Genomic DNA, 144,179 nt, shown 5'->3' on the forward strand with positions numbered 1-144,179 from the left:
GGGTCGGGCACCACTCAACACCGAGTCGGTGTCTGCAACAAGCTTGGCTGTCTGAGGACCACCAGCGGGTGGGAAGGACAGCGGGCAGTCAGCAAAAAGCCAAAGGCGCTGGCGCTGGTCGTGAAGTGCCGGGAAGCAGCTCTGGGGCACTGTCTGCCTCGCCAGCGACAGTGTGGTCTCAGAGGTGACGAGCATCCCTAGGTGACCAGCATCCCACGGCATGATGGCAGGACAACGTTCTTTGTAAACTAAAGAATGTTAAACAAATGTCAAGCACTATTGTTACTAATATCTGTCACTTTTACCAAACCAGACCGAGTCTGGGGTGTTAATACTGAAGACAACGACATTAACATTCTGTTGCCACCAAGTTCTTTATCTGTATTACCGTTTTCGTGTTTACATATTCATAAGTACTTGAGTTTGGGTTTGGGAAGCTGCTGGTGAATGCGAAATGCAGCAGAGAATTTTCCCCGGAGGAATCTCTGTGTGCTGACGAGTTTATTCCCACTCTAAGGAGGAGCGTTCATCATATGATTATTTGCTATTATGATTTATCCAGCTGTTGTAAAAAGAGGCAGTGGCCTCTGCATTCTTAGATGCTCCTTAGAGATTTTCTTTGCTTTTGATGCTTGGTCTAAATTACATGCTCTTTAGCAATTTTTCAAGAAAGGAACAAACTTGAGATGTTTCCGGAGCCCTCATCGTATCTGACAACGCCAGTTTGCATCTCAGCCTTTACCTCTCAAAACCCTTTGTGTCCCTCGTCCTTTGGCATTTCATGGCAACGTCCAGTCCCGTTTGTGCTGTTCTGCTGATTCTGGGATCCCCGCAATTTGTGGTCCTTCACATGCAGGTCTGTTTTTGTCTGGCTGAATGCTCGCAGCACGTGTCTCCCTCCCAGTGTTCTGAAGAACGTCAGCAGTGGGTACTCCAAAAAGGGGGCAGGTCCTATAAATGTGTCTGGGAAACATTGGGTCGTGTATGCCACGCTCTGCGTGTTCTGTGATGGGAGGGTTGCTAACGTGCACAGTGAAACTTCAACGCTTATTCGGCATTTTCCAAATGCCTTTAACAAGAGGAAAGGAAAACTGAGTTCATGGAAAACTGAGTGGCATCCTGGGAAGTGTCCTGCAAAGTCCAGTTTGGGGCGTGCTGGCTTACAATTTTAATTTCATTTACATTTAAACTCTCAAAAGAAAAGTCAAATGTCTAGGCAAAGGTCTCTTTTCATCTTTTTGTTTGTGTTGGTCTGGAATGAAGGATTCTCTTTCTCTTTTTAAAAACTGTTGTAAAATACATAACAAAATTTACCGATTTACCCATTTTTTGTGTTGAGTTCAGTGGCATTAAGTACAGTCACATTTAGGGCAGCCATCAAGGATTCCCTCTGACATTGGACACTCATGTTCCCTACTCATCTCAAAAGTTTTCTTAAATTTGCTGAAGAGCATGTGCCTGCCAGAGCACCTCCCGTGTGCTCCCTGTCCTGCCTCCACTCGTCCCCAGGAATCCTGTGTGTCTGGTGAGGCAGCAGCCCTCTCGGCCTACCACCAGCACCCACACCCCTGCCCCCCGCTTTCCAAGATGTGTCGCCAGCTCGCCCTCGACAATTCTGCCCGTTGCGTGTGTTTTAGTTTCTTTGCGTTTCTTCCTCACTCCTCCGATCGTCTTTTTAGCCTTTCCTATTATCTTCTTACTGCTTGCTCTTTCTGGCTTTCAGCTTCATAAATGCTGCATTTTCTCACCTCTCACTAAGAATAGTAGGTTTTCTGTGTGGTGTTTTACTGCCTTTACAAATAATTTTCTAGGTTCTGCTCCTGCCGGCGAGCGCTCCCTTTCCCGAAGACTGTTTGCACACGGGCCTCGTAGATTTTTCTCCCTCCTCGCCATCACTAAAAAGGGATCGTCACAGTTGCTACACCTGGGACCTAGTTAACGTACCTTTTCAGAGGTACCTGCCACCGACGGACAGGGTCGCATCAATTTCTCCGAGGCCACCTCTCGGAATGAGGGCAGGCGTTTGCGCTGGGCGGGTCTGCTCGGGGAGTGCCATCCTTACCTGCGCTCAGACACAGTGGATGAACAGGGTGGCGAGCAGGCAGCGGGGTTCCTCCCTGGTCACGGTTCAGGGGTTCCTGAAGCCAGCGCCACCCCAGCCTTGCCTGCCCCCCACCTGCCCCAACTCTGCTCTGGATACCCGGCAGACTGCCCTGCCAGCCCTGCCCCGCTTGCTTCCCCGGGGACCCTTAGCAGGGGCAGTTACCCCGTCTTCGCAGACGGAGGGATTCTGGGGAGTGGGGAGCGGCTAGAAGAGGAGTGAAGGGCCGCAGAGCTCATGTGAGAGCTGGGTGGGGTGCCAGCTGCTCTGCTGTCTAGTTGGGCCCCCTTTGGGTTTCTCAGCATGTGTGGGGCTTGGGGGAGGAAGGGTCAGCCCCCTGCATCCAGGTGTGTCTGGCATGGGCGGGCCACTGGCATGCCTTTACCTGGTCTCCACCCCTTCTGAGCTTGCAGTCGTTCCTCCAGATCCCGTGAGAGGCTGGACGTGCGCCCCAGTTTGGGGGATTTTTGATCTCGCCTTTTTGCATCATCATTGGTTACTCAGTGAGAAGCAGGAAGAAGCTTCTAGCACATGCCGTTTTAAAGTCTATAATTAAATTCTTGACTTTGATGGTGGGAAAACCCCATTAAATCATTTCTCTCCCACTATTAACACACAGTGACACAGTGTGCAATACTGTAAGGCAGATGGGCTTGGGATAAAAAGAGACAGGGCTGCAGTCCCAGCTTCCTTCCTTATCGGCTGCTCAATCTGGCACATCACTCATTAATGGGGCCTGCACTTACCTCTGTACACTCCTCACCACGCCAGGGAAGCGTGCACTTCAGCCCTGTCTGTTCTGAGGCTGGCTGCGTATGCCGAACCCTCAGGACAAACCAACGAGGTCGCGTACAGGTGCTCTGGAGACCATGCTGCCTCCTGGTCATTGTAACAGACCCACCCAACTGAATTTTCAAAGCTTAGTGTAGTGGTCTTAAGAAATGGTAATCATTCAAAAGAACTCTATGGGTAAGCTATCTTAAAAAAAAAGATTTTATTTATTTATTTCTAGAGAGAGGGGAAGGGAGGGAGGAAGGGAAGGAGAGAAACATTCATCGGTTGCCTCTCACAGCCCCCAACAGGGGACCAAATCCGCAACCCCGGCCTGTGCCCTGACTGGGAATCAAACCGGATGACACCCAACCCACGGAGCCACACCAGTCAGGGCTATGTGTGCAATCTTTATAGAGATTGCCACAAACTAATTCTGCTTTGAATGAAGTCTCTGATTTAATCGATTAAAAGTCAATGAAAAGGACTTAGAAAGTTCAGCAGGAGAGCCGCTGGACTAAGGAAGTGCTGAGACCTCCAATCCAGGAACCCTGTGCGCGGGTTTTCCTGGCTCACGGAGTGGATTTCCATGTCTAAACACCTGCCACACAGACTAAAAGTCAGCTTAAGTAAAACAAATTATTTATTCCAAGTTCCATCCATTTAAGGTTTCTCACAAGTTATTACAGAAGTGAGTCCTGAAATCAGAAACGAGCGTTAAGAGCTGTGGCATTTACAACGAAGTTAACATCCACGTGACCTTGACTGAGGAGGTCCGAGGCGTCTCTGTCACTCAGAATCCAGGAGGAAAGTTTCGAAGTCGGGATCCAGGTCGGAGACGAGGGCGCTCACGAAGTCATCCACGGAGGGACACGTCTGCAGCATCCCTGCAGACAAAGGCAGCGTCAGCCGGCCCAGCCACCGGGCAGCGCGGAGGGGCGGGCAACCCGAGCCCACGCGGCCGGGGAGCGTCCGGCGTCCCGACATCGGAGCCTGGCTCTACAGCCCGACCGTGAGAACGTTGCAAACAGCCGCGGGCAGTGTGTGCGCCCTGCAGATGCTTACGATTTTCATGCCCGTTTCCTCTCCAATCAAAGCTGAGCACAGAGATTTAGGCCCGATGCGTTTCCCAAGGGTTTTATTTTGCAGATTCTTACTGTACTCTTGGAGTAATGTTAGAAGACTGAATTTTTAAAGTTACCTTTGACTGGGTGGATTCAGAATTTAGTATGTTTAATTACTTGCCAGGCTTTATTATTTTTACACACTTTAAGAGCAATCAGGTGTTAAGTTTTGTTGTTGTTGCAGAAATCGTACAGTCAAGTAACTGGCTTTCCTCCAACTTCCCTCTCCTGAGAACGCCTAGCTTTGCAACTTAATAACCGTGTAAGCGGAAGTGACTTCAAATCTGCTGTACTCAGGCCCCCTCATCTGATACACTAGCGCTGCAAGACCAAACGAGGCCAAGCGGAGAGCAGTCAGGCACCCTGGTCTAGCACAGAATGGCAACTTAACAAAAAGCTGAATTTAACTCCCTTTTTCACCCCAAGGAGAACAGTTCAATCACTGAACCCCGCGGCCATGACCTCTCTTCTCGGCAGGTGAGGCTAACCCAGGGGTTGGCGGGGCTCTGGACACGGGCGCTTCATTCGGGGGATGGAGCCTGCAACCCTAATTCCAATGCTGAGACGTGGAAAGTGTTTATTTATTTATTTATTTGTAGAGAGAGGGGGAAAGGAGAAAGAGAGGAAGAGAAACATCACTGTGTGGTTGCCTCTCACTCGTGCCCCCAACTGAGGACCTGACGTGCAACTGTGTCATGTGCCCGGACTGGGAATCGAACCCGCGACACTTGGCTCGAAGGCCAACACTCCATCCACTGAGCGGCAGCAGCCAGGGCTACCCTCTAAGTCTTTAATGCCATTTAACTAGCACGTCTTGAGCCCTCGCTGTGTGTTAAGAATCAGGCCGGGTCACGATCGGACAGAGGAGCAGGCAAAGCCACAAAGGAGGGCAAGGAGGACACGGAAGGAAAGCGAGCCTGCGGGCCCGGATATACCAGGTGTCCGAGAAGAGCAGCCCTGACCCCCGCCACGCACGGCCCATGAAAACGAACGCGGGGCGGGCACAGACCTAACCCAAAGCCGGAACCATGAGGCGTCTGAAAGGAAATGCGGAGTTATCTTGTACGGAGGCAACGATTTCCCGGGACACCAAGCAGTAACCATGAACACCTGACACATTTTACCAGAATTAAAAACGCCCGCTCTTTAACGGCATCTCATATCAATACTGGTGTCTGGGATACATAAAGGAGCCCTTAAAGTCGTCATAAAAATATTACTTTGTAGTTAAAATGGACAAAAGGTGGAAGCAGATCTCTCACAAGAGAGGACACCCCACGGACACAGAAACCTGACGGTCTCGGAGAAGACAGAGCACCCCCATCCTCCGAGAGAAGAAAGCTAGGACCACGGGAAGACGCCAGGTCACAGCCCCCAGGACGGCGGAGGGACACAGGCCGACAACCGCAGACGCAGGCGGGCCGCGGGCCCCAGAACTGCCGCCCGTCAGCTGAAATCACACTGCCTTGCGAAGGGGACTGATAAACAGTCTCACAGAACTCAGCCCACGCTGACCCTGCACACCCGTGGTTTCCTCCAGCTGCCCCAAGGAAGACAAGCACTCCAACGAGGACCTCGCCTCCCCACGCTGGGGGCCACAGGGGCTTCGCGCCACGGGATACGGACGAACACGTGGAGCGTTCACGCCATGGAGCGCGGCCGGCAAGGGAGAGCGCCGCCCCGGGCGTGGGCAAGAACGCGGGCTGGCCTCACACAGCGCCCTGACTGCCCACAGCGTCCTGGTTGGTTTCATTCACCCGAAGTTCAGCAATGGGCCCCTGATCTGCGGTGGAGAAAATGGGAGCAGGGGGCGCCTTCGGGAGTCCAGACAGCAAGCTGCCAGGAAGGGACACCAGAGAACTTCCTGGCGTGACGCAACATCAGACTCCAGTGAGTGCCATGCGCGCACACGTGTCTAGGAGGATGATGTGCTGACGTCTGCCACTTGCTCTGAAAGATACACATGTACCTACGACCTATAACACATACATGCTAGACGGACGGGTGGGGGGATGGACGGCTGGATAGGCAGGAAAGCCAACAGAGCAAAACATTAACTGCAGAGTCTGAACGGCAAGTGCATGAGTGTTTACTGCCTTATTCATTCGACTTCGGTGAATGTTGGAAACTTTTCCACATACAATGCCCAGACCAAAGTAAGTTTGGTCCCCTCAACATCCATAAGAACACACAGACTGCAGTGGGTGAGAGAACAGGAGAAAGACGACTTTTTAAAAAAAACAGAGATTTATGTACTTTTTAGAAAGAGGGGAAAGGAGGAGTGACAGAGAAGGAAAGAAACATCAATGTGTGGTTGCCTCCTGTGTACCCCTAACCAGGGACTTGGCCTGCAACCCAGGCCTGTGCCCCCACTGGGAATCGAACCAGCGACCCTTCGGTTCACAGGCCGGCGCTCAATCCACTGAGCCACAGCAGCCGGGGCAGAAAGGTGACTTCTGATGGGGAGGTTCAGAGGCTGTGGGGAGGGCTTGGGGCTTGCGCAGAACCTTGAAAGACGGGGAGACTCAGGTTTGAATCAGGGGCTCCCAGGTAGAAAGAACACTGGAAAGGCAGAAGTGGGGGAACACCAGATTCTGGGGTCTGCATCTCAGGACGTATCCAAGCAAAAAGGAGCAGCTACTAAAGGAAGCTTCATCACACTATCTCTGTCTGGCACTCGAGCTCAGAACCCAGTTTCCTTTTTACAGCAGAACAATCTCCGCGGAGGAAAGAAGGCCTCCCCGCGGGCCCTGCTGTGCTAGTGACGGGCGTGGCGCGTCCCTGTGACGAGCAGAGCCCCACGCTTTACGCTCTCTCCCACGGAGGCTGTTCTGAGGCAGACAGATCTGATGGGTAAAGCAGGTCTCAGCCCTCTCCCGGGTGCCGGGTTTCCTAACATGGAGGACAGCTGTGGGCAGAATGTGCCTTTCAGTCAAACGAGCTAACCGGGGACAACGCCGTATTCCTTGCAGGACGAGGCACAGTCTGTAATTAAATGACTAGAACTGCCAGGAGCCGAGACCATTTTACTCAGAGTGAATTCACCCAGTTCCGCAAGGCCCTCCTGGGCCTTTGATGTGGCTCATTCCAACTCAACTGCCTGCCAAGGTCAACGTGGCCGCGCTCTGTCCCCGGCAGACAGACCTCCCCGCTCACACCCGCCCCCAGTCCCGGTCCCCAGGCGCTCCTGCCTCTCAGTGAAGACCCACGTGGCGGCACCGGAAGGAAAGCGCACACGCCGCGGCATTTAGAAAGAACAGCTGGTCAGAGCTCAGTGTTTGGTAATTCTTCGTGTGACGCGCTCGCCACAGATGGAGGCTCAGGAAAGGGAACTGGGGCCGAAGGGAGGCAGGGCAGGCGCTGGGGCGAGAATCCGCCCGGGGTGTGGTTCTGGTGGGCTCGCTTTAATTAGATGTAAATGTGCGGCAAGTGCCAACACGAACTGCCTTCTACATGGAACTAAAGGAAAAGCACAGATGTTTCCAAGCAGTTCACCAAGGAAGAGAAACCGAAGTTAGCTTTCATATGTGTGCACAATCAAAAACATTCCAAAAACTCTTTGATATATTTTTTAAGCTGACAAAAATGTCCCTCTGACTTCACGGCTTAATCCTAGAAGGGCAATGACTGGACGTGCCGGTCCCCGGGAGCCCCTGGGAACAGGCTGGGGCGGTGCAGGCTGCGGGCGGGTGCAGCTTACACCGTGTCTCACTGTGGAAATCACCTAAGTTAGGGGCACGCAGCCTGACGTTGCCTGAAGGACTGAACTGAACCAACGGCAGCCTCTCGGCTTGGGACGGAACGGGGCCGACGGCCGTGTCGCGGCACAAACGTGCCTGAGGACCATGCCGCACACAGAGGAAGGCGGGCCGCTGGGGGTCACCCGCCTGTCCTCCCAGAGGCGGGGAGAACCCGCGACGAGCAGGCAAAGGACAGCGATTTCCTCTTCTCCCCATTCTCCCTGCGAGGCGGACGGGCGGGTCAGAGCCGGGGCGCGCCAGGACACCGCACGAGGCCGCTCCGCCCAGACCAGTGTGTCTTGTAACCGGGCAGCACTGGGCGGCTGCTCTGGGCCCGATGCACGTGAGTTACGGCGTCAAAAGGACTCTGAGGCTGAGTTTTGAAGCAGAGAGGGTTTCCAAATTGCACTGCGCGCCTGTCTCTCTAGCGACGGCTGACGTGGAGCTGGAAACGGAGAGGGGACAGAGCCACCAGCAGGAGGGCCTGGCCGGACAGCGGCTCTAGAAAGGGTCTGTCGGAGAGACGGCCTCCAGCAGACAGCAGTGACGATGGCAGCCGCCCGGCGAGCATTTACCGAATGCCACGCACAGCGCTCAGAGGTCGGACCCATGATCCTCGCAGCCCAGCCATGAGGGGCCCCCTTCAGGCAAGACGAGGGGGCAGGAGGAGGCCGCACGGCTACCAAGCTGCTGTGCTGAGCGCCGGCGGCCCGGTTCCAGAGCCCGAGTCCCTTGAGCACGGGGACACACTGGCGTTCTGTAAAATAACGCACAGTCTTAAAAGGTCCATGTTTAAATATCAGCATCCCGACCACAACTAAAACCGAATGTGTGCAGAAATTCTAGAAAAAAAAAAGTCTAGTAGCCTGTGGACACGCCCATGGCTACAGGGACCCAGGTCATCCCTGTCCCTAATGCCGTAAAGTTAGAGCCCCTTGCTCTCTGGGCATGGAGGGCACGCCGGGAGCAGGGCCACCAGCCGGTGGCCGGGGGTGACGCCGACCACGAGCATCCTCGGCTGAGAAGGTGGCAGGCCGGGGCTGGGGCCGGGGACGTGGCTTTGCCCGGCTGGACAGGGACTCCCATGCCGTGACCAGAGCCTCTTCCTCTCGGGCACAACCCTCAGCCACGGTCGGCTGGGCGGGAATTCTTTTCTGGGCACGACGCCGCGAGAGGAACGTGCCTAAGCATTCTGTACGGAAGGAGGCCCCTGGCCGGCCTCCAAGTGCCTGTGGTCACCCTCGGCAAACAGGGGCCCTTCCATGTTTACGGGCCTTGGACCCACCCACACCTGCCTCCCGGCTTTCATCAGGAAAGAACCCTGTCAGCCCAGGACGGCTTCCCAGTGTGTAAAAGGCTGCACGCTCACACCCTGCTGTTCTGTAACGTGTAATGGAGAACCTGACCAGACCTCGTTCACATGTCATCATGTACTTGGCACGAACCCCCTAACCTCCCGCATACCTGTTTGGGCGTACGGTTAATACCAGCACTTGCAAACCTGGTTGAGAACAAGCAGCTGGCAGTGGGATGATGCCTCGAAGCCAGCCTGGCAGAGGTGGAATCGTCCTGGCCCCCTTCACCAAGCACCTGGGGTGACATGTCTCTGCACCATATATGTTGAGAACACAGGGGATTACCAGGGCAATCAGAAAGATCAGCATTAACTCAAGTCTGGGATGAGAAGAAGAACTGTCACGGCTCCTACGGCTTCACGCCCACTGCCACCCTGCGGGCCAGGAGCGGGGGGCGGGCCAGCACTTGGGGCGGCAGGGCCCCCCTGGTGGGTCTGGCCGCCGAGGAGCTGATTTACCCGGAAACTGAGGCAAAGTTTCTCTTCCCCAAAGTTCAGCTGCAAACGGTAACCAGAAAGCTACTGAGCAAGAGAGATGCACTGAGCTTTTACTTAACTGAACTGCAATTTGCCTCTCAAATGAAGTGGGAAACGATCTCAGGAAACAGCAGCAGTCGCTTGGGACACTGCTCGGGTTGTGGCCCAGCCCCTGCGAGAGTCGGGTGGGCTCGGCGGAGGACGGCCGGGCCGTCCAGGAGGGCCAGAGGGGGCTGCCACGGGCCCGTGAGGCCCGGGACTTGCAGCGGAGGGCCGGCCCGCAGGCGCACGGCGGCATCTTTATTGTAAAGAGCAGCAGCACCGGTGGGTAGCGGTGGCCCGGGAACCGGCGTGTGGTCTCTCCCGCGGAGAGAGCACAGAGACACATCTCAGAAGCCCCCTGAGCACAGGCCCTGGCGCGAGGCCTGCACGCGAACCCCCCTTAGGCGCGCCCCTTCCCAGGGGGGGGACCGCAAAGCCTGCACACGCATGGGGGGGCATGTGTGGGCCCCGAGAAAGGGGGTCTTCCTGGCACCCTCGCCTGGGAGGGCTTCTGAAACAGAGGCCAGGGCGCCGGGCCCCAGGCAGCACCACGGTCAGCAGGACCCCCCCAGGGCGGGAGGTCTGCGTGTTCCCCGATGAAGGACGCATGTGCCCATCCCTGTGCGCCGGGCGCTGCGCACCGGTCACACCAGCGGCCCGGCTCCGAGGCAGACCCGGCTGCTGTTCCCGAGGCTCGCTGTCTGGGGGGACACCCACGGGAACGCGTGACTTATGCAGAGCAGCAGCGCGTGAGCAGCGCACACTCGGCGCAAACGAGGGCGCACAGGCCGGCCCGCGCGCGGGCGGCACGGGGGCTGCAGGCGGCATCGGCGCACGCGGGCCGTGCGGAACAGCGAGCCCGCGGACAGGCCGGGCTGCGCACGTGGGGCCAGGTGGACGGGGGCGGCAGCGGGAAGCACTTGTCTTTGACCCCCAGCACCCGCTTCCGTTCTGCTTCGAGGATGGAGCTGCTTCCGAGGCAGAGACCCTCACCTGGGGGCCCCTCTGCCTGCCGGGGGGCCCTGGGCCGTGTCTGGGGATGTTTCTGGTTGTTGCCCGGGGCGCGGGGCGTGTTTCTGGCGTCCACTCGGCAGAGGCCTGCGAAGCTGCTGGACCGTTTGCCATGTGCAGGGTCAGAGGTCAGCTGGCCGAGGTGCTGAAGCTGCTGCTGGACCTGGCCAGGTGGCCGCAGGTCTTTGTCCTGCCGTCTGCATCCACATCCAGAGCAGAAGGACAGACAAGCCGGTCTGAAGAAGACGGGCCTCGCCCACCCGGACGCCAGCACCCTTGGGCAGGCGAGCATCTGTCCCTTCTACCCAGGCTGGGCGCCTCGCCCGGCTCCTGTGGCCTCTCCGCTTTGTCTGTTCCTGAGTGCCTTCCCTGCTTTGCAAACCCAGAGGCGGTTCTTTCAGGAAGATGCCCAGTTGATAAAAAGATCAGTTTCCAAGTCCTTACAAGGGCCTTGGCGACAACTGGGGACAGGGATCATTTTGTTTGAGGTCCAGTGTCCTGGTCAGGGTTTGGACGAGAAGCGTTCAGTGACCGTCCCTCCTCCCAGGGCCTGGGTGACACACAGCCAGCTGCTGTGTCAGAGTCCCTCCCTCCAGCTTCGCTGGGGATCGCAGTGGGTTCCCGGCCGAAGAGGAGAAAGGGAATTTCAGGGCCTCAGGGTCCTGGCCACGGAGTGCAGGTGGGGGTGGGGCTGGACTGAGAGGGACTGTCTCAGTCGCCTATGGGTCCCTCTGAGACTCGTTCTGTGCTCTGCCATCCGGGGAGGACACACTCCTGCTGGGGGTGCTGCAGGTGCAAGGGGAGTGCAGGGTCGGGCGTGTGTCGCAGGCCCGCAGGAGAGACGAGGCCGGAGCGCTCGGCAGGCCGGGCCAGGAGGACACGCACCCCCACCAGGGCCCACGAGGTGTTCGGAGCCCAGGGTGGCCAGGAACAGGTCAGGCATCGGTCCTTTCAAAATTAAAGGCCAATCCTGCTCCGGCGGTGAAAGCCGAGGGACAAGCCACCTGAGGCTGGACGGACAGCCTCGGGCTCCGCGGCCCATCGGCACCCCCAGAGGCCCAGCGCTCACGGCTGTAACCTGACATCCCAGCCCAGCTCTCCGCCTCTGACCATGGGCACGTTTCCCCTGCAGGACTGCCAGGAGGGAAGGAGGAGGGAAGCTCACGTCTGCCTTCCCACACACGAGCCGAGATGATCCCAAAGACGGCGCTCTGTCCCTACGGGGAGAGCAGGGCCAGGACAGCGACCGCCCCGAGCTGACCGAGGTCCCTCGCAGCCCCTTCCTTCCCGGCCGCCTCTGCCAGCAGCAGTCCGAGCGCAGGCCGGATGTCAGTGTGAGGCGGTGTGTGCGGAGCGCCTGAAATGGGCTCCCCTTTGCCAGGTCAGTGTAGGAACTCGGTAACACAGTGCATTGGACACAGAGAAGAGGCTCCACAGCTGGTCCGGGACCCGTCAGGCCCAGAGGGTTATGCAAAGGTGCCCCCGCTCAGGAGTTGAGGAATGAGGTGGTCTGTGTATTTTTTTCTCCACAGGTTGGATTCCTAAACACTGGTTTATCATTTTAAGTGTTTAAGGTAGTATCATCGCACACACAGTCACAGATGCCCAGCTAATAAATTACTGTTTATGTTTCCCTACATTTTTGGCCCCTGCTTTTTATAGGATAGCCATTTACCTACTAGGAGGAGGAAACAGAGGCTCCATCACAGCGGCCTGGGGAGGGTCACCAGGAGGAGACCGCGGGGACGACGGGCAGGTTCCCGGGACGGGTGGTGGTCAGGGCGAGTGCACAGAAGACAGGGGAAACGGCACGTTTTGTTACACGGACGTGGCCACGGTTTTTAGGAGACCAGGGTCACATGACAGAGCTTTGGCCTCGCCATCTGTCCACCTTGGTGCCGCACGTCCTCTGCGGCCAGATGGGACAGAACAGACCGTCCCTGCAGGCGTGGGACGCGGCGAGAGGAGGGCCGTGCGTGCCCCACACCGCCGTCCTTTGGAAAGCCCATCCTAACAGTTAATGGCTGATGCTGAAGCTGAACGATTGCACGTGCCCGTCCGCGCTCAGGCTGGTTCACAGTCCGAGTGCCGAGGCCGGCCTGGCAGGGCGAGGAGTCCCGAGGGAGCTGTGCGGGCTCAGAACTCCCGACCCAGCAGCGCCGTCCCTCCCGAGCCCAGGGCACCGCGGGGCTTGCCTGCTCTGCTCTGCAGTGTTTCTCTACTCCAAGGCTGTGGTTGCGCACACCTTTCTCCGGGGGGTGGGGGGGACGACTCCCACTATCTACAATCAGTTCCTGAGCAAAGGAGGGGATCAGCCAGAAAGTGAAATTCCTTTCCTCCTCTGAACTGCAAACACTGCACCTCACTGGCCCCGGGCTGGGGCGGCGTCTGCTGCTGTTCAGAGAGGGGGTTCTGCACCGGGCGTTCCTGGTACCGACCCAAGCGGAGCGGCCGCGCTTCCAGCGGGACAGGGCAGGTCCCCCCAGCGCGGCCCGTCCGTGCTCTGTTTACAAATTAGTTTATTTTCATTTCATTGTCCGACTGAGTAATTCCATTTACAATCCCATTTCTGCGTTACAAAAGGCTGTGCCTTTTGAAGTCCCATGTCTTCCTTAAACTAACACACCCACACATTAAACATGTCCACACCCTCCTAAAAATTCAGGGCATTTACAAAAGGGGGGTCTGCGCCTTGAGAACGCGGGGGCTCTCCTCCATTCACGTCTTCCAGAAAGCTCTCGGCTCTCTCAGAGGCTACGCTGAGCAAACAGCCCAACACGCCAGAGATCAGGGGTTCTGTTTGCTCGGCCATTATTGCGGCTGCCATTTACCTCTGTCACAGTGAGCATTTTGTAGTCCTCGAGCCACTAAGTTCTCAGGCTGATCGCACGGTGCGCCTTCCTGCTTAGTCCTGTTACGCCGTGCGGGCGAGGCAGCGCTCTGTCGTCAAGGGTGACGGCCCGCTCCGCGTTCCCGCGCTCAGGCAGCCGGCTGTGTTCTCCTCTACAGCCGCCTTCGTGCACGCAAGGTCACGGCTGCCCGGTCGGTTCTAGCTGGCACGTGCCCCCCTTCAGGCCTGCCCCCACGACAGCGTGCTCTGTGAACTCCCCAGTATTTTCTCTGAGAAGGCAGCCCTGTTGCTGAAAACTGTTTCAGGAGCAAAGAGTGACATGAGGTGGCACACGCCCGCCACCACTTCCAAAGCCGAAGGTGCCCGGGGACACCTGAGGAGCAGGCTGAGACTACCTGGCCGTCTGCAGGGGACGCACAGGAGCTCCCGGCCTACGCTGGCTGCTGCGGGGCCGGCGGGCGGCCCTGGGGGGGCGGGAGGCGCACCAGGTGCGAGCCCCTCTCTGGCCCACCCGAGTGCTCGTCACGGGCGCCCAGCGGGAGCCACTGCCAGCGCTCTCGTGGCTGCTGCCACTGCCGCTGCTGCTCCTACCTCCTGCCACACTGGTTAGTATCCCACCCACTGTTAGTTCCCTTAGGAAACCCGCAGCATTGGAATAGAATGTTGATCCTGAAGGGAAAGAAGCCTGTGCAGGAAAGAGCAAAAGGGAACGTGGGGCTGAAAGTTCAGTTCTTTTGAGTGTGTGATTTAAAAACCCTGTTTTGTTTAAACTGCTTTTAGGAAAAATATAAATGGAGTTCGGCTGCCCCCTGACCCTACAGCTTAATCAAACTAAGCACACATTTAGTACTGTAAGAAAAGAGAAGAAAAAACCAGCCACGGGTCGCTGGACATCCCATAAATTACGTGACGGGTAGAAAAAGAACTTGATAACGCTATTCAAATATTTGAGATATGCACTCTGCGATAGAGGAGGAATTATTCTATTAAAAACTGTAAAGATAAACCATTAGGTGACAAAGAAAATGAGGTTTAGGTATGATCTAAATCTCGTTTAATCATTAGCGAAGTTACATATTAGTCAAAAGGGAAAGGCTTCCTTTGTGGATGGTTGAAGAGACTCAGATAAACAGGAGATGGTGTCTTGTCAAGTATCTTAGGAAACGATCCCATCAAACCAAGAGGCCCCCTTCTGTCCCTGCTCTCTGGCAACATCTCAGCGAGAGCTAGGAAGCGCGCGTCCTCGCCTCTGTCCAGTTCTTCCACTAAAATCGGCTCTGGATCTCTGTGACTACCATAATTCTTTCACTTCCACTGGTGCAGCTTTGGAATGTCAGTCCGATGCTCCCAGCATCGGTCCTGCCCGGGACACCGAAGGCTCCTTGCTCCCTCCATGGCCGAGCTCCGTGCTTCAGGGTGTCCAGCTCAGAGTGCAGACCAGGAGCTCTGGAGGAAGGACATGCCCTTCTGACCCATTTTCCGCCCAGTGCCACAGCCCACACTTGTAACCCTGTGATAAGAACACCATCCGGAAGGACCATTTTTAAAGATTTTACGGTATTTTCATCAAGCAATCAAAGGAACTGAAGGAACATTATCTACGTTCCTTTTAGAAAGTAGCAAATGTTGACAGAGTCAGAAAATGGAATCGCTGGTGTACTTGAATGGCTCTACTGCAGGGTGTCACCTCACCTCCGCTGGCTGCACCCACGGAAGAGGGCCCTTCACGCTGACACGGCAAGAACAGCAGGACCATTTGCTATACTGGTCGGGGAAAACGGTCACAATGAGCACCACACCCCCAAGGCCAGCAGTGACAGGAGTGATCTGAGAGGGGCGGGGCCGGCGGGTGCGTGGGCACTGCGTGGCCTTCCTCTGCCAGGTCACCGCTCCACAGCCTGGGAAGCCACTCGCCTGCTGGGGGCCTTCCTTCCCCACCGACCAACTTAGTGTCGGGGCAGTGAAGCTACTGTCTATGTTCTCAGCCAGCACTCCTGCGTTATGTCACTGTCCCTTGACCAGCCCTGAAGAGCAAATATCCTCTGTCCTTTGGACACGTTGTTTAAAACAGGCGATCTGCAATCAGGCAGGACTGATTCCTGACCCCTGGGGGTTAATCAGAGGTGCTCTGATTAATCTGAGGACTGGTGCGTGGCCTTTTCCTGATGGGGCCCTTGGCCTGTCCCTTCCGTCCAGCTGTCCCACAACAAGCCTCCCAGCCTTGGACAGAACCAAGGCACTGTCCTAGAATGAAAGATGCCATGTATACACATACATGGTAGTAACGCCATTGACGGGTGGTAAGTTATTCTGTTTAGAAGTTACTTTCCTAGAAGCAAAAAATTATGTTGGTTGAATTTAGTCGTTGGAATATTTGTAATAAAATAGCAGGGTAATAGGGCCTGCTGGGTTTAGTTTAGCAGAAGAAAAGATCGATGGTTTTCTGGTAAAAGCTGACGTCCTTTTATTGGGAGGAAGAGACCAACATGCCATGTGTTGATCTACTGCCCTACGTTGCAGCAATTGCAAAAAAGGCCCATCCGTTTCCAGCACAGTAGCGTGCGGCTGTCTGCCTGGTCCGTTAAGAAAACACCATAACACACAGGAGTCACTCAGTCCTGGTGTTCTGGGACTATTTAGAAAATTTAAAAACTGCCATTCTTTCCGAGGGCTTTTCACTTACAGTTCCCACGCGTTTTCTCTTCTGCTCATCTGTGTCTTTAAAATGCTCATCTTTCATTCAGCTCTAATTCTATCTCAAGTGCTGTTAATGCACTTAATTTGGTCTGACCTTTTCATTTCCATTTCTAAGCTGTTCGAAGCGCGGGGCCCCTGGGGCTTGCAGAAGCTCCTGGACTCCGGGGGCAGACGGGAGACGTTCTGAGGAAGCTAGCGGGTCTGACGCCCGTTCCGGCCACAGGCACGCACGGCCCTCCTGCGGGCCGACGACGTCCTGCCCTGAGAACTCAGGTCTGTGCTGAGAGCACCCATCTTCCCCCAAGACGCACCTGGGCGGCCTCACCTGGTCACCGGCTGGTGCAGACGACAAAGGCAGTTGGCCGGGGGAGGAGGGGCTGGAACCCAGGAGCCCTGCGTCCTCCTGCAGACGGCAGCCCACCCCGGGCCATGGGAACTTCTCCGTGGTTCGACCTCCCAGAGGGGGCTCCTCTGTGTAATGCTCACAGGATGCCCCGCCCTGTCACGTAAACATGGGGCCTACATATTACTCTCATGTCTGGGTCCCCGCAGAGCCTGGTTAGCAGTAGGTGTTCAGTAGATATTTGCTAAGCTGAAACGAATTAATGTTACCAACAACTAACAATACTTTTTCCATTCTATAAGGTTACTTACTAGTCACTAACCTAAGACTATTCAAACAATGCATTTTAACACCAAACTTCTGGACAGCTATTCCAACCCTAGGAGCTAAGGCAGGCGGGGCAGCTGAACGCAAAGGACCCTGGAAGCCAGCGGCGCAGGTGCCTGGGGCCGGGATGAGCCATTGCAGGGAGGAGCCGAAGGCTGGGCCACCAGGGGAAACCTGGCCCGAGGCAGAGCTCTGCCCCCGCTGCCCCTGCTTTCGGCCCCTGTGTAACGAAGCACACTGCCACCCGTCACAGACCAAGGCAGGTCTAGCTCCGGCCGTCCCTCCCAGTCCAAGTACTGTCCACGGTACGGTCTGTGTCTTGGATAACGCGGTCATTCCCAGACCCACTTGGCCTTGCACCACACGCAGGGAAGGCTCTGTCGTGTCCTGCCGCGCGAGACGCTGGTTACGAACCGCGTGGCAGAGAGACGCAGCACCGCGAGGCAAAGCGCCGCAAAGAACAGCGAGCGTCTGCGACAGTCGCATGGACGGCGGCCATGAACAGCCATGGCTCCCCCGCAGCTGCGCCGAGAGCTCCCCGATCCAGCAAGGCCAAGGCCAGCGAGGCCGGCGTCCTGGGCGGGGTGAGCAGGGGCGCGGGGTCACGGGGCGGGCGGGGGACACAGGCAGCCCCACGACGGTGGCTGAGCAGGCACAGTGACCAGCGCTCAGCGCGGCGACGCCTTTGCCAGGCGGGTTTCCCTTTGTGATCAAAAAGCTTCCGCGACACAGAACAAGGTGAACGAAAAACTGTCCCCTTTCTAATAATCACCGTTTTTTAATGGAACAAGAGATACTCGACCACATATTTTAATATTTATGCATTCACTCATTAAATATTCACTGACTGCCTACGTACCAGGCCAATTCCAGACGCTGAGGATACAGCAGCCAGCGTAGCAGCCTCCCTCCGCTCATCACTTCCCTCTACTGTGGGGCAGAGACCACAGGCAATAGAAAATGTTACATTATGTCGGAAAGCAGACCTGTCCAAGGACGGGAAGGCCTTGGACACCCAGAGGGAAAAAAGATGATACGTGGTTAAAACTTCTGAGCAACCCATTAAAATTCTGCTTGCTAGTCTCACAACCTCTCATCTTCTAACATTTAACGTGTGTGTGTATGTGTGTGTGTGTGTGCGCTTCGTAAGTGACTCACGCGTGTAAAGCACGCTCCGGCCGGGCCTCGGTGCGTGGCCTCAGAGCACGCCCTGCATCGGTGAACACAGAGCCCCCGCACACCCGGGGGGCACGAACCGGCCAGGTGTGAACGCTTACCTCAATTAAAAACAAATTAAGAGACATATTAAAAAAAACACACCTGGGCACACCCACGGGACTCACGCACACGTCGGCCTGCCCGCCCTGCCCCATGAGGGCCCTCCTGCGCCGGGGACCAGGCCGCACGACCGAGCCGCACGCCGTGACCCCGAGCGAAACCCTGTCCTGTGACGTGACCGTGCCCCCCTCCGACACCGGGGAGGGCCAGGGAAGCAGGGTGGGGTGATGGCTTCCCGCGGCCTCCCCCGGGGAGTGTCAGCTGCACTCCCGCTGAGACCTCAGGGCTCCCCGCCCCCCGACTGCGCCCCGTGTCGGCACCGCAGAAACAACACCGCAGAAGCCGCCGCACGCGGGGCAGGTCCGGCCTTTCAGGCGAGGGGCCAGGCTGCTAAGGAAGGAAACGCGCCCCGGTGCTCGTTGTCAACAAGGTGGCAGCCGCTAAAGGCAGACGAAGCCGCTGTGTCCCCGTGACTGCACGGGCCACCCCGCCGTCAGGGCTGAAGCCGGAAGGAGCCTGCCCGGCGACAAACCGGGCTGCCCTCACCAGCCCTCGGGGGGACGCGCGTCCCCAAGCCCCCTCAGGGACCCGGGGACTGGATGCCTCTGCCTTAGGAGGCCCCTGAGCAAACGTCTGCGCGGGCCCACCTCTAGCCTGGACGTTACTGTCCTAGGCTCCCCGGACCTCTCGCCTCAGTGGGCCACGGCTCCCGGCCACCGGAAGGGACGGCCACCACCGCGGCAGGGAAGGCAGAGAGCTGGCACTTGTCCTTCGCGTCCTTCCCCCTCATTTCCGTGCTGAACCAATTCCAAGACCTGCGCTTTTGCTTCGCAAATGTGTCTTAAACCACGAAACCTCTTTCACCCCAGCCGCCCCCTCCCCTGGGCCCGGCCGCCCTCGCCCCAGGGCGGCTGCCAACAGCAGGGGCCTCTTCAAACCAGGCTAACCCCGGCCGTTCCCCCGGTCGGCGGAGACGGCGCACCACAAACGCGCCCTCGCCTCTCACTACCTGCCCCCAAAGCACCGGCAGGGCTCCCGCGTGGGCCTCAGAGTCAAGGCCAGGACCCTTTGCAGCGCCGGCCCACGGAGCTCTGCGCGACCCGATGCTGTCGCCTCTCCAGCGCCCTTCCTGCCACAACTGCCCCCTGCCCCCCGTTTACGTGCCTCTGTGGGATCCCTGTCCCCAAAGGGAGCGACCGGAGCCCTAGAAGCAGCTGCTGGGACACAGGGGATGCGGCAGAGGGGGTCCCGGCGGGGCAAAGACGACAAGTGACGGTGTCATTACCAAAACCTTCACCGAGGCTACCCCTGCGGACGCTGAGCACGAGCCGCTGGCGAGGGGGCGCCTGTCAGTTTCCCGCCGATCAGGTTATTCTGACCCCCCGTCCCCCTCACACGTGCACTGTCCTCTCTGGGAGGAAGTGGCTGCAGAGCCCACACATCAGGGGTGGGAGTCAGGCCCCACCTCCTTCATGGCGGACTGACTGCAGAGATCACCTGAAATTCTCTGCAAGGGGGGGTTTGCCTGTTGGTTCTTTCTTTCTTTCTTTCTTTCTATTTCTTCCATCGTATATGTCAGCGTGGACTCGTGAACACACATTCTGTCCTTCGTGTCTGATTCCAATACTGCTCTACCTACTTTGTTTCTCACACCGTGGCTGCTTGCCACAGGGGACTCCTTTATAGAGGCCGCTGGGCTCCCTGGCACGGACCCCATCACTGTATGTTCCTTCTTCCTGGTACTGCCCGGCGCTCTGGGCTCAGGCCGTGCACAAACTTAGCCTGGCATCGGCCCTTTCAGGAGCTCTGGCTGCTGTCGGTGGAGGATGGTGTGAAGCCAAGGTCTGGGTCCTGGGTGTGCCGACTGCTCCCAGGACCAAGAACCACGAATGTGTTTTAAAGAGAAGAGGAGAGCCCTGGCCGGGTGGCCCAGTGGGCTGGAGCATCATCCTGGGGACCAAAAGGTCACTGGTTCTATTCCTGGTCAAGGGCACATACCCAGGTTGTGGGTTTGCTCCCTGGTTGGAATGTGCACAGGAGGCAACCAATTGATGTCTTTCTGTCTGTCTCTCTCTCTCTCTCAAAGCAATGAAAAAAATGTCCTCGGGTGAGGATTAAAAAAAAAGAAAAGAAAGAAAGAAAGAAAAGCAAAGAGAGTAGCTATAGATTGTATCGCTCTCCTTGGGGACCTTTTGGAATATAAACCACAATTCCTTGGTTTGCTTCTTGGACAAAAATAGCGTGTAATAAGTTGGGAGAGATGTTGAAGAATGTAACATAACTAGTGCAGAACTCAATGTGTTACGAAAACCAGAACGCCCTTCAGAAATACAAGGTATGACGATACTAATCAGCGTCAGGTAAGACCCTGAGGGCTCCCAGACTTGTTCCCAGAGTCCTGCTGGCAACACAGGAAAACACTGAGGGAGTTCCACTGGGCGCTGACTCACTGATCTGCTCCTCCTCTATTATCTGATGCTGGCTCCTTTTAACCCCCTGTCAGGCTGCCACGCTGTACCTCTGCATGCACACTGCTGCCCACAGGGCCAGGGAAGTAGAGTTAAGAGTTTCTTTTCTAGAAAGGGGCAGAGATAAAGCCGTTCAAAACTGGAAAGTCATCTCTGGAATGCTAAGATCTTGGCCGGCAGCCTTCCCCTCCCTCACCCGAGGCTTGGGCGAAGGCTGGAGGGCGAGCGCACAGGAAGGCTTCACACATGGGAGGCCCGACGGGCGCCGCGCTCCCTCCACTGGGCAGGAACCCTTCCATCAGAGCCGCCGCGGCCACACGTGACCACAGGGAAGGTCGGGGCTCAGCTGCCCACGTCTCCCAGAGCCCGGGGGCCGCAGACCAGGGAAACGTTCACTGCGGGTCAGAGGGCGGCAGGCAGCCCCTCCCGCATCCACGGGAACAGACTTCAGACGTGGCGGGTCCCTGGGGCGTCAAGCTCACGTCACCTGCACCTGCGTGTTCCCAAGGCCAGGCCAGCACGGAGAGGCCGGGGACTCGGCCATAGCTGCGCCGTCTGTAAGATGGGTCTAAATGAGACGGCCCAGTGGGAAGCCCTGGCCCCGGGCAACCGTCCCGTGCGCCAGCCCTTCCCCCGGATTTGCAGACAGGCGCAAACTGAATCCTCCCAACTCGGTGAGGGCCACTCATGCCGAGACTTTTAGATCATACAGAACACAAAAGGGGTCTACGGGAGACATATCCTTGCACGCGCCATTTGTGTCATTCGTAAGTGCGGGAACAACATGGCTCCAGCCCCTCGCGGCCACAGAATCCCACTTCGTCACTCGCTGTCCTCAGAAACAATGCTGCTGCCTCATGGGGACCAAACGTGGCTGCCCTGCCACTCACACCGCTTTCCGCACGTTCATCTTTCTAGAAAACCGCACCCCCCCTGACATGACGGCATTAGAAGCTGACCCTTGGGTCCTGTTCACCACAGCACGCTCAGAAAAGGTGCTGGGAGACATCTTTCTAAAGGGCAGAATGAATGAAAATACCATGTCATCTTGGTTTCTTTCCAGCAAAGGACTGAAGTTCTCTTATTACTTAGAAAGGTGATGCTGGACACCAACCAGAACACACGGTGGGGGTGTGGAACGAACAGCAGAAGGCTTCACACTGACAACGGAACACCACGGACACAACCTCACAACTAAGAAAGCGGGGTTCGGTCAGGTGCAGCCGCACTGCGTTAGTGGGGACCACGTGATGGCGTCTCGCACCTGTGACCTCTATCCTTGTGTACGTTGGGAACGTGTTTAGAACGACAGAGGGACATAGCTTGAATCTATAATGCGCTGACTTCCTATTGCATCTATTACATCAATTATAACGCGCGCGCACACACACCCCTGCAGAGATGGCCTGAAAGGGCAGCCATGGAGCAGCAGATTAGAAGGAAGTGTTTTGAAGTCAAATGATCTTTCATCTCCCCTGTGGAGACAAAGTGGATTTCTCAAGTGACCTCTGACCGCAAGCGGCAGAGCGAGAACCCGTGAGTCCAATTCTGCTGCAGGGCGTGACGGCCTTTATTCCCTGAGGGGGGCAATCCGAGTCTAACCACGATTCTGTGGGGGTCGACAGGAAGCAAACCCAGGCTCCCGAGTAGAAGCACCTATGAAATTACATCGTCATAGAAGAATAATCCCCACTCGAAGGTTTCTGCTTTTTCATCTCCTCTCTCAGTGACACCCCAGGGACAAGGCTGCGGCCCACCATCTGCGACCTTCCTGCCTGGGGACAGGCTGGCTGTGCACAGGAAATACCAGGCCACCACTGGTCTTGCCTTACAAACCCAACCCCAGCGAGTGGCAACGGGTATCCCCTCTCCGCATGACCCCCGTCCATCTCTGACGTGACCCCCGTCCATCTCTGACGTGTAACAAATCATGTGAATTAATGAGGTACGACCGCCCGACAGCGAGGAGGAGGCGAACTTTTAAAAGCAGGACCATTCTATTGTTGGCATTAACTGGAATCTGAACACGTGATCATCTCTGCTTTGAATCACGGTCTTATTTTTCTCTCTCCTGTGTGAATTTTACTGTTGAAAATATTGAATTTCTTAATATGAAAAGGTTTCACACAAAGCCCAGCATTTTTAGAGGTCTTTTTTTTTAAACAATATTTTTGGAAGCAGAGTAGAAAAATACACCGGCCAAAAGGCACACACTGAAAAGGTCCCTTTCTTTTCTTTGCTGGAAGCACATGCAAGCTGTGTTTATGTGCAGAAAGCGTTTGGGCCCCGGTCGCACAGGCGGATGCTGAGCACAGCTTCTGGGGGAGCAGACCTAACACACGCCCACCTGGGAAAGCAGGGCCGAAGCCCCCAGATCGCTGTCTGCACAGCAGCAATGCTGCAGCTCAGAGGACACCATCCCAACTCTGTGGCTTCTACGGTGAGCCAATGACCTCGCTTTCCCAAGAGTGTCCCCCCCACCCCATGGGAAGCAGCACAGGCAATAGGGGTCTCCCCATGGCCGCCAGGGGTCTCAGGTTCCAGCCCGGGACTTGCACTCACGGCCTCGGGACCCTGGCGGGGAGCTGGCCGGCTTCATCGGCTATAAGACTAGGAAACGACACCTGCCGCCTCACAGGGGACAGGGAAACGACACCTGTCGCCTCACATGGGACAGGGAAACGACACCTGCCGCCTCACAGGGCTGCTGGAAGCGTGACCAGCACACGAGAAACAGCTCCTGGCTGCAGCAGAGTTCAGCAAGGGTTGACGGGACAATGGAGGTGGCGACCTATGCCTTTAGGGTCAACTCCCAGGCTACTCCGCTGGTGGGACACCGAAGTGTCCCTGGCCAAGGGCGGCCGCGCTGTGCGGCTGGCTGGGACGGCTGACCAACCCGTGTGGCGCTGGGCAGATCAGGCCTGCGTGACGCCCTCTCCCGGGGAAACCGGTGGGTTTCTCCAGCACCCATGGGGGCCGGGCTGCTCCCTGGCTTGTCCCCCGCTACGGCCCCTTCAGCTCTCACGACAGCGCCTGGCACACCACTGGCGCTCCACAGACACCTGCGCTTCTGTTTAATAAACGTGGAGCTGGAGGGAAGGGTTTGGAGCTCTGCTGAAAAGAACAACGGGCATCCGACTGCACAGACCCAGGCCAGAACGTGTTGATGTCAGAACCGTCACTGTGAGCACCCACTCAGTGACGACAGAGAACACTGTCCCCTAAGACCGGACGTTATTCCCCTAATGCCGCTCTATCTGGTATCAGAGGGGCAGCTGCCTGCGTCACTGTCAATATACTGACGGCTTCCTTGCAACACTTGGGAGAACATTATATAAAAATTCACGATGGTCACTTACATTTTCACTTACAATTACATTGTCAGTGAAGATACTTAAATTAAAAAAATTATCAAAAAAAACCAATTCCATAGGTAAACAAGCTTGGTGGTGCCCCAGAGACCAGCACATTAGGCTCTAAGTTTTCAGTGAATAAGTCCAGTCTGAGGCTTTAACTTTCCAGCAAATGTGTGGCTAAGCTTTCAGAGAAAGAAAGGAGTAAGAGATAAATGAGTTCTGGTGGCTAAAGAAATACATTGTGATCTATTACAATCTAAAGGCAAATGTTCTGAGAATTCATGACAAATTTAACAATTTCCTATTACAATGTAACATTTTGAAAGCTAAAGCCTAAAACTGTATCCTGGCATCTCAATAAAACAGAGTAACTAAAAATTAACTTGTTATTTCCGACATAGAAACGAACACAAGAATAGAAAGACAATAAAGGTGTTATTTGGGATACAATGAAACATTCTTAGAGAAGCTGAAACATCATCTTTAAAAGAAAAAATATACGGAGAAAACCAGCATGAAACAGCTTTCATTATAGATGGTCAAAGGCAAACTCAGCGTGCAAACACTCAGACACATGCCCCACACCCCCTGCAGGATGGGCCCGACCCCTGACTCGGTTTACCTTGCACCAGGAGCAGGGGTTCCCGGCCCCCGCCGTACGCCAGCATCTCCCGCCGGTAGCGCTCCCCCGTCGCCCTGGGGAGACAAGAGGCTGTTATGGGCCCCGTGTGCACAGCTGGCTGGCCCCGCTCACCTGTCCCGAGCTTCTCAAAAGAAGCCGCACTGGTAACATGATCAGAAAAGCTGCTCCCATACAACCAGTCAGCTCTTGGCTTTCTTGCTTCTAAAAATCTAATTCCAGTTTTTAAATTATCCTATTAAGCAATGCCATACACTCACTGTAAAAGGCTAACTATCCTTCTAGCTGCTTCAGAGCAAGCAAGCCCTTCGTAGCAAGGCCTGCTTCCTGCACGCGCTGTAGAGTAAGTATGTGCTGCCCTGTCCTCCGTCCTCTTTCGGGCTGGTTTACAGTGAGACCTGAAACGGTCGGTGCCATTCTTGGCTTTCATGGAAGGACTGGAGGGGGGCACCTAACAGAGAGGAAAATTAACTCCGTGAGGTGGAAGTGAAGAGAAAGGAGCCGGCAGGAGAGAGCCCATCCCCCGGGGGCCCCGCCGAGGAGAGTAGCTAAGGGAGCAGGAAGCTGGCCCCGGGGGTGTGGGGGGCAGAGGCCGCCCGCTTTCTCCTGCAGACGCTCCTGGCCGACTGGGCTCCGTAAGGGCTACTGTCTGTACCACAGGAGGCAGGTTTTGAAGAATTTTTATGGACAGAAATTCTCCAAATCAGTGGCACCTGACACAAGTGATGCAGTGCTGCTCTGGTGTTTCATAAATGCAAATGACCCCACGCGATGACAGCATAAATGAACTCTGATGTTTTCATCCGTGACTTCTGTAGAAACGACGTATGGCCGAGTTTGCGAACGTGATCGCTAATGGGAATTGTTGGCAGCATTACCACACCAGAAACAGGCTCCTATCAAACTAACGCGGCTGCATCTGGCAGACGGAGCTCAGGGGAAGTGTGCCCTGAAGCAGGAACCGGGGACAGGAGGCCGGGCCTTCTCCCAGACTCCAGCCCGGGGCGTGGCGTCCCTCCCGGGCCCCCGCGCGCCATGCCCCTGGCCTGAGTCACACTCCGGCCGTGGCCTGGCCGTTCTCCGCCTGCTCAGCTTGCGGCTGCCTGGGCCCCTGATGTCAGCTTCCAGCCTGGTCATTTTTCAAAAGTGGGGTCAAAAGGACCTATTGACAGGGGTTGGAAATGTTCTAGTCCACAGAGCATTTTTACTAGCTGACTTTTTACATGTCTATAAAACTATGGTCAGTCCATGTCTAGGCAAGAATGCGTATATAAACAAGACATAAATACTTGGAAATATATGTATTTAATAGCATGTGGTTTTCTAGTAAAGTGGAATTCTTTTAAACAAGATAATATTTTGTCCACTTTATAGAAATCCCCAGTAAAGAATGTAATCCCTCTGATTGTAGTCAGTTTTGGCTTTAGAGCCTTTGCAAATAATAAAATCTGAGCAGCAGACCGAATGTCTGCAAGTGCAAAGGGCTGGAGACAAAATACCATGTGAGCACCAAACTGTAAAACATTTAAAAATTCTATTACATCAGATACAAGTTCAAAAGACATGGGGCTGAATGTGGTGATTAACCACCGAGGAAATCCAACCCAGGTCCGCCCGCGAGGAAGCCGAGGGGTGTGCAGGAGGCCAGGAAAGGACAGGAGTCAGCAGGCCCGACCGTCCTCTCACCCGACCCCTCGTGACCCGGGAGACCTGGAGCACGGGAAGGACCCTCTGCGGACCTCAGTCCCGAGTAGGACACCACCTCCTCCTGCTCCTTGCCCGGTGCGCCCAGAAAACTCCAGGGCCCTGCAGAAGGTGGCGTGTCCCCAAGCACGGAAGGCAGCCACGGTGACGGTCCCCCACGGGGCTGCCCAGAGCCGGAGGGGCTTTTCCTCGTGTGGTGAGGAGACACGATGCTCTCAGCGCCCACCAGACCCGCTCACAATGTGGGGTCTGCTTGCAGCCAGAGGGAAGGAAGGGCCAGGGAGATGTGGACCCTGGGATGGGAGCGCGTCCCCGCGTCCCCGTGTCCCCGCAGGCACAGGTGCAGGCTGTGTCCCGCCACCCCCACCCCCCCACCGTGCAGCAGCGTGACTGACGGCAGGGGATGCGCCTCACCCGGCCCCCCATTACCTGTTAAAAGGATCCTGTAGGAAACACTCCTTCCACACCATGCAGGCGACGGCCCTGGACATCAGGTACGAGTAGTACTTGGCGCCATAGCCCACGAGGTGGCTGAACCGCAGCTGCCAGGCCTGTGGGGAGAGCGGCACACACGGGACAAACAGTCAGCTCCGTGGGCTCAGGCCCCAGGGACGGGGACGCAGAGAAAGCACGCGGGGACGCCACAAGCGTTTCTGCCTACAGCTTGTCACGCGCAGCCTGAGGGACCCTTCCACGTTTTACACGCTGTTACGGGCTGGACTGCGTCCCTCCACGCCCTCCCACGGGAGCCCTACCCCCGGGGCCTCACACTGACTGCGTCTGCAGGGGAGACTTTAAAATGAGGACCCGGTTAAAATGAAACTGCTGGGGTGGGAGCGACCCAACAAGGCCGGTGGCGGAAGGGCACGCGGAGGAACGGCCGCAGGAGGGCGCAGCCGGGCCAAGGGGCGCGGCGAGGCCATACCCGGGCCGAGCATCCTGCCCGGGCCGTCACTGCTGCGCTCCGGCTCTGCGGCGGAAGGCGAAGCGCGCGGCCCCACAGACACGTGGTGGCGGAGCGCACGGCGGAGCGGGGCTGCGCCCTCACACCCGCTCAGCCCGCAGGAGCCCTGGACCTCGGCGGTGGCGGTGACGCGCAGGAGCCCTCTTCCCGGGAACAGCTTTCCCTGCCCGAGACCGCTGAGCGCACCCCCTGCGTCTGCCGACGGGACGGGGCGGGGGCGGGGGCGGGCTGTCCACACGCAGGGCCCGCGCTGACCCGAGCACCGAGCCTGGGGCGGCCCCTGCTGCAGCAGCAGCCCGAGTTCCAGAAAGGGCCCTGAAGCGACATTTAGGACTAAGTTTCCCTTCTCCGAAACAGAGACACGGACACGCAGCCCCCCGCCACCGTCCAGTGTCCGCCTTATCTGACACCCACGCTTTGGGACAAAGAAGCTGAAGCCGACGTTTTTCGCCGACGTAACGAGCACTTTGTAAATCTGTTAGCTCCCCAGAAAACAAAGTGTCAAGTACAATCCACACCAGCCACCTACCACCGCACAGCACGCGCGCCACGGCCTGGCCTCGGAACCCACTCAGTCCCTCCCCGCGGGGGCAGGAGCTGCTCCACAGCAGGGCGCGCGGGACCGCCAGCCGCAGGGCGCGCAGGAGTGCGGGCGCCGGGCCGGGAGCGCCATCCGCACACCCACAGCCCCGCTTACAGCGCGTATCCCTGGAAGTGCGGCGGGCACCTCTGAGTTGTGCCCAGAAGGGAAGAGACGGGTCTCTTCCTCCCTGCCCCGTCCCACGTGGGGCCACCGCGCAGGTGAGAGCCCAGCGGCGGGGGAGCAGCAGCAGCAGGCCTGTGTGTGGTCTCGGCGCTGGGAGGGCGCGCTCACGGCCAGGATGCCCCCTCCTTCGCCCCACGCACTGAAGCCCTTCAAGTTCAACAGGGGCCCTGCCCTGGTTTGGAGAAGTGACCGCACACTCTCCTGCCAGCGAGTGCCCCCAGGGGCGGCAGGGCGACATGCGCAGCTCGGGGCAGGCTTTACACCGTTTGTGGGTAAGCGGTCATGAAAAAGAGGGCAAACAGCCAAGGGCCCCCTGGGGGTCAGGTCCCTCACTGACAGCCGTACAGGGTTCCACGGACTCTGCCTCAGGCGCAGAAGGCCAGGTCTGTGCGGCGCTGGAACCTTAGGGGACCTCCGGCGGCCTTGCGCACTCAGAGCCGCCGGGCCGATCGCGTCCTCTGTGAGACGGAGCAAGGCGGCTGCGGCAGACGGGGGTCTCTCGGGGTGGGAGCCCCGAGGCGGGGCACGCGGTCGAGGGGCCGTCTTTGCCACTTCTTCCTCTTGGTGATCTGCCAGAGCGGGTCTGGCAACCTTTGCCGTCCTGAGCTGAGTTTAGTTGTGTTTAGATTCGAGCTGAGTACCATTTTGTTTTGTCTTAAAGGCACGCATTTGAGTTGGGTTAAGAAGTAGTTTCATCAGTCGTAGCTGAGCTCCCGCAGAAACAGTGATGAAAATCAGACCTTCCGGAAGCAGAGAGAGTCACGAGGACGGGTGAGAGGCACACTTTCCCAGCTGCCCCAGTGTGCGCCTCGCACCCACGTCCTGGCCTGGGCACAGGGATTCCGGCGCAGTGTGCACCCTGCTGTGTCCCGTTCTTTAATCACAGGATTGAGTTGGGGACTGCACCTTGCCATCCCTAAATAAATTACACCCACCTGACGCCTTCCGTCAGCAGGTTGCAAGTTTATGACAGACTCCGACCTGCAACCTCACTGCCCTTTGACCCCAAATGGCTAAATTCCTGCTGATTCAACCGGGATGCTCAGTTCTTGTTGCCATTCCACTCACTCATCGGGAAAAATTAAAGGCAGACTGTCACGGTATGCCCGGGAATTATTAGGCCCTCTTCCTTTGAAACGGAGGTTTTCTTCTTCCTGAAGGACACTGGGCAGGCCAATGAAAGGCCTCACTCCTCCTTCAGCGTAACGTGCGGGTGTGACTCCCCAAAAACAACGGACTGCAGTGCCTTTTGTCCTGACCAGGGACGAGACTTCCAGATCCTGACGCCCGTGGAGCGGACACTCTCAGTGACCCCACGGAGCACACGGAGCCGTGGTGCAGGCGAGGCGGCAGCACCTCTATATCTTGTGCACAAAACAGTGTGCTCAATACAGTTGTAAAAAGATAAAAAGGGTAGAAAAATTAGAATCAAATTACTGTAATTTAGATGCAGCTGACACCTGTAAATTCCAGTTCCCTTTCCGTCCTTGATTGGCTTCAGTAATCCCTAAAATTACACAGATGTCCACATGCAGGTAAAAAATTAACCGATCAACTTACTGACTCTACACACACATCTGAACTTCTGAGGTGACGTGACAATTAAGATAAGATTGTCACTAACTTTAATTAGCTTCTCGCTGAATCAGGCTGAGGTACCGCTGTAACACCGAAGGGCACTGACGGTGAACAGCCGCGTGCTCTGTGAAGGCTGGAGTCGGCACAACGCCACCTTCATGTCCCTGGTCTCCCCTGCCAGCCTTACCTCCTGGCTTTATTCACACCGCTCCACTGGCTCGAATAATCGTGACTTTCAAACTTCTAATGCGTACGGCACGGGAGCCCTGCAGATCTTTAAGAAGGACATTCTATAAATGTTCGTTTTTGTTGTCTAAGATGTAGGAAGGTGACACACGTGCCATCAGGAAATCTGTCTTACTGAGGCTGGGCTCCTGGTCAGATGAAACTGAGCTCATGAAGAGGGTACAAAAGGCCTCCACCTCCAGGAAGGGTGCGCGCCCGCCCCCCGCCCCTGTCCTCTGGGTAACCCAGGGGAGGCATTCCAGCCGTTTCCGCAGGAATGGCCTCTTCTGCAGGGCAGCCCAGGGCCTGGGATAGGATGTCAGCGGTCCCGGCCGGGCATGCCACTACCTGTGTTCCGTGCGGAGTAACTGCCGGAAATAAACTATGTGCCTGGTCCGCTGGAAGTATTAGGGCTGCCTGCTTTCTGTCAACAAATCTTCAGTCCTCCCTCATTATCTCGTCTGAACAATGTCCAAAATTCCCGATGCAACAGCTTTTAGCAATTAAAAAAAAAAAAAAAAAGAGCAGGAAACTGCTAGAGTTATGGTTGAAACATGTGGAAAACCGGGGTACTGCCAAACAGGAAATATTCCTGCAATTCAGACGAAGCATCAAACGTGACACGGTTAGTTCCAATTTGCCATCGCTATAAAAACGCAGCACCTAAGGAGCAGTATAGCTCTTCCTGGGAAGAGCGTCGGCTGCACTACTGGCCACGTTAGACCAGCAGGAGCCCCACACCGGCTGTCCCACCCCCACACCTGCGGACCGTGGAAGCTGCAGGTGTGACCTTCACAAGGGCCGGCCGTGAGGGATGGCTTGCCAAGGCTGAACTGAACAGATGGCCTTGTGTTTCCTTCTAAATCTGCGGGTGACTCCGTGACTCCTAATTCCACATCACAACAGCCCGAACGTTCTCTCGAGGTGACCGGCGTCTCACGTGTGGGGCAGCTCCGTCTCCTCCCGCACGGAGTCGTGCAGAGCCCGCCGTGTGACCTCCACGCCCTTCCTGCTCCAGGGCATCATGCCCTCATCCCTCCTTTAAAACATCAGATAAAAATCCACACACCACCCAACTCCCTCCCTGAAAGTGGACAGTCTAGAGGCCCCGAGAGAAGGCTCCCACCCCGCCCCTGACGACTGCTGACCTGGTTCCGCGTCCGCAAAGCGTCCTCTTCCAGACACTTCACGTTTGGCTTCTTTCCCTTACACAGAGGTCATTGCCGGGGGACCAGGAGCTGGCACTGGGCTTCTTTTCATGGCCAAATAACATTCCACTGGGTGGACTGACATGTGGCTTATCCGCTCACCTAAACGTCCACGGGAGGCCGTTTGGGTGTTCATTTTGGGGGCTACTACAAATAATGTTACTAACATCTCAGCTTTGCCAGTGAGGGGGACCTTTGGGGGGGGGGGGCTACGAGCTGAGGAAGCTGGTGTCTCCCCCACAGCTCTTCCTGTCCCCGCAGCAGACACTGTCCTGCAGGGGTGCTCCTGCTGGCACTGCGCGCTGCAGCCGCAGGAAGGGCCCGAGGAAGGCCCGTTGGAGCGCCCCCGTTCCCGGGCGGGCTCTCTGTCCCGGGGCACAGTGTGGCTGGTGGTCCTTGAATCCCAGACCTGTTTCTGTTTGGGGGTCGCTGTCTAACTGTGGACCTTTGTTGGGGCGTGGAGACTGGGGTCCCCCAAGTTGCCAATTTGGTGACGTTATTCTTGGAGTGCACAGGGCCTTGATCACTGGAGCTTTGCAGTAAGGTTTGAAATTGGGAAGCGTGATGCCTCTCGACTTCTTTCATCTTTTTCAAGATGGTCTTGGCTATTTTGGGTCCCTTGAATTTCCATATGAATATTAAAGCTGAGATTTCAAAGACCGTATTGAATCCATAAGTCGACTTGGCAAGGACTGTGATCTTTAACAGTCACCTAATCCATGAAAATGAGACAGGTCTTCTTTAATTCCTTTCAGTAGTATTTTATGGTTTTCAGGGTACAAGTGTTAAAGTTAAAAAAAATTATTCCTAAGTATTTTATTTTTTTGATGCTATTTTAAATAGAACTGTTTTCTATTTAAAGAAGGAAATACAATCAAAATGATCAAGCCGGTGATTTTTATAAATGAAAATTAATGTTTTTATTTATATGGTAAAATCACTATATTTCCATCTGTTACTTAGATAGAGTGTTTTCTCCCTGCCTTCATCGCTCTGTACCTCCCAACTCACCCCTATTACTGGTCCCGGGCTCCTCCCTGCGGCTTCACCTGCTCAGCCACCACTCTGCGTACACACCTGGCACCTCTAAGGCCGCCCCCCTCCCCCAGGATCACCCTAAGCTCCAGCACAGACAAAACAGCAGCTCCCCACCAGCCAGCAGCCCGAGAGGGCTGTCCCCTGACCTCCTCCTTCCCGTCCCTGCGCCGCCGTAAGCTGTGGGAAAACCTGAACCAGGAGCCAGGCTGCACGAGGCCACGCCAGACAGTTCCTGTCTACATGAGGTGACTTCCCACGTCATCTTTTTAAACATTCTTGTTTATTCTATGACAGTTGTCCCAGTTCCTCCCCTCTGCCCGCCCCCCCAGCCTGCCCTGCTCCCAGTCAGTCCCCACACTGCTGCCCATGCCCGCGGGTCATTCATACGTGTTCTTTGACAAGTCCGCTCCCCTTCTTCCCACCAGCAGTCTGTTCCATGTTTTCCATACTGCCTTATACATGCATGCACTCATGTTTCCTGAAAGCCAATGCCGCCAAGTGCATGAACATAGAGGAAGAAAAAGGGACGGTGGCATTCAACAGGGGCGCAGTTTTATTTCTAAATGGTTTAGCTCTCAAAGCATCTCTGCCTGACAAGGTTTTAGGGCTAATTTTGGGAAGAAGGGTAGAATAAGCAAAATCATGGGGCAAGAGAAGTTAACAAACTGTGACGCTTTCTGAAATCAATTGAGCACATGTGACCAGCATTTAGAAAAAGTGGAAAACAAAGGAAGATGCTGCACGTAGCAGGGTGACTTTCCGTCTGGCGCCTGGGCCTCATGTTCAGACGCACGTGCCTCAATCGACACACACATCCGTGTGAGAGATCCCACGGCAACGCGTCTCTTACTGTGGGTGTGGTTCAAATGCTCGAGAGTCAGCAAGTGAACCGTCCAAGGACACAGATAACAAAGGACTTCTGTGAGGAGGGAGAGAAGCTGAGGATATATTTAACAACACATGAGGAAGCTTAAGGTGGGTGCTCTCCGACCACACTCGAGTCGATCTCGCGCCGGGCGCGTGGACCACAAGGGCTATGTGGCCTCTGTGGCCGTCTGTCTGAGCACCCTCGGGCCTCTGTTCCGCTCACACTGCGATCATCAGAACGCAGGCCTCAATGACGTGCTACTCTGGACTCTGCTCTGCGGGCCGTGTCACGGCGCTCCTGGGACCTGGCCGCCAGCTCCCCAGCACAAAGGAGCTGTGGCTGTGACCGAGCTTACGAACGGGTTCCCGCTAACCGTCTGGGGTGCACAGCCCTGGACGATGAAAGACAGTGCTTTTCAGAGGGAAGCGTAACGAGGAAACAGAGGGTGGAAAAGCCAGTCAGACCACTGAGCTTCCCACGTCAGTAACAGTCGTGACAATGCCCGTCTCACGCACAACACTAGCCCTGGGGAGGCTGGGGGTAGGGTGGGGAAGGGCGCACGAGAACTAGCTTTGCAACTTAGGAATAAACTATTTCAAAATAAGAGGTTATTAAGAATAATGAGGAATAAGGTGTTCTGTGACGTCCTAGGATCAGTGCCAACAGGGAAAGTTGAGATGACTTTACCATGGTGACTGCTTGTCACTCCGTCGCTACTGAGATAAACCAATTTCCAGCTAAATTCCCTTATTTCCAGTGAGACCGCTCAGCAGCACCTTTATTACTCCGCTTTCTTTCAACACTGGGCTTTGCTAAACTAAGCAGGGGCCGTCTATTATTCTCCCAAATCCTTTTACCTGTTTCTTTCCTCCCTTTAAAGTCGACAGAGAATTGGTCAAGGCTCTCAGAGGACACACCGAGTTTTAAGAGGGAGAACGAGTTAGAAAAAGTGGTTATGAAATAAATGTAAACCATCACTTGATTTATAGACCTCCACTGCTTTCATTGAAAGGACTCAGCACCATGAAAGGTTGTTTAGACTGTACTTCGGCTTAAGTGAAAAAAGTTATTGCTGAAATTGTATAAATCATTTCAAATATTGTTTGATTTTAGCTTTTAAGTGTCTGCGTTTTTCTAAATGTTCTGAGAAAGTCTGGTTCCCTTTTTACTCTCCATAAATCAGTCAGTATTTCAAAGCTTCCCTCAGACACAGAAAAATATACACACGCGGAAGGAAGAGCGATGGCCTCGTCCCCGAGTTAAGAACCTGAAGAGAAAGGACATCAAAGAGAGCAACTAATGGGGTGCTCACTCTTGCAGTGATTAAAAATATATAGTACAAAGCAAAATGTGTAAAAGACACCAAGATAAACGATTCCACCACGTCAGTAACCACATATGGTCACGGGGAGCAGTGGGAAGGCACAAACCCACCGCAGGGGATGTGAGCAGCCAGCTGAGCACTAGCACGAGCCCTGGGGCATCCGCCCGGGGCCCTTGGGGAGCCTGGGAATTCCCGTCCATCAGGAGCAAATTCCTTGTCTTTTCCTGCTCTTCCTCACCTTGTTTGCAGCTGATGAAATTATAGTTCCCACCCACTATTTTTATGACTTAAATATCCCCTTTCGATAATCACTTATTATGCTGGCAATAGTAACAGCAACACTCCCATCTGTTTTCGGTTCACTGCAGGCCAGTGCTCCCGGCAGGCATGGATCTCATTTGATCCTCACAGTGACCCTCTGGGTCACGACCTTACAGATGGAGATCGGAGGCTAAAGGCACAGCAGCCTCGGTCATCTGACTAGAGCTCTGGAATGCTCTCTCCTCGCAGACCCCACATGAGCCCTCCTTCAAACCCCAGGCCAAACCAGAAACACTCCAGTACAGCCTTAAACAGAACAAAGGTGCTTCAGGTTCAAGCCGCCGAACCAGCTGAAGACATGGAAACATAAATAGTGGAAAGGGGCAGAGGAAGATTAAGTATATGGGTTATGAGACACATTATATGTGTCCATATAAACACACAGATACGTCTGGAAAACCCCTTAAATCTGGTGAATAAATAGCAAATACAGTAAATGTACATTAAGAATATTAGCCACAAAAATCCACAAACTCAAGCACTTTCTATGCACGAGCGGTAATCAGCTAGAAAAAGGGGGAGGGATCTATATATATCTCCCTTTCACAACAGCGATGATAATAATAATAATCATAGTAATAACAGTCATCGACAGGAATACATTTAATAAGGTGAGTGAGGGACTTCTAACAACGTTCGAACCATAGACAGGGCCAGAAACAGAGGGATCAATGACACAGTGGGGCACACGCCTGCATCTGCATCACAAAGCAACCAACACTCAGCAAACAGGAAGCTCAGAGACACACCTTGTTCTGTATGACAACGCACCAGCTCACAGGGGTGGCCTTTTCAGACCAGTGGAGAAAAACCAACTAGAAAAACTAAAGCTGGTTCTAAATCTCACACCTTATACCACCATGAACTTCAATAATCAAAGATTAAAAGTTAAAAAAAACATGAGGGTCCTGGAAGAAAAGATGGGCAGTGTTTTCAGTACTCTTAAGGTTAGGAAGTTCCTTTTAAGCAGAGCAGGAAACTGGATGTCCGGCAGATGTAACAAAATATAATCACTAGAACTGCCAAGCCAACTAACAAAAATAAAACTCTCTGAATGTTAAACAATCGTGAAGGGCTAACATCCCCATAAAAATCAGGAACAAAAAAAGTTCTCTTCAGTCTGCTTTCAAAAGACCCAATCACACTACCTACGACTTTGTATCTGTTTTCCCCTAGCCCGATTTTAAGACTTCTCTGTGAACGTTAATAGCTGCACGTGATTTCATCATGTGAACTACGTCAGTCAGGACGCGCTGAGTGACGACGCAGCAACACAAACCCTAACCTCTCTGTGGGCAGACGGGGAAGACCCGTTCCTGGAGAAGATGGCCCACCCGGGTCTGCAGGCTCTGTCACCAGCACGCAGGCGCTCAGGACCTCAGGGCAGCCTCCGCCGCGGAGGGGAGCTCCCTGGCTGCGGGCCCGAGGAAAGGAGATGGGGATCCCTATGCAGGAGCTCTCGAAGGCCTGCCTCGGGTCCATTTTGGGGGTCCTGTTAGGTCACACGGCCACAGCTAAGTGCAGGGAGCAAGCGCAGAAATGCGTCTCCACCAGGGGCAGAGCTGGCAGATGTCAGTGGACCAGCATGACCTACCTCGGAGCAGTGACTGTCACCTGGCACGCCGCCAGGGTGTGCCAAGCACGCGGCACCGGCTGCACCGTCAGGGGCGCTGCCTCTCTTCCCTGAGACTCGCCAACGAGAAAAGGACAAGAGCCAGCGCAGCAACAGCTGCTGGTGTGAACGAATCAAAGTTACATCTATTTCTTCAGATCGCAAAAAATATAGTTTTTCGGCGTGTCACAGGTTTTTAGGAATTAGTGTACGTGTGCCTGCGATGAAGAAGGTTGAACATCGCTGCCTTAAATCGCCAGAGGAAAAGCTTCCTAAAATATAAACAGCTTAAAATCTAAAAGATACACGCGGATCACTTAAAACACAAAGGTTACTCGGTAAAGAGCGTCTCGTGTCCTGGGTTTTTGTCTCACTGTAGCGAGCCTGTGCGACTTGGCAGGCCAAGGAGGAAAGCGAAAACCGCACTGCTTCTGACCACCAGGACGAGGCGAGCGTGGGCGCTTTTTTATAAAAGCAGCCGGGTCATCTCATCATACCCTCGTGTTTCAAGTCAGTGCGCGCTGGAGCTGCAGCTGTCCCCCAGACTGAAACCATATAAATTTTTAGAAAATGAGTCAATCCTGAGATTAAAGTTTCAATTTATAACACTTCTGTGTTTTAGTTACAAAGTCATAAATAAATCTAGCATGACAGGGAAGGTAAATATTTTCTCAGTTGTTTATGTAGCCGAAGAGGAAAGGAATTTAACATGCAGTTAACCACTTAGGGTTTCCGAGATAGTCGCCATATGGTTGCATTTAAGATAAAGAGAAATTATTGTTTTGTTTAATCTAACGTTTGCTTAGCAACCTCCCATCAGGCAACCTGGCAGCACCTCCTCCTCATGGGAGAGCCTTCCATCCCAGTGGGGACTGGGACGAAATGCAACTTCTTCCCCAAGACAAAAAAATGAAACAAAAAACTAACTAACTAACCAAACAGAAGGGAGGAGGATTATTAAATAACTTAAAATGAATTATCTAGAGAGAGAACAATGAACTTTTAACGATGCTGTGGCTCTAGTTCTGTTATTCAGCAGATAGGGTTTCTTCCCACACATTAAAGACAGTGACCCCTGCGCCGTTCTTTAAGCCAGCAGCGGTCCGAGGCGGACCTCAGGTTTTCGTAGACAGACTCCCACACAAGTGTGGTTTCTCTCACTGGCCGGATGGCCTGACTTTAAAAATAACGAATGCAGACATAAAATCTGACTGCCATTTTAATCTTGATGGTAGAAATAATTTTATAGATAAGTGTTTCTTATCTTAGTGTTTTATAAATTATGATAAAGCTGAAGCTTTTAAAATAAAGTCAACACGACGCTACAGAAGGTCAATAAGCTGAGATACAACTTTCTATTAGTAAGTGAACTACAGTGATCAAATACCCAATGAAAAGCTTTGACGTCGACGCTTCAAATTAAAAATATGAAAACATAATATTTAATCTCCTTCAATGTACCGACGCCAGAGAGCTACATGGATTTACATACATGCACTCACATGTGTACTTTGAAGAAGTTCTTCAGAATTGACTATCAAGTAAACAGGAAAGAAAGTAAACTCTAGGAGCAATAAATCAAAGTCAAAACACCCAAACTGTGTGCTGCAGTGTATTTCCTTACGGCGGGCGTTTTTATTTTTCTTCTCTCCGGACTATTACCGACGAGACTCCATATGGTAAAGTAAATACGGCCAGAGCGCTCCCAGAGCCCCGGCCCACTCTCTCATTACCCGGACGGCCCTCCCTGCCCCTCCCCGGCTCGCGGTTCGAGGTCTGTTTGAAAGGTGATCTGGGATGAGCGCACTACAAAAACAGCTGGGTTTACTCGTGGGTGCCCTCCATCTGCCGGCCGTAAATTAGTGGTTCCTTTCCTTTGCACATGGAATCAGGACATCAGCAACGTCAGCTTAAGAATCTGCTCTCAAATCCCAGCGATGCCAGCATGAGCGGCCCTCCAAAGCATCCACGCTGTGTGCTGAAGGTCACGTTCAGTCCGTTGTTCGGGAGCACCCACGTTGTGTGCTGAAGGTCACGTTCACTCCGTTGTTCGGGAACGCAGAACACACACCCCAAATAAACGTGGCGTAAGTGACGCTTCAAGCCACCCCCGCCCAGTCAGCGCAGCCCTGAAAGAGCCGTCAGGAGCAGAGCCTTCTACTGTTGTAACTGTAGTCGTAGAAACAGAAGAGAAAGTCCTACGTCTAAAATCTGTTTTCTAGCCCTGGCTGCGTGGCTCAGTGGATTGAGCATCGGCCTGCGAGCCAAGTGTCTCTGGTTCGATTCCCAGTCAGGGCACATGACTCGGCTGCACGTCAGGTCCCCAGTTGGGGGCACGAGTGAGAGGCAACCACACAGTAAAAAAATAAAAATAAAATAAAATCTGTTTTCTGCTTGCACCTGAAAAAAAGCTGCTCCAATGACAAGGCCTCCAACCGCACTGGCTGGTTCAGCGGGTACCCATCGCTTAAATGTTCCTGGGGGGGTCCCCCGGGTTCTGACCCCGCCAGCTCGCCCGTTCCACGCTGCCGCGACCCTGGGAGTCTCTCTCGAGGAGAACTGCGCCCTGATGGCCACAGCTCCAGCCTCAGTCTGCGTTCCAGGCTGCCAGCTGCTGACCCGACGGTCTCTCGTCACCTCCAGCTAAACTCATTCATCCCTGTTGCTCCCCTCTCCCCATAAAGCTGCCGCCCCTCCCATGAGCCACCTCTCACCGAATGCCGCCCCGACCCCAGGAGGAGGAGGAAGGAGGAGGAGGAAGGAGGCCGAGGCCTGGCGACAGCACAGAGGCCCCTCTTTCTGTCCCGAATTCTTCAGGGAAGAAGACTCCCTCTGGAATGAAAATCTCGGCTCCCAGCACATCCTTGTGTTGGCTGTTCCGGCATCAGAACGTCCTCGTCTTCTCCAATTTCCGCGTCCAGTCCCTCTGCCCACAGCTCAAAGCAATGAGGGGCTCGAGGAATAGCTACTTAATAACGAGCATCTCACAGACAACCATTTCTAATGGAGGCCCCTGAGGGCCAGGGGTGTGCTGGGTATGCACTGGATATAATACATGTTATTACACAATACATAAGTTATTGAAAATAGTCTTTGTTATGTAGAATATAAATAACACAACTGAATGAATGTTTACGAATATATAAGCTTGGATTCGAACACAGTTTTCTTTATGCTAAATAACAAGCCAAAGCCGGTCTGCTGATATGTCTGAGTACCGTTAGCTCAGTTTTCAGCTGTCTGTTCTAATCAGAGGCTGTGCTATAGACAGAGAGTCACGCCTCTAAGGTAGGCCACAGTGTCACCTCTGCATCGTCACAGATCACAGAGGCCGGCCTGCAGCTGCCGCCCCCGAGCCGGCTGTGGCCAGTCGGGCGTGCTCCCGGTGCGCCCCCAGCGCGCGCCCTTCCCACAGGGCACAGGCCACGTAACCCTGTCCCCTACCTGCGGGCCGTGCCACTCGGAAGCAGTGTGACACCGTGTCACCGTGGCAGGTCACTGCTGGGCACAGAAACGAAGCGCGAACGGGGAGCACACATGTTCCCAACGGCATGCCCGCCTTTCCCGGTCTTCGCTGAGGTTTGTGGTGACGAGACCGATGACCAGACGGCAGCACGCCCTTCGGTCCCGGAAATCGCTTTCCTAAAAAGCTCTGTTATTTGACAGTTATGGATGGACAAGGAAGACACCTCCCCAGACCTCGCTGTGGAGTCTGCAGGAGGGAAAGGTCTCCACGGCTCGGGACTCCTTTTCGGTGCACATCCCTGTTTCAAGTCAAGGTGCGTAAGTGACAGAAAGGGTCTCCCAGGCATCGAGACTTATTCCGAGAGCGCTGTGACTCCCAGAGCAGCCGCGTGACAGACACGGCTTTACCACCAGTTCACAGGCCTACGAAGCCTCGTTTAAACCCTGAAATACGACGGCCTCGCCGACAAATCTCCAAGACCGCAGTCTGTCAGCACTCAGCGGCTCATGGTTTGGACCTGAAACCTGTATAGGGCAGACCCGCAGGACTATCAGGCTCGAGAAAGGTGTCATCCCAGACCCCAGAGAGGACGGTCTCTCAGCCGCTTCAGACAGACGAGTCCCAACGTAAAGATATAAACCCGGACTACGACACAAATAAAAACTCAGTGTTTTCTACTCCAATTAAAAGTGGGGGAATGAGCAGTCATTTAGAAATACTCTAAGGAGAAGACATGGTCACTCACATAAAAACAAACAGAACACTCATTATGCCCTACACAGAAGCGGTTACAACGGGAGACGAGCCCGCTGGCACGGGTTATAGAACTGCCCTCTGTTCCCAGCTGAGCAGGAGCTCTGGGATTTCTACCATCAAACTACTGTTGGGTGAAACAGCAAAAAAAAGGACAAATTAAACTCCTCTATGTACTACACAGAGTGACCTAGCACTCACATAAATATTAACAAATTGCTGACCCAGGAGGGCTATCTATTCACTTAGAAATAAGCATGAATTATTTAATGTGGAATATGGAGCGGAATGGCCCTGTTCGGTCATACGATACTCTAATTGCGGAATGATACACTTAGCGGTGTGTGGACGAAGGCTCCCCGGGTGACGGTTTGGGAACACAGCACAGTGCACACCGGGAGGTGGCCTGCAGCCAAGAAGCGTCCGGCGTCACTGAAACACCGCCGACGGGACGCCCGATTCCCCGGGCGGGTCACGAACGCGCTTAGAGAAACACTAATGTAGACACGCGTCTAAATCTATACAATCATCGTCTAGAAGTTCAGAGCACATCACGGACACAGAACCTGTACAGACTCTGTAAACATTCTGAACACGTCGTATGTGTGTTATATTTTCCTGTTCTCATTGTTTACAAGAGGGAATAACATGCTGCCCTCGAGGGAAGCAATTTCTGGAGCTGTATAGGAGGAACACTGTCCCTCTCTTGGTCTGCAGGGAAGAGCTTCCCAGTTCCCCCCTGCGCAGTCCTCCTGCTGAAGGCCACGCGGCCGCTCTCGGTCCGCCCTGCCGGCCTCCCCGACCGCACCTTTCCACGCTGCCCTCCGGCCCACCGCGTCTGTCCTTCCCCACTGCCACTGTCCCCGCTCAAGCCACCGCCAGGGCCTGCCCGCAGCCCGAATAGCTGGCCTTCCGAGCGGTCTCCCTGACTCCACTCTGTACCCCACACGCTGCCGCCAGACAACCTGTTAACATTTAGACATGTTTTCTACATGCCAAGAAAATATTTCTGCTCATACAGTAGAATGGCAAAATTATCAACTTAGGAAATAAAATATTTCTAAGACTTCTGTGGTCCTGGTCCTCATTCCAGAGGTAAGCACTGTCTGAGTTTTATGGTTACTATTTCTTCACTTTTCCCTATAGTTTTACTACATATGTACATATCTATGGTCCCTGGCTGGTTTGGCTCAGTGGATTGAGCGTCAGCCTGCGAGCTAAGTGTCGCTGGTTCGATCTTCCAGTCAGGGCACATCAGAGAAGGAAAACTCTGACTCCAAAAAACCTCCGCTGCCTTGCGGCATACCTCTTCAGGGGAAAGGCTAAGGGAGTAAACCCCGACAGAAAATCCGGAGCCGGAGTCCCTAAGGCGGTTTGACGTTGTAGTCAACACCGGCAACTCCTGCGGCGCACCTGAAGCCAAGCTGTATTGACTCCGTCTTTCCCTTGGACCCTTCAGCTGCGAAGAGAGGGGGGGTCTGCTGCATGGGCAACAGCAGACCCTCCATATCACCCTGCCCAGGCTCTGTAGCTTCAGCTTCACTGGAGAGGACACTCCAGCGTCATCGCAAGATGTCGATTCAACACGGGAGGAGACAGATACCGTGTCACTCCCGAGTTGGACTGCACAGCCATTCTCGGCGGTGCAGATAGACTCTTAAGAAGCTACACCATCGTCTCTCGAGACGGACGGCTGCCGCCGCCGCCGACATATCTATGATAATGTACTGCGAGGTTTTCGAAAATTTGGAATTCTATTATAAATGTACATAGCTGAATTCTTCTAAAACTCACTTCTCCTACTCTACAACAGGCCTGTTAAGCTTATCCTCTGTGTTCCTCAGCTCCGACCGCCGGATCGGGTTCTGCAAGCTGAATGTGCCACAGATTCTTTGTCCGTTTTCCTGTCTCTCTGGTTCTTCTCAGAATCCCCCCTCCCTTCTCCCCACTTGCAAACAGCGCTGGTGTAAACCTTCCTGCTCTTAGTGCTGGGCACGAAACCTCAGCCCTCCCTCCAGGTTCTATCCGGGAGCAGCGCTGCAGGTCCTCAGTGATGTCCACCTTCAAGTTCGATGCCCTCTTGTTTCCAAAGTGCGGACGCCAGGTGGGCAGCCCTGCCCACAGGTGTCCGAGGGCCCGCGGGCACTGTCAAGGGCTTCTATTTCTCGCCACGTTGGTGAGCGCAAACGGGAATCCCAAAGAGGCTTCAATCAAGGCTCCCGGATTCACGCTGAGGTCATTTTATACAGCTCTTTGCATGTCCCTGTCTTCTGCACTTAAAAATACGCCTCTTTAATGATGGTCCATTTTGTTATGTTGTTTTAACTAAATAACATAGAAATAAGGAAGTGCAAAACTGTCCTTTCCCTGCGGTATGTGCTGACAATACCACTGCTGGCCTGCAGCCTTTCACAATTTTTCCATGTTTTTGATGAACAGCAGATAGAAATTTTAATGCAGTTGAGTTTATCAGCCCTTTGTTTGACGGTTGTTTTTTGCATGTTGCATGGCATTATCCTACCATTAAAAAACCCTTTCTCCGTCCACACCCCTACAGTGCCATTCAGCTTATGTTCAAGGGCCCGTGAATGGGCTGAGGCTGCTTTTGGGTTCTGCGTCCTGTCCTGTTTTTCTCCCCGTCTGCCCGCACCCAGGGCTACGCGGCCGTCGGGTCTGCAGCTGGGCTAAATGCTACCCCTGACGTGGCACGTCAACGAGGCGTGGCAGGTCTTCAACACCGCCACGCGCCTTCCTGGCTGTGCCCTCCCCTACACGTTCCACAGCAGACTTGTGAGATGCAGACAAATAAACGGGGTGACATTACGTGAAATGTACAGATTAACTGCAGCGAACAGGTATCTTTTTGATATTAAATCTTCCAATCTGTATTTACGGTTCAGTTCTTCGTTGATTTTGCATTCCGGAAGTAAAGGCAACTCACTTGTTCTCCTTAGATTTTGTTTTCAGTAGGTACCTCTACCTACTAAATAATAATGATATCCTTATTGCATAACAGCTTTAAATTTGTTTTGTTTGTTTCTGGTAAACAAAGATGAAATTAATCTTTATACAATGATTATCCAAAGAAAGTTGCTAACCTCTCATTAATTTTAGTAATTTACCTGTAGATACTTCTTTACTCAGCAAGCAACATATTATCTGCAAATAATAACAGTTATTTTTTTCCTTCCCAATGCTTGTATCCTTTCTTTTCCTTGTCTGACCACTCTGATGAATGTTGCAATGAAAAAAGTCCAGTAATCATCCTGGTCTTATTTATTTTTATAGGCTTAACGATCTCCTGACAAATGGATAAAGAAATGCAGCAGTTTCTAAGTAGAAACAACAGAATAGCTGTGTAAATCCAAACTCTCAGACATCAATAGCCTCAGAAGAACGCCTTTCTTCTCTGAACGTAACTGCTTCTTCTACAAAACAGTCTGCGCAGAGCTATGGCTGCTGACCATCAACGGTGAAGCTAATCCCAGTAAAAAGATAAATGTTTGTATTTTCTCAAAAAGAACTAGGGCAAGAAACTAGTGGACGCAATAAGACCACCCTTTTAAATTTAAAACAATTTACTGGCAGTTGATTTAGACTTTGGTTGCCACCGTTACCTTATCTTTGTATATTTAATTATTATGCGGAAAAAACCTGGATAGTAAGGAAGTTTTACTTGTCTTCTCAAAAAAGGGAGCAATAAATCATTATAAGACTTAAGATGGAGAGAGGCAGGGAGCAGGCAACTCTGTCGAGTTCAAGTTTGCAGCTTTAGGAAGCATCCTAGTTCCTCTAGTTTTGGACTTTCTATGATTTTACCACTTACTGCTCATGGAGCTCAAGTCACAACCATTTGATTTCTGGTGTCCTTGTTCGTGTCTCCCCCACCCCTGCCGTTGGATCTCTCCCTCCCTCTCTCCCTCCCTCTCTCCCTCCCTCTCATTTCTTCATTTGTTTTGTTTTCTAAACATCCCACATGGAAGTGATGTCACACAGCGTATTTGCCTTTCTCTGATCTGACTTTTTTAACTTCCATAATATACCCTCTCGGTCCATCTGTTTTGTCGTAAATGGCAGGGCTGCCTTCTTCTTTACGGATGGATCATCGTCCGTTCTATATACCCACTACGTTTTCTCCGTTCGCTCGTCTGCCATGGACATCCAGCTTGCGTCCACGTCTTGACTACGGCCAGTAAGGCAACGATCGTTCGTTACAGGTGTACATGTCTGTTTGAATTAGCGATTTTCTTTTCTTCAGATAAATATCCCGAAGTGGGATTGCTGGGTCAGATGACATCTGTCTTTAATTTTTTGAGGAATCTCAATCCTATTTTTCATAGTGGCTGCACTAATTTACAATCCCACCAACAGTGCACGAGGCTCCCTTTTCTCCATATCCTTGCCAGCATTTGTTATTTTTTGAGTTAATAATGAAAGTCATTCTGACAGGTGTGAGGTGATATTTCATTGTGGTTTTAATTTGCATCTCCCTGATGACTAGCAATATTGAGCAACTTTGTATATGTCTGGTGGCCATCTGTATGTGCTCTTTAGAGAAACGTCTATTCAGGTCCTCTGCCCATTTTTTAATTGGATTTCTTTGGTGTTACGTTGTATGTGTTCCTTATATATTTCAGATATTAACCCCTTATCAGATGTATCATTGGTGAATATCTTCTCCCATTCGGCAGGTTGTCTTTTTTATTTTGTTGATGGTTTCCTTTGCTGTGCAAAAATTCCTCAGCTTGAAGTAGTCCCGTATGTTAATTTTGGCTTTTGCTGCCTTTGCCCAAGAAGACATAACCGAAAAGATACCGCCAAGGGCAATGTCAAAGAATTCATGGCCTATGTTTTCTTCCAAGAGTTTTATGGTTTCTGGTCTTACATTTAAGTCTTCAATCCATCTTGAGATTGTCTTTGTACATGGTGTAAGAAAGTGATCCAACTGCATTTTTTTTTGCATGTATCTGGGTAGTTTTCCCAATACCACCTACTGATGAGACGGTCTCTGCCCTACTGTATTTCCATTCCTCCTCTGTCAGGCACTGGCTGACATATAAGTAAGAATTTATTTCCAGGGTCTCAACTCTATTCCATTGAACTAGCTACCTGTTTTTATGTCGGTACTATACTGTTTCCATTATTGTAGCTTTACAGTACAGTTTGGAATCAGGGAGCATGAGTGATACCCTCTACTTAGTTCTTATTCAAGATTTCTTTGGCTATTCAAGGCCTGTTGTGGCTCCATATAAACTTTAAGGTTAGTTGTTCTAATTCTGAGAAGAACGTCATTGGCATTTTAACAGGAACTGCATTCCATCTGTAAACTACATTAGGTAGTAGGGCTATTTTACCAATATTATTTTTCTAGTCAAAGAGCAAGGTATATCCTTCCATTTATTTGTATTTTCTTCAATGTCTTATAATTTTCGCATTACAGGTCTTCCTCACTTCTTTGGTTAAATTTATTCCTTGGTACTGCATGTTTTTGAGGCAACTGTAAACAGGACTGTTTTCTTAGTTCTCCTTCTGGCTGTTCCTTACTGGTGTCCAGGAATACAACAGGTTTCTGTGTACTGATTCTGTCGCCTGCAACATTTCTGAATTCATTTCTTAGTTTTAAAAGAGGTTTTGGTAGAGTCTTCAGGGTTTTCTATATATATAGTATCATGTCATTTGCAAATAATAAGCATTCTTCCTGTCCAGTTTGGATGCCTTTTGCCTTTTCCTTCTCTGACTGCTATGGCTAAGATGTCCAGTGCTTTGCTGAACAGAAGTGGTGAGAGTGGGCATCCTTGTCGTGTTCCTGATCCGAGAGCCAAAGCTTTCAGCTTTCCTCTACTGAGTGTAGTTTCAGCGATGGGTTTCTCATAAATAACCTTAATTTGCTGAGATATGTTACTTCTATATCCACTCTGTGGAGAGTTTTTATGATACAAGAATGTTGAACTTTGTCAAATGCTCTTTCTGGATCTGTTGAGATGCTCATATGGTTTCATCCTTACTCTGTTGCTGTGATGTGTCTCTTTGAGCTACAGATGCTGAGCCATGCCTGCATCACTGGGATGAGTTCCTCTAGGTCACGGTGTGTCATCTTCTTATTCTATTGTTAAATCTGATTTGCTAATATTTGGTTGAGAATTTTTGTATCTATGTTCATCAAGGATATTGGCCTGTGAAAATTTTTTTTTAAATTTCTTTGTCTGGTTTAGGTATCAGAGTAATGCTGATTTTGTAGAATGAGTTTAGAAGTATTCCTTCCTTTTCAATATTTTGAAATAGTTTAAGAAGAACAGGCATTAATTCTTTGAATGTTTGGTATAATTCATCTGTGAAGTAATCTGGAGCCCTGGACGTCAATTTGTTGGGAGTTTTGATTATTGCTTCGATTTTATTGCTAGTAATTAGTCTGTTTAGAATTTCTTTTTCTTCCTGGTTCAGTGTTCTAGAAATTTATCCATTTATTCTATCTAGATGGTCACATTTATAATATTCATCAATGATTCTTTGTAGTCTGTGCCATCAGTTATAACTTCTTCTTAATTTATACTTCTAATTATTGGGCACTCTCTTTTTTTCTTAATGGGCTTGGCCCAAGTTCTGTCAATATGTTTATCTAGTCAAAGGCCTAGTTCCTAGTTTTATTGATCTTTTCTATTGTTTTTTACATTTCTATTTCATTTATTTCCACTTTGATCTTAACTATCTTCTTCCTTCTGTTTATTTTGTTTTTTGTTTTTATTTTTCTCTTTCTAATTCCTTTAGGTACAGGGTTAGTGTTTATTTGGGATTTTTCTTGTTTCTTGAGGTTGACCTGAGAATTTTCCTCCAGAACTGCTCTCGCTGCATCCCATAAATTTTGAAAAGCTGTGCTTTCATTTTCATTTGTTTCAAGATAGTTTTTGATCTTCTGGTTGATCCACTGGTTGTCCAGTAGCATCTTATTAAGCTTCCATGTATTTGACTTTCTTGGTTGATTCCTAGTTTCATGCCATTGTGGTTGGAAAAGAATATATGATTTCCATACTTTTGAATTTATTGAGGCTTCTTTTGTGTCCTAATATGTAATATACATTGGAAAATGTGCCACATATATGTGGGAAAAAAATGTACTCTGAAGTTTTTGAATGACATGTTCTACAAAGTATTAAGTTGATCTGGTCTAATATGACATTTAAGGCCATTATTTCCTTATTAATTTTCTGTCTGGTTGATCTATCCCCATTGAAGTGAGCAGGTGTTCAAATCCTCTACTATTCTTTTATTATTATGGAATTCTCCCTTTATGTCCATTAATAATTGCTTTATAAGTCACACTCATTTTAAAGCTAAGCAAACAAGCAAACTGCAAAACAAGCACAGAAGCGTGTGAATCATGCAGCGCTCTCTAAATTGGATATGCTATTAAAATCCAGGCAGTTGTCACGATTTATTCTACGCATGAACAGTTAGCTTATTCTTTGTACCGATTTTCACTAATACAGATAACCCAGCTTAATATTAACAGCACGTGCCATCAGAACGATGAATTGCACGCCGGGCCAGGAAGGGGTATGAAGTGCGATCAGCGTTCTCTGAGGACTCGGCTCTGAGACAACCGGGCATCGTGGGCAGGGGTGTCGTGAGGGTAAAGCACCTGCTACGTCACGCGCCTGGCACACCTGAACCACTCCCACGCAGGCCTGGGTGTCGGGACCTGCCGGCCTAGGGCCTGGCGTTCACCCTCCAGCACCGCATGGGCGGTGCCCACGGGTAACAGACGGCCGTCACTGGCGTGGCACCTTCCAGTTCACAGGCTCCGTTTCCCCTCGCTCTGCTTCTGCTGGCTTGGCTGCACTGGGAGGCGACCCTGGCCCTGCTGGCAGCCGTGACGCCACTCAGCCAGCGCGGCCTGCCTGCGAACGCCGCAAGCACGGAGGGAAGAGCTGAGCCGCGGAAGGAAAGACAGACACTCCCAACAATGTTTGGTGAGAACTGACTAGATCCGGCCGAACGGAAACCAGGTCTCTATCTGCACCTTCCACTGAGGAGACTCACGAAATTTGCTTTTCTGCTAAAGCCGCTACGAGGTGGGTTTCCATCGCTCGCCGGTGCGAGTCCCGAGGGACATGAAGGTCTGTCCCGTTGCTAACTGCACCAGCCAGCGCTCGGTCCCCCAGACCGGCTTCTCTAGAGGACACTGAGCACCGGGAAAGCACGACCTTAGAGGCTGGTTTTGGGTCCCTACAAATCACGTACTGAGTGATCTTGGATAAGACAGCCAATGTGTGTGAGCCAGAACATGAGCCCAAAATACAGGGATACTAATTTATAGGCTGATCTGAGGCTTAAATTATTTTTTTACGAAGTGGTTAGGGTCTGGCACCTAGTATTCAATAAATGGCAGCAATACCCTTGCCTTCTTTCCTGACAGAGCACTAAGTGAGATACGTAAAACTTCTATTGCAATCCCGATACAAATAAGGCATGCAATAAATGTCAGGTCTCTTCGCAAGGAGAATGACTAGGGATTGATCATCATGTCATCTCATGTGGCTAACATTTTCCGCATGAGAGAAAAACAATGAAAACGCGCACGGGCTGATGCAACGACCTCTGTCACCCCACTTTCTCAGGAACCTGGAGGAAACCCAGCCACGCAAGTGCAGGCCTGGAGACGCTGAGGCAGCCAGGCCATTCCGAGCACTGGCCCCGCGTGAAACCTCGGTATGAGTGTGAGGACCCCAAGTTCCATGAGGGGCGAGGCGGTCCCAGCCCGCCCGCTGCTGACGGACACACCGGCAGAACCGCGGGGCGGCGCACGGGGGGCGGGGGGCGCACTCACCGTGGGGGCCACATAGGGCAGGCCGTAGAGCCGCTCCTGGGTCTCCTGCAGCAGCGCCGTGGTGGACCCGCGCAGGGGGTGCTGCCCGTGGTAGATCTGGTCCAGCGCCGCGTAGAAGACCTGGGTGGGGGACACAGACAGAGGACGCCTGTCAGCTGGGCTGCCCACCCTCACTCCTAAGACGTGTCTGACCCGAGAGGCCCTCCCCGTTCCGGACCAGTAATCTTAAATCGCAGCCGAAAGCACCCACAAACGCAGGTATGCGTGGCCCGAGATGTGTTCCGTCCGACACCTGAGACTTCGCCAGTAAGGAAAAGGAAAGCGCTCAGCCTTTCACGATTAAAGATAGTTAAAATTTTTTGAATTTTATGTGTCAGGTACTCTTTACATATAACGCAGCAAGTTTAAATTTGTGACGACAAAACTGAAATTTTGCCTCTCTCTAGAAAGGCAATAAATATGGTTGGAAATATAAAAAAATAAAATTGCAACTGCGACCCCACAACCTAACAACTCCTGTACGTTTTAAACGAGAGAAAGGAAGTGGCGAGGGCCCCAGCTTTGGAAGGAGAGCTGGAAGGGGGTCGTAGGGGCAGCAGCGAGGAGAGGAACAGCCACCTGGGTCTGGTGAAGACAGACGTTACGAAGAACTCGGGTGCGGCAGCCGCAGAGCCCGCCGGGAGGGCCACGCCAGTCCCCACGCTGGGTGCCGGCCGTGCAGGGCGGTCCGGGCCTCAGGGGGTGACCGGGGGAGGGGGCTCACTCGCCTCTGAGCAGAGAACACAGGCCATGGAAACATCAGAGGAGGATAAAGCGTTCGAGAAGGTTTAAATGGGAAGTTGGCTGCTTACAAAGCTCTGGAAACAAAATTCTGCACAAAATGGAAGTCAAAATAAAATGCTTCTGAGCTGACCACTAGCACTGTTTGGCGCTCACCAGAAATACGGAGAAAACGCTTTCTCTTAAAGGAAAACTTCTCATGTGCAGTTCTGATTCTGGTAGGTATCTTTCTGACCCAGAAATGGAATTTGCAGAGAATGTGCAGCTGTTGACTTCAAAGGAGTGAGGATTAGTTTGGATAAAAGAAAAAATTTAAGTGACTTTTAGCTTCTGGCTTCATCTAGATATAGAATTATGGTTCTAAATTATAAAGTCAAGTTTAAGCCTTCCCTAGAAAAATATAGACATTTCCTACATATAAATATTGCTCTACTCTAACCGGTAATCTAAACATATAGCTAAATATAGCTCTTTCAATTCTATATTCCATAATGAATAACAATGCACAAAGATAATCAGAGGAGCCAAAATTCCTCATACGTGTCTGTATTCTAACAGAATAAATTATTATGAATTAAAGCTTTTAAATTCTAACCTCAACTGAGGTGTGTATTTTTTCCCCACAATCTATAAACAAGTAAAAACTCAAAGAGTTTCATTTGTTTGATTATACCTTTCACACACACAAAAGGCATAAGCATGGAAGACCTTTATTTTTAAATTATAAAAACAGAGCAAAAGAAACTAAATGCATGGATTTCATGCTCACTTGCTGATAAAACAAACAACTCTAAAGTGGGGAGCCTATCTGCTCAGCCCGGGTGCCAGCATATTCCTGGGACCAAGATCTTTAGAACCACAGCAAAGTGAGAGGCAATAAAACAATGCCTTCCAAACAAAAGAGAAACAAACAAAACAAAAAACGCCCAAATTTAAACCATTGTTTATACCCTTTAGAAATCTGAAACAATTCATTTTCTTTCCACCCCGGCTTGTCTCCACGGTACAAGGGACGCTGGCACTTTAGGAAAGCTGGCCCGCATGGCTCCTGGGGCAGGAGAGGAGAGTCGACCTCAACGCGCCCCCCGCACCTCCCTTCTCGCAGGGGCTATTCTTTTGGGGAGGGTGGGAGGAGCGAAAGGTGGGTTTTCCATTTTAAAAGAATATCATTGTAACAACTGTTCAAAATAAGAGGCTTTTAAGCTAGGACTTCTGTGATGATCAGCAAATCAAAAGAACTTTTCCAAGGAGTGCTATTTTTTCAAGTAAGTCAGAAATCCATTTTCAATTATACTGATATAAATAGACACTAAGTCACGTAAATCAAGGTAAAGCGGGATTTGGCCTGCAGCAGGAATTGCCTTCACGGAGCTGTACTTTAAGGTACCACAAGAGCAGCTCATCATCACATCTACGGACTGAATTCTGCGGAACTAGGAAGCAGTTAAGCAGTGGCTACAGTTTTAAGGAGGTAACTGGATCGTCACGACGTGACTGTCTTGAGATGCTGGAGAGGAAAGATGGGTTGAGGCTGTTAGTCTGACTCTCAGGACAGGATGAAGAGCAGGGCCTGCAAAGCAAGCCCAGCTGTCACATGGGGGCCCTGCCGTGCCGACACCCAGGTGCTTCGGGGGGGTCTTCCTAGTCCCTACCTGGAAACCCAGAAAACTGGGTTTAATTAGTATCACATCTAAAACCACACAATTTTTACAAAGATACAAAGTGAATAACAATATATACACCAGTTGCTAAATTGTACAATTAAAAAAAAAACCCATGTAACTTCCAAGCTTTGATTTTCTAGACCGGATACAGAAAATCCCCGCATTTAACATCCGCTTCGCAGGGACAGGGCAGGATGAAGTGAGTCACTTTGGGTCAGGTTCTTTGAACTGGGATGAAAGGCGCTTCAGAAGCATAATTACCGTAACCAAGGCCTGGCCCTGGCAGGCAGGGACTTAAAGCTACACACGCACCCTGAAGGAGGCGCGGAGAGCCCAGAACCAGGGCGACACGTACCTGCAGCTGCATATCGGCCGCGGCGCAGACCTTCTTGGATTCACACAGACGGGACACCATGGCTTTGGGCATCGGCTTGAAAGACAAAAGAACACGGATGTCAGTCAACGGCCTAGGGGGTCACTGCCCTGTGTCCTTAGGAGGCCGGGAAGGTAAAAACACACACGAAAAAAGAATCGAACTTCACTGTGGTAACAACTTGGAAACGTTTCAGTGGACAAGACAACAAAGGATGAAGACACTGCATTTAATTTCAAAAGGTGCCTCTCAGCTTTATTTCCGGCATTTCCACGGGAGTGCGTCTCACGGCTCCCGTCTCTCCTGCCCCCGTTCCGTGCTTGCTGCCACCTCCTCCCTGGCGCCCCTTAACGGCACCCTAAGTCCCTGCCTGACGGAGCCGCTCTCCTCTTGGTCATTTTCAAGCCTCTGAGGCTCAGGGCAGGGACGCAGGGGGGCCCCGCCTGCTCCCGCGGGTTCTCCTGAGCACCCGGGTAGCGGAGGTGGCACGGAGCCTCCTGGGGAATGGGAATGGCCCCCAGGTCAGGGCCCTCAGCGCTCCAGGTGGACAGGCCTCCAACAAGCCATGGCAATGTCACCTCGCCTCTCCTTCCCCCTTTCTGTGGCAGGTAGTCCTTTCTCCTGTGCTTCGCCCCAAGTGAGCCGGTCCTTGCCTTCGGATGACCTGATGGCCCTGTGACCTCAACTCTCTGAGCCCAAGGAAAGCTGGGATCTTATCTGCTGTCCTGTACTTAGCTAGGGAGCAGCTCTCTTCCCAGCCTTCCGCACCCCCAACATTTCACACTTCCATCACTAACACCATCCAGCTTTTAGCTTCCAAGGGGAAATTGGGCCAAAAAGCTCTGTAAAGGGCAAGCAGCTCCACGAGGTCGGGGTCAGACATCATTCAAGGTTATCGTGAGGAAGTGCGCAGGGCAGCAGCACGCGGGACAAGGTGGCTTGTTTTAACCGGCAGCAGCTTTTGGTCAAAAGACAGTTCACTCAACAAACATTCACTGACTGCCAATTCTGTGACAGGCAGAGCCGATACATCAGTGAACAACGTAGAGTTTAAAAATCGCAGTTTTCAAGGAACTTATATTCTTTTTACTTTATCAAAATTACCCCTGGGAAAACACAGGAGCCTGTCAAGATGAGGAGACAGAGAGGTATGGCCCAAAACAGGGAACGGATCAAGGTTCCAGTGGGAGAACTAAGCGACAAGGAGATAGTCAACCTAACAGACGAGGAGATAGTCAACCTAACAGAGAAGGAGATAGTCAACCTAACAGACGAGGAGACAGACAACCTAACAGATGCAGAATTCAAAACACTGGTGTATAAAGATGCTCACAGGCTTGACAGATGTGCTTGAGTACGGAAAACGCATAAGGGAAGAAGTGAAGGCTATGCTAAGTGAAATGAAGGAAAATCCACACAAAACCAATGGTGAAGGGAAGGAAACCGGGGTTCAAATCAATGATTTGGAACATAAGGAAGAAAAAAACAGTCAACCAGTACAGAATGAGGAAACAATAATTGAAAAAAATGAGGAGAGGCTTAGGAACCTCTGGGACAACTTTAAATGTGCCAACATCCGAATCATAGGGGTGCCAGAAGGAGAAGAGGAAGAGCAAGAAATTGAAAGCTTATGTGAAAAAATAATGAAGGAAAACTTCCCAAATTTGGTGAAGGAAATAGACATACAAATTCAGGAAGCACACAGAGTCCCAAAGAAGTTAGATCCAAAGAGGACCACACCAAGACACATCATCATTAAAATGCCAAAGGTGAAAGATAAAAAGAATCTTAAAAGCAGCAAGAGAAAAGCAGAGAATTACCTACAAAGGAGTGCCTATAAGACTATCAGCTGATTTCTCAAAAGACACTTTGCAGGCAAGAAGGGGCTGGCAAGAAGTATTCAAAGTGATGAAAAGCAGGGACCTACAACCAAGATTATACTCTATCCAGCAAGGCTATCATTGGGAATGGAAGGGCAGATAAAGTGCTTCCCAGACAAGGTAAAGCTAAAGGAGTTCATCAGCACCCAGCCATTATTATATGAAATGTTAAAGGGACTTATTTAAGAAAAAGAAGATCAAAACAATGAACACTAAAATGACAACAGACTCACAACTATCAACAACTGAATCTAAAAGATAAAAACAAAACACAACTAAGCAAACAACCAGAATAGGAACAGAGTCAGGTATGGGGATCATTTGGAGGGTTCTCAGCTGGGATGGGGAAGGGGGAGAAATGGGGAAATGGTGCAGGGACTAAGAAGCATAATCGGTTGGTACAAAATAGACAGGGGGAAGTTAAGAATAATACAGGAAAGGGTGAAGCGAAAGAACTTACATGCACGACCCATGGACATGAACTAAGGGGGTGGGACTGCTGGGGGGAGGGGGGTACTGGGCAGAGGGGAGCAAAGGGAAAAAATTGGGACAACTGTAACAACATAATCAGCAAAATATACTTAAAAAAAATTACCCCTGGGGGGAAACAGACACTCTTCATTACTGCACCTCCTGTAGGCTGAAGGAGTGAAAGGACAGAGATCTGTGGCCCCGCCTCTTCACGCCGACCAAAAGGCTCACGCTGTCCTCGTTACAATGCTGTGCACACGCGCAATCTTTATTCACCTAAGGTCACGTGCACGGTTTTCTCCATCTTGTGTTTACGCAGGTAGTCAGCACAGAGTGAATGAGGGTTGCTGTGTGTATGATCCACATCCATGTACTTCCAGAGGAAGTGAAGTAATAAAATGCACAAATGGGACATCACAATAGATGCTAACACCATCGATGGCTCGTGCTTCCATTTAATACATTCCTCGTGTGAGGTGCCTTCCTCGGCACCACGGGAGAAAGACAGGCCCAACGCCGTCCCCTGCCCTCAGAAGGACCACAGCTCGGACCCCACTTCACGTGCAGAGGTCGCCGCGGGGCCCCAGGTCAGGTAACCCTGAAAACTGGACACTGCCATTGAGGTGTCCGACCACGTGAGGTCGCAGGAGCAAACTTCGTTTTATTAACACTCCAGAAGCTTCCCCCCAAAAGGGATTAGGAATGCTAACAGCAGTTTCAGTCGGTGTTAACACAAACACCTGTATGTAATATGCCATCAGTCTGTAATGTACAGACGGGGGCGCGAGGGAAGGGGACGCAAAGGTGGCCAGGACGTGCGGCCGGAACTGAGGCTGAGCACGCAAGCACACACGTCTCATGGCTTCATTCCACGGACACGTCCGGGCCCCAAACGCAGCTCTAGCCAGGGAGGAGAACACCAACGTGCCTCCTTCAAGCGGCCACGGGGACTCTACACCCTCTGCACTCCCGTGTGAAGGTCTTTTACTAAAACGTCTGTTGTTCTTTGTGTCTCTGCAGCGACCTGCAGGGCTGCCCTGCGCCATGGGAAGGACAGCGCCGGGGAAGCGGGTTTGTCAGGGAGACCCCGCTGCCGCCACGCTGCCAAGTGCGCCACAGTGTGCCTGCCCCCCCCCGAGCCACGATGGGGCCTCCCTGACCTTGCCAATCAGGAAGGAGAAAAGGAATGCATGTTGAAATCACTAATCCGAGGGAAAATGTCCCAAGAGCACAACAGAGAGGTACAGATAAAGCAACGGAGGCATGCAGAGGACCACCAGCATCCGAAAGGCCGTTGCCCGATAGTAAAACGTGCCTCTTGTACTATCCAGCGGCGGTGTTTCTATCTCAAGAACTCACCCAGCTGTAAAATGCAGAAGTGCATTTTGGGGTGGCCACCCCACGCCCCCACCCCCATGAATAGGAAAATGGTAGACCTGTTGTTCCTACCACTGGGACATAATATGCCAATAATGACCTATGGTGACCAAATTTGACCTAATTTATTTAAATAACTCAACATAAATTTTCCACAGTGACTTTGCTCTTTATTTAAACACGAATCCACCTGCGCTCACTTCGGAGGCATTCCTGTCTGGCGCTGTGGGACTCTGACACGGTGGCCTTGCTCATAATAAACCCCGAGCTGCCCGTGAGCTGCAGAGACCTGACCGGGGTCTCCGGGCAGAGCAGCAGGCCCCCCGCCCCCCCGCCGAGGCTCTGCTCCGTGTGGGGCAGCAGCGCCCGTTTCTAGGGTTTGGTCACTCACTCGTCCTGTACCCGCTGACACACCCAATGGCTTCAGTTTAAATTTCCACCATGTGACAGGCGGGGCAGTGGGCGTGTCTGCCGGCTCTCCTTTGCCCTATGCCAGCAGGCGAGTCCCCCAGTACCTCGTCCTCAAAATTGTAAAGAGAGGATTAAGAATGGCACCACAAAACGGCGAGCAGGAGGGCGCTTCGGTGTGGTCAGTTATTCAATCAACTCGGGAAAAGCCTGAACTGGAAGGAACTCAAGCCCCTGCACCCACCACGGCTGACTGCCACTGCGGGGGTGACCACGGACGCAGGGCAGGACGCTGTCTCGGTGTGACTAATAACCGCGCCCTTGTTCCTTCGTGGAAGGTCACATCCTCGCCTTGGTCACGACTACCCCTCTCTAAGGCTTCCTATGAGCCACGCCCGGCTGGGGGCCCAGAGCCTGCGGACCCTTCCTCAGCTAAGGAGGGGGGGTTGCCTGCCTGCCTGGGCTCAGCACAAGCGTCTGCGCTGGCTGCCGACGACACACGGGAGCAGAAAAAATGAAAACCATGGCTGTTCTGTCATATTAAGAAAGTACAACATTTTTGGAAGATTTTAGAAATATCATTGAGCCCTGGCTGGTGCGGCTCAGTGGACTGAGCGCTGGCCTGTGAACTGAAGGGCCGCCAGTTCGATTCCCAGTCAGGGCGCAGGCCTGGGTTGCGGGCCAGGTCCCCAGTTGGGGGCGTGAGGGAGGCAGCCACACATGGATGTTTCTCTCCCCCTGTCCCTTCCCCTCTCTCTAAAAGTAAATAAATAAAATCTTAAGAAAAAAAGAAATATTGTCAAAACTGCAAACGCTTCAGCAAACTGGGCATGACTTAAATTCTGTTTCCCCCTGAGCTTAACTCACCATCACATGACCTGGTAAATTTGCCGGCCACTTCCTGTCACTTCCCAGTCTTATCAGTCTAACCTAAATAAAGTTTTGTTAAAATTTTTGGCCCCAAATGCTTATGGAGCCAAGTCACTGGGATAAAATATCTTGTTTTATTCATGGCCGTTGAGAAAATTTATTACGGGAGAAGCTGCATAAATATTCCAAGTTCAGAGAGTCTCTGGTACAAATCCTTGTTCTGATAATAACTCAAGCCTTCCCGAAGCAGAACACTGCTACCACTGATGCCCCCTGGGAACACGTGGGATCTAATGACAGAAATGGCTGGGACACCGTCACCGGGACAAGAAGGGGCTTCGGGGGCAGAGAGCCCACCCAGCCCCAGGCCGTCCAGGCCCCGTCGGCAGCCCCAGTGCGGAGCGCGGTCTCCCACCCCCCAGGCTGCCCCGCCCGGCAAGTGTCTGCAGTGGGACAACTGGATTCAGCGCGTCCCTGCTAATCTGCTGTGCTGGTCACCAGGAATCCCGATGGCATGTAATCAATACAATGAAAACGCTCTCCAGGCTCAGAAAGACAAAATCCCCTACCTAAATCCCCAGGAGAAAGGTCACCTTCCAGTTGTTTGACTTCTGGTGGTGTTTTCTAACAGACTGAGCGGACGTGGGACTTCAGAACCTCTAGAGATGCTTCCGAATTATCCCCAGCCCCCCAACGGCTCAGAGCAGAGTGTTTGAGTTTACAGGGTTCACCACTGAACATTCTAACGTGTGAAAGAGATTCAGCGCCCACTTTTTCTGTAAAAATCCCAGTAAGACCATGTTCACAGTTTGTATCCATTATTAAATCTGACCGACTGACATCCTTGAGGTAAGGATGGAGGCGTTCATTTTTAATTCCTGAAACTTTGATTTCACAGAAAAGAGCAAAGAAGCCTCAGACAAGCCCAGGGACCGATCGGAGCTCCCCTGGGCGCCGCACGGGGGCCGAGGTCAGACCTGCCTCTGCCTCCCAGTCCAAAGCTCTTGTCTAGACTTAACTGAGAAGCATTAAAACAGAAAACGAGGAAAGTTTCAAAACAACTTAAACCTGCCAAAACCAATCTGATGCTGGTCGCACTGTAATTTCTACCTTCAGCGTTCCTCCCTTCTCCTGGACGAGGACGGCCGGGGAAGATTTATTACAGTCTCTGTGTCCCCTTGGAAATGGATCTGAAGCACTGTCAGCCTCGGGCTGCCTTTCACATACTGTGGCAACAAACTAAATCTTATAACGAGGCGGCAGCACAGAACAGTTCTAAAGTGAAAGCACTAGAATTCTTCTAAAAATAGCACAGTGGAAACGGCCTGCTGCTCAGTGAGACACGCTGTAGAAGAAGTTCAGCCACTTCCTACCATGTTGAAGAATTTTTAACTAGCAAAACTGAAAAAAGAAGACACCCGCAATGTTGGAACAGAGTTTAGCAAGCCCGACAGACCTTGAAGGAAATTCTGTGAAGCTAATAGTTCTCCTTACGTGTCACTAACAGAACCAACGGATAACCCCGGGTTACTGCTGGCTAACCTCTGGCACATTACTGCACCTGTCTGACTCAGTTTCTACAAAGCGTGGACAACTATGCGCCTACTTCATACATTACTAGATGAAACAAAATAACAAAATATAAAATCGTGTTAGTTTCTGTTATTTACTATTTAATAAATATTTGGATAAGTAGAGCAACATTTTAGTTGGTGACTAATGGACAAAATTATACAAAAAAAATGTAGGCTATCTCAAAAATACAATGACTATATTTGGTGTTAAGTAATGTACTTAAGGCTGCAAAGTTGTTTTCAAAAAAGACACAGACAAAGCCCTGTGAAGCTTAAGGGGATAACATGTTTGTCAGGAAGATATTAGTACTCTGAATGTTTATGAATATAACAAGTATTTTCAACATATATAGAGTAAAAGGATAGAATTAATTTGGGGTAATAATGTACTCAAGCACAAATAAAACGCTTCCAAAAAGTGATGATTCACTAAACCATAAAATAAATATCAACACTCTGCAAAGGATCAGTAACAGACTAATTCAATGTCAATTATAGAAAGATAACTAACTCCCCTGCAAAGGTTTAAAAATTTCAAACTAGACTCCTAACTACTAGTAGGTCAGAGACAAAATGACAACAGAGATGAGCTGCGTCAGAAACATTCTGCATTAAGATGATGGGAGGCAGGCAGCCAAAGCACGGCACCGCAGATGTAAAACCATGGCAAAAACTTAAATGCACATGTTGGATAAGACCGAAAACTAGCTAAGTGCTCACCTTAATAACCCGCGGAGAAAAAAATTAACAGAGAGGGAGGAGAGACTAATAATAAAGACAGAAACTACTGAACTAAAACAAACAAAACAGGAAGGATGAAGTTAACATGAGTCTGACGACAATACTCCAAAGACAGTTTCTGCCAAGATTAGTAGAGAAAAGCTGATGGAATGGTATCAGGAATGGGAAGGGCACAGCCACGCGTCTAGCAGGATCTGAGGAACACAGAGTGCTATGAATAACTTCATGCCAATAAACCCGAAAACTTGGATCCAAAGGATAGATTTCCAGAAAATTACCATTTAGCAAAGCTTACTTAATGAGAAAAGAAGGCCCCCAAACTCCTATGACTACTAAGGATCAGTCATCTAAAAAACCTTCCCACAAAGAAAATAATAGACTCTGAATGGTTTTATAGATGAATTCTGACAAAGTTTCAAGGAACAGATTATTACAATTTTATAAAAGTGCTTGTGGGAAAACAAAGAGAAGGAGCACTCAAGAACTCATTTTATGGTCTAGTATATACTTAATACCAACACCAGCACAGAATAAGACGACCAAGGAACATCACAAGACCATCTCTCCCACAAATAGATGCGAAATCCTCTATATACAAAACATGAGCAAACTAAAGGCGGCACTGCATTAAAGAAACAGGCAGTGAGGACCTAGGTTGCTCAGATGCAGAACGCTAAGGTGGCTTAACACTTAACAAGAACGTTCACCACGGTACGAGATCCAAAGAACAATCCAGTCACCTTAAAAGATGCTTTAAAAAACCTGATAAACTGTGATACCTATTAATAATTAAACAAAAAAAAAATTAGCAAACCAGAACTAGGAAGGACTTTCCTTTTCCTGAGAGTGCCAAGCAATTGACAACAAACATCCTTCTTTATGATAAAACAGTGGAGACATTCCCTTTAAAATCAAAATAAAGGCAAACAATGCCCACCTCCCAGCTTCTTCCATTAAGTCAAGCAGGGCAAGAAAAAGACTGTAAATTGAAAAGGACACACAGTCATTATTCGCAGCAGAAGGAACTGTCTAGTTAAAATATGTCAAAAATGCTATAGACAAAGTATCACAGCTAATGAGAAAGTTTGTCAGGCTTGCTGAAAATAAGGTCTATATACAAAAGTGGATAAATTGCACTTTTAAACACCAGCAATGAACAATTATAAATCATCACTTAAAAATATACTATTTACAATATTAGATAAAAGCAGAGTTACCTACAAAGAAGTTCCCATAAGACTATCAGGAACCTGGCAAGAAGTATTCAAGGTGATGAAAAGCAGGGACCTACAACCAAGATTACTCTATCCAGCAAAGCTATCATTGAGAATGGAAGGGCAGATGAAGTGCTTCCCAGACAAGATGAAGCTAAAGGAGGTCATCATCACAAGCCATCATTCTATGAAATATTAAAAAGACTTATTTAAGAAAAAGCAGATCAACACTGTGAACATTAAAATGACAACAAACTCACAACTGTCAACAACTGAATCTAAAAAACAAAAACTACCTAAACAAACAATCAGAACAGGAACAGAAACATAGATATGGGGATCATCTGGAGGGTTATCAGCTGGGAGGGGGGAGGGGGAGAAATGGGGAAATGGTGCAGGGACTAAGAAGCATAACTGGTAGGAACAAAAGAGACGGGGGAGTTAAGAATAGCATAGAAAAGGGAGAAGTCAAAGCACCTACATGCATGACCCACAGACATGAACCAAGAGGGGCATTGCTGGAAGGAAGGCAGTTCCAGGCAGAGGGGGCAAAGGGGGAAAAATTGGGAAACTGTAAAAACATAATGAATAAAATATACTTAAAAATATACACTATTAACAGTATAAAAAGGTAGGGCATCTAAGAGCTAACTAAGTTCAACAAAAATTGAGCAAGAACCTTAGAAAAAAAATTTTAATACTTTTAAAGAGACTTAACAATTGGAAAGGTACGTCACATTCATGGATTGAAAGAATCCATACTCAGAGATATCAATAATCCCTAAACTGATCCATGGATCTAATGTAATCTCAACCAAACTCTAATCAGTTTTTTTTAATAAGGTAGTTCTCAAATATATATAAAAGAACACAAAAGCCCAAGAACAGACAAGAAGTTTTTAAAGACCTGAAACAACTGGATAAAGCTACTGTAACAAAGACAGACACACCACCTCCTCACACCCACTCGGATGGCTGCAGCAAAAAACCAGACAGTACCAAGTGTTGGCGAGGAGGCGGAGAAGTGAGAGCCCTGTACACAGCGGTGCGCAAGGCGGGCGTGTAAAATGATGTAGTCACTGGGGACAACAGTCTGATGGCTGCTCAAAACAACTACAATAGGATCACCACGTGGCCCAGCAATCCCACCCCCGGGTGTACAGGCAACAGCCCAGAAAGCGGGGGCTCCGCCAGGTATTTGTAAAACCACGTGCGCAGCAGCATTATTCGCAATCGCCAAGAGGAGGCGGCAACCTAAGTGCCCGCCAACAGACAAGCGCATCGACAAAATGCGGTATATACGAGGGGGGACCCCTCGGACACCGGAATGACCTTCTGGAGGGCGGGCCCCTTGTAGTACAGGTGTCCCCTGTTGGGTGAGTGTTCTGGAAACCCACGGGAGCCTGTGGACCCGCTGGCTAACAGGTGAGGCCCAGCCAGAGCCAGCGAGCACTGGGAAGAGAGCCAGCGGCCGCTAGTCCCTGAGACGCCCCTGGCCCCAGCGCAGCCTAAGACGGACAGGCCCGTGGGGAAGCGCCATCCGTCTGCGGATGCACGTGAAGTTCATCGTGGCTAAAAACCGGGGATTCTTCCGCGCGGACGGCTGCCCAGTCTATACTCCTTCTATCCTGTGGCAGAGATTTTGAGGTTAGCTTCCAGGAAGTGCTTCAGCTTTGATGCTGCAGCGTGTCTGGGCAGCTCCAACCTCCAGCGAGTGCCCTGGGACCTGTCATCTCTGACAGCGGGAAAGCACCCGCAGATCTGATAAGCGTGCTTCTAATTCCTCCGCCACAGCAGCGCGGGGGCCGTGCTGGGCGCAGGTCAGGTAGGACACTTGCAGGGGTCGCTCAGTCACCCTTCCTCGGGGGGCCCTCTGGACTGTACCCCAGGGCGGCTAAAAACAAACCCACGAAAAACCTTTCCTGGTGCGCGGCAGGGTGGGGACGGAGCACAGAAATGCGGTCCTGTTCTTCACATGAGCTCCACATAACGCACTCACAAGACTTCAAGTTCAGGGAGTGCGCCCCTTGTCCTTGAGGCTAGAACTGCCCCTAACGTGGCAACGCCCAGCCAGGGGCGCCCTCAGGGGCGGCCCCACGCAGCTCTGGCCTCCGGGCTCTCTGCGCGCTCCACGGAGGCGCACGGAGGATCTGCGTTCTCGGAGGCCGTCTGCAAGCCTCACCCGCCACCAGACGGGCCTACTGAGTCGGGAGCTTAAAGTCATTCACAGCAGCTCACTGCTTTCTTCCTTCCTCGTCCGGTTTGAAGGATGTTTTTGGACTTTCCTTGAAACTGTCTTGTTCAAAGTGGGGGCAAGAGGAGCGCAGAGGCTGGGGGCACATTCTGAACAAAAACTGCTCCCCCTGTCTGGGACGGGTCCCACCCAACCCCCTGCAGGGCTCTGCCTCCGGGCTGCGGGCCCCTGGGCCTCCACTCTGCCCTGGCTGCCCCGCGATGGGTGGCAGGTGCTGGACTGCGTCCTGCTCACTGTCGCTGCTTCCGGGTGCTGGGAACAGAGCCTGGGGCGTTCTAGAAACTCGGGACATAGCTTATGATGGAAGGACCTATATATGGGCTCAGCGTCTCCTCAATAAATGCTGTCTATGAGACGGACCAGGGCTGCTAGGAGCTGATGGGCAAACTGCCCCCTTCACGTAATTCTTTCAAGACCCTGCTCCTCCGGCCCCTCCTGTATGAAGCCCCTTCACTGGTGCCGCCGCCGCAGGCCAGGCCCTCCCCAGCGTCCTGGGTGCTGGGTGGGCGCTCTGCTCCCACGCATCTCACGCCCCTCTGCCCCGGGCGGCGGGCAGTGGGCAATGAGCCCCAAAAGGCGTTTAATCAGGGCTTCCTAATGACGCCCAGACCCCAGAATGTGGAGCCGTGGGCGGGTTATGTTGCTCTCTGAGGGGCTCTGCGCGCAGCTGACGTTATTGGCTGAATCGACGTCATTTCCAGAGCAAGTCTTTGCAGGTCAACAGGTAGCTAATTGGATCACAAATACTTACGTCACCCAAACCCTGAAACGGACTATGACGAAGACTAACTCAGATCAGTTGTCCAGAAAGTCACGCATCATTCCATGGCTGACAGCAATGGTTAGATAAAAATCAACTTCCCCCAAAAGAAAGACACGACCGAATTACGTTATGCACCTGGGGACACAATCAGAAAGAGTCACAAATAAAGGTGGTTTGGGCCCTTTTTTCTGATTCCCTTCACTCGTTCATTTAATTTCTTCTAGCGTTTTTTAGGTGTTAGGCATGTTTCTACACACTGATCGTTCAAAGATGAATATGATTTAACGTCCGCACCCAGAGGCACAGCCTGAGGGGTGCACCACTAGCTAATATAATATTTTACAGTCAAAGTTCTGAGAGAACGGAAAGAATGTATTTTCCAAGGTATCCGTGGTGGTCAACTGCACGATGCTGATAGCTGTACCGACAGCTCACCCCCTGTGCGGTACTTCTCATTTTAAAATACTTAAAATTACAACGCACTATGTAAATCCAAACCTTCATATTAAAGAATCTGCAGACTTATCACCATATAGACGCGAAGCACACTGGGAAAATGGCACTGTAATTCCGTTTTACGTAAAACTTCAGACCAAGAGACCACACGCTCAGAAGCGTGGAGGGAAGATGAGGGGAAAGGCCTTCTGAAGGGGGACAAGCTGGACGGCCTCTGCCACTGGACAGCTGGTTTCCGTCCCTGGAGACCCGGGACGAAGTGCTGCCCAGGGAATGCTGCTGAGGACGGAGTGGGGTGCACCTGGCAGGTATCATTAAGGGCAGCTGTCTGTCCATACAGTACAGGCCGTGACTGTGATTCTATAGGCTAGCCCCTCCACCCACACCCCCCAAAGGAAGAGCATCTGAAGAAAAAAGAACCCAGAGCAAGGGCGACAGGGCTGTGACAAGCGTGGAGTTCACGTCACCCAGCAGGTCACACTTGCGGATGACACCATCCAAAGGCCTGGAGCACGGTCGTTTCCCTACCTGCCCCGTTTGGTAATGTCTGGCAAACTGGTTGACCACGCGGTAGTCATTTGCAAAGTACTCCATCAGGATAGAGGGAACTTCAGCAAAATCGGTGGGGCACCTGGTCCCTGAGACGAGGAAAAAGAAAAAAAAGTTGCCAAGAATCAAATCAACATATTTTACTTTTTATGGGTTCTTTTAAACTTTTTATTTGTATTTCTGATGAACTATGATAAGCTTTAATTCATAAAATCAATATTTTGTTTCTATAAAATTATTGCGCATATTTGCAGAAAAATTTATTATAATCCTATATATTTTCCTGTGTATCAAAAGTAAAAGAAAATATTTGCACAGCTGGATCAAACACCTTGTAAAGCAGTGACTCAGACCCTCTGCAAACAAGCCTGTCTTCAGCCATGCTGAGCTATACATGAAATAGAAATTAAAACATTCTGATATTTAATATAGCATTTGTATTTAATTCACTGAGTTGCACCACCAAATGCTTTTATCCTTCATTTCTCTTAAAAGAACTTCATTCCATCCATTGATTATTTCTTGGAACAAAGTCAACCCTCAGTGCAGATGGAAAGCCACGTTTTAAGCTCACATTCACTTAAAGCAACTAATCCCTTAAGGACGTTTTTGGGGACATTTTATACAGATGTCTGGCCCACCTACAACCTTCTCACGCGTCTTTGCCTCCCGCCAAGAACTGTGCGAGTGGAGTTAGCTAATAAAGCCTGAATGCGGACCAGGTACCGGGAGGGGGAAGGCTGGCCCTACCTGACAGTGACCTGGAGACTCACGGGTGAGAGGACGGAGGGGGTTCTACAGAGCCACCAAGGCCGGCCGCAGGGCCGCACGCGGAGCTCTGATCTTACACGGGGGGAAGTGTAAGGAAAGTACAAAGGCATTTATCATCCTTCGCCAGCATGCCTTTCACGTGCTTCCTAACTGACCTTGGGTTTTAGAAAAAGGCAACACGTGCTCACTTGCTCTGTGCGGGGCACTAAGAAGAGCTCTGTTTAGGAGGAGGGATCCAGAAACCGCAGTTTACGTATAAAGAGCGGTGCACGTGTCCCCACCCGCGTGAGCGTCAGGCGCCTCCCACGCGCTCCCCACCGGAGGCGGCAGGCCCCATGAGACGGGTTTTCCGCGGCTCGCAGCTCGGGACGCGCTGACTCTGACGCCTCCAGCGCTGCCGCCATGTTCTGTGTCCCCCCTTCCCCACCGGGACGGTCCCCCCTCTGAGGGCTCTGTTCCTCCCGGGAAACAAACAGACCTGCTGAGGGCGAGATCGGGGTAACGGGGAGGGAGGGGCACGGGGGTCACGCTGCTTTTGGTCAAAAACGGATGAACACGCAGAGCGGGGTGGGCAGGAGGGCTCATAAGTCACCCACCGTGGAAGGGGCAAACGCGTTGGAAGTCTTCAAAAAGCACTCGCCGAAGCCCAGCGCAGCCTCTCACCCCACCGCCAGCTGGCGCATGGCCCAGGGGGGTCCCGAGGACACTCACCGGGCGGGGGGAGCCTGCGCTCCCAGGGGCCCGCCCTGCAGAAGGTACCTCGGTTTCATTGAGGTTCCCCCTTCATATTCACACACACACAGAGCCCCAAACTTAAATTACCCAGTGCAAAGTGTAAAACGGTGCAATACAAGCAGCTGAGACTCGTTGCCCAGGAAGAGGTGGAAGGAAGACTGGGCTGCACAGCAGCGGGAAGGACAGGATGCGGCGATCGGGGACCCACGGTCATGGGACAGTGTGACATGAACGGACTCCCTACACAGAAAGCTTCCGCCTACTTATAACGAACGGGGAGCTTCCAAAGAACCGGGTCTGGTAGAAGGGCCCCTCCGCGGCTCACCGGTGATGTGCTGGTAGCGGGTGCGTCCCAGCATGGAGTGCAGCGCGTGCCCCATCTCGTGGAAGAGGTTCTCCATCATCCCGGGCGTGAGCAAGGGCGGCGCGCTCCTTGAGGACCGGGGCAGGCTCAGCATGAGCACCACGACCGGGAGCTGGTAGCCCCCGTCCTCCGTCACTCTGCCGCCGCGGATGGTGAAATGGCAGTCCTTTCGGGGTCAGAAGGCACAACCCAGGACAGCGTCAGGTGGTCGAAAGGGGCAAACGGTCCTAACGAACATGAACTTATACCGAGATGAGTTCCGAGTTCAAATTTTAACTCTATTCTTATTCTTTTCATTTTGTTAGAGACACGAATTTTTCTCAACTCTTTATGCTGCTAAAATTTTAGTTTTTAAACCGCCAACAATACATTGAGCTGATGTTCATTCATTCATTCCCTCCAGAAACACGCCCCGAGCGGCGCTGGGCCGCCCGCGGGAAATGCTGTCGTCATGGAGCTTAGACCCGCCCCCCCCCACGCTCGCAGCAGCGCCAAGACGCTGACACCTGCTGAGGCCCTTCCACGAGCTCGGGGACACTTGCCACTCCTGTGGCCTTTACCACCTTAAAGTGACAAGCTCTGACTCGCAGAAAGCAAGGGGCCCGGGGTCACTTTTCGGTAACAGACTCAGCTTCACCTGCACTCCCTCCCTGACTCTTCACAGGACCATAGGAGGCGGGTAAGGCGCCCAGAACGGAGTCTTGGAAAGGCCGCCGTGGCCGTCAGTGTTTGGGTTCAAACCCGTGCCCTTCCCGCTGTGTGACTCGGGGCAAGTAACTCGGCCTCTCTGGCCTCAGTTGCCTCGTAACGTTAGTGTTCTGTTCAGAGGGCTGAGGTGCACGTTCAAAACCACAATGCGACACAGCAGGCCAATGAAGCACCAGCTGTCATCATCTTCACCGTCATCATGACCATGACCCGGACACAGGGCACTTACAGACGCATGTAGTGGTTTTCCTGCTGTGTATTTTTAAATTCTATGCTAATTTCACATTTACACATTTAGTAACTATCACGAATGCCTTTTAATTAGGGAGCTTATACAAAAATGCGATCTAATGTTCACATTAATATAAATTAACTGCTGATTACCTCTAGAGAGACCAGATTACAAATAAAGCATCACCTGATGTGGCTTGTCTGCTCGCTGAAAAAAATCGCAGTAAATGTACCCCAACAGGCCTTCAGATTCATGAACCACAGCCTGGAAAAATAATTTTAATTTAACTTTAAGTTAGGCTCTGTGAGAAACTCCGCAAGTGCAGAAACATCCCAACACAAGCATCTACACAGGGTGGGGCAAAAGGAGCATACAGTTGTTTGTACGGGAAATAATATGATTAATAAGTAATAATTAACACAACAAAACCGCTGTGTCATGCCCTCACGGCTGTGGAACCCCTTCTTCACCACCCTGTGTATATGTCACGCCCAGCTACAAACACAGTTTATTACTTCTCACATCCCGCACGGCCTCGAGAGGGGTTGTCTTCCTTCCGTCTCTCAGACGATCTGAATGCGGGAGTTCTGGGCAGGGGAGGCAGCCCTCCCGCCGTGTCTGGGCCCTTCACCCCAACTGCCCGCTCCCCACGACACCTCCACTGAACCCCGCTCTTCAGACTGTTCCCAAACCACTGACATGAGCTGGGAGTAAGTTTAACACGTGGGTCCACGAATCCTCAAAATCTTACCAGGAAGAAATAAAAACACGCAAACCCCAAACCCAGTGGGCCGTCACAGATGGGTGGGTTCTAGGCTAGGACGTTATTGCCAACCGAGTCAAATCAAAACGCAGGACATGAGTTAATATCTGATGCAGATCAAGCGCCTACAAAACGGGAAGAGGCTGCAAGGAGGGGGCAGGTGGCCGATGGGACAGACTCGGGACCCCAAGCCAAAGGGACACTGGGCACAGCAGGAATGGAAACAGGTCCCGATGCACCTCCCTTTAGCCGCGCAGGGCCAGCCCACGGACGTGCCCCCCTCCATGCCACCCCCCCCCCCCCCCGCAGGCTCCTGAGCGCCACTTCCCAGAGTGCTAGCTAGCACCGCTGTCACACACCTACATCGGCCGGGGATGGTGGGTAAGGTGAGCCCCGCTCCATCCAGGCAGAGCCCAGGGAGCCCCCGAGGGGAAGCAGCGGCCCCCGGCGGACAGGACGGGACGGGATGGGACGGGGCGCTCACCAGTTTGCGCACGTCCTCACTCCACACCTCTCCTCTGGCCGGCGGCTCCGCGTGCAGCGAGATCCCCAGCAGCCTGTCCAGCAGGACACTGAGGCCTTCCATGCACGCCCCGAGGGAGAAGAACGGGCAGTAGAGGCCGGGCTCGATGTTGTACCTGAGAGGAAGGGGGAGGTCACAGAGCGTTCTGTTCCATCCCGTTCCTGAGGGTAAATTCAGAGAGCCTTTCATTTACTACTGAAAGCACACGAGCTACTGAAAAGGAACTAAAACATAAAGGTGTGTTTCTTCCCTTGAGGGACTGTCAGACTCGGTTTTCTTCCGAAGGGCAGGCTCCATGTCCCTAGTCGTGAGGCCTACAATCAGGCAGACACACCAGTCCCTGCAGTCTGGGCCGTCACGGGCCCAGAGGCGTCCATCGCAACTAGCCACACCACACCCAACTCTTCCTTTGTACATACGTGTGCCCAAAACCAGCTCGAGCTACAGTAGTAAACTTGACTTTATGAAACGTGTTCTAGTCTAAAGAATTGTGACTTACATCCCATAAATATTAAATACAAATCCCGAGGCACACCAAGGGAACTGAAATTCACACCTGATAAAACGTTTTAATGGAAAACTCTCTGTAACATAAACAACTACATCTTAATTAATTTGTTTTACAGTCATAGTCTCTTAAATGAAGAACCGCAGACGGGCAAGGCTAATTATTCTTCATCCATAAACAACTCTTTTACCCTTGGAATATTCCAGTATAAACCAAAGTGCACCCACGGCATGTGCTATGACTATTCACTTTTGAGTCATTAAGTCGGGCCAAACTTTAGAACCAGAGCCAGAAAGGACGGCCCTAGAATAATAGTAAGGGCCTAATTCTATGTCCACTTTCTGGATTAACAAAATAGACACACAAACTAAGCAGATACAAACTCACGTTCATTACTAAATGGGTGACTGGATTTAGTGAGAGAGCATAAATTGTACCACAAATGAGATTTTTGACTACAGAAATACACAAATTTACAACGTAGCTCCTATCAATTTTTATTTCATTTTGTTTTTGTAAAAACAGAATCTGAGCATTGAAAGAGAAGCCGGTGGTCTGGCGCCCTGGCCCCGCCCGTCCTGCAGGCCGCCGACAGCCAGCGGGACCCACGGGGCGGGTGGGAGGAGCTGGTCTCCCAGGAGCTCACAGTAAGCGAGGTGGCCACGCAGACCGACTGGCTCCCAGGCCCGGAGCAGCGCGCGGAACAGGTGCCCAGCAGACGCCGTGGCAGGGATGCGCGGACAGGCACTGAACCGCGGGACAGCAATGACAACTTTAGCTGTGGGGGTGGGGGGCAGAAACGGGGGGCTCACAGAAAGAGAGTCAAAGCCAGGCATCTGCTGGGCAGGGTGGGAGTGAGGGATGAGACGGGAGGAGAAAGAAGGGAACTCGGGGAGAGGCAGCAACGAGATGTCGGCGCGGAGGGACGCAGAAGCCCGGGCACTTCTGTAGCCGGGGGTTCAACAGCAGGGTTCATAATGCAGGGCACTCCGGGACGGGGGCCTACAGCCGAGGACCCGCGACACCCCCCGGGGAACCGGAATCGTCTCTGACTTCTTGATTATGTACCCCTATCAAAAAAGTAATTGCTGAGTGTTCAAGAGTATTTAACCTTAAAATGAATGTGAATATAAATACATGTTTTAATCCTCACCACAGGGTATGTTTATTGATTTTTAGAGAAAGAAGGAGGGAGAGGGAAAAGGAGAAGGAAATGGGGTGGGGGGAAGGGAGTGGGGAGAGTGGGAGGGAGAGGCAGACAGACAGACAGACACAAAGACATCGATGAGCGAACTATCAGCCAGTGGCCTCCCGTATGCACCGCAACCAGGGATTGAACCCGCAGCCTTTTGGCGCACCCGACGACGCTCCAGCCCAACGCACCCCTGACGCCACACTCGGCGGTGGAGCCGCCGCTCGGGCTCCGTTCACTGCGGCACCCAAGGGGCAGGAGCGCCCAGCGAAAGCGAAAGGGGAGCGGCAGGGGGCTGAGGGCAGGCAGTAGAGATCTTAGGACCCGGCGTGCGGTAAGGAAGCCCGCGGAGGCGAGGGGCCAGGCACTGAGCTCTGACCTGCAGGTGGCCGATAACTCAGAGGGACGGTTCTGGGTCTGAGGGGCGGGCGGGCCGTGAATCCAAGCGCAGGGATTAGCCCGGGGACAGAAGGGACCCAGGCTGCTGCTGGCGAAGGTCTGGCCAGGGAAGCCTGAGAGCCGGCTACAACCCCCCAGGGCCGGGGCGGGCGCTTCTCGGTGCTGGAAGGCAAGGGCTACCGCAGCCCCTCTGCAGGACAAGGGGACGGAGGGAACAGGAAGGGGGGATTAGCAGGCCCTGCCGAGACGAGATAATTTTATCTTCGGTTTGCTCGGCACTTTATCGACGCAGAACACTTTCCCACCGAGACCCTTCCCGGGTCCTCACACAGTTCTGCGGGACAGGTGGCACACAGAGTTGCCTCGTCTTCCCGAGGGAGCGCAGGCTCAGAGGCTCCGAGGCTCAGGGCAGGGCCACGCTGCCTGGGGCAGAGACCTGGTCGGAAGGAGAGCGCCTGGCGGTCTCTCCCACTGGCCTGCTTGGCCCGGTGGGGCCTCAACGTCCTCACCAGGAGAACGGGGACGATACAAAGGAGCGGCCCGGTGCCCGGACAGGGGCCGGCGCTCCGCTGATCACGCGGCTCTGTCAACACGCCTGCTGTGCGCCGGCCCCTCCTGGGCGGGATGCAGTGACCACCGAGGACTGGGGTCCATCCGGGGGGCAGGGGCCGGAGAGCAGCGCACGAGCGCCTGGGAACAATGGGGCACAGTGGCTAGGGCACCTGCCAGGGGCTCAGGGCACAGAAGGACGGGCCAGGGCGGCTACGCGGAGGAGGGGCACGTGGGGTGGCCGTGGAGCTGAGGCCCCAGCTGCCGGGCTGGGCCGGGCCGGGCCCCGGGGAGGAAAGAGCACCAGCCAGGGCTCGCGGCCCGAAAGCAAACAGCACACAGGCTCATTTGGGCGAGGAGCCTCCTGCCTGACTCAGCCGCCCCCGAGCCAGGCAGGGATCACGCACACCTGCGCGCCCCCCCACGCCCTGAGCCTCTCAGAGGAGAGCTAATTCCCTCCCGAGGAGCAGCCAGAATGGGGAAAGGCTCAGAGGCTGCAGGAGATTCAAAGAGCCCGACGTGCCGGCCGGCAGCCACCGCTGGGCCGGGACAGTCCCTTACAACGCCGGTCAGGAGGCAGCAGCCTGGCCCGGGGCCGCGCCTTCTCACCTCCACGCCGCTGACACCTTCAGCACAGAGGGAACAACACGCAGCACGCTTTGGTGATGGTCACAGGTCACGGAGCCCCACGAGGACGCCAGCCAGTGGGCACGGAGCCCAGGGCACGGCCGCCCCGCCGCCTGGTCAGCGCCGAGCGTGGGGACAGTCCTCACGCCGTGTGCCCGGCAGCAGCTCCTGCAGCTCCTATGTCCACAGCTTCCTGCTCCGCACGGGTGCCACTGTACATGCCAACCCTTCCCCTCCGTCCGTGGTCGAGAGAACCCCAAACGACAGGGAAGTGCTGCCGGCAACATGGAGACCCGTACGGGGCGTCGGAGCCGCAGCCCAGCAGGGAGAGGGACTCTACGAGTCCCCGGGTCTTGTTTCACTGCAGCCCCTTTCCCCGCCTCCCACTCTCCTAGTTTCACAACAGAGAGTTACTGTTGTTTTCTGTAAATAGGTTCCCCTGATTCAAGCCTCGAAATAAGAATCCTTTGCTTACTCTTCCCGGGAAAGAAACGGGAAGAGTTACTGTTACCCACCGTCGTTGCCAGATGAAGTCTAATAAACGCTCCGTTGTTTGTTCTGTTAAAGATATGCGACGTACGGGTTTACAAGATATGTCATCATCAACATGGAAAAATGGTGTAAATTAGGTCTTATTGAGAACAACAGAATTTAGCAATATCTCAAAATCCTCATCAGGAATACTATCACTGAAATAAGTAGAGAAACAGTCAATGAAAGATGTTCAGCTAAAGAATTCTTTGTTGTAACTTGAGTGGTTTTTTTAAATCAGTGTATCACGCTGAAGCGCACACACCTTATGAGTCAGGTCTCTGTTCCAGCCCGACGCACCTAGAATTAAGGTAAAGAGAGAACTTGGACACAGTTTCCCAAAACGCTGGCACTGAACTCAGTGACAATACAGAGCGCAGCGCATCAGGCCACGAGTCCGGGCGGCACGGCAGGGAAACAGCCGTACCCCCGTCTGCCCTGGGAGCGAGTGCACACCCCGGCTCCCTGCAGAAGACCCGGGCGGCCTGCCAGGCGGAGGACGTGTGTGGATCAAGGAAAACGCAGGCTTACCAAGAGCGGCGCTTGTGAGCACAGTGGCAGAGAGGCTGTTTTTAACTTCACCAAAAGGTAATGAAAGAACGTTTTTGGCATCAGAAATGATTATCCAAGCAAGATTATAATGGGATCATTGGGTGGCATTTTGAAATGTTTCGTCTGCAAGGCCACGGGGAAAGCTACTGTCTCATCTGGTTAAATAAAGGCTAGGGAGCATTAAAAGAACTGAATGATGCTAGAAGCCTGTTTATCCTTCAGATAATTACACTGCACTGAAAATAAAGATAAGCCCTGGCCAGGTAGCTCAGCTGGTTAGTGTGTTATCCCGATGCACCAAGGTTGCAGGTTCGATCCCCGGTCAGGGCACATACAAGAAGCAGCCAATGATTGCCTACATGCGTGGAACAACAGATCGATGTTTCTCTCTCTCTCTCTCTCTCTCTCTCTCTCTCTCTCTCTCTCTCTCTCTCTCTCTCTCAAATCAATCAATGAAAGAGAAAATAAAAGAAAGATATTTTTCCTCTCTGTTTTGTAAAAAGTCAGCCCTTGCCAGTTTGGGCCCACCCTGACCTCTGGAGTCAGAGACGAGGACCCTGCTCTGCCCATGCACCTGGTCAGCAGGCAGTAATTTTCCTTCACAGGCAGTCAGCTGCCCAGTTCACGAGAAACGGCAACATCCACATAGCATTATTCCCGCACAACAATGTAAACATTGCTTAATTTACTCCTGACCTAGGAAGGAGGCCGTGCAATAACCCCCAATTTATAGATCACCTTTTAAGAAACCTAGAGAGGACCAACAGCTTCCCCGAGACCGGGTCCAGCTCACTGGGACGGGCCAAGTCCCTGCGACTTCAGGACACACACCCCTGGCTGCACTGCCTGGCCGCCTCGGGGGCCCCCCTGCTTTCTTGTGGCTGATTTGGGCAGCAAGACCCCACCCCTGCGGTGGGTGTGGAGAGGGGAGAACTCCCAACTTGTTCAGGGGCTCAGGGACCTCGTGTCAGCGACGTAAGACTTTCCAACGTTGTATTTCTGGCAGAAATGGAGAAGACGGAGTCACTGTCCTGCATGCAACAGCTCTCGTCCTTAAGGTCACTATCAAACTCCACAGGGACCTCATGCCCCTAAGTGACGCCTACCCTTTAAATTCTCATCGACCTTACCTTTCCAAACCTTCCCACAGGCACACACGGTTTCCACAGAACCACCGTCTGGGCATGCTATACTTACAGAACACAGTAAAATGACAAAAATAACCACTTAAATTTAAGGCTACGGTATTAATTAAAATAGCAAGGGGTGGGAGACACGATATGGAAAAGTGCCCATAACAATCGCTGCAGCAAAAAGTTAGAAAGAAATGAATATATCGAACACATTACTTTCCAATGTCAAAAACCAAACAAAATATATGAATATGGAAAGCATTAAGAAAAAATTTTAGTATTCCTTTATGCTACATCTTAACAGGCCAAGAACCCAGCCCAATCCTTCTCTGAAAGAACTTCAGAGGAGAAATTATATTTTTATGCAGCTAGAGGGAGCAGGGTCTGCAGTTCTGTGGCTACAAAACGCATCAGCGGAACGACACCTTACGCTGAGCCCTAACTTCTGATCGGGATCAAGTTCCCACCGATTCTGGGGAACGGCTGACGAGTTTCCGAAGGGGCGGCGGCAGACGCTGAATCTCAGATGCACATATAAAACACAGCCGTTGACGCAGTATTAGCACGGGTTAGCAGGCAGCTCTGCTCCGTGAGGAGGAAGGATTTGGGGAGGAGAGCTGGGATGCAAAAGCCCAAGGGGGAGAAATAAATAAAACTAAGCGGGTGAGTTTCCCACAAGCACATACTGATGTCACAGAACCTCTTCCTGCTGGTGCAGGAACGAACATACCAAGCTACTGTTTTGTTTTGTGGCAAATGCCAACGGAAATGGTTAAAATACAGTTTACTTTTAGTGCGGTACTTAGCAATTGAGGCTTGAATAACACACAGCAACAAAAAGACTTTAAAGTTTAACACCAAAGAAATGTATCATTGTGATAGATGCCAACACACTTAAATGAAGAAACAGGCACAAAACTTTGACTTTCTTCCGCTACCTAAATCAGTCTTAACTTAGTTAAACTGCATTATCTTAAAAATTAACTATAATAGAAAAAAGTTAATGATTCGTTAAAGGGCAGGATTCTGAGTTTTAAAAATTGCTATTATGCATATAAAGTTGCTTGGGACATAAGCATTTTTAAATGTCTTCCCTTTGAACAGAACTCCATTATTTCTTGGGTTTACATGCAAATATAAAAACGACAGAAATAAGGAGTTTTTAAGGGAAACATATCAACAACTTTGCCATCATGCAGTAAGCACAGGAGAAGAGAGGGGCCGGAGGAGCACTTCAACCAACGTAAGTTTCCCAAGTATTTCATCAGTGTCCTTCCAGACGTGCCAATAATGTGCTGACAATTTGTGCCAACAGAAATGAGAAAACATAAGAAAATCACAGGACTCCTGCCAAGTGCCCCTTTATTCCTTCACTGGTGCAACAGGTATTTGCTGGGCACCGACCCTCAACCAGAAGTGGGCACAGCACTGGTTCTTGCAAAGGCCCAGCCCCACAAACTCTCCAAGTCTAGAAAGAGAACCTGGAAGCTACACACAGGAAGAGCGGGGCCTGATCCTAGACACCACAGGACAGTATTTTCAAGTCCTAAACAAGGAATGACATAAGCCATACAGTAGGCTTGTGGGGGAGGGTAGAACATGATCCCAGGGCCCAGAGCAGAGCTTTGCGATCCCGTGAACAACGCGGGCAGATGCTGAGCAGGCAGCAGGGGGGCCGGCCCGGAGAAGACACAGGCTCGTAATGCAGGCAACTGAGCAAGGGGAACAGCTGCATGACTGACGTGCAAGGTGCTCAGAAAATATGGATTTCCTTCTTCCTTCTCAAAACCCTTACCTCTCTGCACGAAGCACACCGCTGTAGTAGGGGGGATCCCAAGGCATCAGTTCCTACAATGAAAACATTCACTGTTAGAAAAGCTATCGACTATTTCACAATTCTTATCAATAACTTAGCTAGCTTATAAAATGTAAACCTGCTATTAAATCACAAAAGTTCTATGACACCCTAAAACGTCATGACTTGGCAGGGAGGGCCTGCCTCTTTATTTTAATTTTCCTGTAATCAGGGAGTAGGGAGGTGTAAGTGAGACATAATCCTGGAATGCGGGGAAAAGGCACACAAATGTCATTCTGAAATGTAAACTAATAAAAGTCAGCAGTCACAGGTTAAATTAGCCATGCTGAGATTTCTCCCCAGATGGAAGCCGAGTACTAACCCACAAAACACACTGCATAAGAACAGTGTTCTGAAGCTAAGATTAGGTTCTTTCTCTACCTAAGCGAGAAGCTTAGAGTGGATCCCAAGAATGAAAGCAACAATTTAAAATATAACTAAGGCAGAATTAACTCTAATCTTGGCAAAGAAAATATGTCACAGAGAAACAGATGGCAGTAACAGTTTTCTGACAACCGTAAAGAATAGTGAAGGGGGAAAGGCTGAACACGTAAAGGAACCTCCTTCCCACAAGCGCCCGGTGACAGGCGCGGTGGGTGAGACCGGGCTGTGAGCTCAGCCCGCCTGGGTTCCGGCCTTCGAACCACAGGAGTCTGAGACCTGGAGAGGCTTCTCCCGCCCAGCGGTGCTTCCCCGCTTCCTCCCAGGTGGCCTGGCCTCGCCCGGCCGGTGCCCTGAGCCCACTGTCTGTGACTCCCCGCCCTTCACTCCGTCCTGGCCACACTGGGCGCCCCGGCGCACAGGCAGCCCCCGGCTCAGGCCTCCACACTTGCTGCCCCTCTCGGAAGGCCGTCCCCTGCTGTCCCCATGGTGGACTCCTTCCCTCTCCCACGTGTCTGCCCCAGTTACTGACCGCTCGCCTCCGCCTTCCCTTCCCTGCATTGTCTCCCCCGCAGCCTTTATCACCCTGCGACCCAGCACGTACTTATGTTTTCTCACGTGTCTGCTGTGTTTTCTGCCCCCAGACCCAAAGCTTCAGGGGGGCAGGCAGCGACCCTGTTGGCACGGCCCCTTCACACCCTGGCGGCGCCCGAACTCCGCCCGAGTGAGCCAGCAGGGCCTCCCAGAGCCCAGACGGCGCTGCTCAACGCGCCCCATTATTGACACAGCCCCCGGCCCCGAGTCAGGGCTGCATACGGGGGGGTTTCGATCCTGATCACCGCTACCTCCAAAATCTCAGTTCAGACGTGGTCCCCTTGAGGAGCAAGGTGTTCTTCCTCATACCCCACGGCCACGCTCCTGTCACAGATGCGCACCGACATACGGCACGTGTGTGGGTTTGCTTCCTTTCTCCCCATGCGCTCCCTGCAGTCGGGGACAGCACCCCCGGAACTCTAGTTCCGGAGTGTTTAGTTCCTGGCACACATTTCTTCCAACAGATGATCACTGGCTATCTGCAAGGTGTCAGACACACACACACACACACACACCCCAGGCATGACCCCCGAGCCACACACACACACACACACACACCCAGGCATGACCCCCGAGCCACACACACACACACACACACACACACACACACACACACACACACACACACACACACACACACACACACCCAGGCATGACCCCCGAGCCACACACACACACACACACACACACACACACACACACACACACACACACACACACACACACACACACACACACACACACACACACACACACACACACACACACACACACACACACCCAGGCATGACCCCCGAGCCAGCAGGCAGTAGCGAGATCGCAGAGGCAAATGGTTCCCTGTCTGGGAAGTCGCACCATGTCACTCGGGGCCTAGGAGGGGCATTTAAACCACAAAGGATGGTCAGGACATGTGTGCCCGTGACCAAGCCTGAGGGGAGCTTTGAAGACCGGGAGCGCCTCACCCAGGTGAGGGGGGCAGGCTTTCCTGTGCCTGGCACGGTGAACGACGGGAAGGCAGCGCCCACAGCTGCTGGCAGAGAAACTAAAGGACGAAGGGAAGGGAAGCAAGGAGAGCAAAGCCACTAAGGGAAGGCAGCGCCTGAGCGCCGCACGGGGGGGTGGAGAGCAAAGGACGCTGCCCGGTGAGGGGGCAGCAGAAGATGCAGCTAGAGAGGCAGGTAGGGTCACGATCACCAAGGGCTTGGAGGGGAAAGCTAGGAAACCGGATGACAAATCTAGAATTACGGGGAGCAATGACAAATTTCAGCCAAGAGAGTGACAAGATCAATGTGCGTGACCTTGGTGGACATTCATTCGTTCGTTCATTCATTCTCTGCGACTTCCGCGAGGTCTGAGCCTCACCCTGTCTCTGACACTGGGCTGGGCTCCCTGCCACGCACCCAGAGTTCAGGGCGGCTTTGAGGGGAGGCAGACCAAAGGCAGGAAACCAACCCGGCGACGAGTATGGTCTGGGGGAGAGGAAGGAGTCACGGCCTCAGCCCGGGCGGCGGCCATCAGCAGCAAGAGGAGGAGGGAACACGGCTTCTCAAGAAGGGAGAACCCAGAGACCAGATGATCACTATTGGGGGGTGGGGGACAGTCGTCTGAGGGGCTCGCTGAAGCACAGGCTCCGGGCCTCGAGACTCAGCGAGCCTCCCGCAGGGCTCCCGACTTTGTGCTGCTGACAAGCTCCCGGGTGACGCCACTGCCTCCGGCCCAGAGGCCAGACGTTGAGAACCTCTGGTCTGCAGCGAGCCCCGGTTCTGGCGCGCGGGACAGGGCGAACGGCGGGACCCGGCACCGAAACACGGACCTGGGGAGCGGACCCGCCAAACAGCCCACACCAACGGCCGCGGGGAAATGTCTGGCTTTCAATAAATCAGCTTCTGGCCACAAACTCCACTTTCCCTTCTTCTGTACTCCTCAGGGTAAACTCTGCCTCCTGACGTGGTTTCCTAAGGGGACCTGCCTCCCGGGCCCAGGTGCGCAAACGGCTGCTCCCTGCGCCAGGCACAGCCCCGACCACAGGGCAGCCGCAGCGCGTTGGCCAGGATCGCTCTGTGTCTCAGCGGCCACCCCCGGGGAGCGGGTACACAGCACCTGCGGGGGAACGGCCCAGACAGCCCCAGCAGTCCTGCAGGGCCCTCAAATCAAACGGGAAGCGGGGTCCTCCGCCGGGAACCCGTCACTCCCCGGCACCCGATCACCTGGCCAGCACCCGGCCAGAAGGACGAGTCAGTCTGTGCTGTGGGATCATGAACGCGTTTGAGCTTGTGGTTGAAAACAACGAGTATTTTTAGGACAGGCAGACTCTGTCAGTCACACTGATTTATTCGGGTTCCGTAATGAGCAAATGAACGCGTGACCTGCGATGTTAGCCCCGGTGGCAGGAACTGCCGCCCGCCAGGTGCAGCCGCACCGAGGCCACCAAAGGGCCGCTTCCGCCGAGAAGCCCACCTCCTACAGAACGGAAGCAGCCTCTGCAGGCGGGTGTATCCGTACACAGCGTTGAGATATACTTACGTGTGTGTGCGGACGCACGTATGTACCATGTCAGCTAACAACGAGGACGCACTGGGTTTGCGGGTCAGATGCTTCAGTGCCTCCCGTCACCCTAACCAGGGGTCAGAAGGGAAACAGGGTGCACCGTCGGCATGTCCCAGGGAAGTCCTAGTCACATGACAGGACCTCAGCTCACCGTTTACCTCGTAAGGAAGAGGTTCCCACATAGTTACTTACAGAATTCTGGGGGTTTAGTTTCATCTTCATCCTCCGCATCATCTCAAAGTCCCTTCTGGTCCTGTGAGAAACGACTGTCATTTACTGTTAAACAGGCTGGAGCGATGGCATCATAACTAACTAGGTGCTTATGTGACTCTCCAATACTCACGACACAATTGGAATTTGTATGCAAATATAAACCAGTATTAATCCCAAATTTACGTGTTATAAGAGAAAGACATACACCAGTAAATCATGGCCATTTCTACCGGAAAAGAGCATCTTGACAGATACCTATGTTGGAAGTACTAAAGCTTAAAAAACTAGCAATGTAACAGAAACAGATAAAGTATTTCTTAATCTACAAACTTTAAATCACTACTTTTTGATATACCTTAAAAAAGGTAAAATACATATTACTTCCTACAAAAGAATATTAACATAGATAATATTTAAGATTATTATTCATAATTTTTCCCCTACAGAAAAACACTAGCTGGACAATAATCAAATCTATGCTTAATATTTGGAATATGAAGTTTCTGTTAGAATTAACTCCTATATATAACTGTAAAAATCTGAGGATGTTTGCTCAAAATATAATTCTAAGCTACGTACAAGTGGAGAAAGAATACTAACACTTAACCAACAAAGTAAAGCAGAATAAATTCTCAAATAATGCATAATTAACACTTCCTCTTCATCATATCAAAGCCACCGTTATTCACTGGATTAACAGAAAAGTTTAGAATTTATAAATAGAATCCAAATTAGAGAGGACGAGAGAGGCATGAGTCTAGAATAGAAAATAGAATTATGAGCTTAAATTTAACATGCTGGTATAGTCAAAAAAGCAAACAAAATTGTAGACAGCACTTTAAGAAATGAGAGAACATGACCCTCTTTACTAAATTTATTGGGCTGCCATTAGTTAATAAATGCAGTTTTCAAGTGCACGATCCTATAATACATCGTCTGTATATTAGGTGTTTGCCATCCAAGGTCACGTCCCCTTTGTCACCACGTACCTGACCCCCTTTGCCCTTTACTGTCCTCCAAACCCCCTCCCCTCTGGCAACCCCCACACCGTCGTCTGTGTCGCTGAGTGTCTGTTTGTCGGTCTTACTTGCTCATCTGTTACCTTCCGTTTTATAGCCCACAGATGAGTGAAATCATGTGCTCGACTTCTTCCGGAACGTGACCCTCTTTGGCAAACCATGACACGCCCCCCCCTTCCCAGAAAGTGGGTGTGTGACCCCAGTGGAGTTGTATGGCACTGGGGTGTGGGGGGGCTGGTGAAGGACAGGGCCGTGATTGAGAGGCTGGGCCTCGCGGGGGGCCGGGGGCGCACGAGGGCAACAAAGGGTCTCACTGCAGAGAGCACAGCCCTTGGGCCTGACACTGCCAACAGAGCAGCGGAGCCTTCTCAGAACACACAGAATTGAAGCGCAGGGCCGCGGGCCACTTCTGGGGACCGCTGCTAATATTTAGGCCAAAGGGAGAGAAGTGTTTTCTGAACTGGTCATAAAACTGATGGCAAAAACTAAACTATATAGTTTTGAAAACATCTGGGAAATTTTGAAATATATATCAGTGATGATTTGCTAAAGACAAGTAAGTCCTCAGAGGGGACAGCCCCAGTTTTCCAGGTCGTCATCCCAGGTCGTCACCCCAGGAGACAGCCACGCGCTCCCTCAGTGCCCCTCACAGCTCACCCACGCTCCTGCTCAGCAGGCCACAGAGCTGGCCCAATAGTCCAACCTAATATTTTCATAAAGAAAAACCAAGAAAATAAATGATACATATTCTAAAGAGTAGAATAAAAACTAACCTTTCTGAAAGTTTGTGAGAGAGCTTCTCAAGGAACTCCATGACAGTCTCTAAAAATAAAATCCAGAAGAAAATGTCTTTCCATAAAAACATAAACATACTTGTAAAAGTTATAATGTGATGATCATTATTACATACTACAATGTACTCAAATTAGTGATTTTTAAAGGGGAAGCAGCATTGATAATATATACTAGCTATATATAAATATTTCTAGATAATAATAATCTCTTTATCAGAAAAACAAATTCAAAAAACACAGTAATAATTCAAAGCCTTAAATTATATCCCAAAACGAAAAGTTAATGGGAAGCTAAAGAAGAAAACTTTTAATTTCAAAGTGTTTCTATTTACATGCATAAGAAAAAAAGTTACTTAGACATGCTTAATTTTTTCTGAGCTTTAAAGAGATAGCAAGACTGATTTGTGGATAAATTCAGTACAATTCAGATTTAAAAAATCAATCCAACGAGAAGACAGAACACCGGTAACACCGCAGTACCTGAAGCAGGAGCACCTACACACGTAAGGCAAGTATGAGCAGAACTAAAGGTAGAGACCCACAGTAGTATAGGGACAGTAGAAGAATCGGACACACCACTTGGGTAAAAAATAGATCGTCCAGACAGAATATTAACAGAGAAATAGTGGCCTTACCCAACAGACTCCATCAGACTGCCTTAATAGATATTAATAGAACATTTCACCCCAAAAGCACAGACATTTTTTTTTGAGTGGACATAGAACTTTTTCCAGGATAGACCATTTTAGGACACAAAACACGTCTGTAAATTTTATAAGATGGAAATTAGTTCAGGTGTCTTCTTCTCTAGTCACAATGGTGTGAAATAGAAAATTAATTATAAAAAGAAAACTGGAAAAAACACTAAACCTGGAGGCTAAACAATATTCTATTCAACAATCAATGGTTTAATGACACCAAAGAGAAAGTTAAGTAAGAAAAACCTCAAACAAAACAATCTAAACTTACACCTAAAGGGCATAGAAAAAGAAGAATAAAGCCCAAAGTGAGAAGAAACAGAGACTAATAAAAAATAACTAAACAGATCCACAAAACTAAGAACTGCCTCTCTGAAAAAAAAATCCATAAGCTTTTAGCTAGAGAGTACAAATAAAATCAAAAATGAAAGAGAAATGACAACTGACACATAAATGCAAAAATCCTTAAAATATCAGCAACCCAACTGTCAGCCGTACACTAAACAGATCACACTGTACCATCAAGGGGATTTATTCCAGAGATGCAGAGATGGCTCAATATCTGCAAATCAATCAGTGTGATACACCACATAAACAAAATAACCAAAATTATATGATCATCTCAACAGATGTAAAAAAAGCATCAACAAAATTCAACATCCATTAATGATAAAACCTCGACAAAATCGGTATAGAAAAAAACACACCTCAACGTAATAACGGCCGTAATCGACAAACCCGCAGCTAACATCACACTCAACAGTGAAAATCGAAAGCTTTCTCTCTAAGATCAGGAACAAGACAAGGATGCCCACTCTTACCTCTCTTATTCAACATACTATTGGCAGTCCTGGCCACAGCAATCAGACAAGAAAAAGGAATAAAAGGTATCCAGATTTGTTACTATTTGCAGAGAACATTATATATACAAAACTCCTAAGATTCCACCCTCCAAAAACTAACAGAATAAATTCAGTAAAGCTGAAGAACAGAAAATTACTATTCAGAAATATGTTGTTTCTCTACACAAATAATAAACTAGCACAAAATAGGTTTTTAAAATCCCATTTGCAATTGCAAAACAAATACCTAGGAATAAATGTATCTAAGAACATAAAAGACCTCTACTCTAAAAACTGTAAGACATTAATGACAGAAATTGAAGACGACACAATAAATGGAAGCATACACCATGCTCACGGATTGCAAGTATCAGCATCATTAAAATGTCCATTCTACCGAAAACGATCTACAGTTTCAATGCAATCCTTATCAAGATACCTATGGCAGTTTTTCACAGAAACAGAACAAATACTCCTAAAATTTATATGGAACCACAAAAGACTGTGAATAGACTAAGAAATCAAGAGAAAGAAGAACTATGTTGGAGGTATTATATGCCCTGATTTCAAGCTATACTACAAAGCTGCAGTAATCAGAACACAGTATGGTACCAGCACAAACCCTGACACGCAGATCAATGGGGTAGAGTAGGAAGCGCAGGAGTAAAAACGTACTTATACGTGGCCATTCAATGACAAAGAAGACAAAGATACATAGTGAGGTAAAGATGGTCTCTTCAGTAGGTGTGTTAGGAAAACTGGATGGACACATGCAAAAGAATAAAATAAAAGTAGACCACTTTATATACAAAAAAAAAAAAAAAGCACAAGCTGAATTAAGAATTAAATGTAAGACCCGAGACCATAAACCCACCAGGAGGAAACACGGGCAGTCAATGCTTTGTCATCGGTCTCAGCAATATCTCGTTGGAGACGCCTACGCAAGCAGAGGCAGCAACAGCAAAAATAAACAAACGGGACCACATCAAACTAAAAGGCTTGTGCAAAGCAAAGAAAACCATCAACCAGATGGGAGAAGGTACTTACAACTAATATATCTAGTAAGGGGCTAATATCTAAAATATACAAAGAACTCACACAACTCAACATAAAAAACAAAATCCAATAAAAAAAGTGGGCAGAGGACCTTACCAGACATTTTTCCAAAGAAGACATACAAACAGCGAACAAATACATGAGCAGATGCTCACCATCACTAATCGTCAGGGAAATGCAAATTACACCACAATGAGATGTCACCTCACAGCTGTCAGAGCGGCTGTTACGACAGAAAGAACCACCAGCAAGCGCTGGTGAGGACGTGGAGAAAGGGGACCCTCGTGCCCTGTGGTGAGGATGCAGGTGGGGCAGCTGCTGTGGGAAACAGTACAAGTATTCCTCAAACAATTATACACGTATCTACCACCTGACCCGGCAATTCCACTTCCGGGCATACATCGGAAGAAAACAAAAGCTATAATTCAAAAAATATATGCACCCCATGTTCACAGCAGCACTGGTTACAACAGCCAAGACTTGAAAGCGACCTAGGTCTCCATGGAGAGAGGACTGGATCGGAAAAAAGAAGGTGTGGTCCATCTGTACAGTGGAATACAACTCGGCTACAGAAAAGAGAACGGAATGTTCCCCTGGAGACAACATGTATGAACCCAGAGATTCCTATGTTCGCTGAAATACGCCGGACAGAGAAAGACCAGTGCTGTGTGGTTTCACGCGTGTGTGGAATCTAAAACAAACGGAACAGAACAGAAATGAACACACAGACGGAGAACAAACTGGCGGCCGCCGGAGGAGATGGGGGTGGGAGGGTGGGCAGAGAAGGGGAAGAGGAGCAAGGAGCGCGAGCTGCCGGTTACAGGAGTGGTCATGGGGATGGGGGTACCACCCAGGACACAGTAACAGCACCGTAACCGTGCGCGGTGCCAGGTGGGGACCAGACTCAGTGTGGTGACCACTTTGTAACGCACATAAATGCTGAATCACTATGCTGTACACCTGAAAGCAACGAAACACGGTGTGTCCACCGTAGCTGAAAATGAATTTAAAAAATTTTTAAAGTCAGGATTACAGTTCCATAAAAATCCTATTTTGTCGTAAAAGTTGGCTAAACAGGCTCACCTGGGTCTTTCGCCAGTGTTCCTTGCAGAGCTCTGTGGGAATACGTAGAATACCCCACTAACTTGGCCAGGAGATCTCTGCTGCTGAGCAGTTCCTCTAAGCACCTCAACTGACCGGCGTCGGGATAAAGAAAAATCTTATAAGCAGCTTCTCGCACCTGTATTTGAACAGCGAATGATAACAGACGGAAATACCGTGATACAAAGTCCTGCGCAATAACAACACAGGCTCACCCCCACCGTTTTATTCTTCAGTGATCGCTGCTACAAAAGCAGAATGGTGGTCTGCACAGGGGGATAACGCTTTCAGACTCATGAACGAGTATGAGACGGAATCACACCCTCGACTGAGGGTCTCTGGGGCAGGACGTGGTCGGGGAAAACTGTGTCAGAGCACCCGCCACACGGCGCCTCTAACCAGGTGACGCGGAGGCATGTGCGCTGGGAGATCTGAGCAGCCTAGGACGCCGATAACTGCTGCCTGTCACACTTTAAAAGTGAGTTCTTCACGAGACATGAGTCATTAAACCATTTTCATCGTTCAAAGCATTGATGGAATGAATAATCCCAAAGTAATACTTTTCGGGCTTAGCAACAGGGAAGTCCTTTTAACGGCAGGATGACATTGTCACGGCATCTGGGGTTCAAGCAGCAGCGGCCCCCAGACGGGACCTGATCGAGGCAGGGGATGGAGACACGTACCAGGTCGTCTGGCGCCTCCGCGTGCAGACCATCCACCACGAGATGGTCCCCCGCCACAGCGAAGCTCTGGTGAATGTGCTTTGGTAAGAGGTGCTTGTCTATCTTGTTGGGCAGGCTGGCTCCCGCGAGAAACGCACTACTCAGTTCCAGGATTTTCACGTTCAGGTCCACGGCTCTCTTCCGCTGTATGTGGGGGACAGTGACAGTCACTGGAAGTAGTATTTCATGGCTCAGTTAATAGGCAATCTATAAAGATGGCAAAGCAACATGAATATTTGAATTACAATTTAATTAAGATACTGTGGGGAACCGCTCCTTGTGGTTTGGGGAATTGTAGCCCCGGCCTGAGCACAACCAGCCGCCGGCACCCCAGCTGTGCTGTGTGGGGGACATGCCCGAAAACCACTCAGAGGGTTCCCGTGGGGACTGGAGTCAAGGAATGTTAATATGCTTTAGAACTTGCTCTGCTTTTTTATCTTATAATTACGTATAAACAATCTCTCGCAGGGAGTATTTGAAATCTTGTACCTAGTGCCGGTGTGGGGTCAGGGTGTCTGATAGACCCTGGCACAGACTCTTCGTTGTCCCCACTGCACTGGAGCTTGTAATCAGTTATTGTCGATCATAACCTAGGCACCTGAAAGCTACTGATGATTTATGAATGTCCATCTTGTATCTCCCATGGTCTCCTTCTCAGTAAAAGCACGAGATGAAGGTCTAGCTGCTGGTCTCCACTAGAGACACAGTCACCTTCCTGCCCCCAGACATAAAGAAGTGTGTGGGTAAAAGTTATTTCATCGGACATAATAAAAGTGTCGTAGGTAAGAGTTTGTTCCGCCGCGGTCACGAAGCCTCTGCTGGACAGAGCAGCTTCCATCCACGCCCAGGGTGTGCGAGGCACCTCCGCCATAAGATATTAAACGGACTAAATAATAAAATGAATACTCGGCATATTAATGTCCTAAATATATAACATACTGTAAGCAGGACGTTAAGTCTATTTTTGACAGACATTAAGTCTCCAGAGAAAACACTACCCTATGGCTGTACAGAGCCTCATGCTTTAAGGCTCACATAACTCCCAGAGCCCTACTTTATGGGTGGGCTGGATAACTAGTCTTTGAAACGAACAACATCAGGAAGTACAGAACCCTTCCGTATCCCCCCAAAGACCTCTTAGTCAAGAGAATCTAGTAGAATCCAGTCAATAGTGCTTAAAAGTATTTTTAGATTAAAAAGTTAAGGTTTTGAAAGGCAGGTGAGAAAATGTACTCAGACTAAAACGGCGGGAGGGGAAGAAAAGGAATCATTACAATTCTTCACGACAGTATGGTTCTCATCCAGGAGGGGAGGGCACTCGGGAAGTTCGGACGTGGGACAGACCCAAGGACCCAGAGAAGGACAGCCGCGCCTTCCCGCCCCGGGCCCGGCCCGCCCGGCCCTCGCTGTCTGGACCTCGGAGGACGGCGTGGGCACCTCCGTGAGAGCTCACCTGGCAGTCGCACCTCCAGGACACAGTCTCCTGAAAAAGCGTGCGGTAGTCAGGGGGCACCGCAGAGGTGCCGGGTGAAGTGTAAGCTGGACGAGGGGTGGGCTTCCCGGTACCGGTGCCAGACCCCTGGGCAGGCGTCGGGACCCGGGCCCGCGGGGGGCGGGCACTCCGTGAAGGCACATGTGTGTCCCGGGCAGGGGCCGACCGTTCTGAACAGATCCTGAACTCGCCCACGACTTTGAAAAATGATTAGGCAGCATTATTTTAAAAAGAAATATACAAGGTGCAAATGTACACTGAGAGGGTGATAAAAAAATTAAGTTTATATTAATAACCAAGAAATTCCAATACAGGAATTTTAAACTTCATGTGAAAAAGTTTTTCAGACATCCCACGTCCGTGTAGCCCAGACGTCTACTTTGTTACTGACGTGGCCGCTTGGCACCACCTAATGGTAACCAGTGGAATAAGAGAAATGGTGAGTAAGAATCCTGGGTCGTTACGAAAATGTTCCCCAAAGTCTTTATCATGAAAACAAAAATTCATTAGTCAAAAGAATTTGTCACCTGTTGAAATTCCTGAAAAGTAAAGCCTGGGTTTACTTCCTGATTGACCAACAATCTGCCAGGCATTTCACTGTCCCGAGATAATTAAATGAGCAGTACTCTGAACTCTGAGAAATTAGTAATTTTTTGTATAATTGCTAATAAACATATACTTCCCTTAATTTTAAACTTGTAAATCACGTTCAATGAGACCTTTCAAGTTAAATAAGAAAAAGCCTAGAAAGAATATAGAAAGAATGTACGCCTTTACGATTTGTAGATTGTTGTTGGGTTTATTTCAAGATCTTTCTTTTAAAAAGCGTGACCTGTCTTCCTTGTGTCCTGTCCTGGTGGAGCACCTTGGAGGACAGACATCAAAGCAGCGAGAGAGAAACCTTGCAGGACACTGTATCTTCAGTGTCCGTGGGGTCCCAAGGAGTTCCTTTCCAGAAGGGCAGCTGTTCTTGTAAAAACATCCAATGGAAAGGGCAAGGTCAGTGCCAGTGACATTGAGCTTGACCTGGCACCTATCGCTTCAGTAAAGTTTCAAAAACCTCTTCCATGAAGAGTAAATAAAGCAATAAAACCAGTCAGCTCAGCGCTCCCCCGAAGCATCGGAGCTGACGAGCGTCAGCTGGCATTGTCACGCTCTGCCCTGCACCTGCTCCATGCTGATCACTGAGTCCAGGACCGGGACGCCTTAAAGCCACGACCCGCGCGGTCCCTGAGCAGCCCACGCTACAGACAAGGGGCACGGCAATAGCGACAGCGACGCCTTCCACCAGCCGCGGCTGCGGGGAAGTGCCACCTGCCGGAGTACAGGAAACGGGGTCCGAGGAACACGGAAGCCCGCCTGGGAGACGGACACACGCTTTGCACACACGGAGGGCGGAGGCTGAAGCCTTCACGGGGGGTGTCAGGCAGGCAAAGCAGTGAGCAGGTGTGTCGGGGGGTGACATAGGGCCATGACTTCACGGAGGCCCCGGCAGAGCCGGGAAGGCGCTGCCAGGTGCTGGCCACTCTTCACAGTTCAGAGGTGACGCGACCTCGCTGAGAGGTTCTGGGCAGGAGAGGGCCGATCAGGTCAGTGCTTTAAGGACATGACTCGGTGTTCAGACAGGCCAGGCTGGCCATCGGCAGACCTGCAGGCAGGGCCAGCTGACGAGCCTCTAGACTGCAGGCTTGCATCTGGGAGTGCGTGAAACACGGGTTCCTTCGTGTGTTATTTCCCACACGAACTGTAAACCCACTTTGTCCCACCCGCATGTCACAGACCACCTCCTAGCTGTGACCTTGCAAAAATCACAGCCTCTAGGTGTCTCAGCTTCTTCATCTATAAAACAGGAGTAAGAGAAGCCTCAGCCGGAATAAAGAGCCAACAAGAAATATACGCGTTAAATAGCAAGAGCTTAATCGCCGCTAATGACGAGTATCAGGGAGACAAAGGACTTGAGGACAGCTGGAGATCTGGTGACAATGATCAAGGTGAGCTGCTGGGGGGGTGCAGACAGAGGCAGGAGCAGCTCTAAAGGAATATCCCGGGGACCGTCACTGATGGGGACACAAGGACATGGGGATGGAAAAGCAATCTGACCCAGAGAACGGCGGTGTCGTCGGTACAGAGACGTGAACACTGGCTGGGGGGGACGTGTCCGTCTCGGCCACGTGCGTGTACAGCGTAGCCTAGGCCCTGTGGACACTTGGAAGGCACAGTGGCTCGGGTTAGGCCACCAGCCAGGGACCGTGCCCTCAGAGCCACATGAACGCATCGGTGTGCGAGCGGCCCTGGCGGGGCTCACATCCTGCACCTGTCACACTGGCGTCAGCTGGGGCATGTGACACACGTCCCCATTCGCTCTAACGAGGGGTCTGGACAAGACGCAAGGCCCGTCGTCCCAGCTTCCACACCGCAGAGCCCACACGTACGGCGTCAGGAACACGGTGTGGGCCTGTCAAGGGCGCCCGGGACACGAAAGGTCTTCCTGACACCCCGGCCCTGCCCCTCGGCCTTCCTGTCCCCGGGCGGTGGCTCTGCTGCTCGCTTTCCCGACTCTGCTTCCCTCGTCCCAACCCCCAGACACCGAAGGGGCCCCAAACCGTCATGGCTGACAGGCCAGCCTGCCGAGCACGCCACCCAAACACAGCCTGCGGGAGAACCTCATCACACACGTGGCCCGGGCATGTTTAATACGCAGATGCGGGCTGCTCGCGAGGACTGTGGCGACCAGGACACCGGGTAAATGTCAGCAAGACAAGAGGACCTGACACACAGAAAGGGAAGTTTTACCTTTTCTTTGTCCAGGTGGATTCCACTGATTTCAAAGTCAAACATAAAGAGTTCGGCCACTCGCCTGCAAATAAAATTGGTCCCAGGTTATGACAGGTAACAATAATTGTTAACAAAAAAAGAATCTTTGTTTGCTACATAGATCGGCCTTTTTCCATCTTTCTGACAAAAAGCCAGCCGTTCCCACGCTCACACTCACACACACAAGACGCCCAGCCGGGCGGGTTTCTCAGCTCTCCTGTGCGGTCCGGCGCCTCCTGCGTTATTGTGCGTCGGGACCAGCACGCCTTGCCCCGAACCGAAGGAGTGCCGGGTATCCCAGCGCGGACAGACGGACCTGCAGCTTTCTTCTAGCGCAGGGGGGACCTCTGCAGCTATTCGGCCCTTTCCTCCAAAAGTCACTTCCTGCATGCTGTATGCAAGGCGCCAGACCAGCACCTCTGTCACACATGCTACATCTAGCATGCGTGTGCTACAGAACTGCGCTCTGGCCTGCTGGCGGGTTAAGACTTACGTATGTTCCATACGGTCTCGTAAGGGGATACATACTTTTTAAGTAACGAATGAATATAAGGTAACAGAAACACTGAACGTCCTGACAGGGGTACAAGTCAAGTGTGTGGCTGTGTCCACCACACTGAAAGCTCCGTGTTCAGTCCGCCCTCCCAAGGGCACAGCAGGCTCTTCCTCGGCCCCCCCACCCCCCTGCCGCCTGCTCCCCCTTACGCTAACCTTGCGGGGGCCCTGGGCGGGAGGATCCCTCACCATTTCAAGATCTGCTCCCATGCTCTGTGGCGACCGGTACTCTGTAATGACCGTCACATGCAGCCGCGACCTCGGCCACAGGCCCCAGTCCTCCTGCCCTGTCCTTCCTGTGGCCACTTCCCCAGTGTCCAGCGCCAGCAGCAGCGACAAGGAGCGGCGGAGGGGCGGCGCCCCGGCCATCACCGGAAGGAAGGGGCGACTTCCCACGGAGCTGTCTCCTGCCACGTTCCACACTCAGCAGCACACTCTCCCCTTTGCGTCGCAGGCTCGTTTACACCGCTCGCCTTCCCGTTAGGTGCCGGGGGAATGAAAGCACAGCCTGGGCCAGGGGCCGCCGACGTGGGCGAGCACGCGTGCCCTGGAAAGGGGACCCGCTCACGCTGTGCCACGGCAGCACGGGTGCGATACACGGCTCTTCAGGTACATCCGGGCACAGGCGTGAGGCCCCGGGGCTGCTGCCCGAGTGACCAGGATGCGGCCAGGGAACGAGAGCGTGGCCTCCAGGCTGTGACGCCCGGACCCTGCTGCCCCCCGATGGGCCGCCGCGCCTCCGGCCCCGCGGGCCCCACACTCCCGCAAGGTGGCCTTTCTCGAGGCGAGAAGTCCGCAGCCTGACACCTCGCGGTGACATCTCTGCACCCTGCCCTCGGCCGCCACCGAGAGCAATCCTGACTTCCGCTCTGAGCAGTCCGGCGGGCGAGCACGCGCTGCGTTACAGGCGGGGGTGAGGGGCCCGCACCGCCCGGACTGTGAGCGCGCGGTGTGGACACGCAGGCGGGCACGCAAAGAAGAGACGGGGCGTGGCTGCAACCGGCCGCCGTGTAAGCAAGGCGCACCCGTGAAGCCAAACGTGGAAAACGGGCCTAACGTGCTTTTTAGGTACGAGGTTCTGCCCCTAATCGTAGGGCACAAACCTAGGGAAGCCACCGCAATAATTACTTATTTCAACTCCTTCCAAATCCCAATAATTAAAAACAAAACAGTTTATACTTGGATAATTTTTCAAAGACCTCGGCATGAGACTTTCGGTTTTCCTTCCAACTACTTAACAGCTACTTAGAATACTGACTCCTCGATGCTGGGCTGGAGGCCGAGTCCGCCGGCTACCGAGCGCGGTTTCCTCTCTGTAACCGCGCCACACGCCTGACACCAGTGTCAGCGCAGCGCTCCTCCTGCGGACACCCCTTCCGTTCCCCCGGACACTGTCATCTTCCTGATTCTCGTGCTAATACACCTTGAATGAGCAAAATTAAAGTTCTTCTAAAGTTCTGAAAACCGCATAGGACACACTGCTGATTTAGTAATTTACCTTCTTTCTTAAATAACGTAAAGGCCTTCACTCAAGCCCCTGACCACCCCCGTTTTCTCTGCCTCGTATCGGTCTCCTTCCCTAGAGGGACCCTAAGAAACACCACTCTATTCTGGCAAAGGCATTTGCCATTTGTTTTAATAAGAGAGAAGAAAGATAGCAAAAAACAGATAAATTGGTGATGGGAATTTATTCTGTAAGTTTATTGTATAGCAGCTTTACTGTAGAAAGATACAAAAAAATTAAAATCACTAATCCCACCAAAGAGAATCAGTATTAAAATTCTTGTAGCACTTCCTTCCAATCTACCTTTTCTTTTTCTTTCTTTCTTCTTTTTTTTTAAAGGCTACAGAGAACACGTTCAATTATGTAAGTTAGAGACAGGAGCGCAGCGCCCAGCAGGTCACAGGTTCTTGAGAAACGTCGGCTGAGCCTCTGCGTGGACCTGGAGGCACACTGATTCCCTCACTGAAAACAGCCGTTGCCCCGGGGCCGCGCCAGGTCGGCTGAAAGAGGCCGCTTTTACTCGTTTGGCTAACGAGGCCGTAGGCTGCTAAGTTAATGATGAAGTTACAACAAAGGCTCGCTGCGAGCCTCAGGATCCACGCGGCGCAGCAGGGCCACACCAGCACCTGCGTGCCTCGTGGCCAGGTGCACGCGCCCCCACCCCACCCCCACCCCCGGACAGCCCCCCTGTGCTGCTCGTTCGTCACGGCGCGCACGTGCCGAATGGGCACAAGGCCCGTCACCCACTGGTCCCTGCTGGGAAGGGCCTCACTCAGAACCGAAGCCCCACGGAGCCAGAAAGGGGACGGAAGCAGAGCCGAGGAGTCAGAGGGAGAAAGCGTCCCACAAGTAAATCGCAGACACGGGCAACAAGAAGTGCCGCTCTCCGTGCTGGGACGCACGCAACACCCGGGCGGGGTGCTGGCCACCCCAACATCACTTGTTTCATAAATAGTGAGTTTGAGCAAAGAAGGATGATATCCAAAGTCCTGTCTCAAACACTTTTATCTAGTAACTCGAAATTAAGCCTTTTCCATCCGGATTAGCACGCGTGACCTGGAGAAGCAAAGCACACCCGTTCAAGCCCTTGACGCCCACCAGGAGATAAAACCAGTTTGCCGGTGTCTTCCAGGGGTGTCCGCTATGCAGCTGGAAGCAGGACGCTGTTCGCAGGCCTTCACTCGCTGGTTGGGCCCCCGCTACGGGCCCTGAGGGCTGCAGGTGCCCAGGGCGCAGCAGTGGCCAAACCAGCCCGATCCCTGTTCTCGAGGGGCTTCGCGCCCACCGCAGCCCAACGCGATAAACGAGCAAGCAGAGAAGAGAAGGCTGGGGGTGTCCGCACCAGGGGGAGGAGAGCGTGACCGGTACCACGGAGCGCAGGCCGCGCGGGCCCCTGCGGAGAGACGCCCCGCACACACGGGGGCAGTGTGGCCGGCACCGGGGTCTCCCGGTCTCACCTCTCCGGGCGCCCCCATCACGCAGGCGAGGAAGCGAGTACCTGGTTTCTGGATCCAGGGAATCCACAAGTTTCTTATCGGCCAGTAACTTCTGCAAGCTTTGATACAAGTCCACATTTGTGTTCAGCCTGGAGAAAGCACACATAAAAAATTAAGTGATTTTCTAATGCCTTCTTTTTGACTTAACAGCAAGAGAATGATGCCAGATCGTGCAGCCAGAGGCCCAGGGACCGAGGTCTGGTTTCGTCCCCTCCTGGGACTAGGAACAGCGCCACCGCACTCGGCGACAAGAGCCTACGGGGCGGCGCGCTCAACCACAAGCTCTTTGACAGGTGACACATTTAAAGCCGGTCAGCGGCGGGGGCCCGAGGGGCCGGCAGGAGGAGGGGGAGGGAGAAACGGGGTCACTGGTGACAAAACGGACCCCCGTCCCTGAGGCCCAGCGCCAGTCAGCAGTGTGAGCGGCCGTTTGCTGGGGTCCTGGCCTCAGCACCCCAGGCCCTGGGCCACCTTGGCTCACCTGGGTGAGGGGGACGCAAGGACTTGGGCTGCAGAGCCACCCGCTCAGGCTGCAGCACAGGCCCGGACACTGGCCTGTGACCTGGGCCTGCTGGGCCTCAGGCTACCCTAAGGCTTCAGGGAGGTGAGCTGTGCACAGGCCCCCACGCGAAGGGGCCCTCGCCCCGGTCAGGTGGCCTGCCTGCGCGCCAGCCCCACGCCCGACCGTGTCACCGAGGGGAGCAGGACGTACTTCTCCACCACGGTGCCAATACTCCTGCAGGCTTCCTCTGCCGCCTCTCTGAACGCCGGCTCGGGGTGGGCGACTTTCACAAAATCAGCCTGTGGGAGAGGAACGACAAGCCAAAGGGGCTGTGAGGGAAAGCTTTCCTCCAAGGTCCCGGGGCAAAATGAAAACTGATGCTTAAACGTGCCCTCTGGCTGGACCCGTGCGTCCCCACGACCAACCAGTCGGGCAAAGCAGCTTCTTCCTGCGCGTCCTTCGGTCATTCCCTGGAACCAAGCTGGTTTCAGTCCAAAGACTTCAATACTCTTACGTTCTTTTAGAAAAGTCCATCTCCTTCAAACGTAAATATGTACTAAGCGAATTCTTCCAAACTCTATAGTTCAAAGAAGCAGACTCGCTCAAATATCCTAAAACTTTCTAATTAAACTTGGGTACAATATGGTTCTCGGGTGTAAATCTGGCTCCAGAGAACAGCTCTGGAGTTTTGTTTTGTTTTTTTAGTTGACACATATTACAGTCCCGAGACTGAATTAACTATATTTTAGTTTCTGTGCCGAAAACAAAGGCCCGTGCTCTTTACAGCTTGTGTTACCAAGTATGGACCCCAGGCCCGGCCTGGAAGGGCCCACGGCTGTCGCTGCTACGTGACCCTAGAACTGAACTGAGCTAGAAGTGTTTTTCTTTTTAACAAAGTCATGAAGAAACTAGATGTTACTTTTAACGGTAACTGCACTGCACTGCAAAAGAAAAACACAGGGAAACTATAAAATATTACCCATTTTTCCCTTCCCTCTCCAGGAAGAAAACATGGATCGCTTATAAAATAGAATCACCACAGGTAAAAGTTCCTACTTTCTTATCAAAGTTTTTAATGAAAAATGTTTAAATACAGTTTTATACAACTTCTGATGTAACAGTAGCATTAGTACTAAAGCTCTTGAAAAACAAGCTACGTAAAGTTAACAACATAGTCTGTAAATTACCAATGTACAGTGTTGTAGAATTTACAGTCACTATTAAAATTTAAAATTCATTTGCAGCAGAGATGAGGAAAACAACACCGTCACGTGGCAACTGAATTGAAAAAGAAAAAGAAACCAAACTGACCACTTGGTGGAAAATAGTTTATAAAATCGATGTCTTATAATGGTATTGAGCTTACTGGCAGGTAACAGCTAATATTTCAAAAAGAAGGTGCTCTGAGTTTTTTATACCCAAAGATTTACATATATGTTAGTATTTAATGAGATATTATACTTCATAGACACAAGAATCTTCAAGAACAGGACAGGCTAGGGGACCTCTGACCTCAAGGGCAGCCGCCTGATCACACACACACAGTGCAGGTCGGGGACACACATGGCCCTTCTCAGACTTCGGGGCCACAGCAGCAGAGGCGGGGCCTCCATTGCGGCCACGCGGCTCCGTCACGCGAAGCGCTTGCGTCCCCCTCCTGGAGGGACGGAGCCAGCGCCCGTTAAAGCCGAGACCTGGCCCCCAGAGGCCCTGACCTGCCTCTCCTCACCCGGAGAAAGCCCTTCACGGCGCCGCATCAGCGTCCTGGAGACTGGACGGATACCGTGACTGTAGGACCGTCTGAGGGGTGCTGTGGCTCAGTTCAGGGGGGTGGGGAAAGAAAACTTCCTGAACGATGAAAACACACACGGGGAGGGCAAACGGGGTGAAAGAAGTCAACCTCAGGAGGCGCGGGACTCCAGAGACCTGACATTTTAGACAAGACGAGCCACAGAGGAGAGGAGCTGTCAGAGGGCAGAGGCGAGGAGTGGGAGTGATGATTCAAGGCGGCTTTTTTGGAGCGATGCACATTCGTGTACCCTGACTGTGGGGGTGGCTACATGAAAAAGGAGTTAAAATTCAGACCTGTACTCCCCAAAAAAGGCAATTTTACTGGATGATATTTTAAAATAAATAAGTCAATACTTTCTAAATGATGGGGAGTCTCTCCAACGCCCCCACCTCCGCAGGGAAGGCGCATAAGCCCCGAGCGGCCGGCTGGCCCCTGGGGGGACACGGGGACACGCAGAACGGCGGGCGAGAGCAGGTACCCCGCAGCCAGACTACCCGCACGCCACGCCTAGCTGCTCCGCGACCTGCTGGCTGAGCTCGGACATATCACTCAACCTCCTAGTGCCCTTCCTTCCTGGTCTGAAGATCAGATACGGCGAGAAGGTTCCATCAGTTCATCCAGGTCAAGGGGTTCCCCGGGGCCCGTCCCAGTGAAGCCAGGACAGTGACCACCAGGCTGCTCCATCAGGGCAGAGATTGGATCTGTCTCCTTCACGGCTGCGTGCCCAGGGCCCAAAACAGAGCCTGGCACCGGGCGGCGGCCCAGTGTCACAGGAACGCGAAGCAGGACCTATACACCGTCTGGTGCCCAGTGGACAGCAGCCCCAGCAAACACGGGTCTGCACCATGGGCGCCCCTATAATCAATCGCCTTCCCTGACATGACTAACCGAGACGCGCCTCTCCCGGGTGAGAGGACATCACGCCTTCTGTCTCAGCAGGGGGTTTCGTCGCTGGTGCACAGACCCAGGGACGTGTCTGTATCAACTTCAAAATGTTAAGGGAAAAAAATTCTTAAATATAATCAGTTTGATGTCAAAACCTTACTTTTAATGACACAAACTGGTTTTTACAAGATAATTTTATTGTAAATGCAAAGGTAAATTTTACTAGCATTTTGGTAGAAGTGTTCATTAACGAAAAATCTTCGTCCCATGAGTTATTTTATTACATATCCCGTCTATTTTATTAAATATATATCTCAAAGTACAAGTTCTAAACAGCACCTTTCCCTGCACGTTTTTCCATTCCTAATGACATATTTCGCTGTCACAAACGACACCCGAATAGCTGCGGCGTCTCTAACCTCAGAGTCTGGCACCAGGCCTAATAAACATGAGGTCTGGGGGGGCCGCAGGCCCTGCGCCAGGCTTACCAAGTCCGCCACCCGGCACAGCGTGTCAGAGAGCTCGTCGAAGAGGCGCACCGTCTGCGGCCCCGGCGGCGTGGAGCACGCGCGGGCCACCAGCACGTCCGCCTTCTGCAGGGCGTTTTCTTGGGCGACACGGAATCCTTCCGGGGCGCTGAGCTCAGGAACGCCAAAAAGACCCTGAAAGGCAATGAGAATTTCCCACGCGTTGTTAATGGTTTTTTGGTATTGTGTGTTAATACTTTTTCTGCATAGAAGAAAATCTTGGGTGTTGTTGGTTTAGTATATATTTGTAATATCTGTGATCACAGATACCACTTTCATATTCCCCACGTTGTAAAGTGTAACTTTTCTTCAACTTTTGAATATTTTATAAAAAAAACAATACAGTGACCTGGGTTCAAAATCAAACTGGGTTGCTATTACAGAGCCTGACTCAAAGCGGTTACAAAGATTCAATGGGGAGACACACGTTACAAAACAAAAACAGTTTAAGAGCGGCCGCACACAGAGAAGGTTTAAGACTCCAGCCACAGCCGTTGCGCGCTGTGGGACTCCAGCGGCTTCTCTCTCCACTTCGGCCTGAATGTCTTCTTTCAGCACAGTGGGGATGACAATAGGTATCTCACAGCACGCGTACAGGTCCTGCGTTAGAAAATACACGTAACGCCCTGAACACACGAGCCCGGCACCCAGTGGGGGCCAGCACAAAGCAGCCGTTGTTCCACAACCAAAAATTAGGGGCGAGCACAGAGGTTTTTCGGAAAGACTCGACAAACAGGATAAGCCAAGTCACAGGCTGAACCTGGCAGCCACCTTATACTTTCCGGAAGCATTTCATTAACTTGGTAGAGCCAAACACCACTCATCCAAGGGGCTGGCCTTCCCCGTGGGCCAGGTCCGCACCCCGGGCCAGCCCTCGGGAAGGCAGGAACGAGCAGTCGCCCACTGCAGCCCCCGCGTGCAGCAAGGGAGCCGCGTGCTTTATTTGGGTCTCGCAGGTAAACGACAATCCCAGAGCAGGAACTCTCTCCCTTTTACGGGTTAAGAGGGGAAGGAAAAGCCTGAGTTCACGAGCTAACTATGGGAAAGTCAGAACTTGAAGGGACTCCCCACACCCCTAGAGTCTCTACGGTCATCTGTTCGAAAGTCTCCCGAAAAGTCGAGCCCCCTAGAGGAAGAACCCCGCCCTTCCTCTCCAGCCAGCTGCCCCACGTGGCCACGTGGCACCTAACACACAGGCAAGTGAGATCAATCTAACCCAGCAGGTGCCCACCTTTGTCAATGACCTTCACAGATGCTTAACAGGCTGAAACTGTCAGGCCTGAGGCTTACTGATTCTGCAGGAAGGGAAGTTCACTGGTTCCCGTCGCTTCAAACTACACTGAGGAGTTAAAGATAAAAACTGTGGGTGCAGAGCAGAACCAGAACCAAAAATAAACTTGATCTTGACACTGACGGCATCTGAGTCCGCCTAGGTCCCGGTCCCCGTACACCTGCCCACGCTTCCCCTGGGAATTCGGAACCGCAGAGCACCCGTTACCGAAATACTAGAAAACTAAACGAACCTTCCTTTCTGCAGTCAAGAACCAAGTCACATGTTTGCAAATCTCGGCTCAGTACTTAAATGAGGCGTAAAAGAAAAACAAAGCCACAGGTGGTTCTAGTTCATCCACCGCAAACCAAGCTTACCCTTCACTTCTCTCTGCTCCTAACTTAGAGGGAGTCGTCTTCACACCAATTATATTAATACCAACATTGTTTACAAAGCTCAGGAAGGTTAGAAAATGAAAAGAAAAACAAAATAACCACACCGTTAATTGATCATATTCTAGACTCCACTTTCTATGAAAGTTAATGGTATAAGGAAACTTTTAAGAGGCAAAAATAACGTAAAACCGAACACGATCAACACCCACAAAAGCCAAGCAGAACAGGAATCAGGGGCGTCCCTTTCAGGCCTGCCTGCCCTTCCCCCTTCCTTCGCCCAGTCAACACCAGTATGAGGCCACTCAGTAGAGTATGGACGGACCACGGAAGCCAGACGCCACTGGGCAGCGTGGAAACAGAACTGAAGAGAAACCAAGGAGCTCAGCCGGTCATTTCTGCAGCAAGAAGTCAACGGGGCCCATCCGGTGCAACTACTGGAAATGGACCTCTTCTCAAGACTTGGGCTTAGGAGTAAGAACAAGAGAGCCCAAAGCTGAGAAGGTTAACGGAAAGTGAGCATCGGTGCCGTGACAATGACAGGCCTGAAGGCGAGCGTGCGTTTGCAGGGAACACCTGTCGCCGCCGGTGCCCTCCCGGGGCGGGGCGGACGTGAACCTGAGCGGGGTCTGGGCGGCGGGCGGAGTTCCCTCCCGGGGGCCATTGCTTTACGTTCTCGTGGAGCAAGCGAGCACCTGGAGACGCGTCCTGGGACCCGAGCTTCGGAGAGGGGCCCCTAAAGACCGCCCCGCCCCCCTTAACGCCGCCCCTCTAAGAGGCAACCGGTCAGAGGTCACCCGGAGCGTCGGCCGCACGCCCACGGCGCCGCGCGGGTTCCTGCCCGTCTGCTCCCGGCCCCTGCGCAGAGGGGGGCCGGCTTATCCCGGGGAAACGAGCGGGACCCCGATCGCGCCGCTCACCCGGCGCTCGCCGGCCACGTCCGGGCGGCAGCCCTGGGGCTTGACATTGAAGGCGGCCCCCACCGGAGACCAGGTGGTGCTGACCCCTCGGCGCCCGGCCCCGAGGCCTCGCAGGCGCGCGCGCCGCGGCAGCAGCGCCCCGGTCCGGGCCGCCAGGCCCCGCAGCAGCCCCTTACACGACATCGCGCCCCGCCCGCACCCCGGCCCCGCACTGCAGCCCCGCGGGGAGCCGGCGCACGCGTTTCCAAGGACGCCGGTCACGTGAGAGCCTCCGTTCCAACCGGAAAGCGCGGCCCTCGGGACGCGGGCACGTCTGCGCGCCCCGGGCAAGAGCGTCGCCTGGCCGCCGGCTCGGCCGCCGCTGCGCTGTCGCGCCCCCGTGTGTCCGGAGGCCGGCACGGCCAAGGGTCCCCCCCCACCCAGTGACCCGCAGGACCGGTCCCTGGCGTCCGCGTGAAAGCAGACGCGCGCTAAGTCACAGCGCGGCCCTTTAGGCGCTGGGATGCTATCGGAGCAGCCTTCGCGCAGGAAGCGCGCACGCGAAGGATTCTTCCGATCACGGGAGTGATAAAAAATGTCGTATCCGTTATCATAACGCGAGGGCTGAAACACGGACCCTTCGGAAAACAGTAACGTACCGTCGGTCTTAGAACGACCTTTCCCCCACGCTCGCCTTCTCGTGATTATTACCGTAATGAGTTGATTCAGGAGCAAAATCATCTCACGGCGTGTCCCCGAGCTCAGGCGCAGGGGCGGCGAGGCCGACGTGGACATGCTTCTCCGTCCTTCTGCGGCGCCACCGGGAGCCCGAGAGCCGCGTCGCCATCCGCACCTGCACGCCCGCCACGCGGCCCCACGCGCGCCCACCCCGGGTGCCCAGGCTCCAGCTGCGGTCCGACGCCCCGAAGGCCCGGGCGCAGCGCCCCGAACCATCCTCCGTGGGCGACATGGTTAGCCCATTTCTGAGCAGCGATCGCAGGGAAAACCCTCCCGTGGTGGGTGAAGCGGGGCCCCCGCGACGTGGCGCGTGAAGGTCCCGCAGCCGTGAGAACAGGGGTCCCATCCCGGCGCCAGGGTCTGGCAAATGGAACGGGCGTCTCTGAGGAGGGAAACCGGCTCAGCATGGCGAGCACCTTTTGGAGAAACTGGGATCTCCAGTTTTCTCCCCGCCCCTTTCCAGCCTCTGCCTCCTTGGACTCCTGGCTCACTCTGGGGTTCCAAGGGCTCAGCATCTCCGGGGGGTCTGGGGGGCCCCCAAGTTCCAATGCAGCCCTTTAACCTTTCTGGACCAATGGGACCCAGGTCCCCTTTATTCCGCTTTGTCCCCCCTTTACCCTAAGGATCCGTGTCTCTTCTGAGGCCTTCTTCCCTTACGGGGCCAACGAGTGTTCTGGCCCGCGCTTCCCTGGGGGTCCCCCAGAGCGTGCCTATGGCCCTTGATGCCTTTCGGTTCCACTTTTCCTCCTGCTCCTAAGCAGAGGAAGAGAGACCTACCGGGGAGAGAATTTGTGAAACGTTGCCTTGCAAAAACAACTTCGGATTTTTTTATTTTTTATTTTTTATTGCTGAGCATTCGGGTGCCATCCACCAGCGCACAGGTTCAGCCCATGCTCAGGGCCTGAAAAGCCCTTCACACCTAAATTGCACAGGTGCACACCCCCCCCCCCACACACACACAAAACGCTACTTAAGGACAGTGTCAGGGCTCCCGTTGGAAAGTACAGCTCCTTACCCTCCAGGTCTACTATCTGAGCACTCACTGACACTGATGCTTGAGCAGCACATCTTTGGAACAGGGAAGAGTGACACAGGGCAGGATTCACTAAGGCTGCTTTCAGTAAACGGACGCATTAACGTGGCCTCTCCCACGCAGCTCGTCCCAGAACTGACCTCACACTAAAGACATTGTGCTATGTTACTTACACAGCAGTGCAAATGGACTCAACGCAACTTAACCGTACACTTAAGTTATTCAAGTGGTAAGTTTCACGTGTATTTTTATTACAATAAAAATTACAGTAAAAACCATTAAAGGGCTCCACGTGACCCAACTACGATTAGTTGTGTTCTCTGAGTTGGTTTAGTCTTCACAGGAGGTCTCCGTAAGGGGACATGTCCTCCCACACTAAAAACACGATGTGAAAAGTATGGTTTCAAGTGGCCCCTTCAAGTTATCGACTTGCTTTCTGAGCCCATCGGTAGCCAGAACAACGCTGGTTGGTGAGTGCGGGGCTGAGAGCTGAAGGAATGGGGTACAACATAGCAATTCGATATTTATATGACATATGAAGTGATCACCCTGGTAAGTGTAGTACCCACCTGACACCGTACATAGTTATAAGTTGGCTCTAGTTATGATTATTGACTATGCTCCTTGTGCTGTACTTCACATCCCCGTGACTGTTTTCATAACTGGAACTTTGTACTGTTTAATCCCTTCCCCCTTTTTCACCCCTCCCTCCGACCCCTCCCGTCTGACAGCCATCAGAATGTTCTCTGTGTCTATGAGTCTGTTTCTGTTTTGCTCCTTTGAGATTTCAGATTCTGTTTGTATATTCAGCTCTTAGCTCTTGAGGTAGGAAGGAGAAGACGTATCCATAATTGTTACAGAAACGGCCGATCATATGGAGCCATAAATATCTCCATTCCATTTTCAACGTATTTCTCTCAGGCATTAAAAGCTACACTTGAAGCTTAATACTCTTAAATGTGAGGCGCAAAGACACCCATCCCATTTACGTTTATTATTTGTGTCTTCTGTGCTCATTACTTCTGGCTCTTTTCTCCTCACCGAAAAGTCCTGCTTCTAAAGCTGCCCTCCCAGGGCGGGCCTCCCGTGCCCTGCATGCTCCGCTTGACCTCCTCTGAACCCCCTGGGTCCCGCGGTGTCATTCTTAAGTGGGTGGAACACAGAGTTCCTATCGGGAATGGGATTGCGTTATGGCTTGAACAAAGCAGGCAGGAAGTTCTGGTTTGTTTCCATTCTGATTTCAGAGACCTTGCCCTCCAAAGAGAAGGCCAAGGCCCCAGCAGCAGGCAGTCGGTGGGACTGATGAGGTCCTTAAGCTCTGTTTACAGCATCTCCCGGATTCCTTTGGAGGGTCATGAGCTGGGAGCCCAGTCTTTTTGAGGAAAGCACTTCCCTAGCTGGGTCTCACGGGACGCCTTTGAAGGAGACTTGGCAGGAAGGCCACGGAAAAGTGAGCTTTGTGTCCACAAGGCTGGGGACCACGGCACTGGCTCTTGCTCGGCTGAGGGGAAAAGCAAAGTGTGGGTCTCCCGAGCAGCGACCCTGCAGTGAGAATTCAAGGGCAAGGAACTCACCCGGGAGGCCTAGGAGAGAACACAGGAGAAGCGGGAACACGATAGAGGGCAGGAGAAGGCTGGTACAGGGCGTGTTCTCAAGCCAGCCGTTGCTGCGGTTGATTATAGAGCATACACCGGAGGGGAAACTGAGAGACAGTGTGGCATGCTCACCCCATCACTGTCCCATCGCGGGGACGAAGGGGCTGGGGTGTTTATACGACACCTATGAGTCATCACGGAGGGCCACCGCGATGCCTGCATGCCAGCCTGCCCCTGGCTGAGCAGCCCTCGGGGCTTTGGATGAGCCCCTGGCAAAGGGACGCAGGTAGTGGTCACTTGACGCGAGTTGGACGCCAATAGGAGGGATGCAGAGGCGGGCATTGCCGCTCTGCAGAAAGCACTCAGTTTCCTTTGGGTTAACCCGGGGTTTCCAACTCTCCGTTGAGAATGGAACGCTTGTTCCTCAGCCATTTTTTAAAAAATGTATATATTGTTTTTCTATGACAGTTGTCCCACGTCTTCCCCCATTGTCCCCCCAGCCCACCCCTCCCTCAGCCTTCTTATACATGTGCTGGGGGGCCCCGGTTTGGGAAATGTGGGTGTACTGGGGTCACAAATTTAATGCATCACACAAGAAGCCTTAAGGAAATAAAGCTGGCTGTTCTAGAACCCCTGGGTTCCTTCACCGGGGCGATTAAGACATTCTACATTTCCTGCATGCATCACAAAGACTTCCAATGTGGCTCGTGTGACTGAGAAATGGATTTTTAAACTTGGTATTCATTTTAGTTATTTAACATTGTAATCCAAGCTAGTAGACACCTTATGGGATAGTGAAATCCTATAGGCACGTGGCCTCCACGGCTGGGGGAGAGGTTGTCTCTCCTTCCAACAGGAAATAAATAAGGTAGACAGTGGTGCCAGCTGCTGGCGGTAGCCGCCGGGTACCCGTGAGAAAAGCTAACCTGGGGACGTGGAAGAAAGGCATCAGAGTCGAATGCATGAACAAATTGTGTGCAAACAGAAGTGGGGCTCTGACCGTGTTGTGCCTGCAGCCCTGTTAACTGGATATTGATTTCCTCTGAAGTGACCCAATAAACTCTCTTACTTGCTGAAACAGTGGAATCAAGGTTTCTGTGACTTGTGGTCCAACCTATTTTAACTGATGGAGCTATGCCCTCCCATAGGTAACTTGCAGAATGAAATGCTCAATATCTGGAAGCGCCTTTTCTTGACCCTTTAAACATTTCTTAGCATCTTAAAATGCTTTAAACACACACCTAGGTCCTCTAGTGGTCCTCAGAGCTGTGAGCTTGTTTTCCTCTTTGTACAAATAGTCACTAACTTCTCTCGCACCAAAGGAATCTTAATGATAGTTCCTAGTCTTTTTGTCTCCCTCTGACTTTTGCGATATTTTCATATCAAAGATTACAAGAAGTCGTCTTTTCAAAAAAAGCAATAACAGGCATTATTGGGAAGAAACCCTCCACCAATGGGAATGCCTCTTTATTCCAACAAACAACGATGCTTGTGGCCTGTTTTCCAGAATCACGGAGAGCTGAATGGGTGGAAGTAAGGGGCCCCGAGGATATTCAGAAAGAGGGGCTCTGGTAAGGCTGAGGGGGTAAGAAGGGATGTGGGGCCCAGAAAGGTCAGCAGCCAGGCCCCATTATTTCATTGCTCTTAGGAACAGAAGATGGACTAGCGACCATCAGGGCTCCATTCTTAGGTTCTGAGGCCCTGCTCAGACCGAACCTCAGAGGAGAAACTCGGAAATGAGTGCCCTCCTCTGCGTGCGACGGAGCAACGCTGAGCGCTGGGAGAGACTGCGGGGCAAGCACAGCATCCTGGGGCAGGGACCGGCTCGCTGTTTGGGGAAGAGGTGGCATGCGTAAGAGATGAGGCTCCCATGAGCTATCAGGGAGCGGAGCTGTCACCAGGCTCTACATGGCTTTCTTTTTCCGAGCTAGTTGCCAGAGGACGCAGAATTATTCCACTAGGCCTCATACAAAGAGAAAGGGAACACCGGCTCCAGAAACGCCTGATGCTCTTCAGATCTTGGACCTGCCGTGTTACGTTTTCATTACTTCTGCCTTTATACAAGGTCTGATCCCCACTGCGCTGGAGTTTAATTTTAGAGCATCTAATTTCTCATCAATACAGGAAAGGGAGGCCTGACTGGGCCCTGCCACGGACCGTGGCTTCTAGGCGACAAATTGGTTTTGTTGTGAAAATTAATTTTAGAGCATGAAACACGATGTTAAGTCATTTTTCAGCAAAGGGTACAGTTATTTTAGACGGGGAGGAGCTAACAGGAAACAAAATGCTCCCGGAGCGATGCAGGCTGAAGAAAACTGGTTGTCTGATCAGGACTGTCACTGGCTGTGACCTTTCCTAAGGAAGCTGCTCGGAGGCACGCGTGTGTGTCTGTCCCTAACTCTGGCTTTGTAAGAGTGTGTGGCAAGCGTGTATCAGCACAGTGTCTTGCAGGTTCATGAGTGTTGTGACAGGTGGCAGGAGAGCCTTCTTTTGAAAAGCTGAATGCTAGCTCACTGGCTGCGTCAACCCCATTTTCTCCATCCGTTCGTCTGTCCACGGGTGTTCAGGCCGCTGGCAGCGCTCGGCTGTTGGGAAGGACACTTCCTCAGACATGGGAGTCTCACATGTCTTTGCGCTCCTGTCTTTCGTTCGTTTGGGCAAATCCTCTGAAGTGGGATCGTGGAAGGGAAACTGGAAAACAACCCAGGGTGCTGATGAGCAGCTTTAGAGAATCGTTTTAATTTTTGTCCCACCAAGTGGTTTCTGATGAAAGTTCTGCTGCTCTGTAGAAAAGGACTCATAAGGAATTTATGAAATAGCATGTAAGATGGATAAAAAAAAAGTTGGAGTGAGAAAAATAGATGTTTTAAATATTAGGTGATTCCCTTTCCCACCTCCCCAGCCATGTCCGGCGGGAGACAGCCTACCCTGCTCTGCCACCCAGATAAAGGGCTTGACCTCGGCCACTGTTCCCTCATTCGAGCATGTCTTTGGGTAAGAGAGTAATGGACACCTCACAGGTTTGCTGTGAAGGTTAAGTGAGAAGAACGGAAAGCGTTCTGTTACTTCCAGGCTTCAGAATTATTTACGTCCTTTCTCTTCTCCTTCCTTCCCAAACTTCCGGAGCACAGCCCTTCTGGAGAATTACCAGGGGGGTTTGCTCTGAGCCTATCCCAAGAAATGTTTAGGCTCAGCAGTTTCACTTATAGGAAGAAGAATCTCCAATAACTTTTTAATTAAAATACTCGTATATTAGACACGTGACACTGTGTCAATTGAAGGCTTATGACACACTGATTTGATACGTTTAGATGTTGTGACGTGATTGGCGAGTTTGAAAATTGTAATACAAGCTGGCTGTCTACATTCACTCTACTTTGCGTTAGATCTCTAGGACCCATCAGCTGCTTGGTGAAAGTTCGTACGCGTGAGCAACATCTGCCTCATTGCTCCACCCCTGGCAACCACCATTGTAGCGAGAACAGTACATGGAATGCCCTTTCTGCTGTGATCAGTCGTCAGAGACAGCAACAGACGTCCCAGAGAAGTCATCTGGGCGGCAGGCACTGCATTTCGGCCGGCGCAGGGAAGACGCCGGGCGTGGTCATACCGGGGCTCCGGGCCCCTCAATGCGGGCCACTGCTCACATTTGCTAATAAAGGACACCGGGGCCGCAAGGTTCTCTGAGCCCCGAGGGGCGGCAGAAACCAATTACTCCCTAGTTTAGACTCCAGTCACGTCTTTGCTGTGTATTTCCTAGATGTGAGCTCGGTGGGTGGCCGAGTTCCGGACGCTAATTAAAGGTGTGACGTGGCTGAGTCGGACAGACCTGCAGCACCAGCGAACGAGGTGTGGGAGCAGCTCCCACTTAGAAAGAAAGAGCTCTGATCCGGGCGTCTCACGACCTTCAAACTTCCCTTTTTAGAAAAACCACGGTGTAGGTAAAATTGCAAAGATGAAATTGTATGGACAGGATCTGGGCCTGGGTTTGCATTTTCCTTCTTCCTCCCTCATTCGTTTTGGGTCTCAGATGACAAGAACAGGACGGTGCCACGTCTGCGTCCCGCCTCTGTGGCGGACGTGGGGCAGGAAGTGCTCACACGAGGGTCCTAGAGGAATTTTCAGGGGAGATTTACGTGGAGACTCAGCTGGCGGAAGGGCGCAGTGGGCTATTTGTGTTAAGGATTCTTCCTCGCTTAAGATTTAACCAGAGCATGTTATATATAACTTTTAGATTTTATTTATATATGATGTTATATAAAAATAGACTTTAAAGCTGCTCCCTTCTCCCGTCAAGTCATATGTATGTGGCGAAGCCTTGTATAATGTCTCTGTGAGCTCTCGAAGGGAACTCGTTTGCATGTAGTTGCAAAGTCAGTCGAGGGTCATTCTCTGCGATCACAATTTCACATGCATTTTTTCTATCTCAATTGGCAGCCCCTGTTTCCCAAGGAAGAAACGCTTTCACCTGACAAATTTCCCTGCATAGATTTGTCACATTGTGTAATCTACCTCGCCCCGGGGAGTCAAATACTGTGTCCTCACGGAGCACAATTTCCATTTTCTTCGGGGTTGGATATTTTCCAGATGCTCATTGATGAGAGCTACCTGATATGTTTTTACCTCGTTATTAGAATAAAAATGACTCCGTCTTGGATCTTACAGAGTACAGCCTCTCCACTGATGGTTGTTTTTTTTCCTGAGTTAGTAGACAAAAGCCATAAATTTTAGAGACATGCTTTAGCCTTTCTCTAACAAAGAGTCTTTGATTGTAAATAAAGTATTTATTAATCTAAAAAGGGTCGTCTTTCATTCGTACGGAGCATCCTCCGGCAACTCATCTGTGTCTGCTATTCTCTCAGGATTTCTATAGGTTTTGATCACAGGCTGCGTTTATGAGCCTCTTTTACAAAACACAGCCTGGAGCTGAATCATTAAGATTTTAATTTTATGCAACTTCACCGCTCTTCTTCTAAGATTGAATAAATGTATCCACTGAAGGGAAATGTTGTTAACCTTGCCTTTACTTATCAGGCATTCGTAGCACACATCAAAATACCTATGTAATGTTACAGGTTGACTTACTGGTATTCACAGTGACTTCTCTCCATAATTTTATTCATAGTGGTTCACATATTGCAGGTGCTCAGTATTTCTTATAAACTGATTATAGCACATACCAATATTTATTGCTTTTTTTATTTTATGCCATCCTCACACTGATCTTTCATATATGTGGGCCCGTTCTTTGGAGAAAGAACTCTCTGAAGCTTCCCAGGGTTTTCTGGCCTTTTCCGATACCCCCTACCCCACCTCCCCCTCTCCTCATTGTCAGTGAAGTCTTGAATGAGTACTTGCAAGGCGGCTCAAGTTGAGTGGCCTTCATCTGTGCCCACGGTCCACTGTTCCTCTGCCCTGCTGTTCCTTTATAAATAGAATGGTAAGACTTACTAAATAAAAACACAGAACATCTAGTTAAATTTTAATTTCAGATAAGCGATGAATAATTTTTTAACATAAATAAGCCCTAGGCGTCTCCTCTGTTATCTGGCAACCCAGCCCCATGCTCTTGTGTTTTTCTCGAAGAGCGTATGAAGGAGAGGCCAGCAGGAGCATCGCCCCAAAGAGCTCTGAAGTCTAAGATCCTTCCGGAGGCCACGTAGAATGAGTCTCCTGACTCGCTCCTTGCTTGACTTGACGTGGGAAGCATGGTGAAGCTGGAAAAACTCATCATGAGTCCTGAATTCCATTGCCTTTCCTTCCAGTTGTTTCTCTGATTCTTGGGTCTGCACTTGTAGGCTGAGAGAGGGATGGGCAGTGAATTTCAGGGGGTTGCCTGGCCCCCCTTGTGCATTACGTGATGTTTTCTTGGACTCAGCGTGGACTCAGATTTGTGGCCTCCTATATGAAAGGCACCAGGGCCATCTGAGATCTTCCCTTCCCAAGCTGCGAGTGAACTTGACTTTGAGATCCAAAGTCACTGCTTGTGTCGCCACGGCAGGCGGGCTTGAAACCTGTCAGAGTTCTCCTGCGGTGGGAATGGATAAAATGACTTCATTTAGCTTCCCTTGCTTTTTCCTGCTTAAATATTGTCAAACACTTCTTCCTTGATGCCTTTTTGAGAACTTGAATCTTTATTCAGACATCTGTTCTGGAGCTGGTGAGACGTTACACTCAGATGTACTTGAAATTTTCCATTGCGTTGGTCCTATGCCTTCTCCTAAATTCTCTGAATTTATTGCTGGTGCCTCTCGCCAACGGTGGTGCCAGGCACTTGCCTCGGGCCCCAGAGAGGACCCGGGTGCTCATTTTCCAGGCTCGGGCCCTTCCAGGGAACTGTCTCCCCTCAGGGCAGCCTGGTTACCAGCACAGGTTACAGAGACGTGGAGAGGAAGGTGTGGTGCAGAGGCCTGGCCACCTCTGGCACGTTTGGGGCAATGGCATCTGTTTCAGAGGTCCTCCCTTGGGTTTGTCTGTGGTTTTTACTGCAATTATATTGCTTAAGTTACACACTATCTTTTTCCTGATGAAAATGTGTTTTATACTAAAATTTCTCTCCAAACTTGTTTGGAAAACACGAGAAGATTAAATTTCAAATATTTCTATTTCAAATATATTTTTTCCCCAATAGTTCCTCAAAACCAGCTTGAAAATACATATTCATTACAACATGCTTAAATTCCACATTTTCTGATAAAAACATTGTTTTCCGCCATATTTTTTACTCAAAAGTTACTTGAAAGCTTCATTTCATTTTTATCCCAGCAGGCATTCTGCACTTTTCTATTAAAATTTATTTAAAAAATTTTTTTTCCTAAATATTAGCTTGGAAACATGACTTTTCATTACATCTTCTAGTTTTCTACAGAACTTAAGCTCATTTTATTAAAAAATATTTTTTCCAATCCGAGTTTGAGAGGGAAAAAAAATGGCATGAAACAAGCTTTTCAAAGGAAAGGGGTTCAATTTAAGAACTTTCTGATCATCATATTTCCAGGGTAGTCAGAGACTGGCTCTTTCTTACGTGGCTACGTTATGTGGGCGTCTGGACTCTGCGAAGGGGTCAGAGGCGGGAACTGAGGGCCGGGCAAGCACACGGCCAGTCTGAGCTGCGGGGGGACCCCTGGCCCCCAACTTCCACATCAGCCAGAACAGTTCTGATGGTTTCCGTTCTCAAGTTCCCTGTACATTTTCCATTATGAAAATGATTTCAGGGCCTTTCTAAAAAGCCCCATTTTCAACGGGAGGAGTTGTAATTTTTTCCCCCCAGTTTGAATCTCTGTCTATGCTGGAGCACAGTTTGGCTGTCAACCCTGTGTTTTTCCACTTTAGCCACAACCACCACACAGTCACCTGGAGCTCCCACGTGCCGGGCGCGGGGGAAGTTTAGCACCTTCCTTTTCGGGTACCTCCTGATGCTTTATGAACGCTGGGAATGGACGTGACTTCAAAGCTGAGGCTGGTCAGGGAAAAAGGAGATGGATTGTTACTGCCGGCGGCCACATGAGGTCCCTGTGGGCCGCTGGTCCCTGTGACAGGTTCTGCAGGTCTGCTTCAGGCTCCTGTCTGTGAAAGCTGCTGTGAAGCTTCCAAGGGCCGTCTGCATGGTGTCGCCGGGGCACGCGTACGGAAGGGGGTCCCGCACCTGAATTGCCAAGGCCCCGGCTCTGGATACCCACTTTTTTCCCGACCATCTAGTCCTCTTCTGAGGCACCAGGAACTCCAGACACACTAGTAGCTGCCTCTGGGGTCTGCCTTTGTGAACCGCCTCCATGTCTTACTGCCCAGTCATGGCAGGAGGGGTTAGGCAGCTCCCCTTCCCCCAGCTCTTGCTCCACCAAAGGCCTTACTGCATGTACTTCATTGGAGGACAGGATTATCTACCCCTCCACCTCTCAGTGGCTCCCCTGATGGCTTCCAGGGACCCCAACACCTTCACCACAAACCTCGCTTTCTGTGGCGATTGCCCTCCCAGGGACCATTGGGAGGACTTTCTGGAAGCCCTCGCTAGAGATGAGAACAGCTCCTCACCTTCCCTCCTCCACCGTTGCCATTTTTAGTCTTTCGCAGAACATTCTCCGAGTGATTGTAATCGCTTGCTTTGAGAAGTTTCAGTATCTGGTATTAAAAGAGAAGAAGATACAAGCGCAGAACTACTTTACATATTTAGAAGGACAACAGAAGGGGGAGAGAATATGCGAGAACAGACGCCGGAACCCTTGGCAGGCCACGCTTGCTGTAGGGAGCACCGTGGCGTCATGGGACTGAGAGTCCGCAGAGGGCTCTAAGCACCGCAGGGACAGGGGCGAGTTTGTCTCTGGAACCCCACTTCCGGAGGCCGTGTGGAGGACAGACTGGGACAAGGAGGCGGCAGTGGCAGGGAAGCTCTGCTAGTCCGTGCGCAGGCGTCACGGCTCGGGTCAGAAACGCCAAGGCTTGGGTCAACGCCACGCAAGCGAGGCTAAGACGCGGGATGAACCCCCAAGACTTCTCAGAGGTGGAATTGATAGGAGCTGGGGAGACCGTGAGTCCAAAGAAGAGGGGGACACAAAGATGGCCCCACAAACACATGTTACCTACTAAGTGCTTTGCTTGCGTCGGCTGCTGTGAACTTTCTGATGACCTGGGAGGGAAATCGAGGTCGGGCCCCCTTCTGCCCCAGGAGTCTCGTGAGGCTGCGAGCCTGGTTTCTTCATTCCACGTCCTTTCTCTGGCTCACCCACCTGGCGGCAGAGCTTCCTGTCTCGTTTCCGAGTCCCTGAGAGCTACGCTTACTGATGCGCCCCTTTTTCTCCGTCTCCGAGAGCTTTTCTCAGAAGCCACGGTCAGGCTGTAAGAGAGAAGTCCACATGGCATGACTGGGAGTCTTTGGGTGGAAGAGGGAGTAGGAATAATTGTTCAAAACCTCTTTTTTTGTGCCACGCGGCCCGATCCTGAGACGGTTAGGCGGGGAGAACACAGACCTCTCTCTCCTCCGGGGCAGAACGGGCCGGGGCAGAACGGGCCGGGGCAGAACGGCCGGAGGGCCCCGCTCTCCACAATGAGCCCACAGTAACGCGAAGCAGGTGCCGCGGGCATCCTCCCTCTTACCTGTTCTGATGACCCCTGTGGCCCTCGAGGTAAGAGGGTGTTCCCCAGGCCCTTCTGAAATTCTACAGCTCTGCCCAGTGCTCCTCCCTCTGAAAAATGCTGGCGCTGGACCGTTTCAGAACCCAATCTGGGGGCGCACGGCCTCGCGTCTTTCTCGTGTGCCATCCATTAGCCAGGCCGAGTCTGTGTGGGAAACGGGGTCACACACTGCTGGCGTGGGCAGGCCGTAAAGTGTGTTCTCCTTGCTTTTCCTTCAGGCCCGTCTCCAGGCCCCGGCCAGGGAGCAGCTCCTGCCTGGGCGCTGGCCCTGTGTGGTCCCACCTCCAGGTTGTGGTGGGGATTAGTCACGGATGGCACCTGATCTTGCCCACGTAGCAACTTCGCAGAGAAGAGCTGTTCCAGAACTCCGTGTCTAGATTACAATTCAGAAGTGAGAAGCTGGTCCCAGGGACGCGAGTTAGCATTTCATTTGAATTGAAAAATGAAGTCAGGTGTTTTCGTTTTGGTTCGGTTTGGTTTTTCCTGCCTGGAAGCAAATCTAACTTGGTTAATTGGTTTGGGGATGAGGACTGGCTTTGTTGATCAGGTTACATGGTGGATGTCTCCATAAACAGAAAGGCCAACCCCGCAGTTATAAGGTTTGAATGGATATATTTAGTGACCAAATAAAAATTTTTATCAAAAACATTGTCTTGGCAAAGGAGTACAAATAAACATTTTTATCAGAAATATTGTGTTGGCAAAGGAATACTAATTAACAATATTTTGATTTTCCAAATTCTTTCTTGATTGGGTTACACCAAATGCTTCCACATGAAAGAGTAAATTAATATATTATTGATAAGCCTTGGCAAGTGCTCTACAAAATAATTCTCAGAAATTAAGCAAATGAGTCTAGTAATTGGATAATGGATATTTTACAAATGGGTTATTTTGAATTCTTTGTTTTTAACAATTAAAGCAGGATCCAATTGAGCAATCATCTGACAAAACACTAGCTTAATTTTTGATAATAGAGTGCAACATGATTTTGGTCATTTAACTCAGAAGCAAACTCCTTCCATTCTAATTTACTCACAGGTGTAAACAAATGTTTTTTACTGTTTACATCTATATAAATAAAAAGTAATGAATTTAATTGTGAACTGTTTCCTTTTGACAATAAATAACATTCATAGCTGTATAAACTAATTGAAGAAGTACCATTTGTATAATTTCCAATAACATTTACTTTTTATATTTAATAACAATTTATCAAAATTATAGCATATTTATATTTTATGTATTGATCAATTGTGGGCTATTAAAAGTTATAATAATACTTTAGTCTAGATCAACAATTTCACTCTTGAAGGCTTAGAATAAAAGAAAGTAAGAATATTCAAATTCAAAAATACATATATACAGTTACATACATATTCTTTCTCAGAGAAGGAAAACTCTGACTCCAAAAAACCTCCGCTGCCTTGCGGCATACCTCTTCAGGGGAAAGGCTAAGGGAGTAAACCCCGACAGAAAATCCGGAGCCGGAGTCCCTAAGGCGGTTTGACGTTGTAGTCAACACTGGCAACTCCTGCGGCACACCTGAAGCCAAGCTGTATTGACTCCGTCTTTCCCTTGGACCCTTCAGCTGCGAAGAGAGGGGGGGTCTGCTGCATGGGCAACAGCAGACCCTCCATATCACCCTGCCCAGGCTCTGTAGCTTCAGCTTCACTGGAGAGGACACTCCAGCGTCATCGCAAGATGTCGATTCAACACTGGAGGAGACAGATACCGTGTCACTCCCGAGTCGGACTGCACAGCCATTCTCGGCGGTGCAGATAGACTCTTAAGAAGCTACACCATCGTCTCTTGAGATGGACGGCTGCCGAGTCGACATATTCTTTCTGAGAAGACTTACAGGGGACTAATAAAATCAGGATTCAAAACTTTGTAGAGAAAATCAATGGAAATATAAGTTCAAGAACAAAAAGGAATGATATACATTTTCTAATTCTCAATAAAGTTGTTTATATATTTTTAAAATATATGATGGTAGGTCTTATAAAAATATAATATTTTATCTATTTTTGGTACATTTAAAAGATTGATGGAATGATTTGATTTAAAAATTAATACTTAAAATATGTGGTACATGACAACTTTTACACAGTTTTAGATGTAAGATGGGAAATTTTAGTTGTCAACTTAAACAATGTAGAGGAGATCCCTAGTTTCTCAAAGTATTTTAAGAATTCCAGAGTGAAAAAATTGAAGACTATGGATTATATCAGTCAAGTATAGAGTATGGAATTCTGGGTTAATAATCCCCAAATTTCAGTGGCTTACAACATGCAAGCTCTGTATCCAACTCCCCATGATACTGGCAGCCCTACTGGACGCTCTCTTCTCCCCAGGATCCAGGTCAAAGAGTTGCTTCCCCTGGGACACAGCTGTGCTTGTGACCAAAGGAAAGGAGGGAGAGCGGAATCATGTAGTGGCTCTTGAAGCTTTAACTTGGAAACGGTGTCATCGTTTTCATCACATTTTATCGACCAAAGCAAGACATATGGCCAGGGCTCCCATCCAGGGGACAGGCAGCAAAATCATCCCACTAGAAGATCAGCCAATACCTGGGAATAAAAATAAAATCTACCTCCTTGATCTAAGGGTTATAGAGACTGACGTACAAGAGAAGAAAATCTGAGTGTGCTCAGTGGAAAAGGAGTTGAGCAAAAGAGGAATATAATAATAATAATAATAATAATAATAATAATAATAAAATGATGTGCTGCAGTGTCAAAACAGAGGTCCCAAGACACAAGTTAGGACCCCATTTTGGAAATAGGGCTTCTCTTACTTGACCGACCAGTTTTCTGATTTCTTTCAAATGATTTCAGTTACAGTCGTATAAATACTTCATGCAGCAAAGCTTGGAGGCCACCAACGCGTATGCGAATCAAGTCCAGTCAATAGCACAATTCTTCATCAAACCCTTGTGAAAACTGATGTTTTGAGTTGGCAGGTTCGTTTCATTTTTAATCATCCAGCAAGCACAACCTCACCATTTGCCATGTGTCAAATGATTTGTTCTTCTGGCTGAAAGCACCGTGTTAAGAGGCTGTCAGGGAAAATGATGAGACATCAAACTCTGTTTTGAAATCTTAAGTTTCTCAGTGTATGAAAAGCCACCGAAACTTTCTGGAACTCTCAGTTGGGAATTTCAAGATTCACTCCGTCACTCGAGTTTTAATGCCAGTCTGTAACATACACGCTTTCAATATTCAGAGCTGTTCTGTTCTGCTGCTTGGTATATTTTAAGGTAGAATCTCACCTCCTACAAATGTACTGGGAGTTTTTTGCCACATGAAAATTTTATATTAAGTTCCCAGAATTCTTATGAGTTCAATATATTAAAACACTTTTTCCCTTTAACTTCAATCCTGAGGAGTGGAAAGATTAATAAAGGGTGGTTTAAAGAGATCTTAGAAAGTAAGAACATAATCATGAACCATTATCTGTCTACTCTCCTTCTCTCTGAAAAAACTGGATGTTTATGTTATAGCCACTATAACATAATGTCCTGCATTATATATTGAACATAAATGGCCCTTTCCCTTTAGAATATGCATGCAAAGTACTAAGTACTTACCATTATGCCAGCTCTACAGTTAGCATTCAATAAATGTTAGCTAGAAAGAAAAGGAAAGAAAAGAAAAGAAAGGAAGAATCCCAACAATTTGATGAAGTGAGGGAGGATGGTTAGACAACAGAGAGTCATGGGGAAATCACATAAACCTTATTTTGAAAAGTTATTATTATTATTTAGTATACAGAGCAAAAGGGGTGCTGAAGATGAAAGAGAGCTGATTTAGCCCGGGAGTCCAATCAGAAAAGGGATGTGAACAGCAGGATTCTGAGGATCAGCTGTGTTTCAGGTTATTCTCTCTGATGTTGCCTCTGACCTTGGCACCGGGACGGAATCTCAATGTCATATATTTTACCTTGGAGATGATGCACGTGGAAATAGACCTGGGATCATTTAACTTGCTCTGCTTTACCGAGGCAGTCAGATCATTGCATGTGTTAACCACCCTCTCTTAAAGTCACCTCGTTGAGCTTTAGAGAAACATGGTGATGATTTCGAGGTCGCCCACCAAAAGCGATGACTCTGGAGACACGAAGAACCCAGGCCTGACTATGTATCTAGACTTCTTTTTCCTCAACTATGACGCTGTGCTTCTGAAAGGCAATCAAAATCCCACTTTCTAAAGGATTGTCCCTATAATTAAAACTTTACTGCTATGATGTTGAGACCTTTCCTAGGACATTCCTCGAAGATTCTAAGAGACAGCTAATTGTCCTCTTTTACACATTAGGAGGTATAACCTAATTGTATGTAATGTACCATCTAAATTAAACCTCAAAGAATTTTAACTACCGTGTTTCCAGGATCAGTGGATTTGGGTCCATACTCTCGGACACTGTTATGAAAACAATTGGGCTCTCTCTCTTTCCTTTTTCTAAAAGGTAACGAATGTAGTCAATGCAAGGTCAGTATTTCCTTCCTGAAATAAGCAGTTTGAATACAAAAGTGTTTATCTTAAAGTGCTAGCCTAGCAGCGTTAAAAGGGGATGGTATACATTTGAGGAGCAGAAAGAGAACACCAGTTTCTTTTGAAATACTTTCCATGACTCTCATCGGCGTTTTCCCAACTTAACCCTAGACTGAGTTGTCTCTCAATGTGCTCAGTAGGGGAGGTGGAAAGAAAGAATATGCTATTCAATCATAGCTCCATGACCCCGGCTCTTCTCATTAAGTCAGTGAAGGATCAGCCACACCAGCTTGGTGTCTTGAAGGAAAAACAACTCCTTGGTTAACTAAATTTCTCACTTTATAAATTGGCTGCTTTCTCGTTGCATGGATACAGCATTAGATAAAGCTGAAAAGTAGATTTTCAACAAACCGTAAGAGTTATTTAAATCTATCAAGGCAGCTCTGGCAGGGCCAAGCTGGAAGCACATGAACATTGTCAAGAAGGCAAAATCAGCTCTGGGTCCTCTTGGCCCTGCTTCAAACCCCTTCCCTCTCAGCTTCTGCTGACCCGGCTGCAGGGACGGAGACCTCTGCTGAGAACTGCATTCCAAGGGGACTCTCTGTCCTCTAGTCCTAGCTGAGATGGTAACTAACAAGGACTTCCAGCTCTCAGCTGCCGGAAGGCACCTGAATTCTAAGGAGAGATTAGAAGGAGTGACATCTCTGACGACGAGATTTCACGGAGATGGTGGCGCGAAATTTGGGGAGCTAGGACATTCTCCAATCTCCTCCCATAGATATCTGCACCGCAGTCGAGGCTGGCCCATGCCAGAAATACAGGTGGTAGAGAAACACAGCCAAGTTCAGACGCCACGGATATTAGTCCAATTCTTCATTCAGACTCTCATTATTATTTCTAACTAACTCGAGGGCACTAGAGGATGTGCCTTGACAAGTTAGTCCCTAAAAATGATGAACGAGGGAGAGGAAGGACAAGGATTTACAACCACAAATGTTTATTGAGAACTAATATGCCAAACGTCAAACTAGATACACAGCTGAACAGAACAGGTAATGTCCTCATGACATGTGACAGGGTCGTGATGGGAGCTAGAAAGTAATCCAACGTATAAATATATACTTTGAATCGCAATAAACACTGTGAGGGAAAATAAGAGGATACTGAGAGTTACCCAGGGAGTCTTCATTTTTACATATGAACTCAACAGTGAAGTTTACAGACTCTGGAGCCAGTGTCTGGATTCAGATGTCAGCTGGGTACATCGCTTAAACTTTCTCTGCTTGACTTTTCTTTTATCTGGAAGATTGGATATAAACATCTACTTTTTGGAGTTGTGAGGATGAAATGAATTAATATATGTCAAGTGATGAGCACAGAGACCGGCAGGGAGTAAACCTCTAGCCATCATTATTGGTGCTGGGGGCTGGGGAGGGAGCTTCATTGAGGAAATGCCAGGAGAAGCTGATGAGGAGGAAGCCCGGTGAAGGTGGCAGGATGTGGACTCCTGGCGAAGCTTAAAGCTTCTGAGATAAGACGGGGTTCAGTACATTTGGGGCGCAGAAAGAAGCGCGAGCCCATCTGGAGTGTGCCGGGTGACAAGTGTTGAGATGAGGCTCCAGAGAATAGAGATCAGGTTATATCAACATTTGAAAAGCATTTTAACGATTCTGAATTTTATTCTAAGTGCAATGGAAAGCCACAGACATGTTGAAGTGAAAAACGGCATGACATATGTTTTAAAAAAGAACACTTTGCCCGCCCTGCAGAGAATGCACGACAAGGCTCGGGTGGGGAAAGCACTGGGGAGCCGTGTCGCCCAGTTAGGGTTCTCTAGAGCAGCGGTTTCTCCCCAGGGTGCCACACGACTTTGGGAAGCCTGTGACCCCTGACTCAGTAGTCAGGGGCGCTGACCGCTTTTCTTTTAGAATAAAAAAATGACAACGACCAACACAACAGTAGCTGTCTGACGTGACTGAATTTAAATTATACCTTTTTTTGAGTCAAATCAGCGAAAGATATACGTTTTGGTGTGCCATGCGATGAAAAAGGTTGAATATTGCTGCTCTAGAGAGACAGATGTAGTAGGATGTAAACACCTATGTCTGTCTGTCTGTCTACCTACCTGCACACGTGAGCAGACAACGAGAGAGGGAGGAATTTATTTTAATGAAGTAACTCTGGGATTGCGTGGGCTGACGAGTCTGAAATTTGCTGGGCAGGCCCAAAGGCTGAAATTCCAGTAAGAGTTGATGTTGCAATTTTGAGTCCAAAGGCAGCCTGGAAGCCACATTCCTTTCCATTTGGGGGACTTCAAACTTTTCTCTGAAGGCCTTCAATTGACTGGAGAGGCCCACTCACATTATGGAGGAGAATCTGCTTTACACAGAGTCCACTGATTTAAGAGTTAGTCTCATATAAAAAGTACCTTCCCTGCAAGGCCTAGATTGACATCTTATGGACTACCCCGCACCGTAGCCTACCATTCTGACATTTAAAATGAATCACCACAGGGTCTATTGCCATGGTCCGTGCGAGAGATGACGGTGAACTAGGGTCAGGACTGTGGTGATTGAGAGAAGCGGTTGGAGTCAAGATTTAGTTTGAAAAAAGAATGAGCAGAATTTGGTGTTGACTGACTGCTGCATGGCAGGGGTCAAGAGCACCCCTGTGACCCCTGGCTTTAGCAGGAATGAACAGCTCTACCTCACCCATCTAGTCAAAGTCAGGAGGTAGGAGAGAGAGAGAGAGGACCAGAGAAGAGTGGGGAGAGGAGGGAAGAAGAAAGAGAGAGAAGGAACTGGTACTCGGCGTCCTTCTGGTGTGGAGGTCCTACTCGGGGGTGGGGGTGGGGGTCGGGGGGTGCCTGGCTCATGGGCACCAGCCCTGAGAGGCACATGCTTCACCTGGAAGCTGCCTTGGGTAGCAGAGGACGGTGGCATGCATGAATAATGACCTTGCACAACAGTGCCCCTACCAAGCGTGGCCTGGGGGAACGCAGGGACTCGCAGGAAGGACTGGTTCATTCCACTGTGGCCCTGAGCGGGTCTGTGGAGGAGGGCTGGTGCTTCCTTTCTACAAGGCCTGGGGAAGGTTGTGCCCAACAGGAGATGGAAGTAGCCGTGTCGACAAAACTGGGAAGTCGAAGACTGAAAAGTTGGCCATCCATTTTCATAGCATGGACATCTCTGGTATCCTTAGAAGAGTGGATTTGCTGATGGTCCCATTTTGTAGATTAACATATTGAGGTTAGTTGGGTAAACGAACCAGTCCTAGTCCAAGCTGGCAGCTCAGTTTGTCCTACTCAAAAAAACATACTCTTAATTTCTGTCCATGCCTCCTTCCTCTGGGAAGGTGCACCGGATAAGGTCTTGCTGCGCCTGCCCTGATTTGATGTGCTTGTCTCGATGTGGCTGGGGAAGAGTGGCACTCTGATTCTGGAAGTTGGCCCAGAAACAAATCAGGCCTTCTCAAAACACCGTGAGTTCTAGCATCTGAGACTGTCTCACCAAACTCAGAATGTTTCGTAACATCTCCTTAAAGTCTTCTTCGTTCCCCCACTGAGAACCACTTCAGCATATTGAGCAGCTAATTTAGTATCAGTCCAGCAATTTTGAAATAAACACTGGCAGGATAAAATTTAAATCATGGTTCTTCTCTAGAAGTTACTGTGGATGTATTTATAACTTCATAATGTGGTTGATTTAATATTCTATTTTCAACTGACATTGCACTCCTGCTGCTTGCCTTCTGGATTTATCCATGTCGGCACCTCTGCTCATGTTTTATGTTCTTCCCTTTGTGCGTCGGTGACAGACGTAGCCTTGAGTCTGCTCTGTAGCTGCGGTGATGACGTCTTTTATCCTCCGGAATATATTTAGAAAAATGCGCGTGTAAATCATAGCCAGCTCTGAGAAGTAAAAGTAGTAAAAAGAACAAAGCAGCTGGTGAGGTAGACAACCAGTAAGAGAGAGAAACAGAGAGAGGGAGAGGGAGAGACTAGAAAGTTCTTATTAGTGCGCCTATTGGATCCCAACGAGATGGTTGGGGCCACCTTTCGTGGGACCTTGAAACCAGTCGGTTTTGCATGTTACTCTCTGCTCCCGACCTTTTATTCGTTTGGACTCAGATAACACTTATCTCTTAAACCACCTTTCTGGACTTATTTTTTTCTATGATTCATACCTGCTAGCTCAGGACAGTCTCACCGTAGTTTGATGAAACTCTTTGCTGTTGGTTGGGGAGGCAGCTAATATTTTTCAATGATCAGCACCGTGACACAGGGGTGCTTTCATTGTCCGTTGGACCTGGGGTGACTGAGCACAAGGTTTTCCTTCTTGATTACTTGGGGGAAGAGTCCTCCTTTTCGCATGCGGGTGAGATCCCAGCAGAGTTTGTGGACGGTGGAGGGTTGTAACAGGACAGCTTGTTCCGCAGCCTTTCCGCCCCCGGCATCTTCCTCCAGAGGAGACCTCATCCCCGTTGGCCCTCTGGGCGCTTCCGGAGGGACTCCCGCCTCCCTGTGCACCAGATGAGATGTTTAAAAACCCAGACAACCTCACCAGTCATAGCTTTACCTTTTCACGTTGAAGGCATCAGGCTTATAATTTTCTTGCATTTCATGACTGACGATTCTGCTGTCTGACCTGAAAGGACCCTAAGCACTGATGAGGGCATGCTATAGCCCCGCGACCGGACCTCGATTTCATGTTTCAAACGACAATGTCTACCGTCCTGCTTCCCTGGTTCTTTTGTGCAATCCCATAAAGAGCGTATCAGTCAGGAGATAGAATCCATACCACTTGCTTTATTTTAGCAGAGAAATTAACATAAAGAATGGTTAACTAACTAAGTGTAAGTAAATAAGCTACATTGTCCTGGAGGATTCATGGAATAAAGAGAAGAGGTTGGGATTATCAAAATCAGAACTGAGGCAGTGACTTCAGTGGAAGAGCTGCCGTGTGGGGGCTGACCCCTGGGAGTGGGATTCTCTGTAGCGGGGTCTTGGTGCCTGCTGACTTTGTCATTTGGGTGTGTCATTTGTGGAGCTAATGAGGTAGCACTCTGGTTTGATCCAAGATGGTCACTGCGTCTGGCCTGGAGGCACCTGGTAGGAGCCACAGTTATCTGTGCTTGGTAGCTGCCTGTGATGGGCTGGGAGGCACCTGAGGTTTGTTATACTGTGGATCCAGGCCAGCGACCACTCGTGCCGGGCTTGGGGGCCGCTTAGCAAGAAGCACTGGGCACACACTGAGGGCAGGTGCGCGTGTTTGTGGTCTGTGGGCCCCTGAGAGATTTTAGCACAGGCTGAGCGGTGTTAGCCAAGCTGATGGCGATTCGGATAAGACGCCCCCTGTACCGACCAGCTGTGTGTGCCCAGGCTCAACACAGAAGCCGTGGCAGCTCCCCAGAGAGGGCTGCCCCTCCAGCCCTTGCCCCGAAGCCGGACAATTCCGTTCCTCCCTAAATGTCCCCGGATCTTTTCCACCTGTTGTCCCTCCATCGGCTTTTGAGCCAAGTTTTGGGAGCAAGTGAGTGTGTGCACAGGCTCTTTACCAGGGACCCGTGGGTCTCCAGGGGACCCCGTCTCACCCAGACAGAGTAAAGGTTCTCCGGGCTGGTGCTGGGACTCCTCACTCCTCAGGGCAAACTCAGCAACCAAGATATTCCTCCTGATTCTTCACTGTCACATGTGGGTGTGTGGCCTGTCCCTTCTCCCTCTCTGCCCCTCCTACCAGTCTGGACTTGCCTTCTTCTTTATGTCCTTGTTAAAGACTTCGGGTCAGCTGGTCTTCAGGTCGCACTCAGGGTTGGTTTTTCTATAATTTAATTGAAATTTTGATGTGGTCATGGGAGGAGACAAGCACAGCATCTACTTACTCCATTATCTTGACCAGAAGTGGAAAGGGTATGTTTTTAAAAACTGAGAGCCTCCTACTGAAGGCAAGAAGATTCATTTGTGGGCTGACTTTTTTGTTAGATTGTATTTACTTATTTTTAGAGGGAGGGGAAGGGAAGGAGAAAGAGAGGGAGAGAAACATCAACATGTGGTTGCCTCTCACACGCCCCCAACTGGGGACCTGGCCCACTACCCAAACTGGGAATCGAACTGGCAACCCATTGGCTCTCAGGCTGCCGCTCAATCACTGAGCCACACCAGCCAGGGCTGGGCGGTCTAGTTTTAAGATAATTTGTTCTGCAGCACTTGCTAACGAGCATGCCTTGGCATCTGGAAACCCGAGGGGAGGACCAATGTTTTAAAGAGCACCACTGGCCTCCTCTGGGCGGGCACTGCTCTCTTTCCCGTGGGGCTTAGCTCTCATGAGCACGCCTTTCCCAGGGACTCCGCAATACACACACACTCTCCTGTGTGTTTAGGAGCCAACCTGGGGATCCCTCACCAACCTTGCAGCACACCATCTGGCACCTCGCAATCTGCATAAAAGAAAAAAAAAACCAGTATTTTCCTAGTCAAGCCCTTGGAGTGTTGCTATGGTCATCATCATGGGCATCTTTGTCACTAAACATCCAGCTGCAGATACCATGATGCTTGTGTGTCCACGTGAACAGAAGACGCCAGCCGCAGGTCCCCAAAGGCCCCTGTCTTAGAGGCCTTCTTATCTGTAAGTGGGACGGTGCCTCCTTTTGTACGGATGGAGGACGGATACTGTGAATCAAAGCAACGGCGCTCTGTGTGTCCGCGCTCCATTGAAAACGCTACTGCCAGCTCAGCTAGCAGCTTCATTTTGCAAATGGATTCTCTCTATGGTCGCCCGTAGCAGATGACAGAGAAGAGGGAAAAAACAGGAGGGAGAAGTAGGACATAATTCGCAGCAGTCCCTCGCTGCAAGAGAAAAAGAAGACTCACGCCCTCATTTCTCTGTCCCTGCCACTTCCAGGTGCAGTTCAGCAAAGAACTGAAATGTTCACAAGCCCCGATGACATTTCCAGAGCAATACATTATCCAACTTTCAAGCAAGGGACAGCTAAGGTGACGAACGGCTGGTGGGCTGGTCTTGTGCTCCAGAGAAGCATAGCTGTCATGCTTGAAAGCAATTCCTCTGTGGAGCCAACGTGGGAATTTTGAGACCGTGATTTCCTTTGCTTGCGGACAAGCCCACCCCGGTTCCTCGGTGCCATTCTGGCGTTCCGTGCAGCTGGAGGCAAAGCAAGGGTGCATCTTCTTCTTTGCTGTCCTCACACTTCCGAGGAGCTCGGTCTTCTGTGTGAGCCAGGGTGTCAGGAGATAAGACATCTGACATCCCTGACTCTTTGTCGCTAAGGGATCTGGATGCTACTTTATGTGATGCAGTTCTTTCTTCAACGACAGCTTTTGCTGGAGGCCTGCATGGACAGTTCTTTGCTGTTCAATACAACGTAAGGATGTAGACAAGGGGGGAGAGGACAGCACCCACGGGAAAGGAAGCGGCGGCGAGGAGAGAAAGGCAAAGGCGAGGGATGGGCAAGTTCAAGTCTGGGGTTGGAGAGACCACCTGCGGGTAAGTACACATGTTCACGACCTGAGCAGTGAGCAGAAGTTGAGGAGCAGCTCCCCACCGCTCTGCACACCAACATTCCCGCATCTTCTCTTGAATGTGACCTTGAGCCGTCCCATCCCCCCTCCCGGCTTCCTCCTCGGCCTCTGAGCTGGAGACCCCAGTGAGAAGGAGTCCGAGCATATGCCCAAGTGAGCATGAAAATAAGGCAAGCTGTCCTTAAGGAAATGGGAAAGTAGAAAGACACCAGCCTTTGCTTGTTGGTCAGGAGACTCCCCGCAGGGCAGGACCAGACTCCTTCCGTTTTGATGACCCCACAGCAGCTTCCGTTCCAGGGAAGCCCACAAACTGGACTCCAGGAATGCTTCGCAAACCCGGGGGGTGCCAAACAGTTTCCGTCTCTGTTGTCAGTATTGTTGACGTTTTGTTTAAAAAGGCTTTGCTCTCAAAGAGACATCGGGCTTTCGAGAGACCATTTCGATGCAGTTTGGATAAGCAGGAGGGATGCCCAGCCCAGGTTGCTGGAGGCTGGGAGAGAAACCCTTTAATTTAAATTAAGACAGCAGTACCACAAGCTTCCATTTAAAAAGATAAAAGGGGTTGTTAGAAGGAAGAGGTCCTGTCAGTCCTTGGTCTCGTGGCGTGTAAGAAACTGAGCATTCCACGTGCCTGACTGTAATGTTTGTCTCATTAAAATTCTCTTTTGGTTGGATTTCCCCGGGCTTTATTTATTTATTTTTGTATATTTTTATTGTATTTTTCCCCGTATGCTCTCTTCCACCTCCACCTCCCCTTCCACACCCCTACGATCCCCACGCTGCTGTCCCTGTCTGTGAGTCCTTTTTCTTTTTAACTCAAGTCAAGGAGCGCCCAGAACCCCCAACGTGGGGAGAGGCAAGAAGGATACTCCTGTATAATAACCCTCTAAGAGAGCGTATCCCATCGACACCTTCGTTTCAGACTTCCGGCCCCCAAATTGTGAAAGGGTGAGTTTATGTTGTTTGAAGTCACCCAGTCTGTGGCACGTGTTACTGCCACCTCAGGCAACTAGTACATCCTGTGTGCCTATGATACATACGACGATAAGAAGTTACCTTTCTTGCCTGCCTTCCCTCTCCTGTGATTCCAATCTCAGACAGCACCCCGAACTTGGACGCAATAATGTTAGCTTCGCTTCCCATCGACACAACTAACGTGCCTCAACTGGTAGCTGAGCCCGAGGGCCTCTGTCAGTAAGCCACAAAGAGAGCAAGGCCAGATGACCTTGAATGAGGTTGAAAGAATTTTGAAAACTGGGTCTTGGAGACCCGAGGTCAGTGTTCTGTCTTTGATCATTTGCTGAGAGGAAGATGGAAGGTGAGGTCTGAATTTCCATTAAATATGGAAAACGCTCATTAGGCAAATGGGCAAAGAAGATGATCTCATTACCTGGCAAATTGATTTGAGCTCACTGGCAACTTGCTGCCGCTAAATCTAAAAATCGTGCCAGCAGATAATTTAACACACCCTTTGCAGAGCTGTGACAACTGCCACATTGAAAAAAATGTGCATCATTTTAAAATTAAAGTCAACTCCTGTAGGACAATATTGAGGTAAAAATGAGAAAGATCTCTTGACATCTAGGAGTGAATAAACCGACCAGGGGTTACTTGCAAGTGATTTGTAGTGAATAATTGCAGACCTAAGATAGAAAATAAAGTAGATTAAATCTTAAAGACTTGAGATAAGGACTCCAGCTCTGGAGCTAATGTGGTACAAGATCTGTATCCGGCTAGAGAGAAGGGAAAAAGGAGGACAGCTTTCTGATAAAAGAAATGTGTCCCCAGTGATGATTTCTCCAGGAGCCCATTTGGCTTGTTAGAAAATTAAAAAGGAAAATTATATGGAAAGGTCACAGAATTGATCTTTCTCTGACCAACAACAACAACAATGCAATTATAAAGGCAAAGATTTATACCTGCAAATAAATCTGTTGAAAGAAATGGTGGTTCCTACCTGCTTGTCAGCTTGCGGGGGTTGGATGAGAAATTACTTCTGGACGAAGAGCTGTCGAAGTCGGGTCTGGTCGCAGGGCAGAGTCCCCTGGTCGCTCGGAGGTGGCAGAGCTTTGTTCCAAAAAAAAAGAAGGCAACTCAATCAGGATGAGCAGAAAATAGAAGCCGAGATGTTCCCCTTCAGCCCCATCTTGTCACCGTTCTATAAGTTCTCCATTTTAACAGCGACAGCCATCATGAGTTTCCTTGCCTCGTGGCTACTCCTGAGTCAGAGGCGTCACACCGCCACCCCTCCGGCGCTTGCCCCTCCTCTCTCCTCTGTTTCTGTGAGTCCTTATCATCATTATCGTGCTTCGGCTGACCAGGGAAAGAGAGGAAGCGTCGAGGGTAACTATCCCTTTCCCCACATGATTAATGTCCAGATGAAACTTCCTGGGGAAAGTGATAAAAAAGAATGTGTAATTTTTGGAAACCAGCTCCTTAACTATAACCACAAGGCATGGCTCTGTTTGTCACCCAATGTAAGAATTGGTAAAAGTCCCAAGATAGAAAAAGGGTAGAAAGAGGGTAGGGAGTCCCTACCATGACCACACCTAGGTTATCTGGGACTCCCTGGTCAGGTTTTGTTTTTTTCATGCTAGGTGTATGTTGTCCATTTTGGGGTGACAAATGATTCAAAGGTTACCAGTGTAAGGTAATAAGCATTTATTATGTTTGAGTTTCTGTGAGTCAGAAACTAGGCAGTGTCTTAGCAGGATGATTCGATCTCAGGGTCTATCATGAAATTGCAGTGAAGCTACTGGCTGGGGCCACGGTCACCTCAAGGCTTGACCATGGTGGGAGGACCTGCTTCCAAGTTCATTCACACGGCAGCCAACACCTGGGAGACAGGGCACTTAGCAGTGGGCACAGCCAGGTTGGCCTTAGCGAGGGGCAGTTCATGTTGCTGGGCGCATGCCTGACTTCCATTCCTGGTGTCCCGGCCCCATTCATGCGCCCACTGGGCGGCTGGGAAAGAGGCCAATGACGCCCACACACTGGCGGCCCCAACCGCCAAATGTTAGCAGCCCTCCCCTCCCCCAGATCGTTCGCATGGGACATAATATCTTTATACTTTGTGCCCATTCAGAAATGTCTGGCTCTCTGCGTCTTTTCTAGACCTAGTCATCAATTTTGTGATTTTGTATCTTCTACGCCCCTGACCACCCTGCCAAATCACTCGCCACAGCTCATGGATTGGTAGAGACATGCATCTTTGGGTTTCTCCCCTATCATTATAGTCCCACCATTTCCCCATATTTGATTATTGGTCTCCTGTCATGAAAATTCTCACACTGTCAAGCAACAGCCATGGCCTATCGGACAAGATCACCTTTAGGAGCATAAAGCAGACATAATGTCTTTGTCAACAGGGGCTTTATCGTTTCCATATAAAAAGTAGGTGGGAAGTGAGCAGTCCAGGCTTGGTCCTTAAGGGAAACTTCAAGGACCAAGGCTGCCACTAGCCTCCTGGGACCACCCTTACAGCGTGATAGTCCTACTCTTGGTTGTAAGGTGACAGCAAAGTTCTACTAACCTTTTGGCCACATACAGCTTTACACCTCTAACAAGCTGCCGAGACCACTGAATATCAGTCAAACGGCAGATTTTCCTGCCAATGAACTATTCTCATGCCATCTTTCAACAGTGTGCTGAAATAGAACATAGATTATTTAAGAAGGTGGTTAACCCATTTGTTATATGGAAATCTCATATACATTACAGATCACACATACACATTGATGAACTGATAGTCACATTGATGAATTGACAGCCATATTGATGAATTGATAACCACATTGATGAATTGACAGCCACATTGATGAACTGATAGCCATGTTGATGAATTGATAGCCATGTTGATGAACTGATAGCCACGTTGATGAACTGATAGCCACATTGATGAATTGACAGCCACATTGATGAATTGATAGCCACATTGATGAACTGATAGCCACATTGATGAACTGATAGCATAAAGCTACAGGAGTTCAGGTGCAATAACAAGGTCTGGCTCTAAACGAAGAATGAGTGGAGGGAGGTAAACCCGGTGTCACCGTTCATGAGCAATGTAGGAAAACCTTCTTCCTCTTTTCCCGAAGGGGACTATCATCAATCTCAGTGGAAAATTATTCAAATGATCAGACGCTCTTTTTTCTTGAATTAGCAGGTTTTAGTAATTTAAGTCAGGCCTTTGATTGCTAGGCTGTCTCCATGGTAACTGAGTCGGAAGTCTTTCTGGCAGCTAAATGGGGGAGAGCGTGTGTCTTACAGCTGCTCTGACCTGTGGAGAACTGACAACAGCTATTTATTGTTTGTTTCTAACAAGTCAAAGACCATCTCATCAGAACCAAATTATCCCCTAAGTCTTTGTCTCGAAGAAGATTTAGATCCTTACATTTCGTCGTTGGGGCCTCTGCTGATCTCTACCTGACATGACCCCGCTTCCCGCCCTCAAGCCTGTGTTCTCTGTTCCTATGTGGCCGATGTCCCAATTCCTTGATGTTCCGGGGAAGCCAAAATTCTCAGAGGCAGAAGGGCTTGTGGCTGCCAATCCAGTCATTGTCTGTGACCCTGATGTGCCCTCTATGATTCATGCCTCGTTGTGACCTGGGACTTTCTATCTTCCAGCCAGGAATATACTTTTTCAGCTGATCTGTGTCTACACTTGAACCAAGTTCTTATTGTGTTCACGACCCACTCCTGCGTAATAGGAGCGTGGAGTCGAAGAGGAGGAAGGGGGCTTAGAGCACTCGGTTCTTCACTGCCGCCATCCATCCTGTGGCAGCTCATTAGGCAGAGCTGCCAAGTCCCTAGCTAAGGTGTCAGGCCACCTTGAAAACCACATTCACTAAAGACTTCATTCGTCCTAGACACCCGAGGGAACACAAGACAATGCAATTAACTGACAGCACATTTTTTTCTATCGACTTCATTACATATCCTTTTCTTGCGCCCGTCAGCACACGTTTGTGAGAGCATTTACTTCAAAACACTGGCAGGAGTTCGTGGAAATTCAAGTTTCGGTTTTTCTTCCATTGTGGTCTCCTGGTGGAATTGTGCTTCTTGTCCTAAAGGGGTAGAGCCCACAGGCCCGCAGAGTCAGGGGCGTCGGGAAAGCCGACTCGGAAGGGTACGGAAAAAGAAGTCCTCTCATAAAAATGTGGCAGTACTTTGACATCTCATTTCTCTTCTGTGTCCTCTTATAACCCTCTCTGTGTTTCCTTTCCATGAAAACATCTATTTCTCTATTTTAAATTTGTAATTTCTCCTCTGATCTTGAATTCTCTTCAGACAGGCTGCCGTCCCAGGTTCCGTGGTTTGTCTGGAGGTGGCCGAGGTGACCAGCCACACGCTTACGTGGTGGACAGCCGCTGAGCCAGAGACCACACTTCTTAGATCCCCTCCAGTCAGAGTAGGGGGTGGGACTAGCTTTCGCCGATAGAACGCAAGCAGAAGCTATGCTTCTCTTCTGAGCTGGAGTTTTCAAAAAGGATTGTGCGTTCTCTGCTTTTTCTGCTCAGGAACCTCTGGCTAGAGGCAAAGACCTCTGAGGCCCAGAGGGACGGCAGAGCCACAGGACAGAAGGTGTCTATTTTAAATTACCATGGGAGGACAGTCCGTGAACACCCATTTGGACAGTGCCATACACTTCTCTTGCATTAAGCCACTTGAATTTTAGGATTTATTTGTTATAGAAGCTCCTGATAATCTATGTGATACACAGACTCTAATTCCAGCTTTTATTGGTCTTGTATAAGTTGGCTGCTTCTTACTATTTCATGGTTTTTCAGAGAGAGTAACTAATGGGGTGGATACGGTTGGAGGTAGAGGGAAGAAGGGGGAAAGAATGAATTCTGCTTTGAGGACATTAATCCGAGTTGTCTGTGAGAATTTCAACTGAAGATGTCAAGGAGGAATTCAGACATTTGCCTCTGGATTTCAGAGGAGGTAGACATTTTGGCATCAATAAAATAATAGACTTAACTCCAAAATAATTGCCGAGATTATCCAGGGAAAGAACACAGAGCACAGAGAAGTAAGCCTAAGATTGAGCCTTCAGGTTCTTCACAGTTTGAGGTTGGGTAGGGAAGGTGTTTGAGAAAGAGAGAGGGAAATAGGCGGAAAATCAGGAGAGCAGGAGGTCAGCACCAGAGAGAAGGGTTTTTTGAGGGAGACAGAGTGGCCACTATTCTGAATGCTTATGTTGGAAGAACCTGGCAGCATTGGTGGCCTTGACAAGAGACATTTCATGAGGTTGATGATGGGACGCCAGAGTTGAGCGATTGAGGTTAGAACCAGAAGTGAGGACGTGGACGCTCTCTGGGGTAAAAGACCCTTTCGAGAAACCACACAGAAGAGGATCAGGAAAACAAGGGAGAGTGGGAGGGAGTGCGGGAGGTGGGCCACGCAGGGCTTCCTAAAGATGGCGAGCACCGTTATTATACGTAACTGGAAATGCTCCAGCAAGACAGGGCGAGCAATAACACGGAATCACTCAGCCACGTCTGTGCCCAACTTCTCAACGGGAGCCAGACACACTTGGCCTCTATCATTCCAGGCTCCCCCGGAGTGCTCCCCCAGAACCACAGCATTCTTCTAGAACGACGTCTATCACACAGAAGGACAGTTGTCCCAACCAGTCTTATGCTCCAATAGACCGGGAACATCTTGACAGGAGAGCTCATCCCCCATTGATCTTCGGATCCCAAATGACTTTCCCTGGGTCAGTCTTATCACCAGCAACCAAACAATGTTTTCTACAGGAATGGGTGACTGACGTAGGCAGCAGAGTGGCTGCTGTTCCATTCAATTAAACATAATTTCTTAATATTTCATTAAGTCAGTTGTTGTTAATAACCTTCATTTACCCAGTGTCTAAACAATATCTTTCTGCTGATGTAGCTGCTCAGATATACCCTGCATTTAATTACACATCACACCATTGCGCTACAGGATAAAGAAATGTCTATTCCACTGCTAGAAAGTTGGTAAAACATAGTTCAGTGATAGATGATACGACCTAAGAAACTTTAAAAAATAGAAAAGGAGCTGAAATTGGGCAGAACGAATACAATCTACTGATTAAATTGCTTGGAAGAAAAAGCTTTTAATTTTAAAGAAACCAAGGGACGTTACACAGGGCATCCAGTGGGAAGAAAGTTAATTCTCATTGAATGGAGAAAATTAATATGTGCTGCACAGTTAGGAGTGATCATTGTAAATTGTTGATGAAAAAATACCTTTCTGGTTTAGCTTTTATTGAAATGAAACTGTTGTTTTAATCTCCCTTTGAGGTGTATTGGAAGTTGGACAGAATTATGTTGTGTTTTCAGGATAATTTACCTTAACACATATGTCACTTGTTAGCGAGACCATTTGTGAATTACCTGTAGCTGATTTGAAAAGCCAAACTTATAATTTAAAGCCCTAACCAGCCATTTGTTTTATGAAATCAGCCACCGAGCTGGCTCTGTGGTTAAAAGATGTTCTTAGATAATTGTTGGGATTGCTCAGCTGCCTTGTAATTGGCACTGAGAAATGTCCTTTCACTTTAGAAGATCCAAGTGACAATATATTGAATGGAAGATGAGAAACTTATGTGCTATACGTTGTCTGGAGCAATTGGGAGAAATTAAGTTCTTCTGGCAAATTATCAGCATGACTCAGTGTGGCCGCTAACCCGTCTGCACATCCGGGTGTGAGGAGCGCTGCCCGGGGCTGTCCACACGAAGGTTCTGGTCCGGCCCCGCTGCGACCCCGGCCTTGGCCTCGTTTGCCTATCTGTGAGCTGCGTGGAGTGGCGTCGGTTGCTAGGCTCTGCTCTTGGCCTTGAAGAGATCCCAAAGTGGAGGTGACCCCTGGAAAGGAGAGGGCTGGGTCCGTGCCAGACACCCAGCCACTGCTGTGCTGAACGCCACCCCCTCTGCGGCCTGGAAGACATAACATATGTGCAAAACCGCTCTGCTGGTTGATAGAATGTCATGGGAAAGGTGACATTTTCCTTTGGAGTGTCATCGGTGATGGCAGGGGTCATTTGCAGAGAGAGAGAGAGAGAGAGAGAATGAGTGAGCTCAGGCAGAGCAGGTGCAATGAGCCAGGAGTAGCAGGAACCAGTTAGAAGCCAACATGGAGAAACCAGAGGCCAATCAGGGCTGCCTGAGAGCTTGTCCAAGTCTAAGAGGGGAGCGAGCATAGCCGGCGTGATCCAAGGGACATCTACGCACAAGGTGAAGATGGTGACCTCAGCTTGGGGTTTGTCAGAGGGGTGAAGTGGAGGGGCTGGGGAAGACCCTCCAGGGATGTCTGAGGGCTCCGTCCCATCAGTCCCCTCTGCTCTCTGTGTGAAGTGGGGGGCGAGGAGGACATGGGTGCTTCCCCCCACCTTTGTGCGTCACGGTAAATGCGACACACTCCTCTTGCTGCTGCGCCCACGGGGTTCTCACGAGCCTCTCCCTGTGCCTTCTGGCTCCGCGCGTTATGTACCACGAGATATTTGCATGTGCTTGGTGCACCCCATGTCCGTCCTCATTATGTGCTACCCCGAGGGCCCCCACCCTTCTGTCTTGCTTCACCCTCCACCTCTCTCTCTCTCTCTCTCTCTAAAAATGTGACATATGCTCTCAGGTGCTGCCTCTCGCAGCCCAACAGCTGTTAGTTAAGCCGTTCCTTTCAGTTCTATCTTCTGCCAAATTTCGACAAGAACTTCAGACACGCAGAGAAAGCAGAAACGGCTGATAAGCTGGCACTCCGAATGGGGTGAGAAAGCGGAGAATCGGAGCCAGCTGGAAGGCTCGGAATGAGCCCTCGTGCGATCCGGGGGCTATTGTGTCACGTGCCAGCTCTGCCGGGGCCGCCGAGAGAGGCCCGTTTTCAGGGGCGACTGTCTCCCCCTTAGATTGGGCTCATTTCCCATGCTGTGCACCGTACCTGAGCCTGAAACGAACTGGCTCTCCGTGCGCTGCGGGATGTGCTCTGCAGGAGCGCTGGTGAAGGCGTCTCAGCGGCTCTGACGCAGGAAAGTCGGCCCTGGCGCTGCAGTTGGAAGCGGTTTGAACTCATGAGCTACGCGACCTGAGGAGAGTCCTGAGAACGTGCTGTCCTCCCGCGTCGGTCCCTTCCTTCCCGCTGGGCACGTGGCTGGCCGGCCGGGGACCACGTCTGGCCTCCTTCAGTGGTCTCTCGTAAAGACAGGTGCTGTGTGAGGACACTGTCCGGCCTGCACGCTTCCTCCTCCTCCTTCCCCCTTTCTTGGGCTGGCTCCTGGGCCTGGGGTGGCCCAGCTTCTCCAGCGCAGGTGAGGGCAACGGCACTGGGGGCGCAGACCACCCAGACGGAGCCCCCGGGGTCTCAGGATGACTTCATGACGTGCAGCTGCCCGACCAGCATGGACCTGCAAGCGCCATACTCTGAAGCATGAGAGGAACAAATATCGATCTTATTTAATCCACGGTATATATATATATATATATATATATATATTTTGCTTTGTTATAGCAGCTTAGTCTTAACCTTCCTTGCTCCATCTTCAGCTTTGTCTGTAAGATGGAGGAAATCATACCTTCTTTACACAGCTGTCGTGAGGGTTAAGTGACAGGATGTCATAACCTTTTTATAAATTGAAAGCACTGTTATAACGTTAGCATTTATTGTTTTCCCGTTCCTTGCCTTGGCGGGACCACCAAGCGGGGCCCGGCGAAGGAAGAGGCAGAAACCAGGTGCCAATACTACAGTCTCTGGGGTGGGGGGGGGGGGGAGCTAACAGGAACGTGAACTGGAGAAGCATAGCGACCCAACGCCCAGGCCTCAGGCTCAAATCCTGCCACTTATTCCCTTAGACAAGTAACCTAACCTCTCTGCTCTTCAGGTTTCTCGGAAAAATCGGGTCATAATGGTACCGACCTTGTGGGGTTGGAGTGAAGGCTCATTGGGTGCTGTGAGGATTCATGCAACTGTGACGCTTGGGACAAGGAGCATTCTGCAACCCACGGGTCACCCAACAAACAAACCAAGCACCTGCAGGAGCTGTATGTGGAGAGCAAAGGCCGAGAGGGAAGGAGAGACGGTACATGAGGGGTGAGCAGCCTCATCTCCTTCCGCTTCCAGCCCTTGCGCAGCCTTGCTAAGAACCCTCCGCGTCTGAACTGCGCTCCTGCCGACCTCCTGTTACCACGCTTCCCTGGCTCGCAGATGAACATTATTTATTTTGCATTTCAAAAATTGCGGTGCATTTTAAAACTGATGGCACTTTACAAATGCCGTGGGCCGAGTAGGAATTGTGATTTCGTTGTCCCTGTCTGTCATTACATAAACAAACTGGGTCCTAGCTATTCGTCCTGTTGTCACCGCAATCGAGTTATATGCATTGTTGGTTTAATTGTTATTCGAAATACCGTTGTAAAGATTACCTTCATATTACATTCCATCTATCACAAGTTAAGTGATAAACCGCGACCTCAGACAGAGATGGGAACAGAGCTGCAGCGTGAGCATTGGCTCTCAGTGGGGCAGATATTTGTCGTTGGAGGCAAAAGAACACTGCTGCCCTCTCCCACTCTTTTATTCCCCTTTGCTGCAGGTAGGTTTCACCTTCAGCTGGTGCCAGAAACAGGGGCTTGGTGAGAGGCTGACGCAGGTCTGGGAGTGCCTCTCAGGGCAACGAGAAAAGGGTTGGCCACGGGTACGTGAGATGTCTGTGTAGCACTGTTGGGAATTGGGGTGCGTCATCATACACTTGTAATGTTGTTAAAGGATTAATGATAACGATAACAATAATAATATTATGTGCAAAGCAATGCACTAGGCATTTTACAGGGGTGATTTTACTTAATGCTCACAGCCACCTAGGAGGCTGTTCATTCCCATTTTATGTATCAGGTAATCAAGAATTAATGATTGATTCGAGTTTATACGGCTAAGGAGAGGCAGAGTCAAACTAATGAACCAGCTGTTTTGGGCCCTGCATTTGGAGCCTTTCTCGAGAGGAACTGATCTTACAGGTTGGAGATGTTCTTTAGCTCAAACGTAAAGTGACTCAGACAGAGGGAGCCCTGCCTCTCCTGGGACCTGAGCTCTCTTCCACGTAAAATGTGCGCAGCCGTATCAGAGGCAGGAAGAGTGGAGATGTCTTAGGTAATCTCCGAGGCCCTCTGAGCTAGAACCTTCTAAAATTCTAACCCGATAGCAAATAGGCTCAAACAGAACTTCTACTTGGAATTATAGAACAGAACACAAGAACAGCGTGTGTGGGGCTCCTCTGATGCCTTGAATTTGTATGCGGCAATCTTATCTGTAGTTTTTCCAACCCAACCTGAAAATCTAAGTCTGACAGCTAAGATTTTCTTCTTCGCCACATTTTATGACATATCAGGCTTGCGGGGGAGAGCGGGCGCTCCGTTTTCTGACTATCTACAAAGGTCCTATTTTGTGTTCCTGCTCTGTGGCATTTTTGTGATCCTGTGTACCTTTGCTTGATCCCGGGCAGACTTCAATCGCCTCTCAGTTGGGCTTGTCAGGGGGAGTGCTGAAAGCCACGCTCTAGCCTGAGTGGAGAACAGGGCCCTGCCCGCCCGCATACACCTGCTCGCTTGGTGTCTCCCAGTTCTAGCCCAGGCCCTGCTGGGATACCTGCTTTGAATCACAGAACCACTCACTCTGACCGTGGCGTCTTTCACGTCTATACCTTTCAAACCAATTCTCAGAAAGAAACGCTCTCCATTGAGTTTAGGAATTTTCAACTGCTGCAGTTGTTTCTGATTAGAAGAGAAAGGCACTTCTGCTTGTGAAGGGCCACATAATTCTTCATCTCCAAATGGGTGCATGGTTAGTTTTGTTTAAACTTTGACTCTCAGAAAGCAGCCTCGAGCTAATATTTATGTGAAAGTGACAGACCATAGGTCAGAAAGTCTAGGAGGTGATTTAAAAATACACTTTGGTTGTGTTACATCCAAATTTTCTAGGAGACTGATCTGTTCTATTGAGCTAGATATGCGACTTGTTATATCTTTGTTGATATATTAACGACGACCTTTATCAGCAATATTTACAGTGTCGTGGTACTAACTCATCAAAAATAAGTCTCAACAAAGCCCTTGCTGCTGTGGCTCTGTGGATTGAGCGTCGGCCTGCGAGCCAAGTTTCGCTGGTTCTATTCCCAGCCAGGGCACATAATTAGGTTGCATGTCAGGCCCCCAATATGGGGCGTGAGTGAGAGGCAACCACACAGTGATGTTTCTCTCCCTCTCTTTCTCCTTTCCCCTCTCTCTAAAAAATAAGTAAATAAATTATTTTTTTAAAAAAAAGTCTCAACAGAAATTAGAGCTCAGTTAGGCATACACAGAACACCAGGGCCTAAAGTCTCAGGTCTCCAAGCACAGGCAGGGGGCCGAGGGGGCAGACAGAAACTCACAATACCTCTTAGAGTCTTTGTTCAGAGCTGGGACATCATCATCTGGTTCTACATTTGATTGGTTAAAGCAAGGCACGTGATGAAATCTAAACCCTATGGGCAAAGAAGTATAATGTACTCACGGGGAACCATGACAGAGATGGGAACAGAAGGAAAGGTTACGATACAATTTCTCATGTGGACGTCTGGCCTGCTTGTAGCTTCTTATACTATGTAAAATCTTTGGTTGCTTTTAATGCTATTTCATCACCTAAGTTACATATTCCGTTCTGTCTTTGCTATAACTCTAAAGATATTCACACTTTTAAAATTTACTTTCCTGCAATCAAACATCATTGACAACTCTTCTAGGTGAATATTACCACCCAGACTACTTAGGTGAGTAATTATAGCATCGACTCATAGAACTCTGGAAAAGCCAATGAAGTCAGGCAACTACTTTACAGCCAGAACGTGTTTTATTTGTTGATATTCTTACATGAACCAGGCTCGCAATTACTGTTGCATCTGTGTAGACAGACTCTTTGCTTCCTGGTCCTCGTCCTCCTACCCTGTGGGCCCCTCCCCAAGTGTGGGTGGGACCTGGGACTCGCGTGCTGTGAGGAGGACATGCCAAATGTCACGAGGTGTGTATGATTCCATAAGACTGTAAACCTTGTTTTGTAAGGAGACTCTCCCCCACTGGCATGGAGGGGAAAAGGAGCTGTATTGGGAAGACCCACAGGGCAAGAAACTGAGAGAGGCTGCCAGCCAACAGCCAATGAAAAACCGAGGCCCTCGGTCTGACAGCTCACCAGAATCTGAATGTGGTGACAGGCATGGGGGCTTGCAAGTGGGCCCGTCCCCAGGTGGGCCGCAGGTAAGACTGCTATCCCAGATGACACCTGGGTTAAAACCTTATGAAATTATGAAAGGGAGGACCCAGCAAAGCCTCTCACATGTTCCTTACCCACAGAAAACGTGAGATAACAAATATCAAGGTCCTGAGTATTGTTAAGCAGCACTAGAAAACTTTTTAATCCACTGTCCATTTCAGAGAACCGGGGGTAAACTGTCTTCATTAGTTTCTTTTACCTGAAATTCTATTATTGATACTTTATTTTGATTTCACATTTCATTACAGTTGACTTAATTTACGCATCAAATCAACAATTTTTGGCGGTAAGCACCATGCAAGCAGCTTTTCTTAAATCCCTTTATGTCATATGTACTGTGTGTTTGCAGAAAATAAAAACTGCATACTTGTTTGTTTATTAATTAATTAGCTAAGTAATGAACATTGATTAAATATGTATGGTGTGTTCAGTATAATACTACGAGATAAGTAAACAAAACAGGAAAGACAGAAATGGTCCCTGCTGCCGTAATGTCGACATTTCATTGGGAGGGCCAGAGAACAATTAAGTAGTTTCTAAATTACACTTTTGAATAACGGAATAGAGAAAAATAAATCATTGTAATTTAGAAAAATCTTTCAAGGAGTTAGCATTTAAACTGAGATTTAAAAGATGAGAAGGGGCAAATATATTGCTTAATTTCCACCAGTTTAGAACTGGATGAATTTTCTTGGTGCAAAACTGTGTGTGTGTGTGTGTGTGTGTGTGTGTGTGTGTGTGTAGATAATGTGGATGAGATTTATAGTAAGAATTTCGTTCAGAAATAAATGCAGGAGACTTCCAGCCAAGATGGAGGTGTAGACAGACATGCTGCGTCTCCCTCCACAACTAAGAAGAAATACAACTACCTCAAAACTAGAGACAACCAGAAGTTCCAGAAAATATGGAAGTTCCAGGAAGCTGCATGGAAGTACAGCAAACAAAGATATAAAGAAGAAATACTCATCCAGACAGGTAGGAGGGGTAGAGCCGGGGCAGAGAGGACGTGGTGTGGTGGTGGCAGCAGCAGCAGCAGGCTGGCAGAAAGCGCAGTCACATATTTTAAAAAGTTGGGAGAGACATCTGGAGAGCGCCCCCAGCACCAGACCAGACCTCGCAGCTCACGGTCTCAGCACTGGGGAAAATCAAGCCTCATTGCTTCTGACTGTGCAGACCAGTGGGGGTTGGGGCGGAGGCAGAAACTGCCGGTCTCTCAGCAGAGTCCGCTTGTTTAAAGGGCACCCACGGTCCTAGAATGTCCGCAGACCCACCCACTCTGGGAACGACGGCCAGGGCAGCAGCTAGAGGGGTGCCAGTCCCATACGGAAGTGGGAGAGGTGCCTGGAAAAGGGCGAGTGCTGAGCAGGTGGCATTGTTCCCTCTCAGACCCTCCCCCCCACACAGCACCACAATGTGGTGAACCGGGTCACCCTGTACTGACGATTACCTAAGGCTCTGCCCCTTACAACATAACAGGTGTGACAGCTCTACCTAAGACACAGAGGCAAACAAACACAGGAGCCTGTCAAGATGAGGAGACAGAGAAGTATGTCCCAAAAGAGAGAATGGATCAATGTTCCAGTGGGAGAACTAAGTGACAAGGAGATAGCCAATCTAACAGACACAGATTTCAAAACACTGGTGATAAAGATGCTCACAGGCTTGACAGATATGCTTGAGTATGGCAAACACATAAGGGACGAAATGAAGGCTATGCTAAGTGAAATGAAGGAAAACCCACACAAAATCAATGGTGAAGGGAAGGAAACTGGGGTTCAAATCAATGATTTGGAACCTAAGGAAGAAAAACAGTCAACCAGTGCAGAATGAGGAAACAAGAATTGAAAACAATGAGGAAAGGCTTAGGAACCTCTGGGACAACTTTAAACGTGCCAACATCCGAATCATAGGGGTGCCAGAAGGAGAAGAAGAAAAGCAAGAAATTGAAAGCTTATCTGAAAAAAATGAAGGAAAACGCCTCAAATTTGGCGAAGGAAATAGACATACAAGTCCAGGAAGCACAGAGACTCCCAAACAAGCTAGACCCAAAGAGGACCACACCAAGACACATCATCATTAAAATGCCAAAGGGGAAAGATAAAGAGAGAATCTTAAAAGCAGCAAGAGAAAAGCAGAGAGTTACCTACAAAGGGGTGCCTATAAGACTATAAGCTGACTTCTCAAAAGAAACTTTGTAGGCAAGAAGGGGCTGGCAACAAGTATTCAAGGTGATGAAAAGCAGGGACCCACAACCAAGATTCCTCTATCCAGCAAAGCTATCATTTAGAATGGAAGGGCAGATGAAGTGCTTCCCAGACAAGGTAAAGCTAAAGGAGTTCATCAGCACCCAGCCATTATTATATGAAATGTCAAAGGGACTTACTTAAGAATAAGAAGCTCAAAATTATGAGCATTAAAATGACAACAAACTCACAACTATCAACAACTGAATCTAAAAAATAAAAACAAAACCTAAGTAAGCAAACCAGAATAGTAACAGAATCATAGGTATGGGGATCATTTGGAGGGTTATCAGCTGGGAGGGGGAAGAGGGAGAAATGGGGAAATGGTGCAGAGATTAAGAAGCATAACTGGTCAGTACAAAATAGACAGGGGGAAGTTAAGAATAATATAGGAAAGGGTGAAGCCAAAGAACTTATATGCATGACCCATGAATGTGAACTAAGCGGGGGTGGGATTGCTGGAGGGGAGGGGGGTACTGGGTAGAGGGGAGCAAAAGGGAAAAAAAATTGGGACTACTGTAACAACATAACCAATAAAATATACTTTAAAAAAAAAAGAAAGAAATGCAAACAAAAGTACCTTGGAGTTCAGGAGATTGAAAAAATATGATAAGGACTAACAAAAGATGTACATATTTGGAATATAATCTTGTAATTACTTGGGTGAGCATTTTATGGTATAATACCTTGTTAGCAATTCTTAGAATAAGGGAAAAGATGTTTTAATATTATAAGGAGATATAGAGTCCTACCCTGTACGCATGGAACATACACATACCTAGGATCTTACTTCTGAGAGCAAAATCAAGCCATTTCTGAAACCGCATGTCTCTCCATCTCCCGCCGGCATCTCTATATTTTTCTCTTTTCTCTGCAATTGTTGGGCTCACTTTTATGAAGCTGTAGGTATTTCATCCACTGGAAATCCAAATCTCTGGCTTCTGTCGCTTCTGCACATGTATTGAATTTTACAACAAAGGCAAAGATGCATCCTGGGAATGCCAAGAAGGAAATAAAAGTTCCTCTTGCTTTGGCTTGAACTTTTCCCTTTCCAATTACTTTCCAGTGTGTTCGTCTCTTAGACATTTCTCTTAATGTTCATAAATGTGTCTCCCCAAAGTATGTTTTCAACTGGAAAGGCATCTGCTTCGAGAGTCTGGCGCCATCTGAACTGTAAATATGTGCTTTGTGAACATTAATAATCATTGAGAAAGACAAATAATGGAGCGTTGTGTGTATAAATTGTGTGTGTGTGTGTGAGAGAGAGAGAGAAAGAGGAGGGAGTCAGAAGAAAGATGCATAGAGAAGTACACAGATAAAAAAATTCTTTGAGATGGTTGATAAACAGAAATCAGTTTTTGAGACGGTTGATAAACAGAAGTCTGTTTGACTTGAAGTAGGTGCCCAGGTTGCAAAGAAAGTCACACTAGGACTACGTTTACTAGATGCTAGGAAATGATGGGGAGCAGCCATGTAGGGGAATCTTTTCAGACAGACAGGAGGGCTCCAGAGAGGAGAAATGCGCGTGGGGCAAGAATCCAGCTTGTCCTTTTCTGGCCGTGTTCTCAAAGGAGAGGCTAATTGAAAGTCCTTTGGACAATGGATCTAATGAACCAGAGGTCAACCTCTTCAGGACTAAGATAAAGACACCCAGGGCATTGTTCGAAAGTGCAAGAGGAAAGAAGGGCTACTTAGAAATGGATCCCTGAAGGTCGTACTATTAATTTCCAGTTAATTCTTATTTGAACCATTCAATATCCCAAGAAGTGGTATTCATATACGTCGTTGATAAGCAAGAAATTTGAGGCCCAGAAAACTTGAGTTGCCCAAGGTCACAGATAGTAGGGGCAAGGCCGCTCTTGGTCCCCAGATTTCTGACTGAGACACCTGCCGCTGTCATATCCTTGTCCCAAGGCTGCATCCCAATGTCACTGTTCTAAGGAGGGACTTCCTTTCTGATCAGCCGTTTATTGCAAAGGCTGCACATCTGTCTTTCCTCATGAGGCGGAAAGTCCCTTTTGTACCCCTGAAGCCTTAGGGGGATCAGTCAGAATTCCACAGAGGGACGACTTTGTTTTCTCTGTAACAGGGAAGTAGCTGCTGCTTTCACAGAGGCTTAGAATGGATGTCTTCCCCTGGGGACGGCATCAGCCCTGGGCAGTGCGCTCGGGTGATGCCTGAGTTTCTCTCTCCTCCTGGCCCCGAGGGAGGTGACCGTTTTCAGCCTTTACTTTTTAATGACTCTGGACAAGAGTTAACTCATTTCCGCTTTCCCCCTTTCAGTGTCACCTCCTCCTGTCCTTGAGGAGCTCTGTGACACAGGGGCCTGCGGGAAGGGGCCAACTCTGCATTTACCTGCACGACCTCTTCCTTCAGCACTTACTTCTACACCAGCCAAGAGGAGGCCACCTTGACAGCTCAGGAGTCCCGAGAGCCATCCAATCGGAATAAGATGAGACGAGAATTGACCTGAGTGAGACTTACCATCTTCTTCACTCCCCAGAACTACCTCAGATTTTTAAAAAATAAAAAACACTTCTGTCTTTTATATCTTGCTTTCGCGCTACAAAGATGCATCTCCCCTTCTGGGACATTGCCCCGGGTCGCGGGGTTAGTGGGAAGAAGAACACGTCTCCTACTGCCGGCTCAGTCTGGACTCCACAGCACAGGGGGGCTGGGGGGAGCCTGTCCTTCCGGGACAATTCTTCCCGCAGGACAACCCCAGACTCACTGTGGTGCAAAGGCCTCTTCCCGTTCGCACAGTCATGTTGGTGAGCTACTCCTCTTCGGGGCGGTTTTCCCTCTGCCTCGGATCGCACACGTTAGGAGGCCCCGTGACCGACCCTTGCTGTACCCCTCCATGCGGTGGGGAACCCGCAAGGCCAACAGGATCTTCCCAACCACAGCAGCGCCTCTTCGCCTGCTGGTACCATTCGCTGGGCGTGGGCCAACCTGTGCTCCAGGTCCGTTCTCTGTCCGTTCTTGGGGGTACCTCTGGGCCGGGAAAGCGCCCAAGGGGGAGTTGTCTGCAGGACAGAGGCATGTGCGTGGGAGCAGGCATGTGGAGGGAGCCTGTGGAAGCACGCAAGGCCCCTGTCCTACGGGACAGAGTGTGGGCTGAGGAGAAAAGTGGGGGTCGGCTGGGGGCCAGGCACCAGCTTCCCCTCATGTCTACCACCTCGCAGCATGGACATCTGGGAAATTCCAGGCCTTCCACCTTGTTCTGAAGATCTATGTTGTCAGGAGAAGGGAATGGGCCACATTTGTTGAACAGTTTGTTAGTCTGATTTCTAATCCTTAGACATGTGGCACGGGGGCCTCCATTTACACTTGTGTTGTGTGCCGCAGACCTTAGGGACACATCTGTATGTCATGATGCCCCATCTTAAAAATAGGTTAAAAATAAGAGAGTCCCTAAACAAAGCTCCGATTCTATTAGCACCTGCCTCAAAGCGTGCGATGATGCGCACACTACTGCCCGGGAAGCGGGGGCTCTGGGGGTTCGTTCTTCGGGGCCGGATGAAGCGGACAGTCAGGCGGCACTGGCCTTTCATCGTGGAAGGACCAGTCCGAGCTTGAGCTGGCAAGGGGGCAGCTGGCTGCTCAGGGCTCACTGGGGGGGCTGGAGGACAGAGGCCAGCACAGCCTGACAACTAGCAACTGGAGAGTCAAGCGGAGATGCTGGAGGTTCCAGCCGACAAGGGTCAGGAAGTCAAGGGCAAGTCTGTGGTGCGTTTTCAGGACGTGGTCAGTCTGAAGCGGGGGGGGGGGGGGGGGGCAGGGCCCACACTAAGGTAAAGGAGACATTCCGAGGTCACTGTTGTCCCTGTTTCCAGTTTTCCCGTAGCCCCTGGGGCTGGCATTTGACCCTTCTACAGGGTGGACATGACCCAGAGAACAAAGCTTGGTCATTAGCAGCGCCCAGCCGCAGCTTCTCATGAGCAGCTCTGAATAATAATGAGCGTACTGTGTTTTTATAATCCATCTACTG

At 50.5% G+C, this 144,179-nt stretch overlaps 1 protein-coding gene across 1 annotated transcript; it reads right to left on the bottom strand.

Moving 5' to 3' along the window:
- Positions 1–3,497: 3,497 nt before the first annotated feature.
- Positions 3,498–100,407, bottom strand: MIPEP (mitochondrial intermediate peptidase). Its single transcript, XM_090258723.1, has 19 exons — positions 100,164–100,407; positions 97,543–97,716; positions 94,588–94,676; positions 93,878–93,964; positions 90,300–90,363; positions 85,976–86,158; positions 85,275–85,431; positions 81,575–81,623; positions 79,762–79,822; positions 75,988–76,040; positions 68,663–68,816; positions 67,602–67,679; positions 66,437–66,641; positions 64,585–64,694; positions 52,031–52,105; positions 49,232–49,351; positions 26,714–26,835; positions 24,563–24,636; positions 3,498–3,759 (listed from the first exon to the last, which is right to left on the bottom strand). The coding sequence occupies exons 1-19, from the start codon at positions 100,344–100,346 to the stop codon at positions 3,662–3,664; spliced, it is 2,136 nt and encodes a 711-aa protein (XP_090114849.1). The 5' UTR covers positions 100,347–100,407; the 3' UTR covers positions 3,498–3,661.
- Between the last annotated feature and the right edge of the window lie 43,772 nt (positions 100,408–144,179).

The sequence above is a fragment of the Furipterus horrens genome, unplaced genomic scaffold, assembly GCF_987537825.1.
Source record: "Furipterus horrens unplaced genomic scaffold, mFurHor1.1.pri manual_scaffold_12, whole genome shotgun sequence".
Classification (NCBI taxonomy): Eukaryota; Metazoa; Chordata; class Mammalia; order Chiroptera; family Furipteridae; genus Furipterus; species Furipterus horrens.

Bases quoted from the DNA above. Each gene is read 5' to 3' on its own strand.
- MIPEP (XM_090258723.1), bottom strand. From the start codon at position 100,346: ATGTCGTGTAAGGGGCTGCTGCGGGGCCTGGCGGCCCGGACCGGGGCG. The intron at 81,624-85,274 runs GTGAGCCTGTTT...TTTTATTTTTAG, and splicing joins AACACTGGCGAAAGACCCAG to AGACTGTCATGGAGTTCCTT. The intron at 52,106-64,584 runs GTAGGGAAACGA...TTGTCTTTCAAG, and splicing joins GACATTACCAAACGGGGCAG to CCGATGCCCAAAGCCATGGT.